At 42.5% G+C, this 144,179-nt stretch overlaps 1 protein-coding gene and 2 long non-coding RNA genes across 6 annotated transcripts; 2 read left to right on the top strand and 1 right to left on the bottom strand.

Annotated features, from left to right (window-relative positions):
• The first annotated feature begins 35,358 nt into the window (after positions 1–35,358).
• On the top strand, positions 35,359–97,354 carry PIK3R1 (phosphoinositide-3-kinase regulatory subunit 1). 4 transcript variants are annotated; one of them, XM_083703534.1, is made up of 16 exons: positions 35,359–35,667; positions 44,908–45,644; positions 72,148–72,240; positions 74,085–74,159; positions 75,999–76,130; positions 77,073–77,274; positions 77,613–77,692; positions 85,468–85,570; positions 86,115–86,213; positions 86,328–86,508; positions 87,749–87,874; positions 89,477–89,619; positions 89,733–89,909; positions 90,015–90,083; positions 91,625–91,795; positions 92,910–97,354. In XM_083703534.1, the coding sequence occupies exons 2-16, from the start codon at positions 45,311–45,313 to the stop codon at positions 93,097–93,099; spliced, it is 2,175 nt and encodes a 724-aa protein (XP_083559660.1). In that variant the 5' UTR covers positions 35,359–35,667; positions 44,908–45,310; the 3' UTR covers positions 93,100–97,354. The 4 variants fall into 4 exon arrangements, with proteins under 4 accessions (XP_083559660.1, XP_083559661.1, XP_083559662.1 ...); XM_083703535.1 differs by lacking the exon at positions 35,359–35,667 and adding an exon at positions 35,684–36,064; XM_083703536.1 differs by lacking the exons at positions 35,359–35,667; positions 44,908–45,644 and adding an exon at positions 67,419–67,898.
• Positions 74,452–75,992, bottom strand: LOC310827567. Its single transcript, XR_014556420.1, has 2 exons — positions 75,324–75,992; positions 74,452–74,754 (listed from the first exon to the last, which is right to left on the bottom strand). It is a non-coding gene; the product is annotated as an uncharacterized lncRNA (long non-coding RNA).
• A 7,519-nt stretch (positions 97,355–104,873) lies between the features above and the next one.
• LOC310827548 lies at positions 104,874–120,856 on the top strand. The gene is made up of 3 exons (XR_014556393.1): positions 104,874–105,175; positions 107,749–107,808; positions 120,346–120,856. It is a non-coding gene; the product is annotated as an uncharacterized lncRNA (long non-coding RNA).
• Positions 120,857–144,179: the final 23,323 nt, after the last annotated feature.

The raw sequence follows: 144,179 nt of genomic DNA, 5'->3' as shown, positions 1-144,179 counted from the left end.
TTGCCTTAACAAAGGAACTGGTTGGGTTGGTTTCTTCTTATAGGAAAGCCTCTACCTACACAGATTTTTTGGGGGGGAACCCACCCATGGGTATCTTCCAGACTGACCCTTCAAACCTATGACAATACTAAACACCTCTGACTTTAGTCAGTGCCTGGGTGGTAGACCACCTGGGAACACCACCATGAGTTATGTGAGGAAAGATGGGGTGTAAATAAAAACAAAGAAAAACAAACATACCAAGTACCACCCAACTTACTTGCCAAGCTAACAAGATGCTTTAAAGATGCATCGTTTATCCAAATGGAAAGGGCTTCTAAGAATAAGCTTCCTGAATGGAAATAGACCAGGCAATCTGGTGGGCCATGGTTTGTTGCAGCGTGAGTTAGAATTCTCTGTTGAGATGTGGGGCAATCAGTCATGGCTGTCCATTGGCTTAAACTGGAGTGTTTGATTTTCTATCACTACTTTTGCAGGCATTTACTCCTTCATCAACGGGCAAGACTGATTCCTAATCAAACACTAGATTCCAAGTCAGCCCAGCTCCTTTTCCTACATGCCCCAAGCCCTTCCCATTGTTCCCCTTCGCATTGGCAAATTTGTGTGGCATAAAGATGAAACAGATGGCACAAGGGTATCTCTACAGTGGTGTCCCTTTTTTAACTGGTATCATGTGGTGCACCACAGCTGCAAAGGGGTTTAGGAGCAATCTCCCACCCAGGAGGTGTAACTCAAAGATAGAATTGCTCTATTGCCTGAGAAATCAACAGAAAGTATGGTTTAGATATATCTGTTACACTTCAGATTGGATTCCGTTGATTATAATTCAGAAAAGAGAAACAGAATAAGTCTAGTGGTTCGGCAGAGAAATTTTCCTTGATTACAAGAAGGTTTGAAATTAACATCAAACTCTCTCTCCAGCGAATTGTATGGCTTTAATGATATTTAATAATATTTTAAATCTCCCTGTTAAGCAACTTCACTCTTTGAATGGAAGAGGAATTTGCTTGATTCCCACTATTATAATAGTAGGAATATTTTTAGATGCTTCAAGTAGGCAATAGCTAAGTTATTAAACAGTTAGCAGCTACAGTGCATTGGCCAGCACAAGATTATATCATACAAATGGCTACAAGTCTTCCCAGGGTAATACAACTCAGACGCCTGATTTCTTGGGTCATTACAAAACTTTGTCCTTATGAGAAAAGGAAGGTGACTTCTCCTATTTATCTAATTAATTGCTACTGCAGCCTATTATAGCTCTAGGACAATTTGTGGGTGTATAGACATAAGCATGGTACTGTCACAATTCTTGACAAGGCCTTTGGAGGAGCTGGAGGCTTGGCTGCCAAACAGAATAAACAGTGCATCTTGTTAAAGTGACAGGACTGTCTCTTTCTAACATGCGGGGGGAGGGGGTTCTATATTGGAATCCTACATAAATCTCATTGACACAGAAGGGAGGAAACCAAGGAGCAGTGTAGGAGATTGCATCCTCAAATGTATTGCAGTGTCAGCAGCTGGTGGACCCTGGGCACATACCCCTCCCCGCAACTGTCCTGTTTTAAGTGGGACATCCCAGAATTCTATTTGCATCCTGGAATGTCCTGTTTGGGGGGTCTAGTGCACCAGATCACCAGACCAAAGACAGGTCAGCAGGGTCATGTCAGAGCTCTGGCGCACCCTGCTGAGAGCACCCGAACACCTTCCATTCCAGCCCTCTAGCTCTTGTCAGCAAATTTGCACTGAAGGTCCAGGGCTCTGGCATGACCCAGCTGAAGAGCACCAGAGCCAGGCTGAAAGGCAAGCCCCTCCTGATGTCCCAATTTTGGGGATGAAAATGTTGGAGGTTTTGCGGGCCTGGTAGAGCAACTTGGCCATCTAGCAGGTCACCTAAGTGGAGCCAGTGGATGGTTATAAGGTACCCAAGAGAGCAGTTAATGAAGGGACTCCATAAACATCCAAGTCTATGGGAAAAGACTACTCTCCTCTTTCAGCTTCTTCTAGGCCTCCTTCCTAGAATATGGAATAAAGTGGTGGAATATCAATTGGACTAGGATCTGGGAGAAAGGATTTAACATCACTGTTTGGCCATGAAGCTCGCTGTGAGATCTTGGCCAGACTCTCGACCTAAGCCACCTCACAGGGGACAATACAGTGGTACCTCAGGTTAAGTACTTAATTCGTTCCAGAGGTCCTTACTTAACCTGAAACTGTTCTTAACCTGAAGCACCACTTTAGCTAATGGGGCCTCCAGCTGCTGCCAAGCCTCCAGAGCACAATTTCTGTTCTCATCCTGAAGCAAAGTTCTTAACCTGAAGCACTATTTCTGGGTTAGTGGAGTCTGTAACCTGAAGCGTATGTAACCTGAGGTACCACTGTATGGGGAAATGGAAAACCAACTTTAACCCCTTGCAGAAAAGCATGGCTCTAGGTGTAAATGAAGAAGATATCCTGACTGTCTGTCCCTGATTCTGAAGTGGGGAAAGGAGGCTAGCTTTGGAATCTGGGACACCAGCAGGATAAACTGGCCTGTGCACATTATAATTTTCATGCAGGTCCTTGGCAAATACAATATCTGTAGGGACAGGCTTGCCTGGGTGAGTTGTGCAGTCAGAGTTTCATCTGTACTCCTGTACTATGTATAGACTCTGTACACCACATTCTCATCTGAACTATCCCATGCAGCTTCCTCGTTTTTATGATAGCAATTTAAATTTACCAAAATATTGGACAGGGTTTTTTCCCCCACAACAAGCATGCAAAGTCGGCCACAGTGCAATGTTAGCCAAAAAAGAAGAAGAGGAAGAGTACAGGGGAAATAGCTGACTGGCCAGTGAATGGGATTTTGACACACTCGGTTGCAGCTATTCAAATAGAAGATATGGGAGTGTGTAGGGAACCGAAAGCAGTGCCCCAGTTGCCCTGAGAGATCAGCCTCCGCTCTGTAGCTGAAGATCTACTTTATGTTGCTGTGGCTGCTTAAAGGTGACGCTCCTAACTGCGTCCATCTAATTAGTGTGGTTTCACTTGTCTAAGGGCCTAACTACATGTGACATTAATGAAATGATTAGCAACCATGTAATTACATCGTGTGTGTTTTTTCTATCTTTTCATCAAACACCAGGCGTATGTGGTAAGGATGGATAAATCAGTCAATGTTAGTTTCTCTTTTTTGCATTTTAAGTTCAGTTCACGTCATTTCTCCATCAGTTTGCATTTTTTAAAATAATAATAATAATTGCATTTTAGGGCACATTTTACCTAATATGCACATTTTTGTAAACAGTGTTCCCTAATATACTATAGTTTGTATGTTGTATACATTTTATGCCTACTTCCTCAATATACACAACATTGTTCACATTAATTTTGGTAGGAAAACTGCATCACAAAATTCAGCAAAGTGTGAATTCAAGGGATATCTGCATTTTGGTTCAGTCAGTCAGTCACCAACCCTCCCCCACTTGGTCTTGCATCCAAACAGCTCCCCAATTTCCAAACCTTTGCTCGTAATCCAAGACACATTGTACATCTTGCCTCCCAAATGGTTTCTGTGCCCATAAGTCTACAGAAAGAAGTAACAAATGAGTATTGTTGTGTTTTCATGATACAGCAAGACAGGACTGGTTGAGAGAAGGCATCACTAGAGCAACCCTTACAATTTTAGATCTTACTCTTCTCACTATTTCCTACTACAGTTGCACAACAATCAAAATTCAGTATTTCCCAATGGACATACTCCATTATTTTTCTCTCACACACGAACTGCAAAATCCTGTAGTCACAATGTTCACGGTCACTTACAGAATAAATGAGGGCTGATACATCTGACCTACTTTTGGACTTGATTTCAAGTCACATTGAACCCACATGAGCCCATTTATTAAATTTGTGCATCATTTTCTGAGTAGTTAATAATGAGATGAGGAACACTGGGAAGTCCGCTATAAGTCATGTACAAAATGTCCACACAACTCAACCTGATTTCAAAACAAGTTTTATGTATCATTAAGCTGTATCATCAAGAATTTGGAACCCTTCCTTATTGTGATTTTAAAGCCACATGCTGACTTCTGTTGCTCACTCCTGTGTTGTGAAAGATTGCATGCAGTAATGCACATGAGTAAACCCATGAATTACAGTGGTACCTTGGTTCTCAATCTGTTCCGGAATTCCGTTCCAAAACCAAAGCGTTCCAAAACCAAGGCATGCTTTCCCATATAAAGTAATGCAAAATGAAAAACGAGGCCATTGATCCAATGAAAGCAATAATCAATGTACTGTACTATAAATAAACAAAACAGTATTGTAGAAGATAAAAATAAAAAAAAAAATTCTTACCTGCACTGATGATAGTAACTGTTTGGATGGGGGGCTTTTATCCATTTCTGCAGTCAATCAATCAATCAATCAATCAATCAGTAGCTGAACTGGGTTGCACACAAAAGCAAATTAACCAAAAAAGCCTCAAAAACAAGAATGCAAAATAAATAGCAAAAACAAGAGCACCAAATTTAATTTGTTCCAGAAGACCGTTTGACTTCTGTAATGTTCGAAAGCCAAGACACAGTTTCTGATTGGTGCAGGTGCCCTGGAAACAATAGCCAACAACTCCATTGGACGTGTGGCTTCCAAAAATCTTTCAAAAACTGGAACACTTCCTTCCGGGTGTTTGGCATTTGAGAACCAAAGTACCACTTTACAAGCACTGCAGTCCAATAGGGTATGAGTTATCTAGGCAGCTGGATGTTCAATCATTTTTGCCTAGAAACTCTAAAATAAGAAATGGTTCTATTTACAGTCCCTTAGAGGTTGCTTTGCTGTGGTGTGGACATTAGGTACACTAGAAGCATTTACACTGCAGGGGTTGTAATGAGGATGCTGAGAATTTAGAGATTGCTCCCCACCATCCACCAAAGAGAACTACATTTCGGGGGATGGGGAATTGCAATTAAACCCACCTACACTACAACGCGGTGGCGCTGTGGGTTAAACCACAGAGCCTAGGACTTGCCGATCAGAAGGTCGGCGGTTCGAATCCCCGCGACAGGGTGAGCTCCAGTTCCTCGGTCCCTGCTCCTGCCAACCTAGCAGTTCGAAAGCACGTCAAATTACAAGTAGATAAATAGGTACCACTACGGCGGGAAGGTAAACGGCGTTTCCATATGCTGCTCTGGTTCGCCAGAAGCAGCTTAGTCATGCTGGCCACATGACCCGGAAGCTGTACGCCAGCTCCCTAGGCCAATAAAGTGAGATGAGCGCCGCAACCCCAGAGCCGGTCACGACTGGACCTAATGGTCAGGGGTCCCTTTACCTTTACCTTTACACTACAAAAGGACATGATGCCTTCCTTGTGTGTTTGAAAAAATAAAGTAAGAATCCATTTCACTTTGGATAGTGAAACATTGGATTCCAAAGCATTTGTTGACTGGGTGACTTGGTTCCAGCTCTTGCACTCATAAGGCAAGTTTCATATTGGAAGGGAGCGGAAGAAGGATTGTGTTCTGATATGTTTCAGTCATGCTCATATATCATGGTAAATGAGCAAGCTTGTAAATGTCTCCGCACAGTTTCTAATTTGCTTTGAGTCACTGCTCTGTTGCTCACTCCATAAAACAAAAAGAGAGTGCTTCTTGCGGCATGGCTAGAAGCTCTCTTTTAACTGGCGCTGTCATCTACATCTGGGAGATGTAGGGACTTGTGTAAAAATAGGAAGCTCTTTAAAAAGTCCTGTACAAGTTGTATCGGCCACCAAAATTTAACACTCAAAAAGGTAGCGATATTCCTGGCACCCAGAGATTGTGTTTAGACAATGGACCCATCCAACTCTGCTGAATAATAATTGACAGCTCATAAATGACAGCTTCGGGTTGGTGGCCGATGAGGATATTTCTCTTTAAAATGTATATCTGTTAACTGGAAAGGTCACAGTATGCTTGTTTTGTCCTAGAATGTAGTTCACTTAAGTCCACTTCACTTTGGAATTCAAATTGTAGATTATTTCCATTCTTCAGTAGTGTGTGCCCATTTCTCCGTGAGTTATAATAGGAGTTATTAATACTTTTAGAAAGTATTTATAGCATCTATTCAGACCTCATGGAGCCTGAATGGAACACCTGACAGTTTGTGATGTATTTATGTATATGTGCTCCACGGGAATAGACCTGATCTGGTGGCAGATGTGTACTGCAGGCAAAAGAGGACCTTACAGGGGACGGCAGGGGAAATGTGCTTGCAACACTCTTCAGAACAGTAAAAGAAATACATTTTCACACATTTAGCTTTCTTTTTCCCTTCCTGACTCTCTCTACATCTCCCCATTTCCATTTTCCTTCTTCAAAATTGCTTTTAGTGGCATTGCATGCTGCTGCCTACTAATTTATCACAAAAGATTTTAAATTCCACTTTTCCTTGAACTGGATGGTCTTTTATTCCTGTACATAATTGAAAGCACTTATCTGCCTCCATACGCTCAAAGGAGCTGGGGGGGGGGGCAGTCTCTCTTCTAGCATGCCATGAAGTTATTGGCCAGCATTATAACCACTGTCTGAAAAGAAGAGACTATTGGTTTATATTATGTACCCTGATACTGTTAGCTGCTAAATGAATTTCAGATGAATATGATTCCTTCTCAACCCTAGCCCATTTGTATTTCAAAGAATTTGGGTATGGCGGTGGATAACATTTCAGGCTGTTCCATTTGTGAACTTGATGCTCGGCTATATGTCAAACGCCTGCGCATGTCTCAAGGCCAGTGAGGTCTCAACGTTCCTAGAAGTTGCCTTTGTTGGGAGAGTGCCATGGAACAAGCCAATTTGTTCTCCGTCTTCTAAGAACAAGGAGGCTGGGGATCCTTAAAGTAAAAGTGTCCTAGTAATATATGTCAGATTAATATATCAGACAAATAAAGGTGTGTAGGGTGGGTGCGTGGGTGGGTGGGTGTACTCCTACACAGGGCTTTGGATAGACTGCATAGTATTACAGTGGTACCTTGGGTTAAGAACTTAATTTGATCTGGAGATCCGTTCTTAACCTGAAACTGTTCTTAATCTGAGGTACCATTTTAGCTAATGGGGCCTCCCACTGCCACCATGCCACTGCCGCACAATTTCTGTTCTCATCCTGAAGCAAAATTCTTAACCCAAGGTACTATTTCTGGGTTAGCGGAGTCTGTAACCTGAAGCGTATGTAACCTGAGGTACCACTGTAGTTGGAGAACAATCCAAGAAGCAATGGTGAAAAGGAAGGGAGGAAGGGAGGTAGAAAGGACTACCACTGCTAACCAGTGGTGACTGGTGCCTATGGGACTTGATAGGACAGAAGGCAGGGAGATGAACAGTAGGTGGAGCCAGAGCGCATGGCAGGCAGAGTCCACTCATTGTAGTTTTGTTCCCCTCCTGCTCCTTGTTGAGTTCTACAAGGGCAACACAGAGGAGGACGACGACAGCCAGTGCCACCCCTTGATCTGGCTGTAAGAAAGAAGGAAAGCTGGTGGGCACTGGCTGAGGAAGGGCTGAAGTTGATGGGCAGTGACTGTCATGTGCACGTCCAGCATGAGTTAGAAGGCAGCCAGCAACAGAGATGCTTGCATTTCTCTCAGACAGCTGGAAGCAGTCGGCTGTCAACGCCCCACCTCCCTTCTTGACACTGAAAGGAAGGTAGATAAGCCGTTAGCAAGGGGCGGGCTGGAGAGAAGCCAAGTCTCTCAAGAAGCACAGGCAGCCTCGGAAGGCAGGAGGGGAACATTTCCTCACCGGAAGAGGAGGCAGTTAGCCTCATGAACCCCAGGAGCAGACAAATGGGAAACATAGCTGTCAACATTTCCCTTTTCTAAAGGGAAATTCCCTTATTCTGAATAGGGATGCTATGATGGGACAGCTATGATGGGAAAGGAATTAGACAGAAAACAAAACCAGAAACATAGGTTCAGGATATTCTGCAGAAGCTGGAAACATTCTTCAGAAGGGTCAACTGAATCATAAAACACAGACACTCAGCTAGAGCGTCAGAGGTTAATTGTTTGTTTTGCAAGAAATCTTCAAGCTAATTACGACTTGCATGCTGTCTTATCAAGATGGCAGCCTGGGCTCCTGACAATGACCCATTTACCCAAATACACCAGCCCACTGCTGCTGACTGGTAAGCCTCCTCCAAGCCTTTCAAAGAATTCACCCCCCAAAGAATTTGTGAAATGCAACCCACCACCACCATTCACAGTTTGCAAACAGGGTGGCTTATTGGGAGGGGGGCATTTTCTCTCTGCCTTAATACAATGGATGTAGAACTCAAATAATAAAGACGTCAATATGGAAGAAGAGTTTGGTTTGGCATTTGCCCATCTCTTAACCTGAAAGCAAGTGGCTCATCATAGGGAAGGTTTACAGTCAAGACGAAGACACTTTGGCTAATGAGCTGCAAATCAAGCACCACCAGCATATTTCAATATATTCACCACATAACCCACTCCTTTAAATTGAATGTGAGTCTCACCACTGACTTCTGCAGGATGTGGACTGCATCCATAAAGCATAAATACCTCCACATGCTTTAGATCAATATTTTGCTTTTTTTTTTAAATGACCCACAGGGAGACAAAAACATGCTTCTCCTTCTTCCTTTGCTGTCTTTTTCCTATTTTGCAAGTTGTCACTTGCTCCAGCCTGTGTAAAATGGAAGCTACTATCAAATAAATAATACCTTTTAATGGTTAGTAACAATAAATCAAGTTATTCCTCTGTTTCTTTTAATCAGGAAGTAAGACGGAGTGGGAAAGTAAAACATGACTGGCAAGCAACACACCTTTGTAAAAATTGTTCACAGACACAAAGAGAGCGCAAGTTGTGTGCAAATGCATTTCAGGTGATTAAACTCCCTGAAGCCAATACAGTGGACTACAAATGATGAATGCTCAAATTGCTTTTCTCTTTTTCCACCACTGACCCAGCACAGATGCTGAATTTGGTAATATTTATTTTTTTAAAAAATGAGTTAATAAAAGTGAAGCAATTTGCTCCCATATTAGCACAACCTTATCTTACTATCTTTAATGAACAAAAAAGGAACCCAACAACGGAACATCGAAGATGACCACTGGGTGTTTTTAATAATGCTCTCAGTTGTTAAAGGTTGACAAAAGAGATACCTTCTACAATTTACAGATGAATGGGTGGAATTTTAAATAATAAAGTCTTCTGTTGCCATCATTATGCAGAGTATTGACCCTACATCGTTCCTGCAAATGTTTTAACTGATCTCATCTAAGGGTTTTGAATGATATCATCTGAGAGTTGTATCTACTGTACCAAGCCCTCCCCCCAAATTATTATTATTTTTACAAAAAAAGAGAAAGAAAGTGGCTGACTCTTAACGGTGCTCATTAGGACTGCTTATCATGGTGGGATATTTCCTGTTATGCTTCTCATAAAATGTAAATTCCATGAGCTCTTTCCATGAATTTGTCTTACTATTTTAAAATTAATACTTTATGGAATATGATTTCATCCTGATCCCTGTTATCAGGGCCAGTGTCAAGTAGCAAGTAAGTGATGGAAAATCTAGGCAAATGATATTGCTGGAAAAGACAAAGGATGCTGAAACAAACAGGCCCATGTTTAGGCAAAAGCATCTCCAGAGAAGATAGCAAGCTACTGTTTCCAAACATTACTGAAAGTAAGAAGCATTGTGGTAAAAAAAGGCCTGATGTTTTAAGTAGGATAGCCACTGGTTCATATATAAATGGACTGTTCATAGTTTCTACCATAATAGGCAGAAAAAATACCATTGCATGACCAGGCAGTGACAGCCCCAGCTCCCAGGGATTATAAGGAAGGAATAAAGACTCTGACAACGTTATATGGAATTAAAATTAGGCCACAACTTTATTAAACTTCCGAATGTAGGAAGACCTTGGCTTAGGCCTTGGGCATGTATCCCTCCCAGCCCCCCAGCCGGGGGGAACTGGGGCTCATCAGGGTAAATGGGATATGGGGGTCTCTGCGAGACATAAGTGTAGCAGGCAGCCCAGCAGGGTACTTCACTGACGACCTTTCAGTGTATGGCCAGTGACACCCATATATATGACCCCTTTAAGAGGGGAACCCTGGAATCGTTGCTGCAGGGGGTAAGTCATTACTTCAGCCCCCCCCCCCATATAGGGAAGAAAAGACTAAAGGATTCCACCCAAGGCCATAAGCGCCAAAGTTGTGATGAATTGCTACGGGGAAGACAAAACCTGCCAATGCAGGAAAATTTCTTCCCAGTCCTTCAACAGCAGCCAGTCAAAGACTGTAGCAGCGCCCACTAAACAGGAAGAAAAAGTTAACCTGCAAACAAGAAACAATAAACAAAGGGAGGGGAGGGAGGGTGAATCTCCGGAGCCAACTGCCTGGCTATTGTCAGCTCCACCCCCTATTTATAAATGGGGCTGGCCCCACCTCCCAGCAAGAAATTTGATTACTGAGGCTGGGCGTGAACCTCCAAAAATTAACACTGAGAGGCAAGCCAGCCCCTGTTTAGCCAATAAGCTCCCTGGGAACTATAGCACCACACGTGATCCCACAAAGGGCACCCACAATGTAAAGTGTGAGTGCTCATTAATGGAGTTTGTCCAGATATTTTGGGGGCATATTACCAATCTTTAGAAATGTTCAATACGTTTTACTCCCAGGTTAGTGTTCATTCTATTGCCAATTCAATATCCTACTCTTTTTGTCATACTAAAACAAAGACACATAATTATCTATAATGTTCCAATCCCTGACCATTAGGTCCAGCCGTGACCGACTCTGGGGTTGCGGCGCTCATCTCGCTTTACTGGCTGAGGGAGCCAGCATTTGTCTGCAGACAGCTTCCGGGTCATGTGGCCAGCATGACTAAGAAGCTTCTGGCGAACCAGAGCAGCGCATGGAAACGCCGTTTACCTTCCCGCCATAGCGGTACCTATTTATCTACTTGCACTTTGACGTGCTTTCAAACTGCTAGGTTGGCAGGAGCAGGGACCGAGGAACTGGAGCTCACCCTGTCGCGGGGATTCGAACCGCCGACCTTCTGATCGGCAAGTCCTAGGCTCTGTGGTTTAACCCACAGCACCACCGCGTTGTAGTGTAGGTGGGTTTAATTGCAATTCCCCATCCCCAGAAATGTAGTTCTCTTTGGTGGATGGTGGGTAGCAATCTCTAAATTCTCAGCATCCTCATTACAACCCCTGCAGTGTAAATGCTTCTAGTGTACCTAATGTCCACACCACAGCAAAGCAACCTCTAAGGGACTGTAAATAGAACCATTTCTTATTTTAGAGTTTCCAGGCAAAAATGATTGAACATCCAGCTGCCTAGATAACTCATACCCTATTGGACTGCAGTGCTTGTAAAGTGGTACTTTGGTTCTCAAATGCCTTGGTTCTCAAACGCCGAACACCCGGAAGGAAGTGTTCCAGTTTTTGAATAATTTTTGGAAGCCCCACGTCCAATGGGGTTGTTGGCTATTGTTTCCAGGGCACCTGCACCAATCAGAAGCTGTGTCTTGGCTTTCGAACATTTCAGAAGTCAAATGGCAAGTCCTAGGCTCTGTGCTACCTACCAGTAATTCTCTTGCAATGATCTTGCATGGGCAGTATTGTTCTGTTTTACCCTAACATTTGCTTATAATGGCTCATCCCCAGGGCTTTAGCAAGCTTGTCACTATACTCTAAAATTCTTTGTTATAATCAAGTGATGCTCTTTGGTTGAAAAAATGAAGAATTCCACACATAAGATGTAAGCACTGCAGGCAGAAAACATTCAATCTGCAAGGTGCTTGGACACAAAGAGTGCTCATTACTGACATGGCATTTTAAAAACGTAAATATAAACACTAAGCAGAGTCAATTAGGCAAAAGGGAATTTCTTAATCTGATGTTAGTCATCCCAGAAGGAGTCTTCCAAGAACTGCTCTTCCTTGGATTAAATAAGGCTGAAACATTACTCCTTCTGTAACCTTATTTAACATAGCATCAACGAGATGCCTCTGTGAAATGTCATTGGAGTTATGATCCGTTAACACATTTGTAGCTGCTCCTTCTCTGAAGGAGGTAAGCTCTGCAGTAGAGTCAAGTTCAGAGATTTTACAACAGTGGCCTATGGCCCATCTCATGTGCCCATGAGGCCGCCTCAAAAGTATCAGAAGGGATTTTCTTAATGCTGCGGACATTTCCAGAACAACAAGCAATGAAAGCCATAGTAAAGCTCACTTCCTTCTGCACTCTGGCCTATTCTGACTGGGCATGCCTAACCCTATGTAAGGACGCGGGTGGCACTGTGGGTTAAACCACAGAGCCTTGGACTTGCCGATCAGAAGGTCGGCGGTTCGAATCCCCGCGATGGGGTGAGCTCCCGTTGCTCGGTCCCTGCTCCTGCCAACCTAGCAATTCGAAAGCACGTCAAATTACAAGTAGATAAATAGGTACCGCTCTGGCGGGAAGGTAAACGGCGTTTCCATGCGCTGCTCTGGTTCGCCAGAAGCGGCTTAGTCATGCTGGCCACATGACCCGGAAGCTGTACGCCGGCTCCCTCGGCCAATAAAGTGAGATGAGCGCCGCAACCCCAGAGTCGGCCACGACTGGACCTAATTGTCGGGGTCCCTTTACCCTTTAACCCTATGTAGCAAGTCACCCTCTTTTCCTTCCACCCCATTCATTCAGCATGTCAGCTATGTGAGACTGTGAGAAGGAGGTCTCAGGGCAGTTCACAGAAAATATCACACTATATAAAATCAAAATAAGAACAATAAACCAGTAACACCCCCTCCTCCAAAAAGAGCAACATTTTTAAAAGGGTATAGGATGTCAATCAGGTCAACCAAAGGCCTGGTTAAAATGGAATGTTTTTGCCTGGCTCCTGAAGAGAGCATTCCACAGATGGGGAGCCACTGCAGAGGAGGCCCATTCTCATGTTGCCACCCTCTGGACCTCTTGAGGAGGAGGCACATGAAGGAGGGCCTCAGAAGATGATCTCAGGGTCCGGGCAGGTTCATATGGAAAGAGGCGGTCCTATATTTAAATGAAACACAAACCTAATGAGAATAATGATGTTTTTAGTTGACAAATCACTGGAAAAGAAAATGGCTGATAACAACACTGTTAATGTCTGGACAAAATACAAAGACTTATTGGAAAATAAGACTCCGAGGTGGCTTTCGCCTCTGGAAGCTAAGGCCCGAAAAAGACCCAATATGGAGGCCAAATGGCCAAAATATTGGGAAATACTAGAAAAAGATGGAGACAATTGGAAACTGCAGAGTTTGGAGAAAATGAAGGATAAAGTGCGAGACTGGTTACATTACGCTCAGATTAAAGAAGTATTTAAAAATGACAGAAAGTTAGGGTTCCAGGTGGAGAAATCGAAGTTGGAAACAGAATTGTTAGAACCAAAGACCAAGGTACTATCTAGAATGTATAACTTGCTGTTAAAATGGAATACACAAGACGAAATGGTTAAATCGGCTATGATAAAGTGGGCACAGGACATTGGGCATAACATTATGTTTGAGGACTGGGAAAGGTTGTGGACCACTGGGCTGAACTTCACCGCATGTAATGCTCTGAAGGAAAATGTAATGAAAATGATATATAGGTGGTACATGACCCCAGTTAAACTTGCCAAAATATACCATTCGTCTGATAATAAATGTTGGAAATGTAAGGAAAATGAAGGAACATTCTTTCATCTCTGGTGGACTTGCCCTAAAGTGAAGGCCTTCTGGGAAATGATATATAATGAGTTGAAAAAGGTATTTAAGTATACCTTCACTAAGAAACCAGAGGCCTTCCTTCTGGGTATTGTCGGCCAGAAGGTGTTAAAGAAGGACCGAACATTTTTTCTGTATGCAACAACGGCAGCAAGGATACTCATCGCTAAGAACTGGAAAACGCAAGATCTACCCACACTGGAAGAGTGGCAGATGCAGCTGATGGACTATATGCAACTGGCCGAGATGACTGGCAGAATCCGAGACCTGGGAGAAGAGAGGATCGAGGAAGACTGGAAGAAATTTAAGACGTATTTACAAAAACATTGTAATTTGGTTGAATGTTAAGAAGGATGCTAGATTATAAATAACCGGCCACCACTAAATTAGATTTGAATTTGATGATAAGTGAGATTAAAGAAAACAAAAACCTTTTGGAGAATTGCTAGATTGTATTTAAATGAGTGGATATAAGATTGTAAACAAGTTGATAATTTGCTTGGAAAAACTTTTTAACGATGTAAGTGGGAGCGGGAGACGTGAGGGAGTCCAAAGAAGTGATGAAATCACGTTTTGATATAAGTAATGTTGTTTGTTATTTGTGCATTTGTATCAAAAAAATTCTAATAAATATTTATTTTTTTTTAAAAAAAAGATAACAACACTGAAGGTTCTGTCGAACATTCTCAGATACATTGCTATCTTCACATGCAGAATATGGATAGATGGATGTTCAATTCCTGCAAAGTTTTCACCCTTTTAGATTTGTGTACTTTGCTCACAGCTCTCAACTTCCACTTTGAAATCTACAATAGTGAATTTATCTACTGGCTGACAGCTATCAGCAAGGGAGAGTAGATGAGGTGGAAGATATAAGATAACATTTTTTAATTTACAGCTCTTTCGCATCAGTACAGACATTGCCAAGGAAACCAATGTGCGATTCAGCAAATCGTACCCATGTGAGAATTTTAGTTGCCTCGGATTAATTTACACCACTTTTTTAAAAAAGAAGACATTGGATTAGTTAAAATAAATGTTTAAAACAATCTTACTAATCCCTTAGTGTGTGTGTGTTTTTTTAACCTAACCCAGCTCAGTTTCCATGGGATCAAGGTCAGAAAAGTCACAGAGAGCCAGCAGGATACTAGCAGCTGAGAATGAGAACTCTCACTTTTAGATTTTTATCTGAAAGCTATAAATGCAGGTTTACAGGCAGCAGCTGAGTCTTCCAAGGCTGGCAATTTATATGATCTTTTAAACAAGAATAAAATATGCATTTTAAAGCACTTTTTCCTCCATGATGGCCTAAGAATGCCTTTGTTTCAAAGCCCTAGCATCCAGCTTTATTATATCTATGTTTAAGGAGGAATTTATCAAATTAGTTCAAATAGCAGTCTCCTTAACAAAAGCGCATTTATGTTGAGGTTTGAGCTTCTTGGGTGGCAGGAGACATGGATATGCACGGTTACAGCCATACACTTTGCAATGCATTATTTACTCACTCCAGCCCATCTATTATGTTCTATAGATATAACTCCGACAGTTAACGTTAAGCTTTGTGCTATAATTCTAGAGTATTCGCTTCAGGTCACAATCTGGCTTTGCAACAGAAATGCTTTGTGGAATAAAATGCAGGGGCCTCATTGCACATCCTGCCTTGAATATTATGTGTGGAATTTTCTGAATTTTCGTATAGATTAAAAATGCCGGTTCTGCCATGCCTCACAAGGGAGAGGCATGTCTGTGTGGTCTTTTGAAACTGTTCGCCTTAGCGGGGATGGGCGAGCTCCCAGTTTAGGACAGGGGTGCGGAACAGGCAGCCCTCTAGATGTTGCTGAACTCCAACTCCCATTGTTCCTGGTCACTGGCTTCACTGGGGCTCGTGGGAATTGGGGTCCAACCACATCTGGAGAGCCACACATTCCTCGACCCTGGATTTAGGATTTCTTTCAGGCAGCATAATGTCTTTGGCAGCCTCTGCATCTTCCTATGCATCTGAAGCTTGGGCTCATCTCCCATGTGAGTTTCCTTTGGCTATCACACACACACAAAATTGCCAGCTGGATGCACAAATCAGCCACCGTTCCAGTTGGCAGGCACTTCCCGTAACACTATACAATGCATTGTAGCCATTTGTGGCTGTATAAGAGCCTTCTTGAATATAAAGATAACTATCCTGGCATGGCAAGCATGCTTCAGGTCAAAAGGCTATTATTTCCAGAATCGTTCGTCTCGTGGAATGACTTCATCCATACATTGTGCATGAATATAAATAACTGTGCCGGCACGCCACATTTGCAATTGTTTTGCTACTGTAGGGTTTTGTTCTAGATCCCACAGCTCCTTGTGCAGTTGTGCCGTTATCTGTCACGTTGGGGATTTGGAAGTCTGGGTTGTTAGCATACTTCTCCTTGTTTGGAGAATAAGTCCTCCCAGAACACACATCAGAAAAGATGAATGGGAAATTGCAGGGGGAAATTGGAAAGCTAGTAAGAAAGAGAGTTATACATTTCCTTCTCCCTTGCTCTCTCTGAATACAGGATATAGATAAATATAGGATGACGGGTACCATCTCCACCTGACCTTTGGCTTGATGGGAGGTGGAATCCAACCCGAAGGAGCATCTCCACCCCCGTCGTTCAACTTGGACACTGAGGTCCAGCGCCGAGGGCCTTCTGGCGGTTCCCTCGTTGAGAGAAGCGAAGTTACAGGGAACCAGGCAGAGGGCCTTCTCGGTAGTGGTGCCCGCCCTGTGGAACGCCCTCCCATCAGATGCCAAAGAAATAAACAACTATATGACATTTAGAAGACATCTGAAGGCAGCCCTGTTTGGGGAAGTTTTTAATGACTGATGTTTTAATGTATTTTTAATCTTTTGTTGGAAGCCGCCCAGAGTGGCTGGGGAAGCCAAGCCAGATGGGCCAGGTATAAATAATAAATTATTATCATATTATTATTATTATTATTATTATTATTATTATTATTATTACTACTACTACTACTACTATTAATGCAGCAGGTTGGAAAGGCTGAAACAGAGGTTGTGGACGTGTCCATTTCAATAGAGGGTTTTGTTGCAAATTAGGGTACGTTTCATCCTAGTTTGTTAGATCCTTTCCCGACCAGCTGACATTTCCAACCAAAATGTAGCCTTCTGAGGCAAGGCATTTGTGAGAGGACTCACAAAATGGAAGGAGAATAGTGCTTTTTGGCAACAGGATGTTTGCTGGCATTTCTTCGAGCACAAGAATGCTGAGTTATTCCCGTTAAAACAATCACATCTCAAATTTGTTTAGAGGAGGCTTTCAATACGTTGGGTTTCATGGGATCTTTCCACCTTTTGAAATTGATTTTACAGTTAAGAATGTCAAGTTAAGGTCCCCCCACACCCCACCCCTGGAATTATGCATGCTATCCCTTCTGGGGAAAGAGAAATATCAGATTCCGTCAGCCTTGGCCAGAGTGTTCTCCTCGTTTGATCCAGCTCGCACAATAACCCCAAACAACTGGGTTCTAAAATGAAATAAAATGTTTTTATTTACTTTCTCTGTGTGTCTTTCTCTGAGATTCCCCGCCACACACACACACACACCACACACAAAACACACTTCAGTTTTTCGTTCCTGCTTTCATTTTATGCTTAGTGACTTTTTTTCCAGCATTGATCCAGTTATGTCCTGGGCTGAGCCCTGATTTCATTCTCCTCAGCACTTAGAAGTGAAAAAGAACATCGTGTTCCCGCAAAGCAGCCCAGCAAACATGCTTCGTGCCTGTGCCAAGTTTGCAGCTGACCAATTGGCCCATATTCTGAGAGGGTTCGTTTTCAAAACTCTCTTTCTTACAAATAAGCTGACAACACTGGAAGATGCTTTGATTTTGTCAAGAAAGAATAGAGAGTTGGGTCAGATTCCCCCTGAAGTCAAGAATGAAAGACAGACCCTTCTGAGCTAGGCAAACATTTTAATGTTCGCTTTATTGCCACGGCCACCTGTGTGAAATACTTTTGTCGAGAGACTTCCTCGGGAGATGACTAAAGCTTATTCCATATGGCGCTGGTCTCTGGCAACTCAGATTGGAAGAAACAGTGTGATTTATGTGCCCTGGATTTACCGTCCCAGAGCCCAAACTATTTATAAATATGAAGTCAGAAGTGTCTGTCTTGAGTAACCCAGTCAGATGTGGTGAAGGACCGATTCCTTTAACCTACCTGCATGGCCAATTTCACGTCCAGCAGCTTTTTGAATTTTATGACCCACAGTTGCAAAGTAGCCATAATAGCAGAGACGGGTAGTTCAATTCTACTTTGTACTTGTGAAAACTTTAGTTTGCACCAATTTTTATCCAAGTGATTTTGTTCGTGGAAGATGCCAATGGAAGAAAACAGGAGGTTGCCTCATAGGTGTGAAATGGCTCAAGAAGAGAGCAGCCAAGCAGTTAAATTCTAGATTCTACACTGTAACTTTATATTCTTATAATATCCTCATATTGTGGACCAAGTTTTTTGAATTTGGGCTAGCTCCATAATCTCTGTAAAATAAAACTAAGATACATTGGATTTTGTATGATTTTGCAATTAATGTGCTGCTGTAGAATCTTCTCTACCTATTCTGGGAGTAGACAACATGTTACCTTCCAGATTCTGAGAGCCACAACTTCCATCTTTGCTGAATCTTAGAAAGATGAAACACACTAAATTAAAATATCCAACATGAAGTATAAGGAATGCTTTAAACTCTCTGTTTCTTAAGCAGAGAGATATTTAATGCAACCAGTGCTTACTCACAGTACTGTGAGGGGGGGGGGGCGGCTGCAATATTTAACACTTGCCATTTTCACGACAATAGGACAACAGCACTTACTTAGGAAGGTGTGCCACAGCACATGTGCAGAATGCCATTTTCTCCTATCTTAAACAAAATCTTTTATTTTCTGCACATCTGAGGACAGGGAAAGAGCTGTTGAAAAATTCCAAGCATTCATGTATTGGTTTAATGGGTTAGTGTTGGGTGCCTTCCATGACCTACACTGAATATCTGAGTTTACTGAATAAATATGAAATGATACATTAGAAAGGGGGCATTTCAGGGTTTGACTGACATCCTCTTCCCCAGGAGCTATGAAATGAAATTAAAGTGTTTTTCTAACTCAAGATTTTGAACGAACTACGTATGAAAAGTATTTATACAGTGCTTTTCATGCAACCCTCTCAAAGCAGTTTAGATGAAAATGAACATTATATAATAAAGCAGAAGGGGTGGGGAGCAAGCTTCAATGAGAAAAAAATGTTTTAAAAAGCCAAGTGTTTTCTCCCCTCAGGGCAAGATGATTCTTGAGTAGCCCTGCGGGGGCTATTGAAGGCAGGAACCTATTGAAGGCTTTGCCGTGAGGCAAGAGAAAGAAGACAGAACAGTTTGGTGAGCTGCCTGCTATCTAGCTCCTGGTGCTCCTGTCCTCAACTGCCTCCTCAGGGATACCCAGGAACCATTTTACACTGGAGGGGCAAGATAAGACTTAGATTTTTAAAAGTGTTTCCCCCCCTTTCTCCAGGGAACACACTGGCAAGGCAGCACCCACCAGGACTGAACTGTACATCTCCTTTTCTGCCATCGTCTCCTTTCCTTTCTCAGGAGGGGTGCAGTGAATAACATGTCCTGGATAAAGGCTGGAATAGGGTGTTACAGAAGTTTTTAATCTGGTTTGACTTTTCATTTTCTGTACTTCTGTAATGAGAATGACATTTCATGAGAGATTTAGTGACGATTGTCTTTCTGGTTTGAAGTTCCATTGCTGTAGCCATCCTGACACAGGGTTGCCTATAAAAGAAAGAAGCAGAAAAAGAAGATCCGCTCTCTTTAACAGGCGATAACTTCAAAAAGACAAAGTGTAAGGTAAACACTTATTTGTAGATTATATTAAAAGCAAGCACACCATAGATGAATTGGCCAGACGCATTTTAACAGGAAGTGACTTTTCACAGTGGCCAAACATTCATAATCTAACATAAATATATATATAAATAATGGTGACCTCAGATAGGGGTGGGACTCTTTAAATAAAGAATATGTTATACAAACCTATTACTCATCCATCGGCTTTGGTATAAAAGCTTCGGTTTTCGAACAAGCCTCAGAAATCAAACATGCCATGCAGCTTCCGTACTGATCTTTCTGTATTGAGGCTTCCGTACTGAGTTTTCGGTTTTCAAACGTTTCGGAACTCGAACAGTCTTCTGGAACGGATTACGTTCGAAAACCGTGGTACCACTGTAACTAGAATAGATATAACACTTGTTCAAATGCAATACAGCATATAAGGGGAACCCAATTCATCCACGGGGCACCCAAATGATATTTGGTTGCACTCTACCCTGGCCGCATTTAGGGGAAAACTTTTAGATTAGTCCAGGCTTTTCTGATAATTTTGCTGATTGTTTCGTTTCTGTATCTGTATTTGATGTGATGTTTTAAAGATATTTGATTGCTGTTTATAATTGTGATATTTTGCATTGCATTGTTAGCTGCTCTGAACTCCCACTGTGAGGAATTGTGGAGCATATTTCCAGGGAAATAGATAAATAAATGTTTTGTGTTGTGTGTTGTTGTTGTTTAAAAATGTAAACGTGTGTTGGTTTTCAGTTTGATTTCTGCTTAAAGAAGAGATCTACGAAACGCTAAACATGCTCACTCTCATCATCTAGCCCTCATCTAATAAAGGGTTTCACTTTACCTAGGTTGTCTTGCTCGTATTTAATATGGTAATTGATATTGGACACCTGCCTAGTCTCATCATAGCTTTCTCTTTCTCATGCACCTGTCTCGTTTGGCCAAAACATGACATGAGAACAGAAAGAGAATGCAGGACATAAAAGTTCAAACCTTTCTGTGCAGCTAACACAAGGATGACAAAATCTGTGAATGGGGGAGTTGGGGCTTTTTATTTCTGAGGAAGATGTGTTTTGTGGATCTGAAGTTAGATCTTCTCACTTTTATTTTATATGAAAATTTACAGCCCACCTTTCTGGTGCCTATGGCACAGGACTCGTGACATTTAAAAACAACTCAATCAACTAGAAAGAGCAATGTTCAATAAAACAGAAAGGTGATAGCACAAAGACAGCTTTAGGTTCTTGTTGCTGCAACAGTGTCTGGGCTTCCTACATGGTTTCATGCCTACTTTGGAAGGATGGGATAATAAACCTAACTAGTAGCAGCAAATGTTGACGAAGAAGACCCAAACTACCCGCGGAATGGGGGATCTTTTTTTTTGTGCATTTTAATGAGAAACAACGTAATTCTCACATCTGAACCCAATTTGAGAACCAAAATAGAAGCATCCTTCAAAATTCACACTTTCCCCCAACCAAACATTGCACACAGAAATGCACGTATTAGGGGAAGTGCGCCCCAAAATGCATACATTATTTAAAATGACATACAGATATGCATTATATTATGGAAAAATGTTTGCAAAAATATGTGTATTAGTCAAAGCTGCATATTAAAATGTATATATTAGGAGTTAATGTGTCTGCGGCTATATAATGAATACTTTTTGGGGGGTAGGATGGGGAAAATGGTAGAAGAAATTCACATTAAAATGCTGGTAAATTTTCATGAGGACCTGATCTGGAAAAGCTCAGGGGAAGAGTCTTAAGCCACAGCCAGTGTTTTAATGTATGCATCTGGTGACTGTTTCACTTTTGTGCTCTGCATATTATTTAACTGTGCTGGTTCTGAGTTTTTATGTGCTCTCTTACGTTTAGCATGATTTTATCATAGTATTATTTTATTCTCCTTTGTGTGATGCCTGGAGAAGTGATTTTATGGGGCATCTCATAAATACAAATCAATAAAATAAAATTATTTTAATCCAATAAAATGCTGCCTCTTCCAGTTGCTCTGAAACAAGGCAGAAAGAAAGAGGAAACGCTTTCAAGAGCCAGGAAAAACAGGAGGGAAGGAACTCTGATGCGATTAAAGGATAGGAGGCAGTCTGTGAATGCTCAGTGACATACAGCTATAGCTGCTGCAATTTTTGAAGGCAATTTTGGTGAACTTAGGTACATCCAAACTACACCTCATAGCTTTATCTATCCATCAGGGACATTTCCTAGAACGTATATATTGAGTAGAAGCCTCCTGATGCATATTTTGCTCTAGGAGGCTTAATTTGAGGATGCACTTCCAGAGTTAACAGTGAATACATTACTTCTTGTAAATACAGTGGTACCTCGGGTTACATACGCTTCAGGTTACAGACTCCACTAACCCAGAAATAGTACCTCGGGTTAAGAACTTTGCTTCAGGATGAGAACAGAAATCGGGCAGTGGCAGCGCAGCGGCAGCTGTAGGCCCCATTAGCTAAAGTGGTGCTTCGGGTTAAGAACAGTTTCAGTTTAGAAAGGAAAAGTATAAGAAAACAACAAGAAGAGATGAGGAAAACAACAAAGAAGGAATGGATAGAATTGTGAACATTATTTGGACAGAATTGTGAACATCAAAGCAGCAGCAATAAGATGTCTGGATCCCTTTCGGAGCTCGAAACATGGGTACCCCCAACAAAAATTTAAAATTTGGCTCTGTGATTTGGAATTAATGTGATTTGATTGGTTTGTTAATAAAATATATATATATATTTTAAAAAAGAACAGTTTCAGGTTAAGAACGGACCTCCGGAATGAATTAAGTACGTAACCAGAGGTACCACTGTAAGCTACCATAGCTGCTGGAGAGCCATGAAAATTTGTGTCCTGGGCTTTTCAGACTACTCATGTACTACCTGAAACCAAAGCCAGATTCCCCCCCCCCCCCAGCTCTCCTACCCCACTAATTTGGCTTATTAGTGCAGGAAGCTTAGCACCCTTCCAGTTATCAATTGCAGGTAGGAACAGAGGACACATGGAAATCTGTGAATTGAGATGAATATGCAGAGCTGAAACATCGCTTTTCTGAAATGACCTATCTCTGTTATAGAAAGCCACTTCTTGGGAAGAAGGCCCAACTCTGCAGTAGTAGCATCTCTCTTCCTCGGTTATTTTTATCGTAGGGCTCACAGGCTGAGGACTTGCTCAATACTCATTTGTTGGCCACTTCAGAATGTCTGAGTCTTTCTGAGATAAAACATGCCTGCGGCCAATATGTTCTCATAAAAGATTAACATTCCGTTCTTTATCAATAATCACAAATTAGTCATTCCTTTTCACACTCTTGTACTTTGGAATCAGAACAACATAAATTATTAACTGTTCTCATACTCCATCATACAAATGCAAGTGTTTTCGATAATTGCTAAAATATGAGCCTCACTTGGGCTCAAATATCTTCTGGTGCATTTGTGCCAAAAGTGAATTTCAGTCATCAAAAATGGGGAAGTTTCTCATGACAAACTAGGAATTGCAGTGTATTAAACAGCTGAATGCTTCCTTACACATTACCAATAACTATTCGCAGATATTGAGAAAGTCATGAATTGATGAACAGCCTGGCAACCCAGCATGGCTGAGGAAAGCTGCAGCCATCAAGACAAACATGTTATCTAAAATACCGTTAGCAATCGACATCTACAAATCAGTACATTGATTCTGGATAAATGGCAGAAATGCATAATTTGATTTGCTTAGCAAAATATACCACCAAACAGTTCAGCAATGACTGTGTATAACAAGAAAGGAAGGGTAAAGCATCCCAATATTAGAAGATATTATCAGGCTGTTAAATTAACCTCATCAAATGAAAGATTTAATGAGGAAGATCAAACTGGAAATGTTAACACTTAAATTAGTGGACCATATTTGGTTCCAGCAAAGATGAGCATTAAGAAAGCTAAACCAGTTGTCAGCCTTGGCCAGGGCCAGGGCCAGATTTGGGGGGGGGGGTAGCTTGAGTATGGTGTTGACCACCATCCCCACACTACCCACAACCAGGGAAGGGCCCAGCCTTGCTTATGTTGACTGCAGCTGATACACCTGACACCTTGGCATTGATGTCTGCTGGGCATACTTCAGCAGTGGGCAGGTTGCATTGATTGCAAATAGGAGCTAAGAACTACCCAGACTATCAATTTATGAAAGCATCGTATTTAATAGATTTATGGGCTGGAGGCATTACATTTCAGGTGACTTAAAATGGCAGGCAGTCACTTAGGTGGGAGCTGAGTTTGACTCTCATTGAAAATTGGCAGCACCACCTACTGCTGAAAGGCATCCATGGACCGAGTGGGGCAGCTGGTGATTGGCAGCATGACTGGGTCAAGCTGGGAAAGGGCTTTATGAAGCTCCTGGGCTCTGAGTCAATGCCTGGCCTGGCCAATCGCTGTGGCTGGGCCTGGTAACCAAACTTGACAAAGCCTTCTATGACATCAGAACAGTCAAGCCTATGGCAACCAGAGAAACTGTGATGCTGTTGCTTACACCCCACCCCACAGATCAGCCATTTGATGTTAAACAGTACTTACAGCATGTGAATATGCTAGTCTTCCTTGACCAAGCAACTATTTCCAATGTTATTTTTCTAACTCTGTGAAATATTAGGCCTGTTCAGAAATAAACCCTCACCAACGTATGCCTTGGGCAACCACCACAACAGCATATCTGGTGACAATGTGAAAAAGGAGCCTGTGTACACATGGAGGACACCTTCACATGAATTGGGACATCTGTACGTGCATAGGCTCCTTTTCACACAAACACTGAATGCAGGACACAGGGACAAATGTAGCCAGTGAGTGTGTCAGTGTTGGAGGGATACATCTTGTAGGTACAGCAAACATGGTCTGTTACCTCCTCAACACTTTAGGACATTAATAGTGGAACTATCAAAATGATATTACACTATTTTGTAACACCACTCATTATTATAACATCTCATTTAGAGGAGGGAAGAGTTTGTGTCTAAGTGTGTATTTGTGTCTGTGTGTCTGTTTGTGTTGTTTGTTCGCAGACCCTCTTGAAATGGCCATTTTCTGATGTGGTATAAACAACTGTGAACTTGACTTGGACGCTTATATAGAAAGCCAATGGGATAGCATTCTTCTGAACTAGAAGTTAATAACATTCTTTGCCAACTGAACAATTTTCAGCTTCATTCTTGGCAGAAGTCGCACCACAGACAAATGGATCAGACATTTTTGTAGAAGCTGTGGATGCTGAGTGCTTCTCTGGGAAGAAACACAATGGGAATTTTCACATGGGAATTGGGCCAGATGGCTTTCCCTGGACCTTCATTTTCAAATAATTCCACTTCTACCGCCTAAGTGGGTGAAGGAGATGGAAAAATAAAAACCATCAGTGTGAAAAAGAAAACATCTCACAGTATCCAGTGCTTGAGAGAAAGTTCATGTCATAATTTTTCAGAAGGTGAACTGTAGGCATGTGTCCACATTTTGACTTCCAGCTCTGTGAACCTATATTCCATATTGCTGGAGCCTTATTTATTTAGCATTGTGTTACTTAGTTTTGCTTAGCAGCTCCTATGAGCAAAACCCGCATTTGCTGTTGTGATGTAAATATGGGGGTGGGGACTCATCGTATGACCAAATCAACAGGTAGGAGGATGAACAAAACCCTCCCCATATGCAGCATGTTTTCCCTGGTGTGTTTACCTCCAATCCTCCATTCTTCTGCCTCTCACCACAAAAAACAACACCATTGGATTTACTGCTGGATTCACTGTCCAGCTGGCTGGTGGACTGAAGGAGAGTAAGTGAAAAAGGAGGGGGAGGAGGAAGGATCAGAATAGAAGGATCTGTGGTCTCAAATGCACCCCCCAACTCCCATATTTGACGTATTAGATAAACATGGAGATGGAGGAGTTGTGTTTGTGCCATGAGATCTAATTCAGTTCTAAGCCTGTGGACCATAAACTTGTTCATCATGTAAAGCATCAGGAGAGAACTTCTATGCCTGATTTCCTCAAACCTGGTCCAAAATTCCAACCATAGTACCACACTGTATCTCAGATCATATATGTTTCCATATATGCCATATGGCATATACCATATTTTTCGCTCTATAAGATGCACCAGACCACAAGACGCACCTAGTTTTTGGAGGAGGAAAACAAGAAAAAAAATATTCTGAATCTCAGAAGCCAGAACAGCAAGAGGGATCGCTGTGCAGTGAAAGCAGCAATCCCTCTTGCTGTTCTGGCTTCTGGGATAGCTGCGCAGCCTGCATTCGCTCCATAAGATGCACATACATTTCCCCTTCTTTTTAGGAGGGAAAAAGTGAGCCTTATAGAGCAAAAAATACGGTATGTTGTCTTGTTGTCCGACACTTTTCTTCTCCCTTGGTGGCTATTCTTTGTTCCTACAGATGTTGATTGACCAACTCCCATCAGTACCAGCCAAGCATGGCCGATGGTCAAGGGTTATGCAAGTTAGAACAGAAAGATGGAAGGTACCACAAGGGTCTAATCCAACCCCCTGCATGCAGGAATCTTTTGCCCAACATGGTGCTCAGACCCACGACCCTGAGATTAAAAGTCTCATGCTCTGCCAGCTGAGAGTTGTAGCCCAACAACATCAGGTTCCCAATCCCTGCTTTAAAAAATGGAAATAAGCAACATGGGTTTAGCCTATAAGTCCTGGCAATGTTTTTTCATATGCTGAAGAAGTACCTTTTTACCTGGCCTTAGACATGTGTGAGATGTATTTTTAGGACCCACTTCCTTCTTTTAATTGCAGGTTGTTCAGTCTGATTTTGATAGGGTATTTTTCTATTGTTATAAACCACCCTGGAACCTTATGGAGAAAGGTGAATAAGAAATTTAAATAATAATAAAAATTATACAAAAATAATGAGGTGGGAGAATTCTTTATTCCAGACTAGTAAACTTTTGCTGACAAGCGTGTGGAGTTCAGTTTCTGTGCCAGTAGCAAAGCATGGTATCAAAGGTAAAGGGCTGAATTTCTGCCTTATCTTTAAAGGTCCATACTTTTCCTTATTACTTTATTGCAGTTTTTTGTGGTTTGAAAGATAAAAAGTGACCAGTAGGGAGTTGTACCAGCTGCATGCAAGTTTTTTTTTTTAATAAAAAACCCCGAATCAATTGGTTGCACTGGGCATTACTGATATTATGCAAATGGCAACTGAATTGTGAGGACAGTTTTATCATTAAAAGACAAATTATTTGTGCTTTCTTGTTGCTCTCATTGTATTGTTTTCATAAAAGATTTCTCCACCATGCTTCATTACACAGCATATTCAACAATTCCCCCGCACACTGCTTATATAATACTCGACATTTTCAAAGATTCTGTTTAGAGTGGAAGAAAATGCCCAAATATACTAGGAAAATGCAGGTGAATCCTATGCATATTTTCTCTGAAGCAGGGACTGGGGAGCACTTTGATTCTGTTCACATTTGAAGGCAAACCTACATAACTTGTGCTTTCCAAAACAACATGGGTAACATAGACAGCCTCCAAGATTCACACTTCTTCCAATTTTGCAGTGCAATTCTCTTCGCCAAAATGGAAGTCTCTGGCCCTTCTAAAAAGAAAGCTATGAAGCATAACGTGCCGTTTCTAATCAATTTCTGTTAAATGAGCTGGTCTGGCTGCTCCCACCTGTTTTAACCAATGAGTGAAGTCAGAGCTGTGATTGATAAGCGAGTTGTTTCAATTCCAGGCAATAGGAATCCCTAAGGTCCTAACAGGGTTGGATTTTTAATGGTGCAGATGGAATACTTGCACCAGGGCCCATGCCAGCAGAGACCCCAAACTCTTCAGCTTTCATTTGAAAAAGTAAGTCTCTGGGCCTTCTAGATACAAAGTTATGAAGCATTGTATGCAGGAAGCTTTCTAAGATGTAGTTTGCCAACCCAATGCAAGCAGATGAGTTTAATGCTTTTTTTTGGCTCTGCAGCACTTGCTGAAGTCGGTCGAGTGACCTGCCAGCAGCAGCTCCCTCATCAGAAGTGTTGTATGATGTCGTTTGAATTTTCTCTCATCTGTAGAGACACTCTGTTAATCCCACTGGTTCAGAATAAAAAGACTACACAGAGTATTGTCACTGTGTGGCTTGGTATCTTTCTTCCCTAGGTAGCCTCCAGGTGAGAGGAGACCCGTAGAAGTGCTGTAATACCACACTGTATGAGTTAAAATATTCCCTTTTCAGTTTTCAAATTCTGTTAAACATTAGCATCAAATGGCTTGGGTTGTTGGTCTTTAGAGAGAGAGAGATGCAGTTTTATCGTTGATTGTCAAAAAGATTGTGTTGCTTGCCTCAAACTTTACAGATAAGGCAAGCTGTGCACCAAAATAAACCTTAAAAGATTTTTAAATAGAAAAATGATATCTAGAAAATGACGGATATACAAATGATACGGTAATCTTGTTAATCTGACATCTACTAAATCAATCGGTATTTATGAAATAGCTCCCATCCTTCTACTTTTGCCAATGTATTAATGTCTGGCAGTTATCATGACAGTTATTGCCAGTTCTTCCTCATATTTCATTGCAATATATTTTCCCTCAAACATTTGCTGCCCACATACATGTGTTTCCTGTCTGCAGATTGTATCTGTGCCAAATGAGCACTCTTGTGATTTACATTTGAAGGCGATTTTTCCATTTTAAAATTAGTCGAATCAAAAATAGAAAACATTGTTTTGCCGCTTTTTCATTCATCAGGTGAGATGCTACCATCAGTACAGGTATTTTGCTGGGATCTTTTTTGACGCTTAATCAATGCCACTAATACATTAGTGATGCCCAGGCATGGTCAATGCACTCGATTCTAATGTTACTCCCCAGACCAGCAGCCCAACAGTTGGGACGAGGGCAACAGAACTGATAACCAGGCTGTAGCTTAATTTTCTTTTTGGGAAAAGAAAGCCAGCGAACAAAATGGCAGCCAGCCAGATGATTAAGGTGGTTGTCATCATTTTTTTAAAAGATGATGCTACAGGGCACAAATTTGCATAAAGTTTGCAACTTGCTTTGCTTTATATGTGTAGATGCACATTTATAAATAATTACTAAGATTTAAATAGAAACACAATGCATATTTACCATAGTGCAGAAGGCTGTGACCTGGTGAATTGTGTGCCCACACAGTTTGCTGTCTAGGTGCAACTGTTGATAGGCCATTTGAAGGCCCCTATGCTAACCTTCATGTCATTTTTCTCTTGAACCAGTTGGACTTGAACCAGGAAACCCTTCAGAGAGAGGACACCTTCAAATAGAGGACTATCTTCTGTAACACAGGACACATGGCCACAGTGTAGATGTCAGCTAGCTCTGGGTCATTGAGAAGATTAGTGTCACAGTTTTTCCAAGGCATATATGCCATTCACAAATCCAAGCACTTGAGCTGTGATAAGTAGAACTACATAAGAGTCTTAGAAAATGCCCTGGAGGTCATTAACTGGCAGAGGTGGATTTAAGGTTCTGTTGAAGTAGGCGCCAAGCAGAATAAAAGGCAAGAGGCGTGGGAGCATGCGCCAAATTTTGATCTTGCATAGGGTGTCACTGAAATCTGAAGGACCAAAACCCACCCCTGTACCCGGGAGGGTTATGGAGCAGCAGTGTATGTAACAAACTGACCTGAAGAGGGGAATGCCTGGGGATAGACTTTAGCATTCATTCTAACTGATGGTACCCCTTGTAGGTTATTACAACCCATGGAGTGGTAGGAAGACCAGATATCAACCTCAGAGAATTCCTACATTATACATTCTTGTTTATCTGTAGTTGCTAGCAAAGGGGGGCATCAACCTTTCCATTTAGTATGGATAATTTTCAGGACACTCACAAAAATAACTTTTAGCAGGCAGCCATCTGGACCTTCCCTTTGACCTTTAGCTATGGAGTCAGTTCTGACTTTGGTCTGTAGCAGAACCATTACTATATAGGTTTTAACTCTCTGGATACTATTGGGGGATGAGCCATATTTTACACATTCCCTAATCATGCGGCACAGAGCGGAATGGCAATTCAATATTGAAATGGAACGGGAAATTTCCCTGAGAAAAATTAGAATATTTGACCATGTTCATGCACCATCTGTCACATGGTGCTGTGGTCTAAACCACTGAGCCTCTTGGGCTTGCTGATCAGAAGGTCGGCAGTTCAAATCCCCGCAGTGGGTGAGCTCCCGTTGCTCTGTCCCAGCTCCTGCCAACCTAGCAGTTCGAAAGCACGCCAGTGCAAGTAGATAAATAGGTATCGCTGCAACAGGAAGGTAAACAGCATTTCCATGCGCTCTGGCACTCATCACAGTCCTCCATGCGCCAGTAGTAGTTTAGTTATGCTGGCTACATGACCTGGAGAGCTGTCTGTGGACAAACACCGGCTCCCTTGACCTGAAAGAGAGATGAGCACTGCAACCCCATAGTCGTCTTTGACTGGACTTTACTGTCCAGGGGTCCTTTACCTTACCTTTTACCTAGTGAAAACTAGCCCTATTAAATTGGTACCAGTACAGGGTGATTCTGTGACCAACTTTAGCCCTCTGATCTGCCCCATAATAGAAGAAATAAACACAACATAAAGGGCACTGTGACTTCTAAAGGGAGTTGTTAGTATAAATTTTATGGTTCCTTTAATGGATTATCTGTAGATGCTTATAAAAGTGCTGCTTATGTCACAGATATTCTCTAAATGGTAGACAATTGTCTCCATGACTGGGAAGTGCATAGTACAATAATTATCTATGGGATAATATGGTTCATGCTTTACTGTGACTTTGTTAGCGGTGAAAGCCTTACTCATATTTTAGAAACAGTAGGATCTGTGTTGTCATACTTTTACAAGGTTGAGAAATAAACACAGATGTCACAATTACAGATAATGTTGCACATTTTACTATGTGCTTGCAAATAAAGTTTCAGATATCTAATTATCAGTGTGGAAAATGCTAAAGAATGGTGAACTTTGGAGACACTGCGCTTCACTAAAATTTCTGAGTCCCAGGTCGACATCGCGAACATTTCCTGAGAACTCTGCTTTGTTACTTTCTTCATTACAGATACCTTACTGCAGAGCTTTTGAAACTTTTCATGTTGGTGGCACACCTTTTAGACATGCATCATTTCACGACACAGTAATTCACCTTTACTAGAAAGCCAGAGGATAAACCAATCCCTTTCCAGCCCCAGGAGGAGCATGGGGAGCGTTCGTGCGACACACCCACACACCAGAGCTGAAACACTAATGTGTCGCGACACACAGTTTGGAAAGCTCTGCCTTACTGACTAGTTTGGAAAGCTCTGCCTTTATTGAAAAGGAAGGTCCACCATGACATCATTTTAACATGGCCAGTTACATCAACAAATGTGGAAGTTACTTAATGGCATCCCCAAGGAAGCTGTAAATACCGGTCAATTAACTAATTTTTCTTAAAACCAGAAAATGAATGGTTATTCTTTTACTCTTTCCAAAATGTACTTGAATTCTAAAGGAAGAACAAGGTCCCAATTGAGCAGCATGATCCTATTCATGTCTACTCAGAAGTATATCCCATTGAGTGCAGTGAGGACTGTGGTCTCCATCTAGCTATTAGTAATTAGAAATAGTATTTCTTCTGACACAGTTAGAAGCTGATTCCTTCACATTTGTCCACACACCTCAAACTCTTCCACACGTCTTTATATTCTTGCTTGATTATTACAAACGTTTGTTCCCCGACCTTTATGACAGTGGTGTAGCTGTCTTCAGTCTCTACAAAATTCAGTGCTAAATCCATCTTCTTTGATGGCCCCCAGGATGGTCATTAGAACTCACTCTTTTGAACATTTCTATTGATTCCCAGTTTCCTTTCACAAAGGCATTAAAAATTCTCAGCCTTGGTTTTAGAACTTTAATCCTGTCTGCCTGAGTATTTCACTCAGCCCTCTGTTACAATAACTATATTCTGATAAGTTATCTGAATGCCCCAGTTTTATACCATGGCCTGAGCTAATATCTGGCTACCCTGAACACCTCCCATCTACTCCGACTTATTTTTAACTGTCCTTATCTTTGCAAGCCTAAACAGCTCATAGTGCAGTTGGATGTTCTTGACAAGTCCAAGCACGTATCTCTCATTTTGAATCTGTTAGTGGGCTAGCTCTCTAACTGCACTGTCACACATTTTAGATTTTGCAGGACAGACCTTTTCAATGAGGTCTGCTGCACTGACAGCTCTCAGGAAGCAACTGCACAACCATGACACATCATTGTCCCATTGCATCATCAATCTCATAAGGGAAACCCAAACACAGCTTACGTAGCTGACATATGAACATGTCATAATAAAAAAATGCCCTTTTATTCAGGAGACATCTAATTATTTCAAGACATGATACGCACTTTGCAGGTTTGTAGCACAGAAGAAGCATATCACCTATACATGTATTATTTCATTTTGATTTGGGTTTTTGTTTGAACTCTCCTTATGCTATCTTTTAAACTAAGGATGGGGAGGTGTTTTGAGCCAGTTTGCCAACCATGGCAAGTGTAATTGAATCTACAGTTCTGACATAAGCAATTTATCCAGTTCTTTCAAAGGGGACCTGATCCAAATGGAAAGTTCTTTCTTTGAATTTTGTATATTCCTCCTGCAATTTCACCGACACTGCAATTTCTTCTCAGTACAGATGGGGTGGAATCCACAATCCACTCAATTGGTGTGTGTGTTTGTTGTTGTTTTGTTTTAAGAAAAACTTCCAGAAGAGGAGGAGATTCTGGTGCTTGGAATGGATGAGGAAAAAAGTGGAAAGGAGGCCTAGGAATGTTTCCTCTTCAGCAACTTTTGGAGAAAGAGTTTCCACTCAGAAAAATGTTTTAATGGTGTTACCTCTTGTTTTGGAACATTGCATTACAAAGAACTCTGCTATTTACATAGTTTTCAGAGCCACAGGACATTCTGAAATCAGAATTTTCTGATTTGAGCTTGTGTGGTTTTATTTAGTCATCGAGCCATTGAAGTCCACAAAACATTTTTTTAAAAAACCATAGGACTTATGTAATCATAGTATAGTAGGGCTCCAGTGTTTTTATCAGCTCAAGCTTTCTTAGGAACAGGGATGAAAGAGCAACCTGCAGCACTGTAATGTGTGCGTTTACTTCTAAATAAACTTGGCTAAGGTAGAAACAAAACGAAACAAAAAAAATCCCAAACCAGCTGCATAATAACTTTATTGGAGCCGATAAAATGTTGCAAAAATGTGTGCAAGCTTTGAATAATAATAAAAATTATTCCAGAACTCTTCTTCAGGTGAGATGTTGCACAAAGCGGGAGTTGCAGGGTAAGGGTGCTAAACAAGCTGTTTTACATTTAGGCTGACTTCTGAAGCCTTGGGGTCAGCATTTAAATCAGGGCTGTGGGACCTGAGGCCCTCCAGATGTTGTAGGACTCCAACTCCCATCATCCTGGTTAAAGTAACTTGTTTAAAGTACTGGAAGCAAAGTGTAGGAATAAATGTGGACAGTTCTCCCAATAAAAGAAGTGAAGTCCCCCAAGGATTGACTGGAACATTTTAAATTGTTTAAATTGTTCATACAGGATTTGGAGTTACGGGTGAGCCGCGAGGTAATTGTGTTTGTTGATGATAACAGAGCTGTAAGAACAAAAACAGACTGCGGGAGGCTCCAAAAGGATATCTCCAAACTGGGGGAATGAGCATTAAAAAGGCAAATGTGATTCAGTGGAAGCAAGCATTGTGTCATGCATGTTGGGTTAATAATCCTAACCACATATACAACTCAAGGACTCTGAACTGGAAGTGACTGGCCAAGGAACAGCTTGATGAAGATATTGACACAGTGTGCAGCCGCTGTGAAAAAGTCGAATTCCCTGTTAAGGATCATTAGGAAAGGGTTTTATAAACAGCCAATATTATATTGTCATTGAACGAATCTGTGATGTGGCCATGCTTAGAATACGGTGTTCATTTCTGGTTGCCACAACAAAACAATACTGTACAGCTGGAAAAAGCTCAGAAAAGGGGAAGCAAAATGGCCAAGAGGCTGGAGCAACTTCCCTATGAGGCAGAAGTGGTTTGCTGGGTGCAGTGGAACAGCTCTACTGGTTGCCTGGCAGATGGGTTGTTGCTGCTTACAGTGAGGTGAAAGCACGGCAGTGGGGAGGTCATTGCCAGCAGGAGTGCCAAATTGGGGTTTAGACAAATTCACGACAAATAAGGCTATCAATGGCTGACGTACTGCAGGCACAATGCCTCTAAATACTCGTTGCTGGAGAAAGCGCGGTTGCTGCTCATGTCCTGCCAGCAGGCTTCCCATAGGCATGTTGTTGGCCAGCATAAGAACAGGTTTCTCTATAGCCTATATGCACCTTTGGTCTGATTCAGCCGGGCTGTTTTCATGTGCCTACCACTGACCAATTCATTTCGGCACCTGAGGCAAAGCACAAAATGGCATCCCCCAGGGAAGAAGAGGTGAGTGAAGATGTGCATCAGGGATAAGAAGGGGAATATATATATATATACACGCGGGTGTCGCTGTGGGTTAAACCACAGAGCCTAGGACTTGCCGATCAGAAGGTCAGCGGTTCGAATCCCCGCGACGGGGTGAGCTCCTGTTGCTCGGTCCCTGCTCCTGTCAACCTAGCAGTTCGAAAGCACATCAAAGTGTAAGTAGATAAATAGGTACCGCTCTAGCGGGAAGGTAAACGCCGTTTCTGTGTGCTGCTCTGGTTTGCCAGAAGCGGCTTAGTCATGCTGGCCACATGACCCAGAAGCTGTACGCCGGCTCCCTCGGCCAATAAAGCGAGATGAGTGCCGCAACCCCAGAGTCGGTCACGACTAGACCTAATGGTCAGGGGTCCTTTTACATATATATATCTACGAAAATCTACGAAAGCATATATATATATATATCCACAACGGGAACAAGAGGATGAGAATCAAATCAACCTTACCCAATGGTTGAAGTGAGAATCAAGGGCTATCATGTGGGGAAAGTACCCCCCAGTCTTTGTTGCTGCAGCAATGATGCATTCCTTGGAAGCAGGAACTGCTGGCCTCGCAGATCCTGCCGCCTGACCACTGCCCAATGGGTGGGCTGGCCCTGCGCCTGACCATTGTCCATGCTGGTCAGGGGGTGCCAACTTGAATAAAATATTAGGGGGTGGGGCAAGTAAGCCCTGTCCTGCATAACCTATCACAAGATGTGGCACATGCACACCATTTGAATGCCAATGCCCATCAACTTTGTGGGGGGCGGCCCCCTCAAATATTTTATTGGGTGGGCCGAAGGGACCTCAGCCCCTACGACTTGGCTGGCTGAAGCTTATGGAAGCCACCTGGAGCCCCCGCACCCATTTACAGAGGCGTGCAAATGGCAGGTAGTTGTGAAAGGTGCAGGTGTGGCCAGGCGCCCATTCTGCAGGGAAGGAACGTCTGAGCGAGGAAAAAAAAGGCGCCTGGCTGGTCTTCGATCCCCTTGGCGCGCGCTGGGGATTTCCACACCCCCCTAAAATTCCTCCCCCCCTCCCTCCATATGGTTCACTGTCATCTCAGCGGGTCAATGGCCGGTCCTTTTCCTCCGGCCCGCCACCCGAACGGAGACGGGCTGCAGCAAGAGGAACCTTTTCGGCCCGCGAGGAGGAACCGCCAAGCAGCCCGAGGGGAAGCGGACGGCCACTGCGGTGTCAGCTGTGGCGGCGGCTAGAGCGAGAGCAAAGCTGGAGAAGCTGCAGCCTGGCTGGGCGGGGAGGCGGCGCTTGGGTCTCCCAGGCCTGGCGCGGGTTGGCAGGGGTGAGGGAGCGGAGGCGGGGCGAGAGGAGAGCTGGGAGGGACGCCAGCCTGCGCTGGGCTCGGGCTGCCTGGCTGGCTGGGGCTGAGGCGAAGGAAGCAGCGCGGCGGCGAGCGAGGGCTGCTGTGGTAGCGGCGGCGAAGCAGCAGCAGGCGCAGACGGAGGCTTGGCGCGCTCGGCTTCTCTCCCTTCGCTGCAGGGCGCGCGGCTGGGGCCCGGGCGGGTGCGTGACAGCCGAAGGTGAGAGCCTTTCCTTCCCGCGTCGCCGTCCCCTCGCCGCCGCCCGCCTCCCTTTCCTGCCTCGCTGCTGCCGGCCTAGCGAGCGTGCGGAGGGGAGTCCGGCGGCGGCGGCGGCGGGGCCGGGACGCCACTTGGCCGCGCGCTGCAGACATCCTGTTCGGCGGCGCGAGGCCTCCTGCCGCCTGCAGGGGGGCTTCGCTGTCTCTCTCTCTCTCTTGCGCGCGGCTCCGGCTTCTTCCCCTCCCGGTGACAGGCAGGCAGGCAGGCAGGCAAGCAAGCAAAGCCTTGCATTGCATTCATTTCCCGTCTCCCCTGCCCAGCTGGCTTGGCTGGAGGAAGTTGAACTGGAGCGGAGCGGCGTCCTTGCAGCAGCGAGACCCGATCCCCGCGCCAGCTGGTTAGCTTGCGAAGCAGGAAAAAATGCTTTCTCTGGGAAAGGGCGCTCAGGATTGCAGGAGGTTGCATTTATGGCAGCCCCGCTCCTCAGCCCCAGACCAGCCTAGGTGCCCTCCACTCTCAAGGTCTGGGGACTGAGAAGGGTGCGAGGAAGGGAGGAATTGCCGGCTTAAATATTTCGTGCTCCCTGCCTTGCCTCCCCCTTTTTTGGGTGCTGGTGGCGGCCGACAGAGTTGAAGCTCCGCTGAACTGCATGCATCGCGGTTAGGCGAATTCTCAACCGGCTACAGGTCGTTTGAAAAACCCGGAAGGAATAAACCCTCTCGCTGACTTTATATTTCAAAATCTGAACACGTTTCCTTTTTCTGCCTTTGGACTTTGCACAGCGGCTGTGCTGCGTGAGGAAGTCCACACTGCTGGCTTATGTGGGGAAGCGAATCAAAAGAGTGCATGGCAACACTTCTTGGTCTAGACAGTGTGCAATGGCAAGAGTGGAGCACAAGGTGCTAGACTTGGTTGATGCTAAATAAAGCTGGCTAAATATTGACACTAAAATCTCATTCTCTGGATAAGTGAGCAATCCACGGAAGTTCATCTGGAAAATTGCTTCACACCATTTTTCTGATAGGAATTTTAATCATGTATCGGAAGGCTACCCCCCTCCTGTAATGTATTCATATTATAAGTACCGAATTTGCACAATGTTGTTCAACATAACTTTGCTCTTTTCTACATGTATTGTCTTTGCTATTTTGAAAAACTTTAATTTCTCTTATAAATAAGTAAGCAAACTCTTACTACCCTATCCGGAATACACAGAGAGACTTACTGGTTTTAATTAGATGCAATGTGAAGCAGAGATGCAGTTTGTTGAATTCATAGCCCAGATATTATATGAAGCTTGTGTTGCCAAAGCTGCATTTCAGTGAAGTGTAAGGAGCTGTTAAGCGAACTTCTTGTGCTATCCCTGAGTGCTGCATTGTGTTTGCTTTGGGATTTACTGGTGGCATTTTAGAAAAATAGTTTTTATTAGTGTATTGTGTCTTTCCTGGAAATGGAAAGTGTCTGGTTCTGGAGGAACAAATGGCTGGTTGAAGGATTTGAGTTCAGGAAGGGGAGAGGAAAGTCTTGTGTTTTCTGCTGCCAAATCCTTGCCTCTAAGCATTGGATTAAAACATGCCCACACTGAAAAAAGAGGGTATAAGATGCATAGAACCATTTGAATAGGCAGAGTAATTTCTTGCCATTCAGATGACAAGTGGAAAAGGAATTGCAAAAGGAATTAAGCAGGGTGTTGCATTTTCACATGATGTGTGTTGCTGGGTTATATTTTTATTAATTCATCAACAGAAAAAATCCAGTGTGTGGTACCCATAATGTAAAAAAAATTAAGACATTAGGTTGTATCCAACATAATCTCTACTTAGAGTAGACCCACTGAAATTAATAAACTTGACTAACTTATTTATTAATTTCAATAGGTCTACTGTGAGTAGAACTTAATTGGATACAGACCAACTAATTGAATGTATAAGGGAGCAAAAACAAAACAAAAAACCAACACCCTAGTAAAATCTCTGTGGTGCCAACAGGAGGAGCTATTATAACTTAAGGCTATGACACTCACAGGTGCAATCCTGTGCCTGTCTACTCAGTAGCAAGTTCTGTTGAGTTCATTGAAACTTACTTCTATTTCAGTAAGTACACAGTTGTAGTCTGAATGTGAAGCTTTTTGAGGAATGAATGCAAAGTCTAAAAATTTGTATAGTAGAACAGATGCTTTGCAAGTATAAGGTACCAGTTTGTTAAATAATTTTGGCCAGAAGAGCTGGGAATGACTTCTACAGTCAGAGCACAGTGGTACCTCAGGTTACATACGCTTCAGGTTACAGACTCCGCTAACCCAGAAATAGTGCTTCAGGTTAAGAACTTTGTCCCAGGATGAGAACAGAAATTGTGTTTCAGCGGCGCGGCGGCAGCAGAAGACCCCATTAGCTAAAGTGGTGCTTCAGGTTAAGAACAGACCTCTGGAACGAATTAAGTACTTAACCCGAGGTACCACTGTATACTGTTCTGAGGTAGAGGGACTGCTATAAAGAAAGAATCCCATTACTCCTCAGGATTAAAACCTGTAAGCTACAGAAGGATAAAATCTGGACCACATAAATTTAATGGGCATTCTGCTTCTTGATCAGCAAATCCAATTCCACTTTATTTAAAAGATCATAATAATGTTTGCATATAGTACTTGGATTGTCCTGCAATGCTGTAGTCGCTTATAAGGGAGTAAGCCCCATTGCACTTCATGGAACTTACTTCTGAATAGATGTGCAGAGAATTGCATTCTAACATCTTTAAAAGCTCCTATAATTAGTACAGGACTGTTTACAATAATGGCTGGAGACAGTGTTTTAATTTTGTTTAAAATGTGATTGGCTTGTGGAACACATTAATAGCACAAAGAACAAATGTAACAAGTAAATAGTTCTTTTAAAAAGTTATTGCTTAATGTGTAAGGTCATAAAGATGTCTTAGGCAGAGCAAATAGCTCTTCGGCACAACTTCAGAAGCAGAAAACTCATACTAAAATGTCTTGGTCAAGGAAACAGTTGAGTCTATCCTGAGAGATTCTTTGCTGTTCTCAAACTGACTGCAAACCAGAGACTGATCTGTACCCTATCACTTGCTGGTATAAATACTGCAGTATTATGGAAGTGTTGGAGCACGGCAGCTGTGTTGGTAAGATCCATCAGTTTGCTGTCTTGGAAAATAGGCTTAACAGCTAGAGGTTTGCTGGGCAAGACCATTGCTTGGCCCTGATTTCCAATACAGATTTGTACTGGCTGATAACAAAAAGGCAAAATGAAACTGCTGCATTTGGGGAATACAGTACATGGGTATAGAGAGGTTCAGCACTTAACAAAGCGACTTGGGACATTTGCTTCCCATGTGATGCATTGTCAACCCTGAGGTTCAAGGGGGTTGTGGCCGTATTGTATCTACAGTGCAACCCTCCCTTTTCAGATTTAACTGAAAGTTTGTTGGGCTGGGTGGAGGGGCTGTGCTATCTTTCTCTACTGGTGGGGAGGGGGGAAATAGGTCAAACTTGACATATTTTACAGTGTTTAGAGAAGAACTCTAATTGGCAGTGTGCCAAAATGGTTGTGGCAACGAGAGCAAAGTGAGTAGGCCTCCTCACACACTTGTGTGCTTGTGGAGCTGAAACTATTTCTTAGTGTGATAATAAATATTGCAAAGCATTTGAGATATTTGGAGAAGTGTTAATTTTCTGGCACAGGTTGTGTATATATTTAGTTGAGTGTTGGCGATGTTCCAGACTCTCAAGTCAAGGTGTGTTTAAGTGGACTTGCTTGTTTGTTGCAAGAATTAGTGACGAAAACAATGTACACAGAAATCACTGTAGAACAATTTAATTAATACTTACGGTGCATTTCCCCTTGTTTCCAGTTCCAGATGTGTTCCTAGGCATAGGTGTGAAAGTTCTAGAGTTATTAGTAGACTTTCATAGCCAATGCCGAAGTGTTCAGTTCCTTAGTGGGGGCATGTTGAGGCACATAACCTTACCTCCCCACCACTATACTCCAAGAGTCTAAATCCAATGTAAGATGTTTGGCTAGCTTCCACCAGTACATAAGAGCCCTGCAGGATCAGATCAAAGGTTTATCTAGACCAGCATTCTAGGCGAGCCTGATGCCTGGGCAATAGCACAATCCCGTAGGTGCAGTGGCAATGCTGTGCAAAATTCTGCATGCTGTATCTATAGAAAGTGGTTTTCTTTTCTATTAGAGGCTGTTTACTGAGTGTAATCAGTAAATATATTTACTGATATGCATATTTTTTCCTTACTAAGAGGTTTACCACTGAGTTTTGGTGGTGGGCTTTGTTAGATGGATTTGCATTTGTCAAGCAACTTGGAGGCTCCACCTTCTCCGGAGGACCGAGGGGACCTGATGCGACACCCTGTTGTCGTGCATGCGATTTTGCACGACATCAGGATGCTGTGCAAGATCGTGGGGGGGGGGGCACAGTGCCTCAGCCCCCAGGAGCTGGCACCCTTGTAGCATATCAATTCTTTCAATGCATCATTTCCCCTTCTTGCAGATACCAGAGAGTGGAGAAAATTAGCATATAGTGATACTGCATGTTCATTCGTGGGTTCCTAAGTACAGCAGAAAGGCTGGAGTACTGTGGGAGAAGAGCTTATGTAGAGACGCTACATGGTGCCTTTGGATGGTTGATAACTTGTGGCATCTTCAGAATCCAAGGGGCAGCTTTGCAGTGAGGAGTGTAACAGAATGACAGAAGAGGTGGTGGTGGGGAATAGGCACTTGTAACAGAGCTTACTGGCTCTCAAATGTAATTGTTTAATCAAAGCAGTCAGTATACCCAACTAACATAACCAAAGTAGGAGTTTGGGAAGGGACTGTACTTGCAGGAGGTCTGTTTCTCCTCTTTCTTTCCAAAAGTTTCACCTTTTAATTATATTGATAGATGGCGACTTGTGCAGAACTGCTTCTTGACGTTGTGTATATACACAGGAACGCTCTTTTACACTTGGCTTACAGTCACACAGGCAAATGACAACATGCATGAAAATAATTCTGTTGACGGATGATGATTGGTTGTCCTTATTGATTAGTCTTCACCAACATTTCCTCAGTGCATTGGAGATGTAGGGGATCAAAAGGCACTTTCCCCCATATATTATGAAGTGTGGCTCATGGAAGAGTAAACATGGTGTAAAATCCCATGTTTTTAAGATCATGAGAACCAAAGGTCCTGTTATCATTACTTCCAATATATTTGCCAGTCATCGGTAGACAGAGATATGGGACTTTGTGCTCCATTTTTCTTCTTTCATACATAACTGCACATTGCAGGTCTAGATACAGAAAAAGATGATAACTTTTAGTAAACATTTACATTCATTAGTAACCATCGGTTATATTGAGAAATATTTCCCCACATTTTATCCTCTGATGCTACTGAATCTGCGTCATTGCTATTGCTTGTGAAGCCATCTGTGCTACAAGTTTCTTCACATAATTCCTCTTCTTCCTGTGAACTCACTAATACAGTCGTCAGGTATCGGTCATCATTAATCATTCAACCAGTGTTATTAATGGACCAGTTGGTGATAATAGCAGTACAGTTGTCTTCACTGAAATCTTTGGTAAGAAGTTATTTGTATATAGAGAAGCAAAGTGCTGGATGTAGGAGAAAAGAAGTTAACAGTGGTACCATCACTATTCTGGATCTCAGTATCTTGAGCTTCAATATTTTGTTTGTGTGAGATTCTATTTTGTTTCTAATTTTCCCACATTTCTATGGTGGCCCTATTTTCACAGAACAGTAAGCCATGGTCAGTAACAAACTATGGCATACCACAAATCATGCTCGTCACACTCCTTCCTTTACTGAGCTGGGTGGGAACAAAGCAGAGTGCTGTCTGAATGTTACATGTGAACCAGCACTCATGCTTTCCCTGTCTTCAGACGAGCCATGAGCAGAAGCCAAGGTTTGGCTTGTTTGAAGAGAAAGAAATGTAAGCCCTGGTTCACATTTATTTTCTCTGTGCTAAGCAAAGCGAGCAGCAGAGTAGATGCAGTATGAGCAGTCATGGTAAACCATAGTTTACCATGATGTGTGAACCCAGGCCAGGTCCTAAGAACAAATTCAGGAGACATATTAGAAAGCTCTTTGGTTTCCAACACCCAGAAACTTGAGGACCATGTAGGACAGGGGCAGGGGACCTTTTCTGGCTTGTGGACCAGATCCAAACCTCCACTATCCTCTGCAGGTACCTTGACCAGGTGCGGGAGGTAATCACTTGTCCCATTGTGACATCAGGCGATAACTTCAAAGGTGCTTGCTACAGATGGAGAATGTCTATTTGCAGCTGTGGTTTGAATCCAAGCATCCGATTTTATTTTCATTTATTTATTATATTTATATACCGCCTTTATCTTCCAAGGATATCAAGGTGGTGTACAGTGGATGCTCGGGTTGCGAATGTGATCCGTGCGGGAAGCATGTTTGCAACCCGCAGCGCTGTGTCTGCGCACGCACGGGTCGCGATTCGGCGCTTCTGCGCATGCGCAAAGCACAATTTAGCTCTTTTGCAAATGCGCAAGCACCAAAACCCGGAAGTACCTCATTCTGGTACTTCTGGGTTCGGCGTGGTGCGCTACCCGAAATCGCTCAACCCGAAGTGTCTGTAACCCGAGGTATGGCTGTACATGGTTCTCCTCCCCAATCCCCCCTCACAACAACCCATGGGTTAGGCTAAGAGATGGTGACTGGCCCAAGATCACCCAGTGAGCTTCATGGCTGAGTGGGAATTTGAACCACACTTAGCTCAAATGGACGAAGCAGGGCTCAGTTTCATTTCCCATCAGCTGATAGGCACTGAAAATGAGCCCCCCTTAGTGCAGCTGATCCCAGTGTGGCTCAGAACATGTACAGAACATGTATACTGCCTTTGGTGCAGAAGACAAAACTGTCTCCTTAACTCATAATTTTCATGCTTTTTGATGCATGAATGACTTTGTAAGAACCTTAACTCTACTGAAGGAGTTTTGATCCTAGAATTATTAGGTCATGTGTAAATGGTTTCTGTGACTTTGAAAATGTAGGATTGGATACCACATCTATTCTACTATGAGCCATAGTTCATGAAATACAGATTTTCAAAAATTGTGTTATGTGATCCTACTGCAACTGGGATAGAGCGGGGTTTCTTCCAGAGAATTTCTTTGGCAGAATTAATTCATCAGTTGGAATTTTCACATAACCGTTATTCATTATACTTTGCAGCAAATGGCAGAGTGGCAGTATAAAAAAAATATTATCCTGTAAATAGTCTCACCTGCTAGAATTACATAGCCCCCTTAAGACATTTTATTCTTTGCTTTAAAAGGTTTTCACTGTTTAAGTGAATGCTTTCACTTGTTGGTACAGCAATGCAGCAATTAGATTATGATTTGAATTTAGTTTTTTCTATAGCTGTAGAATGAATAACAGGTGAAATAATAAAAACTTTATAAGGCACCTACTGTTCTGGATTTCTGTAAGCTAGTGTTTAGTGTGTATATTTATAGTATTTTACAGCAGTGTATTGCTTTTTAAACTTCGTAATCACACCAACATGATTTAAATGTTCAAGCCTCGTCTTTTGCTCCAGGTCTAATTTAAGTATTTACCACTTCCCCCAGCCTGACAAAATACTGCTCCTTAGGTGGTCCAGCTTCAGTACAGTTACATAAAGCTGTGGGAAATCACATCAAAATATGAAAGGAGTAGGTTAAAGTCTTCATAGAAAAATTGTAACCTTGCTGTTAAATGTATAGTTTCTGAGGGAATAAAAAATGGAGGCACGTGATTTCATGCATAAAATCAATTTGTGTTCGAGCAATGCTTCTTTTCTCAAAAGAACCACCCCAAAGCAAGAAGGCAAGCTTGGGAGGATGCCATGGGTTAAACCCACCCTAGTTTAATTCACTCTTTCTCATGCTTGCCCTCAGCATTGGAGAAGGTAGACCAGTAGGGAGAAGAGCACTGATCCCCTAGGAGTATAGCAGATTTTAAAGATAAGAGCCCTAGAGCCCCTTTCCTGCCTTCTCCTGTCTTAGAACTTAAGCTCCTCTGTCCATACTCAGTCACTAGATTCTGCGCTGCCATGATGGATATTCGTTGAAGGATGGTTGCGCCACAAACTAGGCCTAAGATGAAAGACCTGTGTGCCTTCACGCTCTGTCCCTTATTGTCACTTTTAACTGTTTGCCCCTGTTTCTATCTTTTTAAGCATGTATGATAAATTAATTGCCAGTCATTATCCCATACCTGTTTTAAGTCTTATGTGTTCAGTTTATCTGTATGTCTTATCTTATGCTGGTCTGTGACCGAAATAAAGTTTGATACTGATATTTAAGCTCCTCTGTAAAAAAAAATATGTATGAAATAGGGATTCAGTAATTTGCGAGGGGTGGGGTGGAAGTGCACCAAACAGAGAGCAGGGGTGACTTGGCCATTAAGGATGAGCACTTATTAGGGGGACTTCCCATAGAATCATAGAGTTGGAAGGGACCCCGAGGATCATCTAGTCCAACCCCCTGCAATGCAGGAATATGCAGCTGTCCCAGACGGGAATCAAACCTGCAACCTTGGCATTATCAGCACCACGCTCCAACCAACTGAACTATCCATTCTAGCAACCCCTGGACTGGAATGCGGAAGCATTGTTCACCTGGTTTCCCAATGCAGAGGTCGCTGGTGATAACTGAGAGAGGCGAGATGGTGGGGAGAGTGGCATGCTGTGGGGGCAGTCAACCTGATGCCCCCACCTCTCTGCCCACACCATACTTATTTCCACACCAGTGTGCTCCTCTCAGTTATTGGCAGTGACCTCCTCAATGAGAAGCCAGGCAAGCAATGTTGCTCCATCTTGCTCTGTCCCACCAGACTGGTCTTGATTTCCAATGTAGAGGCAGTACTACAAGAAGTAGCGCACTGGAAACTAGTTGTCAGTATGTGCACTGAAGTTGTTAGTGCTCACCCCCTATCTATATTACGAAAAGAGGGGTGCTCGTGTAGGAGCTTCCTCTTGGTGCCAAATGGATTCTTTTCTGGGTTGGCATACCTCCTTGGAGTTCTAGTTTGAAGTCTGTTTTGTCAGGTCTTCCATTATAATTTTTGTTCCGTGCCAGCACACTTGTTTCTGAAACATTCCCCACTAGAACCTGAACTTACCATAGTTAGAGCCTTCAATGAGAATGGGAGTAATTACGTCAATTTCATGTTTGAATTTTTTTTCTTCCTCCGTAGGTGAAGTATGTGTGCAGAACTCCACCGCAAAAAGTTTAAGAAAAGTGAACATTTTCCAGCAAGTACATCAGAAGGAGGTGCAGCAAGGAGTAATTTTCAGCCCACCTTGAAAAATTGTGCCCATAAGTGCCAAGCTGACCTGAAAAGGAACTAGCTGGGAGTCTATACATAGATAAAAGTCCACTCTTCTGAAATTTCACTGATTAAATGTAAAAGACGCGCAGACAGCCTCAGCTGTACAGCCACAGATTCTGGTGCTTCTTATATGTTTGTGTTACAGTCCTTCTAACTGACACGTTACTTCCCCTGTTTATAACTTCTTTCGCTGTATATACAATAAAACCGAGTAGCACTGTGTTGCTGTTATTCGCTAAAATAATTGAATGTTAAGACCTTTGCCAAAATGAGTGCAGAAGGATACCAGTACAGAGCTTTATACGATTACAAAAAAGAACGAGAGGAAGACATTGACTTACACCTGGGAGATATTTTAACTGTGAATAAAGGTACTTTAGTGGCCCTTGGATTCAATGACGGGGAAGAAGAGAAACCTGAGGAAATCGGTTGGCTGAATGGTTATAACGAAACTACTGGAGAAAGGGGGGACTTCCCAGGAACTTACGTAGAATATATCGGAAGAAAAAAGATTTGTCCCCCAACTCCAAAGCCTCGGCCTGTTCGACCTCTTCCTGTGGCACCAAGTCCAGCAAGAGTAGGAACAGACAATGATCAACCAGGTTAGTAGCGACTCTCCCCCACCCCTAATCATTGTGGTTCAATGTCCAAACCTTTCTTCTATGGAATATTAAGTGGATACTGCAAACGGTAAGTCATTGAAATTGGTCAGAACACTGGTAGCTTTATTATTATTATTATTATTCGTATTCTCTAAACCATGTTCACTTTGTAACAACTGCATTTTCCTATTTGGACTAGAAAAGAGTTCATGCTTCCCTTGCATTTTGATTGCCCTTGTGCAGCATGACCATAAAATAGCAAAAACCATAATGGTTTTGGGAAGTACTTCAGCATACTTGCCTTCAGACCGTGTTCCAGAGAACCCTGTGGTACTTCAGTAAGAATGTTGGTAACGGCAAACAAGTTTTCTTTAAAGATACATTTTCCATTGCTACCGAATTTCCTCTGTAACATTTTACCCTTTTGAGTCTCAGGGCATGTTGTCAAGTCAGCTAGGGTGAGATCTGGCTAGTACTCTTCAGTGCTGTGCTCTTGAAAATCTACAGAATCCTCTGCAAAAAGTAGGGGTTCTCTTCAAGACAAGTGTGGAAGGGGTGTCCTGAATGTAACCCCCCCCCCAAAAAAAAGCCTGTTGCTCATCTAACGCATAGGACAGGGGAATTCTAAGATAATAAACATCTCAGTTTAGAGCAGCTGTCACCAACATGGTGTACTCCGGATACTGAACTATAGTTCACATCACCCAAGATTATTGGCTACACTGTCTGAGGCTGATGGGAGTCTGGCAATATGTATGATCTGCATACATGAATTATAACTATTTCAATAACACCTGGGTAGTAGTAACCATACATATCACTGAAAATATTACTTGCGGCTGTAAATGGAAATGAAATATCACTGCTACTGTTGGGTTGTATTCATGTGCCAGTTCTGCTAATATAGCTTAATATATAAGAAAACATACACTAACTTTATTCAGATAAATACATGGTTTTTAAATGTAATAGGGGCCAGCCCTACCATCATGCAGAATGAGGCAACCATCTCAGGTGCCAGATGCTGCTGCAGCGGCCCATGGCTGCCTCTCCAGATTCCTCCAGTCCTTCCACTGCCCCCCGCTCCCAAATGTGGCCTGCCGCCTCAGATACAGTGAACGATGCCATCTTATCACTAGTGTTAATGTAAGCTTCACCTGCTGGCCCAGCTAGTTTTTGCTTGAGGGAAACACCATTTTGTCCTTTGCTTCAGACAGCAAAATTCCTTGGTCTGGGCCTAAATGTATTTTTGCTGTCCTCTGAGGCATACTGGTATTGAAAGCCAGGTCAATCAACTTTTTTTTGTAAGAAATATATACATGTAAGAGAAGGAGGTTGGGAAGGAGATGGTTTTCACTAATTCTTTCACCTCCCCACAGTCTATGCCCCCCATATTTGCTCCAGAGAGTTGGGAGGACCCTCTGGAACAGCATGGGTGATGGTTTGGTACTTGCAGGGGGGCATGGGAATCACTGGAAATTGCCTCACTGTCATCTTCTCCTGATGGAATGTGCCAATGGATCAGAGAGTCTTCCATCATTAGAGAGATGCCACTTGGATGCAACCCTTAGTCTTGGTGACTTCTAGACCTTCATGTTCTCTCTTCAAGCTCTCATGTGTGGGTGTGGGTGTGTGACAACAGAAGTAACTTACTAGGAAATCATTTTTGTTACTTTAAATGAATTCACGTAACGTGAATCTTTATCAGTTTTTTTGTTGAGTAACAGTGTTTGTCATCTTCACCTTTCATGGACCCCTGAATCCCACCTGCCCACCAAAATACCAAAGTAGTACAGAACGGTAAAATGTTAAACCTTGATTCAGAAAAGTACTTGCTGATGGGAAGGTGGCAAAGTGGAATGGAACTGAATTGCAAGAGATGGCTGTGGCCACATGTATCTGTGTACATCCATCTCCTTTGACGTTGCCTGGGGAGCAGGATGTGCATAAATGAATTTCCCTCTGAGGTTCTGTTGTGCAGAATGTCCACAAAGTAGAAGAGAAAGTGGAAACATGTAACATGGTGCTTTCTGCTGTCTTTCTTACACATGGCAAATGTAAGCACCTTGCATGTTTAATAGAGCTGTTTTAGAACAACAGAGGGAATAATTCACAACTGTGTGAGTGTTCCACAAAGTAATGACAATATGGCTGCCTACAGCTTTATGTTGAAAACATAATCTCCCCTTACATATTAGATATTAAGAAATGCCTTTGGATCTTATGGGGGGGGGGGGGAATATTTGGTGCTTAAGTACCAGCACTGGTGCCTTTCCTCTTCTGGAGTCACAGTGTAAATTATTAAAAGTGGAAATTCTGTTCCCAGGATAATGAAATGGTTAATCTTTTATACAGTCCAAATGAATGTGGGCAGCAAACCAACAGGAACCTTCCCAGGATAATAAACCATTGTTCTGCCCATTAGAGTGCATTTTGACTATAAGGAGACTTGATGTAAAGCTTGCTTGACTGTATTTGGTCAAGTTCATATTTTCCAGGCTTAACTTTTTCATACTGCTCCATCAGTAGGAGAAGGAGCACATGAGGAGTAATGTTTCTTACTGTACTACTTGGAGTCAAATTGAAAATGAAAACATAGTTGTATGGTTTACAGATTAGGCCTCTGTTGTGGTTTCTCACTGATATATTCACCATGGTACCTTTCCCCCAAACTATTTTTAACATGTGTTCCCATAAACAAAACAAGCTTTATTTGGGGTTTCTGCTTTTGTTTATCAGACTTAGTAACTTGATACTTGGAACACTTCTCTTTCCTTAATCAGACAAGTGTTTTGTCTTTGTGAGCATACATATCCTGAAATCAACAGATGTGATTGAAATTTGTGCACTATGTTTGAGGAAGGCTGAGCTTTAATTAGCTAACAGAAATCTTTTCTTTTTCAAATTTAATTCTCTATGCTAACCTAGGATTTAAAATATATAATGCTAACCAAAGCAATTTAATGTATGCCTAAATAACATAGACTACATAACATAGAAATTCTTAAGGGGTTGTGGAAGACAAATAATAATTGTTTTCAACAGTTTTGTCTCAGCCTTTTTGCAGTTAAAGTAACAGTTTTGTAGCACCCTAATTACTTAACAAATTAGTAACTGGCTTACCCATTCCAGGATCTTTGATATCTTCAGCACTGTTTTGCTTTGTGAATGGTTCTACATACCGGTACATTTAAGCTTTTAACATAAGTATCAGTCTGCACTTTCCCTTTCATGTTCCTTTGACCTCATTGCTTACAATCCTTTCCCTTTGCATGTATACAGCAATTTAGGATAACATTTCGCCCATCTGATGAAGGGGACCTTGCTTACCAAAAGCATGTGACATAAGAAATGCATTAATCTTTAAGATGCCACAAAACACTTTTTTAAAATAATAACAGTGGTTAGCCTTACTGCAGAAAAATGAAATTCCTCTTTCTAACCCCCTGTTTTTAAAATAAAAATTACTGGTAGTTATTGGGAATTCCAGTGATTATCTGAGGGTAGGACCTCTGTGTACTCATGTAAGTACAGCTTGACAGTAAGGACCAATTTAACATTATCTTAATGATGGGTGCTACTGCTTCCCCATGTTTAGAACTCTTTCTGTTATTGTCATATCTAGAAAGAGGAATTATGTGATATGGGGAAACCATGTGGTTATGTCAAATACCAGTATCATTTCTTCCAGGGATGCTGGTCTTGGAAGAAACCACATTACTCGCCCACATGGTGTGGTTTCTCTTTTCAGATTGGAGCCATAAGGAATTTAGCCAACAGGAACCGGCTGTCACACTGCTCTGGTAACCAAATAGCCATAACTTACGGATGAAATTCAGGAACATCCCCTTGAAATTTTGTAGACAGTGTTGTTTATAATTGGTCATTACTGGGGGTGGGGAGAGAATTGGGGTGACTGGAGAAGTATGGATGGTCTTCAACTAAGTTTTGCTCAGAGGAGGCCCGTTGAAATTAATGGACTTAATTAATGGATCTAACTTAATCCCTTTCGTTTCAATGCATCCATTCTGAGCAATTTTTTGTTGGATACCTCCCCCAGTATGTTTCCCTTTCTTGGAATTCTTGGTTTCCCAAAACGTGCTGGTATATCCATGAAATATATTGCAAAGCCAGGTGCTTTTAAAACATGTGACATTTACAAGTAACGTCCTGCCCTAACTCACATTTCAATATGTATCTTGATCCCTGTACTCTAAAATAGCAATCAAACAAAGTAGCTGAGAATTTGGTATCCCATCATGGACTTGTACATCATGGTCTTGCACATGTGCAGGAAATCCAAGAATGGGCTATATCAACATGTATGCCCACGGAGATAATAGTTCTCTTCAGGTGTTCTAAATACCTGTGTAGGAGGCACAAAGATGTACATGTTGGCTCCACCCCTACACCCCGCGCCTTCCCACATTGAGCAGGAAGATCTGAAGTGGGATAATAAGCCCATTCAACACTATAAATGCAGGAATGTCAGGATGGAGGGACGTGGGGCTGACTTCCTGAACCCTGCAGCCTCTGTATAGTTAGACACTGTTAATCCCTATAGAGGGCTAATGTATTCATGCTAACAATTCTGAACTCCACAAGGAAGAGGGATGTGTGGATGCATGTGTGTGTGTGTGTGTATGTGTACATACAGACAAATATATATGGCTGTTTTATTCCTAAGGAGAAGAAGAAAAGGGGAAGGAATTATTACAATTGTTGTTGTTGTTGTTGTTATACCCTGCCCATCTGACTGGGTTGCCTGCCCCAGCCACTCTGGGTGGCTTCTAGCACACATAAAAAGACAATAAAACTTCACACATTAATAGGCTTCCCTATACAGGGTTGCCTTCAGATGACTTCTAAAGGTTCTATAGTTACTCACCTCCTTGACATGTGATGGGAGGGCTGTTCCACAGGGAGGGTGGGTCCTGCTAGCTAGGGAGTTTTAGTCCAAAAACAGATAAGAGACCCAAGTTTGGGGAACTCTGATATAGATGGACATGGTAATACACCTTCTGAACAACTTTTACATTAATGCTGTTGAAAAATGGATTGACATTTCAATATGCCTCCTAAAATGTCTACCTGTTTAGGAAGTTTCTGTTCACTAGTTGTTGTTTTTAAGGGCTAAATGGCTGATTTATCAAAGGACTTCTAGGTAGCTATTAATCTTAAGTAATATACACACAAAAGGGATGGAATTATCAGTTTGCTTGGCATATTTTTGGTGTTACATTTGAACAACTGATTTATTTGTTTTTAAAAGGCTAAAGCCCTCCCCCCTCAATGCCACAGAGCTTCTCTGACTGCTGTTTGACTCCATCTGCTGGTAAATACTCATAGTCCCAAAAATATTTCACACAAGTAATTGATGGATTGAAAGTAACAAAATGAAATCCAGTCTTTGTGTGTGTGTCCCCCACCCAACCAAGACAGACATCTTATTTAAATATTGTATCTAATGGTTCCAACCTAGTAGTGTATCTGATTATAACTCCTGCTAAAATGAAAAGAAAGCCAAAACCTGTCGTCTTGTCTACTTTTAGGGTCACTTGCTTGTGTTAAAATAGACAATTGCATACCAGCCCCAAACCCCGATCCCACCCAACTTCTAATACAAAATTGAAGGATATACTTAATTGGTGGTAATGCGCATTGCTGACACAGTCTATAGGTTTAGCAGTCTTTCACTTGGGGTTTACTTATAAAGGAAGACTTGGTTTTTTTTTTTGCAAAACGTGGTCATTTGCAGCTGCTAATTTCTTGCCAAGAAATGATTAATTCTGTACCACCATGCCCCCTTAAACCTTTTCTTAATGCCATTTACAGATACACAGTTTCTTGTGAAAGAACGCAGATGTCTGCAGCGCAGCTGGCCATAAAACTTTCTGCATGTGTATCTTGCTTAAAATCTTGTGTCCATGATGAATTACCATGAAATCAGTCTGAAGGCTGAAATCTGAGGAATTACCTTATTTTAATAGCCTGGAATGAAAAGGGCATTTGTGTTGCACTTTAAGTATTTAGCAGTGGTTATGGCTGATGCATTCTGTGGCATTATACTGACAGTACTGAAGGAGTGGTTGGGTTTGCTTTATTAAATCCAGCCAGCTTTTAATTTTTATTTCAAAACAGAAAGATTCAAATGCCATGTCCTAATTCTTTAAATTCTCATCCTGCCCTATAACAAAGATAGTGCACTATATAACAATACATAAAATCAGATAAAACACAACATATTTTATTTTTATTTTTATTTTTTTTAAAAAAACTTATGTTGACTAATCCCTGACCCCAGAAGCCAGCCCAGACAAAGGTCTTACAGTGCTTCTAAAAAATATGCTTAGTTTTTTTGGCTTGCGTCCAAGGGGAGGGGAATTCCACAGCTGTGACAGAGACCAAGAGCTCTTCTGTCTGTGCCTTTTTGTTGTCTGAACGGATCCAGTGAATGGAGTTTCCAGCAAACTTTCTGATGCCCTGAATAGATTGGAGTTGGTTAGCATGTTTGTTTGACTTGCATTTATTTAGCAAACAAAACTTTAAAAGCACAGTGCAACACTGGGATTTAATACGCTGCATACATATCACAGTTTTCCCCCCTAAGAAGTATTTGAACTGTGTGGTTGATTGCTGAAAAGTCAGTAAACCACACCTGCACTGCAGTATATGTCTACTCAGAAATAAGTCCCATTGACCTTACGCTCAGCAGCACATGTTAACAGAATGACAGCCTTAGTGTTGACTAAATGCTTTGTTCAAAGCTTTACTGGGAAATTATTCTTCTCTGAATGCTTGTAAATATTTTAACACACAACTCAAGAAACTGGTTAAGGAAAGGAATGAAGGGACCAAAGACTTGTTAGGCCAATTTTAGCATGCTTAGAAATCAGTGTGTTTAGCTTTGTTATACAGTGGTACCTTGGTTCTCGAACAAATCGGCTCCCAAATGCCGCAAACCCGGAAGTAAGTGTTCCGGTTCGCAAACGTTTTTTGGAAGCCGAATGTCCAACGCGGCTTCCGCTTGAGTGCAGGAAGCTCCTGCAGCCAATCAGAAGTCACACCTTGGTTTTTGAACGGTTTCAGGAGTCGAACGGATTCCTGGAATAGATTAACTTTGAGAACCAAGGTACTACCATATATGCATGCGTGTTTAGGAATGACTCACTTGAAACAATACAGTTCAGGAGCTGTGTAATTTGACTAGTATTGCATAGTATACAATCTTTTCATTGTGTTACTAATCTATTTTCTGGCATATGCATTTTAGTAGTGGGAAAATTTCCACCCCCGTCACTGAATGTATCACATACAAATATTAGGAGGCTAGTCATGGCTGATATTAGAATGAAATGGAATGAGGAATAGAGGAGGAGCCAAGCTTAGATAAGCCTAAGATGTTTAGAGATTTGTAGTAAAATTAAGCTGTGTTTTACACAGGGATGTGACTTTGGTGTGGCTCACTTGAAGTTATAATGTGGCTTAAGGAGCCAAGGTAGACATTATATGGGAACGTGAGCTTTCCTTCACAATGCAAAGGCAGGAAATCGTTCATCATCCTAATACAGGGGGCAGCGTTTACAGAGAAGAATAAGCAGGTGGATGGGAACTGACGCCTTCAACTTCCTGATCTTCTGCTGATAGTCCCTCCGCTGCACTCGCTATTATCTATGGGGCTGTAACTGCATTTCTCAGGATAAACCCAGAGTGGACCCTAAGACAGTTCTTGAATTTGAGTCTCCCAGCTGCAAACCCCACAATGCTGCTTTCTCAAAGTGCAAGTCACTGGAGGCAAAAGTAATCACTGCCGCAATGAGTACAGAAGCTCACACAGCTGCTTGCCTGCTAAACTGAACATCATAGGACATCTCATGATGAATGGTGAGCAGGTGAACGACACAGTTTGCGCCACTGCGATTGCTTTCTGTTAAAAGCAGAGATTTAGTCATCATTGCCCTGCACTGTAAATGCAGCAAAACCCAACTCATTATCTTGCATCTGTGGCTCATGTAATTCGTAGTCAAAACTGGTCTCTTTTTTTTACTTGCATGCCTTGCTGTAACGGTTAGTAGTGAGAACAGTACTGAGGGGTTTAGCAGTCTGATTAAACTTGCTGGAGCAAGGAGAAGACACTTTGCTGACCAGCAGCAAGAGACGTAGAATTGGACTCCCCAAATGAATGAATGACAGCTCTTCCTTTGTGTAAGAAAGCAGGGTGCTGATTACTACAGCTCAGAGCTATCCCCATACATGTGCTTTTGTCTTTTGTTGAAAGAGAAACTGATACTCAGAGAAGCGGGCCTTGCATCCTGGTCTCAACTGTGAGCGAGCAATGACAACATGTGAATTCCAGACAGGGCCAGGAGTGGATTAAGAGCTTCCTGTCAGTGTTGTGTATCAGGCTGTAAATCTTCAGTTTTAAACAGTCACTTGAATACTTAATCTTAGCAGTCCTTGCAACAACAAAAATCCAACAAGGCAGCCCAATATTATTCTTCCACATACTACAGATGAGAAGAGATGCTAAGACTTGAGAAACCGTACTGAAGGCCACTTAGCAAGTTTGTGGCTGAGCTAATATTTAAACTGGGGTCAGCTCATGCTTTTAACCCAACACTAAAGCAGACAGCAAAGAGATATTTCTAGACATTATGGCTGTGCAGCTTCATATCAACTTCAGCCTAAGCACATGCAAAGTGGTGCATTGTGAGACAAAAGTTCCTGATTGCACAGAGATGCTGATGGTGTCCAAGTTGGTTGAAATTGTTCATGAGATCCTTGGTTCATAGCAAAAAGCTCACTGACAGCACCTGCTGATTGTATAGCAAGAAAACCGATTGTGTGTGAGAGAGAGAGAGAAAAGAATGAAGGGTTGTATGTGGACCATCACCTATGAAGGAAGGCTTGAGAAGTTCCAGCTGCTGAGTTTAGGGGGTAAAAGAAGATAACTCATCATTATGAAAAGTGTGGAGAGAATTATGAGAAAGAAAATACTCTCTCTCCAAACACTAGAACATAAGAGTGATACAGTGGAATTGATCAGTCACAAATTCAGGACAAATAAACGTAAGCTAAACCTCCCACAATAATTATGGAATTTATTGTCACAACATGAGTACATGTCTTTTTTTAAAGGGGGGAGGCTATTCTTTGCTTTATAAATTATGATTATTTCTTCTCTTGAGAGAGAGAAGGTTCAGAAATGGTTGCTGTTTGATTTTAAGCTTTTGAACATGGACCATAGAAGAGATTTAGAGTTCTTGCCAATTCAAATCCAGTCGGCTGTTCCAAATCTGGAATAATTTAGCTGATAATTAGCCTGCATAAGCATTTTTATGAAAAGCATTATTGAGGGCTTTTCCTAGCATAATCCAGTTCTGAGACTTGACCTCTCTATGGGCTTCAGAGTATTGCTTGTTAGTAGGAGAAAGTGTTGAGGAATGCATGTTCAGTCATACAATGGTACATAACAAGAGCTACTTGTTTTTAAATCAGATATCTAGATTTTAAAGGACCTCTGTTCATCCAGGAAGGGGCCTCCTCAAGTGCACTGATGCTGCAAAGTGATGGTAAAAAAAGAAAGGAAAAAACAAGCTTTTAAAAAACCACCCTTAACTGCCACCAGTTCTGTATTTTTGCAATTTCCTCTCTGGGATATATTTTTGTGCTGATGCTAACAAAAATCTTTACTATTAATTATTTGTGGTCCAGAAATGAATTCTAATGGGGCGTAATAATTTTGGGGCTTGTACCCAGTGAGATGGTAATAGCTGCAAGACATGCCATGGGCTTTTTAAGACCCCTTGTTGTTAATAAACTGACAGTTGTCCTCACTCATTTTTCAAAGCACCTTGCAGTGAATGTACCCCTTTAAAACGGTTACAGACTAGTTTGACCACTCCAGACAGCTTTCAGCAAATAAGGCTGTTTGCTGGTCAGAATTGTGTCTGCACTGCAGGCCACTTTGAGAGAGAAGGCATGATCTTGTGCCTAACAATCAGATGGAGAGGGAAGGTGGTCACTTCAGGGGATGTCTCAGTCAGCACTATGTAAGTGTGCAACTGCTAGGAACCCACAGTGTGTATTGCTGGCATCACTGGAGAATGCTAGGTGGTTGACAACTATATGCTTGCATAGTTCTGACTGACACACTCAGGGTCCCATCATCACTTCTCAGCGGTTACTGGCACGCTCTCCTTACTGCCTCCACCCTGACTGCCTCTTGGCAGCTCCCAGATTTGTAAATAGCCACTTTTCTGTTTGCCTCTAGTGATGAAGAATTGCCTCCAGGCATCTGGGCAGGGAAGATTTTGCAATTTAGGAGAGGTGGCACTTTCCCCCCTCTTTTTCTGGAGCGGGAGACAAGTTCGTAAATTTTATGAGCTTGGCCATAATTAAGGTTCCATCATAAGCTGTTCGTTAAAGTTAAATGCCCACCATTTGAATGACTGAAAAAAAAAGGGACCCAAATTGATAGTGTAAATATCTATGATGTTTGAGCATTCTTGCCAACATACGTTGGTGCAACTCTCCCCACAAGCACCAGAGGGGAAGACAGTTATAGGCTGGTCTAGGGTTTTCTCCAGATGTTTCCTCCAAAACTCACAACTAGAAGGTTTTTTATTATATTTAGGTAAGAGAAGGAACCAATTACCTTTTTTTTTTTTTTTAGTTTGTGCTGTTTGCCTGATGTTCAGCATTTCTCATTGACTGTTTGTATCAGGACAGAATAAAAGCACATGTTGCCCCTTTTAATCTGCAAGGTTGAATTATCTTTTTCGTAAATAACTACCACTGAAATGCTTTTAAAAAAAGATTTTATTTATTTTTTGCTAAGGGTGTGTTTAACTTTCTTTTTGTTCTCAAATATTCCATATTTGTTCAGAGTAAGACAGGAAAGAGCAAGCTGTCATCTTCCTCCTACCAAGGCCGTCAGCCAAATCCCTCATTAACATGAGTGAAAATAGGATCAGACCAACGAAGATTATCCGGGATTGCCTGTTTAACCTGGGAATCTTGTCTGAGAAAGTACTGTGGGGTTGCACTATAGCCATAAGAACAGCCTTCAGGATCAGGCCAATGGCCCATTCAGTCCAACACCTGTTCTCACAGTGGCCAACCAGATAGCTGTAGGAAACCAGGGAGCAGAATATGAGCACAAGAAACGCTCCCCCTTCCACCTCCACCTTCCTGATTTCTAGCAACTTTGAAAGCGCTCTTCTCCATGAATTTGCTTAAAGCCATCCAACCTGGCAGCCATCACTGCTTCCTGGAAGAACGCATTCCCTAGTTTGACTATGTGGTGCACAAAGAAGCACTTTGTTTTATCTAAAACAAAAGTTTATCCCAAACCTTTGGGAGATTCCATCTAAGAACACTGTTAGAATGCAGTAGGTGTTAGAATTCCTGCTCCATGATTTCAGTCATGGGATTTTTGTCTATTACATGGCGGTGTATGCTTTGACTCCACAGAGAGGGAAGTGAAGGAGACAGGATGTTTGTGTTACTGTGTTCCGTGAAATGGGACTATTGTCCCCCCCCCCCCCGTCTGATGCTAGAGAGAGAGGGAGCCATGTTGCAGTGCTCCATGTGTTTTTGTATGTAAATAAAGTAGATTAGCCAAAATGCTGAGTTGCTGAGGTCTGTTACGCAAGCTGTGAAGATTCTGTGGATCCCTAAGTGTGCCAGTGTCTGTTAGCATCGGTCACTGTGATGTTCGGGCTGAAGAAAGCTTTTGAAGCTCCCGAATGAATGACCAGGAGGAAGAGAACATGCCAGTTGGGTTTGTGTCTCTACCAGGGTCCTACTCGAGTGTAGGACGAGCTCCTGACAGTAGGATCACAACTTGTGCACATTTAACTCATGTGAAAGCTTTATGTGCTTGGCAGCTTTATGTGCTTGGCAGCTTCCAGAGCATGAGTAGAGAAATGTCACGTGGAATCACCTCTGAATGATTTCGTGTGGTTGAAGGAAAAATTTTAATTACTTCAAAATTTGATTTTGCAAATGCATAAAACATTTTATTTATGTTATTCATATTTTGCCTTTTACCAAACAGCTGCAAGCTAGCTTACATTTTTAACAATACGGAATCATAAGAACACATCCACCACACTAAACAGCAAAATTAGACCAGGAAATAAAACTGTGAGGTCAGTAGTGAAAGCTAGACCAAAGCAGTAAATAAGTCTGAAACATCAGTAAAAGCCATTGAAGACTTGGACAAACACAGAAGGCATCAGCACCTAAGAAAGCACAAGCCAAATATTTCTTGGGAGGGAGTTCTATAATTTGGGTGCTATCATGGAAGAGGTCCTCTCTCCAGAAGCTACTTGCTTAGACAGGACACCAAGAAATTGGTGAGCAGGTTTCTATGGGTGAAAGCAGCCCTTTAAATACTAGGACATGTGGGACTTTAAAGGCCCAGACCAGCAAATAAATGCATATATATATATATAAAGACAGTAAATGTGCATTTGCAGATGCCTATACAGTATTATACTGGTATATGTAGCAAGGAGCTGGAATGGATTATATCCTCTCTTAACCTGTGAAGAACTTAAGGGACTGTTTTATATTTTTCTCACCGCACACCTACTGTAGAAGAACTCTTCTAAAGTTGGAACACCTTGTTTCTTCAGTATGGGGAATTACTTCCACAGAAACAGCAAATTAAGGTTTTATTTATTTATTTCACTATTTTGGTTTCTAAGGGAAGAAGAGACAAAGCAACAAATCAGTTCTTAACAGTAAGGAACCGCCCAAGACATTTTGCTGCCTGAGGTGAAGCACAAAGTAATGCCTCACCTCCATCCCACATTCTGAACCCAAGTGGACTGGCAATTGAATCTCTTTTTAGCACTGGTGATGGGTAACATCTTCCACTGCACCAGAGTTAGGGGCCCCAGAACAGACCGTGTGGCAACAGAGGGGAGCAACAGCTGGGGAGCTCATGGAGGAAAAGTTGCCTCCCTCTGTCTACCAGCCCCTATTGACGTCATCTGTTGCCTTTTTTGATAGAAGTCTTATTTCTCTTTGGATTCCTGTCAATGTACAGATTCTGTACTTTGACTTTTCTATCTCTTTCTCTCTCTGCTAAATCATGAAACTTAAAGAAAATGAAGAGGGGAAGGAACGAAGAAGAGAAGGAAGAGTGGTAAATGAGAGATTGATGGAACATATGTGTGCTTTTTGAGTACCTAAGGGTTGTGAATGTACATTTATATAACAGCTAATATTGAAGAAACCATTTGTGTCAGGGTGAGTAAACCTCTGACAGATTACATGCAAGCACTTGCGCATGTGTTTCATTATTTGATTGCCTTAGGAGACTGCTGTTTAAGTTGGCAGATCAACTTATTAAAAGCAAAGCTTGTCTGCTGGCAAGATTACAGCACACTGGGGGTGGGGGAGGGCAGAGAGCCCAAATGTTGAGGTAGAGTGTGTTTATAGTGTAAGGAAACTATAATGTTACTGGAGGAAAGTAGGATTAAATGTGGTTCCAATTTATTGTACTGGGCTCAAGATTATATTCCTTCAGGATTTGGGCATATATGGTGTGTGTGTGTGTGTGTGTGTGTGTGTGTGTGGCTTTTTTTAAAAAAAAACAAAACACGTTTAAGTCAAATATGTTGAGAAGATCTGGAATATCTTTCTCTTCAAACTTTTAGAAAGCGCGGGCATTTTGTTCTCAATATTTCTTAAGTATTTGAGCAGCTTTGAAAATAAAGAATGTCAATAGTAACAGAACAGCTAGATTTGCTGGTCTCACTATCCAGTTATCATGCAGTGCTAAGCTGCTGCTGGTGGTGTTGCTGTTAAATTTGTATACTACCCTATACCCATAGATCTCAGGGCGGTTCTCAGAATAATCAGGGCAATTCATAACATTCTGGGCCCCCCTTCCTGCCTTCTGGTGCAACACACAGAGGAGGGAGTTGACACAAATGAGCAGCCGGTTCACCATTTACATGTGGACCAGCTCACTGAGTCCATTGTCAATTTAACAGTGAGCTTTATAGTAAGCAGTTTACGGCTACTTCACACATGGTTTCAAGCTATGCTTTTATCATGTGTTTGGATGCTGCTATGATAGGTTTGAATATATGTGCATACAGGGTAACTGGAAAACAAAATATGACAAACCAGATAGCCCTGCATAATATTTGTCCTAATTCAGATGCCACCTATACGGGTCCAAAGATGATATGTGTTTAAGCATATGCTTAGTTTGGCCCTGATACCACATTTGACCCAATTCCATGCTGCAGTACCTTTGTTGTCACTCCGTAGTAGGGAAACTGATGACTAAAATGCACAAGTGAGTTTTCTGTTGCTTTAAGACACAATCTACCTGCCCTTTCCTGGTAGCCCATTGAGTGGGGGGAAAGATGATCCTGTCTCTACCCATTGTTGGCATCTGCCCCACAGCAAGTGACTCCCAGCACTAGCTCAGAGACCACCACCATTATCAGAGCACATTCAGTGTGTTCAGGTTATTTTGTATGGGCCTCTGATGACAGCACTGCTTGCACAACACAAACTGTAAACCCTTTCCTACAGATAATTAAGATAGCTATTTACACAGTATGCTTGTTATACTAGAGAGATAGAAAGCAGTACCAAGGCATCCAGTATAAGGGAAGTGACTGGCTGAAATCCTAGATGCCCTTACCTTAGAGTAAGCCCCATCAAACTCAGTGGATCTTACTCATGCGTAGACATGGAGAGGCCTGCAATGTTAAGTATCTTTAAAAAACAAAACAGCACGCGGGGAACAGGAAAGAAAATGTGGTGGACAAGAAAATAAGATCCACTCCCCGAGGGTTACTTCTCTTTCTGCAGCAAAGCAATATGAGGCGCAATAGATTAATTGCCACATCAGCGCAGTTTTAAGCAGCTTTAATTGGTGCATAGGTTTGTACATTGCTGTAAGATTCAAGGGAAAGGCTAATTAGGGTACAGCTTGTTCTAACTGCCTGTGTGGATTCAGTGTAATAAAAAATCGTGTGCAAAGTACATGCTCAGGTGCTGTGGGTGGTGTTGCCTTCAGTTATTTTAGGAATAAGTGCACTGGCCTATTAGAAGAAAAGGTTACCAGACCTAGTTGAGACACAGCTCTCTCTCTGTCTCTGTCTCTCTCTCTCTCTCTCTCTCTCTCTCTCTCTCGCACACACACACACACACACACCATTTCCTGTTTACCAGAATTCAAATACTGTATGTAGATCTTAAGTTCTCCGTACAAGTAGGGCTGCTTTATGTAATGAAAAAGTCCTCATTGAGCATTCTGGCCTAAACATCTCCTGTCTGTATTGCATGGGCTTCCTTGTGGGTCTGGCATAGTGCCATGTTGTATGATGCTGTGTAAACAGAACATGCAAGGAACTGTTTGCTGATACTAGAAATCTTGGGATTGTTAAATACTGGCAGCTTTAGTTTTTGTGTTAGAAAAGAGATGAGCTTTCCTACTGGCAGAATTTTGAAATTCCAGATAGTTAGATGTTCACAGACGGGCAAGGGGTGGTTTTCTTGATTGCAAGCAAGAAACCTGCATTAAATCAATTATATGAATTAGTCCCTGTCCCCTATTGGTAACCTAAGACACCCTCCAAATGGTGGTGAACTACAGCTGCCCTCAGTCCTAGCCAGCTGTGGCCAGTACTCAGAAATGATAGCAGTTGTAGTTCAGCAACATCTTGAGGACCACTGTTTCTCCACCCTGCTTATGTGATTTTAATCATTTCGATGTAAACAAAGCTGTCCTTTTTAAAAAAACGAAACCAGACTGAAAATAGCTCACTATAAAATGATTGCCAAAACTTGTCATAGGTATCTTAACAGATGACAAATGAATCTGCAGAGCAGTGTGAAATGTCACGGTCTTAACTCCTGTTACGAGTGACAGCTTGTTGTCAGAGTGCCAATATGAAATAAGACCAGACATTGTCACAAATGCATACAGCATATGCTTATGCGCATGGTTGGTGACCTACCCAATTTTCTGTGTAGAATAAATTCTTCATTATGTCATTAAATTAGGCACACACACAACATTTCGTCTTCTAAATATGAGGTGCTAATTTGGAAGAAAAGTATTCGCTTCATCTCCCTTGTATGAGAGATAAAATAGGCAGCTAAATGGCTTAATAGTACAAACAAAATGGATACATAGTAGGAACCCAAGAACAAATGCGTACATTGACAATAAATGTTTACAGTTAAGTTTCGTCAATGTTTTCTGATAATATAAAGCTACCATTATGAATCTTGCCTCCTTTTGCTTGAATGGGTGATAAGACTTCAACTCTTCGTATAAAAGCCCACTTTGGACAAAATAAGTGGTAATGAGCCAATCTGTTATAAAATAAATCGCTTAAAATCCATTTCTGTTCCCCTAGTCACATGATTAGCCAAAACCTGTTTAATTCCTGGACAAAACAATGTAGTAAAAGGTAAAGGTAAAATACAAAATAATGTAACACTTCAGGGGTAAATGCAATGCTCTCATAGAACTGCACAGATTAGAAAAAAGGCTTGGATTACTTTTTAATAAAAAAATTTAAAGCATCAGTTTTAGCCTATAATTAAGGAATAACTAGAGACTTAAAAGAGATCTCTGCAGCATAATGCTGCTTATAGCATAATGGCCTGCTGTTGTGCAGGAGACTGATCTAAGGTTTTTGTGGAAAATACTGACACCCTGAGGTGAAGACTAACTTCAAACCAATCTCACAGTTATAAGATCACTTAACTCTTACGTTACGTTGTTTCCAGTAGATTTTTCTGCTCTGCATTTCCTCCCCTTGATGGTATCCCTTCTAAGTATTTTGAGAACTTTGGCCCTGTAACTGGTGCTGCCCATCTCTAATGAACTTAGGAACATAGAAAGATGCCTTATATCGGGTCAAACCCATTTGCTCATCTAGCTCAGGGTTTCAGCCAGGAGTCCTTCCAGCCATACAATGGGATACCTGGAGTTAAACACGGGAACTTCTGCATGCAAAGTGTTGTGGGGGCGGGTGGGTTACTGCTAATGTTGTTGTTAACTGCTCTCTAGGCACTGAAAATTCATTCTTCTTTTGGCAAAGATTTACCAACATTACATGGTACTTGCTCCCTTTTTAACACAATGCAATACCGTGGTACCTCTAGTTAAGAACTTAATTCGTTCCGGAGGTCTGTTCTTAACCTGAAACTGTTCTTAACCTGAAGCACCACTTTAGCTAATGGGGCCTCCTCCTGCTGCTGTGCCATTGCTGCACGTTTTCTGTTCTCATCCTGAAGCAAAGTTCTTAACCCGAGGTACTATTTCTGGGTTAGCGGAGTCTGTAACCTGAAGCGTCTGTAACTCGAGCTACCACTGTACAGGTCACGGCAAGATTGGCCTTTGCAGGGTTCAGGTAAAATATCTTTTGCATGTCTCACTTGGGTACCAAACTGGCAAGATATTACATATTTTACTGGCCAAAAGTAACCCACAGTCAATCTCTCAGGCTACCCCTCAGTGAAGATAAAACTTGGAGAGAACATGTAGGACTGTAGCTCTAAATGCCAGTTATAAATGAAATAAGTAAATGAATTATGTTACAATGACCACTTACACATCACCCAAAAAAAGAGGACAAAAGACAAGAGCATGTGCTTTGCTTGCAGAAAATCGCAGGCCACCTCCAAGTAGGACAAGAATGTCCTCAAACTGAAACCCTGCAAAGCCACTGCCAGTCAGTGTATGATGCTATATTGAGCCACAGAGCCCTGTGTTCCTTCCTATAAGCACTGGTGCCAATTTTAAAATTTGGACTATAATTTAAATAGAAAGCCAATACATCTCAATATTGGGAGGGGGGAGGTGGAACCCTGTGTCCAGGTGACCTATGTGGCTGCTCAGACTACTGTCCGTGCAGTAATTTCCATGCCCCTGTTTTAGGGTTATTTGTCTTGAAACCAGACTAGGTCAAAACAGAGGACTCCTTCAAAAAGAAGACTGCCCTTTGTAAAGCAGGACTAACAGACAGTCTACATTGGGTACTGCTAGGGCCATCAGGCTAAAAGAGTGTGAGAGAGATAAAGCAGGTCGCGGATCTTGCCAATGTCCTGCATTGTTTTTATTATAATAATAATAATAATAATAATAATAATAATAATAATTATTATTATTATTATTTATTTATACCCCGCCCTCCCCAGCCAAGGCCAGGCTCAGAGCGGCTTACAAGCAATAATAAAAACAAGTTGAATGATTACAACTTAAAAACAAAATTAAAATACAACATTAAAATGTTGAAACATTAAAATATTAAAATGTAGCCTCCTCGCAGGAGGAGAAAGGAAAAGAAAAAAGAAAGAGAGGGAGGGAATCAAATTGGCTCCAAGCCAAAGGCCAGGCGGAACAACTCTGTCTTACAGGCCCTGCGGAAAGAAATCTAATTTTAGTGTAATTAGAAAATGCATTTCTATAGTTGCTGTTCAACAAGGAAAAATATTAAGTGTGTATTATTATTATTATTATTATTATTATTATTATTACTTCCACAGCATGCTATTGCTTTACACGGTGTTTTTCTACAGTAGCACAAGCAAAAAGAAGATAGTTCCCAGCTCTAAGGGTCTTACAAGCTAAAACAGGGGTCTGCAACCCGCGGCTCCAGAGCCGCATGTGGCTCTTTTACACCTTTGCCGCGGCTCCAGGGCGGATACTAGCGAGGGGAGGAAGCGCATTGTGCGCCCCGACACTCCCCACTGTGGCGGGCACTGTACTGGCTGTGACGTCGCATGGGGGCGGTGCGTGCGTTAGTCACGCACCGTCCCGACGTCACCTTCCCTCCCGCTGTCAGATCGGACATTAAGGTAAGAAACAATATATGCAGTGTTATATTTGTTTTAAATGTCGCAATGGTTTTGCGGCTCCCAGTTTTTTCCCTCGGAAATGGGTCCAAGTGGCTCTTTCTGTCTTAAAGGTTGCAGACCCCTGAGCTAAACTGTTGCTCCAGTGCCACTAAAGTTTTGTCAGCACCTTGAACTAACAGTTCTACACTGAACATGGCATTTCTAAACAGAGGGCAGGTTGAAAAAGGTGTTGTGGCTTTTATAAAATAGTGTGTGCTTCAAAAGCAGCCCGTAGAGGGGAGTAGAATATAACAGGACGATTTAACTACAGGCATTTTTTTTTTTAAAGAGTTCCAGTTGGAGCCAACTAAAAACATCTGCTGTCTTATTTATAGTTCCCAGTTCCAAGAAGTATATTCTGTGGCAGATGAAAAAGAGGATGACAGCTCATAATTCATAAAGTTACCGAAGCCTAATCTGATAGAACATAATGTCCAAACTCCTCCCTCCCACACAGACAATATCGCTTCCTTTTAACACGAGATAGCATGGCTTTGCTACATATTAAATTGAGCACTGACATACAATTTACAGCCCTTGTTATAATAATTAAACTTTAATAAAGAAGCACCATGGCCTATTATTGCAAAATGTTGGCTCAGAACCAGCAATTTGGGGAGATGCATCTTGTTAGTGTGATTCTAAGCCAGTTTTGTTTTGTATTATAGGAACCCCTTGCGTTGTTGTGCTGAAGGGAGAGGGAAGACATTTTCTAGCATATCATTTTTTATTTTGTTAATAATGTTAATACTGGTAAATGAGAGCTTTCTGGGTAGTGGGCTGAGATTGAATTAGCCTGTTGTGAGAGTGTATGTCCAACTTACTTTATAATCAAGTTTTTTGGATGAAGGCTTTGGTAAGTTGTTGGCAAGCAGTATTTCCCCATGCAAGCTCTTCCTAAAGTTTTAAAGCTGCATTTTCTTTTTGAGGGTATGGAGGTGCTCACAACACATATTCATACCACAGATGGCGTATACACCTTATTAAAGCAGCTTAAAATGATATAATGTGCGAAATATAAATGCATAATTTTTACAAATATAAATATTTACATTATGTTGCTTAGAAAGCAATTCTTTGGAACAGGTGCCATCCAAATGAACAGTTGTTGCACCACTGCGCACACCCAACCCTCCCATCTCACTAGACCAGAGCTTTCCAAACTTTTCATGCTGCTGACACACTTTTTAGACATGCATCATTTTGCGACACAGTAATTAAGTTTTACTATCAAACTGGAGATTAAACTAACCCCTTTCCAGCCACAGGAGCAGGACGGGGGTGTTCGCCCAACACACCTACACACTACAGCCAACACACTAATGCAGGCTTCTTCAACCTCGGCCCTTCAGATATTTTGAGACTACAATTCCCATCATCCCTGACCACTGGTCCTGCTAGCTAGGGATCATGGGAGTTGTAGGCCAAAAACATCTGGAGGGCCGAGGTTGAGGAAGCCTGCACTAATGTGTCATGACATACAGTTTGGAAAGCTCTGCACTAGTCCTTGGAACAGATAAAATATGGGGGTGAGTTCTTGAACATTTGGGGGACAGGGCAGAAGTGGTCTGGAATCCAGGTGGGGGCGACTATATTACTTACTAATTGTTTTTGAGGTCATCTGTGGTCACCCCATGGGGAGGCAACCATCTTGTTTTCATACAATGTGCTCCTAACAACACAACATCACTCTACATGAGTGCACCCCACAGTAGCAGTTGGGCTGCTGTTGTTCTGTCGCTAAACTGTGGCTTCATTTTAAAGTTTAAAAAGATAAGAGAATACCAACACCAATCCTTGTGATAAGGAAGGAAGAGAAATTCATTGGTCCACGTTTTGATTTTCCACTCCAGGAGAGAAATGTGGATTAAAATGCAGCTGTCATTCAGATTACACAGTTCTCAGAATTTCGTGGTGCTATTTCTGCTCAAAATATTCGCACAAAATGCATACTTCACAGAATTAAAAATGCAATAGTATGTATTTAAGGGGGAAGTGCAGTGAAAAGCATATGAAACATACATTTTAGCAGAAAGTGTGAATAATTTGAGTGCAATTTTTTCAAAAACTGCAAATAAAGCATGGCAAGGAATTAATCTGTGGTTGAGTACATGTGAAACTCACACTGAGCATAAATAAAGGGATCCAGCCACCTACATACGCCTCCATCAGTTGGTGGAGCATGAAAGTCTTAATCCCGGGGTCATGAGTTTGAGCCTCATGTTGGACGGAAGATTCCTGCATTGCACGGGTTTGGAAAATATGACCCTTGTGGTCCTTTCCAACTCTACAACTCTGTGACTCTACAATCTCCGCCTTTGGACCGCCTCATAAAATACCAACAGAGCAATTCAGACTGTGACAAGGCAACAGCAGGCCACGCTGGGGTGACAGTCACCATTGTATCCACATTGCTGGTGTTGGAAGTTGAAGGAGGCAGGCAGAAATGTGCTGTGATCTATGCCGGCTTGGAACTGCTGTAGCCATTAGGCCTTCATTGGACCCGGTGCTGAGAAAATCTAGGAGAAAAGGTAAAATTACTCAGATTTTAACTAATGTTAGACCATAGTCTCCTGGATACCTTCTAGTAAATGAGGTGTGTCCCCTCCCCCCCCCCAGCTTTTTCAATAGTGTATCTTATTACATTTTAAAGGGCAGGTTAGGTTATAATTTTGGTTCTACCCACTTTCATGCTTCCTCTAGCAGTAATGAAAGGTTTGGCTCAGAGGCTTGCAGAGCCAATCTTCCAGCTTTAACTTTCCATAGGTCTTTGCCAGGTAATAACTCTGAAAATCTCTTTTTACTGAGAACTCCTGCAAAAAAAGTGCAGCTGTGTGCTGGTTTCGTCTTGCAGCTCATAGCTATGTTGGCAGTGCTCAGTTGCAAGGTATGTGTCGTCTGCTCACACACGTTGCTGTTGCTAAATGCTGTTCAGGCATGTCTCTATTAACAAGAGGGGGGAGAGCTTTTGGATTGGAGGGAATCTCGGCTTCTGTTTCGTCTGATTGGTTACGGCCGGTGGCAAGGTAAAAATAGAAGGAGTGGAAAATCCAGCATTTCTTGCATGTCATCAGAAACCTCCTTTTAACCTGGGATCAATGCCTAATGACCAGGGAAGAAGGCTCTTTTAAGACAAACCCCCGGCAACTTTTAAACACCTGGGGCAGCGGGCTTCAAAATAAAACCCGAAGGGTACACTTTGTCTTAACGTGAACGTTAAAATGATTACTTTAAGTGAAAAATTGATACTGGATTGTAGCAAAGGGATCTGCAAAGTTGCCCAGATTCTTAAGAGTGGACTTGGCTCTCCAAACCTTTGTGCTGTGAAGCACACATCAAAGCAGAAGATAGTTTTGAAGTCAGGTACAGATTGCAGGCTGCTTGTCAAGTTTCATTATTTCTCTGTGTCCATTGAAAAATTGTGTGTTGAGAGGGGTGGGGTGGGGGCTTCTTTCTTGCCATAATCCTTTTGATACATGTTCAGTCCTCTGCCGTATTACCACTAATCCATATTCAGAGCTTGTTTTGGCAGTGGTAGCTGGAATACTTGCTTCCATTCCGTTTTGTTGCTGTAGCATGTCAGCTTTCTTTTAAAAAATATATATATAAAAAATTAAAGCACCACGAACAAACCTGGCTTCCTTCTGTGTAAATCTTGTAAAATGGTACTTAGTTCTAAGAATGTTGTAAAGTGTTTAGTTTGGCAGACAACTGTTTCCTGAGGTCTTTTTTATTTTTTAAAAAAACCCTAAATGACTGTAATTTTCAGTTTTGTGCCAAAGGTGGAAAGTTTACTGTCGAAAGTACCAATTGCAGTATAATGGTATGGGAATTTTATACAGGAGCATCGCAGAACAGAGCAGCTCACGGCTACAAGAGCTACGAAACCCACTACTATTAAGAGAGTGTCGTTGTGTCAGGATTGTTGGTGATATGCTTTGCTCACTCATCACTTCATCACATTACAAAGTTAAGGGGTTCCCCTCCCCATCAGTTTATATAGAATTTAACTAATTTCGATTGGCAGTTTGTTTGAATCAATGAGGTGGTATTTGGCTTCAGAGAATCAGGGCTGTCACCCAATTAAACAAATCTTTTTTAACTTTATGATATTGGTTGATTTACCTATGATTAATCAGTTAAATTTGCATATGTAAAAACAGTTGTGAAGTAGTTATATACCATACTAGATTATTTTTCCTGTTCCACCTTTTTTATTTTAACTTAGGAGAGTCATTCTCTCTTTTCTGAGAGAGCACGGAGAATACCTGTTCTAGTGGCCATTTCCAGCTTACATATGTTTTAAACGCTGCTCAATTAATGGCAGTGTTAGAAACTGAGATACGAGAGCTAGGAGCTAAATGGCACCTTAAACCTAGGTTATGGGCACAACAATGCAATGTCTAGGTGCGCTTTTTTATAACAAGAATACAGAGCTGAAAATGAATGAACTGCAGCTAAAATATTACGTTCATTTTTCACATGGTCTCAGAAACTGCTCGCGCACATGGAATTCCCTGTCGCAAAATGCGCCTAGAACAATGGGAGTTTCGAACACTGATTAATGGGTGGTAGTGGTAGATTTTCAGGCAGTTTTAACTGATTTGTCTACATGGGGGTAAGCCCCATTGGAAATGTGCATAGGATAGGGCATGTTTCAGCCCTCAAAATTATATTTTATGTAGCAAACCCAATTGATTGCAAGAGCATTTATAGCTCCGCAGCAGCTTATTTTTCTAACTGCAAAAGATAAGACAAGACAAGATAAGCCTCTCTTCTAAAACATCAAAATACTTGATACAGCATTCCTAATTTACTTCTGATCTAGGATGGGAGAACTAGGCTCAAAGGAATTGTGGTGGGCGGGTGGAAAATGCAATTTGTTTTCCTTACAGAAACCGCTAGAGGGAGTAAGAGAGAGAAGGCAGTGAGCTGAATTTTTCGTTCTGCTGCGTGCCTCCCTCAGAACTGCTTTGTGCACAGCTATTTTCGATGCAGATATTTTTGTGCAGAAAACCGACATATACATGGCCATGCATGCATGCATTTGAAAAAGGCACAGTGATTGAACACTTATGTAGGTATAAAAGTACAAGTACTTTAAAAAATACAGCAAGGTGCTTTGTGCATGGATATCTTTCACAGTGATCAGTTTCCCCAAAATTGGCAGAGCTTCTTCTAAACTTTTATAACATGATTGCTTGTTGACAAATGCGAGATAAACTACTGCTGGCTCCACCATGCTAGGATGGGAGTGAATGTTCTTTTCACAGAGTTCATTCTTCTGCTGGACACATTTCACAAAGAGCACTTCAAGGAAATCTTCTTCAGATTCTTGTACTGTGGATTTCCTAGTAATTGTGACATATTCAAAGAACTACTGTTAAGAGGAAGTTTCTGATCCTTTAAAAAATGTGGTATTTTAAATAGTTCTTGTAGAAATCACAGGGGGGGGGGGCAAAAAGAAAGAAGGTGCGTAGCTCCCCCAGCTGGTCAAGTCCAGAGCTTTCTGTTCCATTGCATTTTATTATAAGAAGGTTGTATAGATTTTGCACATTCGGCTGTGTTCTGTTTTGAAGTGCACAGGAGTTCTACAGTTGTGCAGAGCACATGTTGACATAGAGAAACATGCGGGCATTTTGTATGGAACACTAGTGTCTGTGTGTGTGTGTGTGCGCGCGCGCGGACATATGTGTTCATGCATCTGTGCAGCCTGTGGAGGACAGGGGAAGAAAAGAGTAGGAGGAGGCTCATCAAATACAGTGGTACCTCTTAATTTGTTCCGGAGGTCCGTACTTAACCTGAAACTGTTCTTAACCTGAAACACCACTTTAGCTAATGGGGCCTCCTGCTGCTGCTGTGCCATTGCTGCACGTTTTCTGTTCTCATCCTGAAGCAAAGTTCTTAACCTGAGGTACTATTTCTGGGTTAGCGGAGTATGTAACCTGAAGCATCTGTAACCTGAAGCGTATGTAACCCAAGGTACCACTGTATGCAACTTTAAAGGAAGGGCGAAACAAGTGCTATGATGTGGACTCGATGACAACACAGACTTCCCTGTGCCTGTCACCAGTCAAGTGCACCTCCGTTCTGAACCTTTTTCCTTGGGGAGGCTGCACGTGTCTTTTCAGGGAGATTACAGGTTGTGAGGGAAGCAAGCATACTGCCCTTAAAGAGCCTTTGTAGCGACAGAAAAGTGGGTGGTGGGGTCAAGTGAGTTTGAGTATTGGTTATGCTGTATATGCAGTGCGAGGAAAAGCAGGTGCAAGTGTCTTTTAAGGACAGAAAGGCCTCAGGAACTTGATGAGGAGCAATGAACACTGGCGCCTCTGCATCTCCCATCTGGACTTCGCAGTGCAAATGGACCCAGAATGGAATACGGGTGCAATTCTGCATGGGGTGGCCTGTCCTGTTTTGCCACCTGAGGTGAAACGGGAATTACCACACCTGCCATGTCCCAGTTCTCACCAAACTCTGCAGGAGCCTGGGCGCTCCTCCAACTGTTGCCACTCGCTTTGCTTCTCCGCCTGGGGAGGGGAAGATGAGCAGCAGTGCTGCGCACCAGAATGCCTCCCCCTCAGCAGCAGAAGTGGTGTGGCTCTGATGCTGCATCATTGCTAAATGGTCACATTCCAGTGGTGCCCTGTGGTACAGAACTCTGCGTTGCCATGCCCAACAGGCTTCCTTCATCTCAAAAGGTTGCTCCAATGAAGAGCTCCAGTTGCCATTTTGGTGTGTCCATGGTCACAAAACTGGATGCTTGTTTCAAACTACTATGCACTTTCCATGAACCACCGTACAGCAACTTTCCCATTTATTACATCCCCAGCATATTTGGGTGCATGTTTTCATTGTTTATGGCAGCCATTGCAAAGCTCTGGACCATCTTTCACCCAGCAGGGTCCATCACTGCTCTTATACTTTGTTTTAGCTAGCCATGGAAATATGCCATGCTGGCAGGGATAGCATTCAATATAAGGTTGCTGCTGCTTCTTCTTTTTTTGCAAGAAGTTGATAGTGGCACAGTGATCCCCTAAGCACTTCTGTGACATGGTTGCTCTTCCCATCCACTAAAACACTTGTGCATGGCTATCACACATGGGCTAGACACAGATCTGGATAAGGTTCATGACCTTTCTTTTATTTATGTTTCTCAGAAATGGGTGTGCATTGATGCAGCATGACTTGAGCCCTTTGCAGTGAAAGAGTTATAGAAATATAAGGGTGCATATTATTTATTATTGCATGAGAAAATTCATGTTGTAGTGATAAGTGGTTCAAAATAGCAAAGGGTGTAGCATGTGTTTCTGAAGTTTCATTCTAGGCCAGCAGAATTTCTACTGAAACTATGCTGAATATGTCCTGAATTATTTGGGACTCAAACTTCTTCTTCTTTTTAACTAAGTGATTATGTATGGTTCTAATACGCAAGGGCTGAGCTGACGAGAAAACTGTTTGCCTAGACTTTGCCAGCTGATAAAGGGAATTTGTTCAGTGTTTAAAATTTAACCAGCTGCATTACATCTCAGGCTTTTCATGAACTCTTAACTGTACCTCAGCTGCTTCATTTTTTTTAAAAAAAAATATTTATTTTTTCTCTTTTCCTTTACAGCTTTTACACTTCCAGATCTTTCAGAGCAGTTTTCACCACCTGAAAAGGCAGCTCCTCTTCTTATCAAGTTAGTGGAAGCCATTGAAAGAAAAGGTATGCATATGGTGGCATGGGGCTAGAATATAACTTTGTTGTGTGCCTGGTCATTCGGATACCACCCCTTTTGAGCTTCACATTTTTGAATTGCAAATGGCAGACCTAAATGTCAGGAGCCATATCAGGTCATGCTTAGTCTTGCACAATACTCATGTGCTTGCTTCCAATGATGCTGGAATTATACCCAAGGTCCAGAAATAGTAATAGTAGTAGTAGTAGTAGTAGTAGTAGTAATAATAATAATAATAATAATAATAATAATAATAATACAGTCACATGCTGCTTGAATTGTGGCTACTTGGTTTATTAAAATACTAATGAAGCTTGAACAGCTTGCCACCTCATAACTGGCTGTTGAGCTATATTGAAATGAATATGTATTACCTAAAGACAAATTTGAAAAAGCCCTAGAAACGTGAAATGTTTTCGAACAGGTAGCAAAAACTCTGTCCTTGATGTGAGTAGTTGATCCACAGGTTGGGACTGCTTGGGAGCATTAAACAAGCTTTTCCCCAACCTGGTGCCCTCCAGATGTTTTGGGCTGCATTTCCCATCAAACCCACCAATGAATGGTCAGGGATAATGGGATTTGTAGTCCAGCAACATCTGGAGAACATTAGGTTGGGAAAGGCTGCCTTACGGGGGCCCTGCTTCCCTCAGGTGTGAGAAGCCAAGGCAGTGTTTGGGTTTACTTTGAACGGCGTGGAGTCCTGGAGAGTAATAATGTCTTTTGTATTCCCTGTTTGTAAACAAATATACCAACATCACACTTTGGAGAAGCATATTGTCCCTTGTATTTCTGATATTTTTTTATGATCTGTGATATTGTGTGTGTTGATGCTGGTCTGTGACTGTATTAATAAATTCATTCATTCATTCACTTTGGAGGAAAAAAAACTCATAAGGCAAAAAAACACAATGGCTAAGGCTGTGTCAGTTTCTTAGAAAGAAGAACAGCCGTCAGAATGCTTCAGCGTTAGTAAACTTCAGTGGAAACTCTCACTTCAACATCTGCGTGTGTCAAAATTCAAACTTGCTACAAATCTTTCTTTGCCCTTCCCATTTGCTGAAGAATGTTGCCAGAGGACAGAAATTTCCTCCTATCATGAAACATGAATTTTCCTACTATATTTTGACTAGCATTTCTGTCACTGTAAAGTTCCCATCCCAGCATGGATTTATTGTGTATGTGTGTTCCTTTCTCCATCTGACTTCTTCAACTGGTCAGCTTCACCTCTGCAGTGTTATTCCATAAGTTTAGAAGTTAAAACAGGACTGACTATTGGTGCAGGTTAAAAGGCAGACGATTTGAAGGTTGTTTGTTTGCAATCTCTTAAGTGTAGTTCTTGCAGTCATGGCTGGTTTACTTTAAATGCAGCCATTGTTAAATGTCACCAACCTCAAACACTTCTTATTGAAAGGAAGTAGTACCTGTACTGAGAACAGCTGTTTCAAAATATATAGGCAATGAGTACGGGAGGGTTTCTTAAAGGATCATGCCAAACTCTTAGGCTATTGAAGCATCTTCCACCAACTAACTATTAAAGTCAGAACTGATCATAGATCTTCCATTTCATGTTTAGTTTGGCCCTGATGCAAATTTCAAAGTCAAGAATTTGGATAAGGTATATTTTTGTAGTGTTGCTCAGCTAGTTCTTTGCAGACATGTCCTGCATGGGGTGCAATTAGATGTGAGAGACTAAGAATGTAATTACACAAGCATGTGCAAACTCCTGCTATGCAGTGGCATTTGAGTGAAATACGATGTACAAAAAGCCACAGGATTTGTTTGAGAGTGCTTGTTTCTTAGTTTTAAAAACCCAATCTGCTCTGTTTTTAAGGTCTGGAATGTTCGACGCTGTACAGGTCACATGGATCAAGCAGTACTGGTGAATTGAGACAAATTACTGAGTGTGGTAGGTACAAATATTAATAGATTTCAGGGTAATTCACATGGGACAAATTGATTTAACATGTAAAACTTACACATGGCAGAGCAGTGTATTCCATTGGTATTCAGTTACAGGCTTAGCTTTCACTGACCCTGGGTCCCATTGACTTTGTAAATTCCTGGGATTAGGCCTACTTGGAAATATCTTGGTCGGTAACAGCTTTAAAGAAACATGATTGGCTGAGGATGCTGCTATTACTTAGGTTAGGTAAGGTAAGATTTATGCATGGCTTCCCCACTAAAAGAAATACCATGAAAAAATCATATAAACATTATTAAAAGAGATATAAGAACACAATATCATAGTGCTGGAAACTCCCAAATGCCCAGGAAAACACAAGCAATAGAACAATAGCAAGGTTGGTGCCAGTGGGCCTCCCTGGGGAGAGAATTCCCTAGGGACCGATCCAGTACATCCATCACTATAAGTGCTTGAGCAAAACATGAGAAATAGAGCCTTGTGTAAGGAGAATATTGATGAAAACATGCTGTAAAACTCCAGATACAGCCAGTCTACAGTTGTTCAAATCTTCTGGGTCCAAGGAGGATTTCTCTTGGACCTGAAAACATATTTTTAAACTTTGCATCCATTTAATAATTTTGTTCTGCATGCACAGATCACACATACACACACACACATGCACACATATACACACACATGCATATATGTGTATATGCATTTGAATGCATATTTGAAATTTTACAGATGTAATGTAACTTTCAGCACCAGCCAATAAAACATTTTCTTGTTTTCACTCTGGCCTTATCATTGGTTATAATGCTTTACTGTGCTACTGTTTACACAAAATATTAGTATGTAAAACATAGCTCAGTTAAAAATACCTTGAACTCTTAGAAGGCCTAAAACAATCTACTCATATTGCCCCATTAGTGAGAGGTATATCAAAGGAACGAAGTTTCCTGGTGGGCTTTGGACAGATCTCCTTGACTGGAGTATACTTTTGTATGTTATTTGTATGGTGTGGCAATGTATTTTCCTTTTCATTCATGATTCCTTGAATGGTCTTACAGGTGAATAATGCAAAGGCATTCAATATGTTTGTAATGGTTCTTGCTTATTATATATGTATGTATGTATGTATGTATGTATGTATATAAAATTCCTCACCAGTGTGCAGATTCACCATGCTCTCTCTTAGCAGCCTGTTGCCATTGCTTTCTGTAGACAAACTTGGCATTAGAGGGGGGCATGGGATGTGATTGTCAAACTTCTTACAAGCGGACCTTTTACAGTACGTTGTCTTTCTGCAATGTCTCTTACATGTGTTCTACATAAAATTGAACTTCTGTGAAGAGCTCCTTTTTTAGATAGTTGTAAAAGGTATGGCGTCCTAGGGGGAGGGGAATAAGAACCGGACATCCAGGCAACAGAACATCCAGGCAACAGAACACCCAACTGCCATCACTAAGCAGCTCAGCCAATGCACAGTAGCTCCCTATCTGCCCTTGGATAGTATAATAAGACCTATAGCCCTGTAGGAAATTGGGGGTATGCTACCCCAGAGCAATGACTTGCATAAAACCGGGTAGAAGCAGCCGCAGTGATGTTGTGTCGCATGTTATTTTAAGTAAGCTGACTTGGATAGCCTTCTGGATCGAAATAAATAAATGAAAGCACATTTTGGGTGCCTTGTTTGCTACAAATGGTTCATTATAAGCCAAATTGAGATGCAAGCATTGCTTTCTGTTTTGCATGATCAAGAAAACGGTAGGGGTGGGGGCAGGCAGACTGAACATGCTCCAGAGGCAAAGCGTGACTGGGACCTGTCTCTCCCTCTCTCAGATTTTTCTGCAGTGGATTTTGATGCCCTCGATCTGCAGGTTTTATCAGATGCTTTGAAGAGGTACTTTGTGGACTTGCCAAATCCCGTCATTCCAGCATCTGTTTACAATGAAATGATTTCCATAGCACAAGGTATGAACGTAAACTTTTTTTCTTTTTCTTTTGCAAATGCAGAATTCATTAACAGTGGTAACTTTTGTTTCCTCCAAGGGTAGGTTATGGGAGGCTTAATATACCAAAAATCGGACCTTTAGACAAGACTCGCATACATTTTTTGAGCCCTGCAGAAACACACACACATTCCTTTTGGATCTGCTTTGTACACATAGCAAAGATCTGCCTGCCAGTCCTGTTTCCCTGGCACACATATCTAGTTGAAAACGTTTGTATGTTTGCATGTTATGCGCTCACCTTTCATTTTCATGTTAACAAAAACTCATGGAGTTTTCTTAAAAACATAATGTACGAAGCGGTTCTTGGTGTTAAGAACTCATTGTGACTTGGCAAGTATAATATTTGTACAAACCCTGGTTAACAAATCAAGGATTTGTCTGTATGCAGAAAGAGCTAATTGTTAACCTTTTATCAGTACTCGCGAGGTAAATGTATTAGAGTAGACAAGATTCTGAAGTCCATTTGCAATTCTGGGATACAGTGCAATAAATATGCATAGATAAGGCCCATCTCTTTCAGTACTGAATTCAGGCAGTAGGACTCAACCTGTTCAGTGGCAGCCTTGATAGTTATTGCAAATTCTAGGGACAGGATATTGCTGCTGGTGTAACCTTCAAAGTTACAACAGCACCTCCGATGCTTATCAGCTACATCTCAGAATTACCCAATCATGTATGATACTAAACAGAAGACAGACTTCTACCAGCACATGCTGAACATTTTGTGGCTTTTTACCAAATGATACTCCTGTTTCACTTTGACTTTTGTATAGTTGATCCTTTTTTCTGTCCATGCTTACTAAAGTTTTCATCGTTCAAGAGAAGAAAGAATTCGTGTCTTCCTGTAAAACTTCTTGTTGAATTACACGAACCTCATTAGGAAACGTTAATTTCTTTGCAGAAGTGCAAAACTCAGAGGAATATGCTCAAGTGCTGAAGAGGCTCATCAGAACTCCTAATATACCTCAACAGTATTGGCTCACACTCCAGTATCTACTCAAACATTTCTCCAGACTTTGTCAGAACTCTACCAAAAACCTCTTAAATGCAAGATCCCTAGCTGAAATTTTCAGCTTTCTGCTCTTCAGGACCCAGGTAGCAAGGTAAGGTGTATGCATTTATTTAACTTACTTATTTATAAGATTTCTTACCTCCCCACCAACCGTAAGGTACTAGAGTGAGTTAATAATGAGATAGTATTTAATAAAGTTTCGCTCAAAGTATATATATTGAAATTAATGGCCCTAACTTAGTCATGTTCATTAATTCCAGTGGCTCTACCTTAGTTGAATACCACCCATTTAATCGTGCAGTTAGAAAACCAATTACAGTTTCAGAAGCAAGTGAAATCATTTGTATATGTGTCTGATATTATTCAGAATATTCAACTTGTTCAACGCATGCTTCCTTGTTTTAATATAAGACCAATATTTCTTTACAGCTCTGACAGTCCTGAACATCACATAAAAATCCTGGAAGTGTTAATTACAAGTGAATGGAATGAAAGACAACCTGCACCAGGTAAGAAAATCTGGATTTTGGAAGCATTTCGAAATATATTTTGGAGAAGGCTGTACTTGTGGAATTTTCTTACCCTCTGCCTTTATTATTATGTTGAATTGGGAAGTCTGAGGCAAAATGGTTTTGCCTTCTCTGATGGTTAACTTCAGGTAGCAATGTTCACAGCTGAAAACCAAGTAGGCTACTCTAGCAAGCCGTGCTGTCCATAAGGCAGCTATGAGGAATCTAGGGCAGTGCACGGGAGCCGTTCTGGTATGCAATTGTACCTTCCTGTTTGCCTTGTTTTCTGATTAGGCACTGAGGGAAACTCCTGTGTAGAAATATCCAAAGATAAGATATACAGTTGTAGCATGAGCTGGGTTCAAATCTCACCTCTGCCACAAGCTCCCTAGATAGATTTACACAATCTACTGTGCTGTCCCCACCCCTGTCTGTAAGCTAAGGATGGTAATCTGTCAACCAATTTTTCCTTGCTTAAAGCCATATGTCATCACAATGCAGAAGAGTATGGCTTCCCATGGCTCCATGAATGTGCTGACTCCCAGTGAGGAGCTTGCACTCATTTTGCTCCTCCCTGGGCCTTTTTGGCACCTGCAGGAAAGGTTTGGCTTAGGGTATTGTCCAAGCTCAGGGTCAAGGTTAACGTCACTCTCCTGAAACCATGACCTGTAACCATAGGGCAGACCTTGGCACTGCACTGACATAATGCTGGAAAGAACCTTTCTCTGGGGGATTTTGTATACTGTGGACATTGTAAGGTGTTCTTTGGTGACCAATGACCAAATAAGCAAACTTTGGGTACATACTTTTCTTTAAAGCAGATCTAAGGCGTTGTCTGAAAAACTGAGTGCAGTAGAGGCTGTCTCGGGAACAGAATGTGAAGTCAAACAGATGTGAATTGGGTGTACAAGCGGAATTTTAAAAAGCAATAGTCAGTTGAAAACGGATACCCAGAAACAAATGGGATGTATTGGTACTGGGTATGAAAACTGTGAACTGTAAGGGAGACACAGAGATCTAAATAGAGACTATTATTTGTGGCGCAGCATCCCTTTTGCTTGTATTTATTTTTGATTCAGATTTGTCATGACCAATGGCTAGCACAGTAAAGTTATTTGGATTGGATTGGATTGGATTGGGTATGAAAACTGTTACCTGCTTTAGAGAGCTGTTGTAGGGAATTGTGAAAAAAATGCATGTGAAATCTGACGGCAGCTTTGGTCATTGAATTGACATTGTTAAAGGTAAAGGTACCCCTGCCCATCAGGGCCAGTCGTGACCAACTCTAGGGTTGCACGCTCATCTCGCTCAAGAGGCCGGGAGCCGGCGCTTGTCCAGAGACAGCTTTCGGGTCACGTGGCCAGCGTGACTAAGCCGCAGCTGGCGGACCAGTGCAGCACACAGAAACGCCGTTTACCTTCCCGCTGGATAGCGGTCCCTATTTATCTCCTTGCACTTTGGGGTGCTTTCGAACTGCTAGGTAGGCAGGAGCTGGGACCAAACAATGGGAGCTCACCCCGCCGTGGGGATTCGAACCGCCGACCTTTCGATCGGCAGGTCCTAGGCTCTGTGATTTAACCCACAGCGCCACCTGCGTCCCTTGACATGGTTGGTTGACCCTTTTTAGAAAACTGGATTATGAAAACTGTAAGCACTCAGTTCTATCTTGGAATAGACACCACACCAAGTGTCAAAGGATTCTTCCAAGATGGTACCTATTGAATCGTATCCATGCATATTCCCCCTGCTCAAACCTTGTTGTTGTTGTTGCTTTGTGGGGAGAGGGGAGCATCATGGTTTCAGGGGAAGAAAAGGAAGGAAGAGCCCTATTTCAGGAAAGGAAATTCACCTGCACTGTGCTGTGTTTCACCCTATGTTTTTATTAAGGAATAATTTAAGTACATTATCAGTTGATATCACTGTAAGCTGTGCATTTATAGATTTCAGTATAATCCTTTATCACAACTCACCTGTGCTTAGGGAAAATTACTGAGTGATTTGGCTTTAAAAACATAATTTTAACTCTATCCCCCCCGCTTTTGGCATCCCTTACTGTCACTTTAAGCCAGTCTACATTCTGATGTTTGTCCAGCAGAGGGCTCCCCTTCTAAGCTAATAATAAGCAAGCTTCATATAATTTTAAAGAAATAAAATACCTTGCTGAATTGTAATTCCCATACTTTGTCAGTGATTCCTATTTTGTATGTGTTGGGGGAGGGATACAGACACCAGTGATTTCCTTTGTGTAAACTAAGTAACACAGACAAATATTGCAGTTGGAAGTTGGGTTTGTATTCAACCTCTGCTTTTAGATGCTTTGTGAATCCAGTCTTTCAAGCACCATCAAACAAGTAACCAAATTATGCAAGATGTGGTAAAATTCTGGTTTTTATGGAAGAGAACAAATCAAATTCCAGGCACAATGCACAATCCTGCCCCTCTCTTTTGCTTTCTGCATGCAGCCTTGCACACACATGAACGGATTACCGGTAGTTCCACACACTGAGTTCTGTGTTTTTGGTGCCATCTATAGGGGAAGAACTAAATCAAGCCCAAATTAAATATCAGATACTCCTATAAGTTTATAGAAACGCATAGGGGGGCAGTGACTCTGAATACCATTCCTGTATTCCAAGTCAGAGTAGATGGGAATGGACTTTTCTATAATCGTTGAAACAATATCATAAAATGGAGTCAACAGGTTTCAGTAATTAATAGCAGTTTCTGTAATTAAACGTGAGCAGTTTAAGCAGATTGCCGTTATAGTACTCAAATTACATTAAAGTGGAAAACATAAATGTGTGTCTCCCCCCCCCCCAATTAATTTTCTGTTCCCCATTAAATGAACCAGAAGCTTATTTCCTTTGTGGTTGTATAACATTTTTACTTTTGTGGTCAAAGGCAAGGAGATGTGAAGCTCATAAGAAAGTAAAATCTCCCAAAATATGTTTCTGCCCAAATTCAGGACTTTTAATGCAGTTTGATCCCAGACCAACAAAGATTGAGAATACCAGTTGGTACCCGAGATGCCAAAAGTTGCCAAAGTATACTTATAAGTATACTTATACGTATAAGTATACTTATACGTATAAGTATACTTATACTTGACTAATAAATCCTGATTTGATTGATTGATTGATATAAGCAGGCAATGCAAGCAAACAGAGGGGCTGAGTTTCAAGTTTAAACTCATGTAACTTGAAAGCTCTGCGGCTGTCGATGTACCCAGGTTGAAGCTAGCGGGCATTCAGGGAGGGACTGGGGACTTCGAGTTGATTTTAATTTGACTCAGCAGTGTGGGGCTTCGTTTTATGGGTCTTCAAACACCACCTGTCGTTGTGGTCCGGTGAAAGTGTGTGGAAGGTGATGCAGTGAATGCTAACAAGCTTCTTCTGCGCTTGTGGGCTCTCAGAGACGCAGAACTTTACAAGGAAGGCTTTCATTCTGTTTCTCTTTCCCCCCCTCCCCTCCCCAGCTCAGCCACTTCCTGTGTTTGGCTGCTCATAATGCTTTTCTTGACAGTCATGTACTTCACTTCTGCATGCAGCAGCCAGCTACAGAGACTATTTTAAGGCCACTTACAATGGTCTTCTCATTTACTTGGCTAAAATGAGACTGGGTTAGTCTCGCATTGGCCACTTGTTAGCCGATGACAACTCTGACTTTGACTCTGCCTACCCTCCCTCCCCCCCACCTGCCTGAAATCTCTTGCTCAGCAAATATTTGAACCTGCCCAAGTTAATCATGAAACTGAGATCCTTATCTCAGAGAGACGTGCAAGCTACAGAGGACTTTTTTTTTCCAAACTACTAAAATCAGTGATGAAATAGAGGTGAGCAGATAGTCTGAGAGAGCCACAAGAAGTCAATTCTTAAGAGGACTTGGAGTTTTTTTTATTTATTATTATTATTTTGCACGTTGCTGCTTTTTCTTCTGGAATTAAGGAGCTAGAAGACACTCTTGGAGACACTTGATTCTTGTTGCCTTCGGTTCCAAGGATAGTTTATTTTCTTGATATATATTGGTACATGTAAATTCTGTGGAGCTGGGCAGAGGCCATGCACAATCTGGCATTTTCAGGTTGTTAAATGCAAGGGTGATCAAGTGCCATGCACAGTATACAAAGTAAGTGACACTCTCGTTCTCTCTCTCTCTCTCTCTCTCTCTCTCTCTGTGTGTGTGTGTGTGCGTGTGTGTGTGTGTACACACACAATCTTTAAATGAAATGCATGTGATCGTATATATTATGCGTGTGTATGCATATATATAAATGCATGCATATATGCATTGTATATGCATACTTTTACTATATATGATTATTAGACTAATCAGCAAGCTTTCATAGTTAAAATGTGATTTGACTGAAATTTGACACCTGTTCAGTTATCTGCTGGAACAGTGGAAAATCACCTGTCTGTCAGTGTCTTGCCTGTTCTGGTTTTCCACATCGTGTCACAGCAAGCTAGACTAGTTTGGGTCAAGCAGTAACCTGATCATATAAGTGTGGCTGTTCCGGAGTTTAGCCAGTAGTAAAACTTTTGGTGAGGGAGTGTACTTACTCTTCCCACTTTTGCCGTTAAAAGCGATTTGAGGCGGGGGACAAATAAAAATGACAGCGACTACCTCGTTGGGCTACGGGAGCTAGCTATGTGTGCTCTTTCGTCTTTCAGAACCTAATTTAAGAAATGTACCTTGGCAACAGAGCTGTTTGGATAGCAGGTGGGCTAAACCCTCAAGTTCAATGTTTGGACTTGTGTCTGGGACTGTCTGAAGTGTCCTGTTACATGAGGCAAATGGAAGGAATCTCTGGAGCATGTCCACCTAAAGGATTGTAGAGGAGGGGGAGGCTACTGTGGGATGGGTTTAAGCATGGCTGTTGCAGGGCAACGAGTGTGTGCATGTTTTTGCTGCTGTTGGTGCTGCAACCATGTCCTTACATGCTAGTACTTGTCTTGAAGGATAAAAATGGTCAAGAGTTCATTTGTATGTGCAGTGCTTAGAATATGTGAGTTGGCTTTCATTCGTGGTGTTCTGCAATGCACATCACCTAGAGTTCCGGTATAATAATTGGTAAGGCAACAGTAGTACTAATGAGTTAAATATTTTCCACGTCTGGCTTTCTGTGGTGATAAATGTGTAAAATATTGGAATATGTCTGCTTGGTGACTTCTTTAAGGATTTTTTTTTTTCTGATGCTGAGTAAGAAATCACGTTTTAAAGAAATAATAGGTCGCTTTAGCTGTGAGAGAGCCTGGAGGAAGAGACCTGAGAAAATATCCAGTCTAAAGCAGAGAAGGCTGACCAAGAATTTTTGCTCTTCAGGAATTGCCAAAATGGCAAATGCCCTGATGACAGCAGGTCAAAAGAAGCAGTATGAACTAGGCATACTGAAATATTCTGTTGTATTTTGCTAAGCATTTAACGATGGTGGCCTTGATTTAATTAACAGGAAGTTGTTTGGTTTTACTCATGGGAGTGTAAACTTTTACCATTGTTTATATATATATTTTTTTTAAAAAAAAGACTGATTGGAACTCAAAGCAGCAAAGATAGATTTTGAGTTTCTATGTTTTGTGAAGAATTAGACAATTGCATTTGCCAGCTTTCCTGAAAAAGGGCATTTCTTGTGTTTTAAAGAAGCAGTTGGTACCCAGACTTGTGCAAAATGGGCACTTGATAATATATCTGGAGCTTCCGAACTTTCCTCTTGTCAGGCTTTTATTTAAAAAGCGCACCCATAGTAGAGTCAAAATGTGCCTGGAAGGATTGCAGTCAGTCGTAAACCCTGCTAGAGAACAGAAAGCTGGGACAGAGATGTGATCTCTCTGTGCACCAAGAAATCTACTGTATTGAAGGAAAACGCTCCTGCTGCTGCTATCAGCCTTTTGTCAACCTGCCAGCAGTGGAATGTACCAAGCAGCAGACAGAAAAGATTAAAGGGGGGGTGGGGGTGGAATCAGTGTAAACTGAGAACATGTTCAGTCGTCTTTATAAATACAATCAGGTGCCGATCACAATTCTGTGAAGTGTCTATTCTTTCTGAAATGACAATTGTTATAAGATTAACAAGGAATAAGAGTGGAGGGGGGAATGAAACAGGAGTGGTCCAGTGACATTATTTTTGACATGATTGGCTGGGGATTATGATGTAATAGGTTACAGTGCAGCCCCTTATAGGTTTTAAAATGAATTCCAAGACACCATTACAAAGAGATCCCGACTGTTTCCTTCTAAGTGAGCTTACTTGCTGAAACTCGTACAAATGTACAACACTGTCTGGAACATGGAAGAACTGGACATAGACTATCCTAGGACAGATATAAATTGTGGCACGGATTTGATGTTTTACATAGAAATGGACCCACCAGGTAACGTTGCAGCATTATTGTCAGAGGCTGGCATATTCTGGATGCCACAAAAGCTTCTCTCAGAGCAGAACTGGGATTTGGGGGTTAACTTGCTGCTGTTAAGTTGATGAATTAAATTATCTTTAGTGCATGGGGGAAAAGGAAGACAGCAAAGGTTATTGTTCAGAATTCTCTTCGGCTTGCTTAATGAAACTGTAATTGTCATGTGATTTCTGTTTTTAGTTTTTTCCTCTCACCTGTAGGTCTGTTTGTTATACTGTACAGTAAAAATAGCCCTGCTTTGTGTGTCTCGATGTCAGGCAGAAAATGCTGTAAAAAGCTGCTTTTTTCTCAAAACAATGACGGCGTTTTAAATTATTGAGCACTGTTATTAAATGTTAGGTCACCATTTCTACTTTCATTTAGCACAGGATAGGAAGATCAATGGGCTGCATTAAACCTTTGAAAATACAGCATACATTTTGATGTGCATCTTTCCCACATGCATTGTTGCAGATAAATGAGATTGGAGTTTCCGTTAACGTAAATAACTTGATTTAATTTTTATTTAGTCCCGATTCTCCACCCCCACCCCCATTTTTAGCTAGTAAGCCAGAAATCCTGCAGTATCTTCTCTGGCACCCACTGGTGTCTGCATGCAGGTTTGACATTGAGAAACAGGACTGTGGGTTTTTGAAAAATCAGTATTGCCGTTTGGAGCAGTTTTATCCTATAGAATGCTAAGATTAGAACCAGGGATATTTGGGTCACAGATGGACTCCTTAAAGTGTATTTTGGCAGGATCAGAGGATCAGAGAAACCCAATTCTTTCCCTATAGCAGTGCTGTGTAATTTTCCAGTTGTTATTAGCCACAGCGGTGTCGAATCTAGAAAGCAACATAATTCCTCTTGGATGATTAAATCAGTATGTGTCTGTATGCGTGTGTGTGGAGTGTAGCATAATTTTAATACATTAAATGATAGAAAGATGTGAATACCAGGGATGGGAAATGAGGTGCAAAACTTCAGTTTATATCTTTCCAAGTCCAAATTGCAATTTGTGCTACAATGGGAGTGCGGGGAGGAGCTCTGCTTGGCTGAGAGCACAGGACTTTTAGGTAACCAAGGCTGCAATCATATGCACACTTATCTAGAGGAAACCATGTTGAATGCAGTGGGGCTTACATTTAAGCAGATGCATAGGATTGTGTTGAAATTATAAAGGCTTACTAAAGGAATTCAGCTTGTTTCCTAGCAGGAGAGGGAGAAGTTTCAAAAGCAGTGCTGATTAAAAACAAATAAATGAAATCAAAGCTGAAATAATTTTCTTCATCTCAATGGATTTAAGTTGATTGTCATTTTAGAACGTCACCTACCTGTACACAGCAGGCAGTATAAATATATATGTATTATTGTTTTCATTTGCAGCACTGCCTCCCAAACCTCCAAAGCCTAATACTGTAGCAAATAACGGTATGAACAACAACATGTCTCTGCAAGATGCTGAATGGTACTGGGGAGATATCTCAAGGTAAGGACACCTTTTATCTTGCTAATTATATATGCACATTTTTAGCACATTCTCTATTTGAAAGGAAATGTTTGAAACATTGAAGCACAGGTTTCGGTTGCAGTGCTTTTAAAAAGTTAAAAAGTATATATTTGCAAACCAGAAGTACAAAACATGCCAGAGCTATATTCTGTTAAAACATTTCTCTGCTGGTTACTTACAACAGGAAACAACTGTTTTGCAAATGTATCAAGAGCACCAATGTTTGTTTTTACATCTAAAGCTTTCTGAAATTCATACCAAAGAATAAGAATACAACTGCTAGCAGTTCAGATTTTCGTACATACAGGAGAAAGTAGTCTATTACTGAGTTCTCTTGCTATAAACTTCTTGGAACAAGTGGGAAGTCAGTTCATAGAATAACAGAACTTGGCAGGTTTTCATATGAAAACTTCCTCATACTTTGACTGTGCTGAAGAAAAAAGAAAAAGGGAGAAAATAGGTTAGTACTGAAAGGCTAGTATTTTTAGAAGCTAAACCAGATGTTGCTTTGGTCCCATCACAGGGAAGAAGTGAATGAGAAGCTTCGTGATACAGCTGATGGCACCTTTTTGGTACGAGATGCCTCCACCAAAATGCATGGGGACTATACGCTTACACTAAGGTAAATATCGTTGCATCATCCTGTTATTTACTGAAGTGCATTTTACATGGCTGGATTTAAGAAACATTTTCCTCATGAAGATGACTGACTTTCCCCATTAAATTTTATTTACAGGAAGGGAGGAAATAATAAATTAATCAAAATATTTCACCGAGATGGGAAATACGGCTTTTCGGATCCATTAACATTCAATTCCGTTGTTGAGCTAATAAACCACTACCGGAACGAGTCTTTAGCCCAGTATAATCCAAAGCTGGATGTTAAATTGCTTTACCCGGTATCCAAGTATCAACAGGTAAAAAAAAAAAAAGATTTTCATCTCTTCTGCTTAAGTACAAAAATATTGTAAGATTGTCTTCTAACAAAATGTGTATCTGTGAAGGATAGGAATTGGGGTGGGGATGGGGGCATGGTTACTGTTTAACGTAACATTTAAGTGCTCACTGACCCTAACCCATGTTAACCTCATCAGATTCAAGAGTAGGTTTTTGCCTACAAGCAAAAGCTCGTACCCACTAAATCTGTTAGTCTAAGTTCCCATGGGGTGTTTTGCTAGTACAGACTAACACAGCTCCTCTTCTGGAATGTGCACTGTTATCTAAAGAACTGTCTCATTTATAAGTGGATCTGCAAGTCTTGGGTGTGCATCTGGATGCAGTGGTAGTCTGGAAATGACCGCGACTGAGACTGGATCCTGGAAAGATAGAGACCCTGTGGGTGGGCATTCCCGGGTCTGGGAAAATGGCCATTGGCCTGTTCTGAATGGGGTCACTTACCCTTTGAAGCAGCGGGTTCATGGTCTGGGCTACACATTGATACAACCTTGTCATTAGATGCTCAGATGGTATCAGTGGCTACACGTGGCTTCTACCAGCTGTGAATGTTACTGGGCAGGTACAATCTGGCCACAGCAGTCCATGTACTAGTAACCTCAATGAGTGCTGCAATGCACTAGATGTGGGTTGCTCTTGACTTTGGTCCAGAAGTTCTAATAATGGTGCAGAATACTGCTGTTGCTACGATGTTGCCATCTGCTGTTGTTTTTGTATATATTTTTACTTATTTATTTGTTTTATGTACACAGCTTTTGGTATTTTTGTAATGTGAGTGGTTTATAAATCTATTAAAACGAAAAGTTGCTGATTTGAATAGTGGTGCACATTTCAGGAGCTCTGTAAATGGCATAAGCAAAAGAAACATCTTGGACTAATAGGCTAATCACGACACGAGCTTTTTCTTGTAAGCAAGAAGAAGGAGCTGTTGCATTTAATAAACACATGAGCTCATTCCACAATAAAATGCATGGGGTATACATCTGTTTTCGGTGGCAACATTGTAAGCAATGCATTCTGTCATGTGCTGAATCCATGGACGTTCATTCAGTCAAAATTTCTTGGCTGATCACTGGTGATGAGGGGGGCTGCTGCATAATGCATGCCTGTCTCTAGACCCTACCCATTGCATTGTGCGAAACATTAATATGTAAGAAGCCTGATCTTCATTGGACATGTATCTCCATGTGCTTGTCTTTCCAGGATCAAGTGGTTAAAGAGGATAGCATTGAAGCAGTTGGGAAGAAATTGCATGAATATAATATCCAGTTCCAAGAGAAGAACAGAGAGTATGACAGACTCTATGAGGACTACACAAGAACATCTCAGGTGAGTAGTGTGGAATGTCTACCATGAACTCAGTCTATAAAGCACTCTGCCACAGTGGGGCCTCTTCATTTCAGTAGAAGCGTTCTGGGGTTAAATCTCACTTTGTAAAAGTGCTACAATGACCTTTGAGTGCATGTTTTGAAAGGACGAAAAGTGTATGGTTTGAATAGTGGAGCAGCTTCCCGCTGTTTCACTCCTCATTTGCTTGGCCAGTGTCCTGCTTGTCTGGTCACATCCAGGGGCACTAGCACAGTAGTAATTAATAAATTTTACAGTAAAGGTTATATGCTGTTTGAATAAGACAGCTAGACACAGCAGGAAAATTGACATTATCTATACAGAGACTAGATTTTACTAGTGTGAGTAAACCGCTCTGTTGATATGGGAGGAATCTTCTACTTCTTAAAGTTTTGGATATGCCTTTGAAAAAATATTATTTCTGGGTTATAGTAACACTATCGTTTTGTGTTTTATGTCTGCACACACAACTCACTTGTAATTTTACTATACCTGGTTTCAGACTAATGCTTATATTCGTGATAATAATGACTTCCCCAGCAAGAAATATGTTTTAAATAATGATGCTCTATTTCTTATCAGAATAACATAGTTGCAGGTATATGAACACTGTACTGTTAATACTCTTGAAGGACTTCAACTTAGCCACTGGAGTCAGGAACAGTATCTAGACTGAACTTAATGCTTGATGGTACTGTCACTAGTAAACCATTGGTTTTAGCGTTTATTATAGCCAAAATAAAACCGGGAAAGCTAACCAATTGCTCAGACAAACTCAATATTAGAGTAAGTGTTCCTGCAATTGAAAATAGTGATGATGCTGAGTATATATTGGGCTGGATCCAGCCTGGAAGTTGAACTAAGTTCCTATTGAAATCAGCAGACCTACTGTTAGGAACAAAACACAACTAATTTAGTACACATCCAGCCCATAGTATATAGATATATAAATGTCTTTATTACCTTTCCTGTAAATCTACAAAAATGCAGTGAACAAATGATGGGATTGATAGAACTACTTTAGATGTGCCCTGCAGAAGTTTTGACCTTTTCTCTTTGAACACCTGCTTTTGAATGTCCCTGCAGTTTAGTTTGCCATGTGGTGGTAGCAGTGGGTTGAGGGGCAGGGCTGCTGTTCAAAAAACACACACCAGCCCACAGCACTCTTAGGCACATAGAACTAGTTGCTTGGCTCCTTGGATCTCAGCCAAGGCAGGGTGGTAGCTCATTGGTAGAGCACATACATCCTTTGCCTGTAGCAGGTCCTAGGTTCACTCGCTAGCATCCTCAGGTAAGGCTGGAAAAGACTCCTCCATGAAATTGTGGAGATCCACTGACAGTTAGAGCAGACAGTACACAGCTTGCTGGAACACTGGTCTGATTTCAATACACGGCAACTTCCTGTGTTCTCCAACCAAAGTTGATTTTTCAGGCATCAAAAAGAAAGACATGTAGGCAACCACCCTTGCTACTTTATTGGCATTAAAAAAAAAATACCCAATCACAAATGTGCTTCAGGTATAGAACATCCAGTCCCTTTCTGAATTTTGCAGAAACTGAAATTGCAGCTTTTCTCCCCTCTAGGAAATTCAAATGAAAAGAACTGCTATTGAAGCATTTAATGAAACCATAAAAATATTTGAAGAGCAGTGCCAAACACAGGAAAGATACAGCAAAGAATATATTGAAAAGTTCAAACGGGAAGGAAATGAGAAAGAAATACAAAGGTTGGTAGCAGTGTCTAAGATTTTTATATTTAAAGTGCTCTAAAGAAACTGCAAGCCTGAGCAGTGCATTAAGAATCTACCTAGACTCTAACATGCCTAATTTCCCCCTCCAGAATAATGCACAACTATGAAAAGCTGAAATCTCGAATCAGTGAAATTGTGGACAGTCGGCATAGACTGGAAGAGGATTTGAAGAAGCAAGCTGCTGAATACAGGGAGATAGACAAACGCATGAACAGCATTAAACCAGACCTTATACAGCTCAGAAAGACCAGAGATCAGTACTTGATGTAAGTTCCTATGAGTTGCCAGATTTTTAAGTGTACTACTTCAATTTGAGTCCATTTTTAATGCGTATTACCATGACTAACTATGCCTTCAAATTTACTTTTCAGGTGGCTGACTCAGAAGGGAGTTCGGCAAAAGAAACTGAATGAGTGGCTTGGTAATGAAAATACAGAAGAGTAAGCATCCATAGTCTTTTTGAGCACTTGTATTACGCCAGTTAAATGATGACTCTATACATTTTCATTGATGGAATATGAATCTTGTAGTGTAGGGACTGTGATACTTGGTCTCTTCAAGAAGGCTAGCTTGGGCATCAATTTTACATTTTGGGCTAGTGGAGAGCTAAGAGTTGAGTCCTTAGCAATTTCATATTTTGTAAAAGAGGCTAAGGCGTCTGATTCTCCCACAGCCTTGATACCACAAGGTGGTTATCCTTTTGTCCATCTTAATCCTAGGGAAGTTGAGGAGATAGTCAACCTTTCATCTAGTTTTCTATCTACGCAGAGGTCTGTGGCACCTCCTGTTCTTTTCAATAAAGAGCAGCTCTCAGTTTACTATGACAATTGCAACCACATTATATTACTATTACTATTGAACCCACAATAGTGATTTTGCAGCAGCAGCTAAAGCCTTAGATGTTTGGAGCAAGTAAATGAGAAGTAAACTTTGAGTGCTAGCTCTGTTGGAAAGGTATTTGCTATGCTGCTGCTGAGCATTCCAGAATGTGTTTTCAGTAAACCAGCAAAATAAGGCAGATTCTAAATTCATAGAGGAATGCTTTTAAATAACACCAAGGTGAGATGGGGGGAGAAGCAGTGGGTTTTTTTTTTATTCCCTGTTAGCAGGAACAGTCTGCATTAATCTAGGGCTTGCTCTGCATTATTTATAAGACACATTTGTGATTATGGATCGCAATCTGTGTTTTGGGTGAATGCATAGTCTTGTTTGAAAACTAGAGCCATCTTAGCCTACCCAAAGCCAGCTCATGTTGAACTGTTTTGTGCTGACAGCAGGGCAGCACCATTAGTGATGGCAGAACTTGAGAACTTCTCAGTCATGTTGGCTTAGGTCCAGGCTTCATTCTCACTGGTGGGGGAAGGGAGATGGCTTACCTGTTCACTCCACCTTCTGCCACGCAGCCTCCTTGACATTACTCACATTGATATAGACAGTTGGAAGGAGACTTTCCACCCATGGAAGGCAGTCTGGATCCAACCTGTTAAAAAATAATAATAACTGGGTTGTTACCATAATGTGAAGCTGACAAGAATCCTCTTGATCTCATTTTGTTGCCACATGGCAAACGTTGTAGGCAGAAATTTGTACATCCTATAGACTCAGGAAAACAATTCTGTAGTTTGTGTCTTACAATATTTGGAAGACAGTCATGATGATTAGAAAATTAATTTTTTCTCATCAAAGCCTGAATCTTGCCCTCATGTACAGTCGCACCTCTTGTTACATCAGTCTCCGCTTGCATTTTTTCAGGATACGAACGCAGCAAACCCAGAAGTGTATACTTCCGGGTTTCGCTGCATGTGCATAAGCGCTCTGTGCATCTCGCCCATGTGTAGAAGCGCTCTATTGCGCCACACACATGTGCAGAAGCAGCTCCTGAAGTCCAGAATTAAATAATTTGGGTGGAAGTGTAATAAATATATTAGAAGTTAATTTCATCTGGTTCTTAACTATTACATGTTGCTTCTCCTCCCAATAGGCAATATTCTATGGTGGAAGATGATGAGGATTTGCCTCATCATGATGAGCGAACATGGAATGTAGGAAATATCAACAGAGGCCAAGCAGAAAATTTGCTGCGTGGGAAAAGGGATGGCACATTCCTTATTCGGGAAAGTAGCAAGCCGGGTTGCTCTGCGTGCTCCGTTGTGTATGTATCCAAATGTTTTACCCTATTTCTAAAGCAGTGGGACATGTAACATCCTCAATTCCATAAAAAATTCTCCATCTTGCAACACTGGGCAGAATTCAGCATCACACTCTTACAATTGTTCTGTCAGCATAAGCAATGACTTCTTGCCAGATGGAACAAACTCTCCTATCCCTGTGTGCTTTTCTGGGGGATCTCCCAACCTCTCCTGAGCCAACTGGGCAGGAGGAAGGAGAGAAGGGGAATCCTCGCTGTTCTAGCGGGACTTGCATTTGAATCTGACTAATAATGTTTGAGGTATCTGGAATAGCTCAGTTGGTAGAGCATGAGACTCTTACATTCAAGGTTGTGGGTTTGAGCCCCTTGTTGGGCAAATGATTCCTGAACCTCATGATCCCTCCCAATTCTATGAGGATATTTTCCTGAATCTTAACATTTTAATATTATCCGTTACCAACATTTGTGGGTCTTTTGTACCCACCTATGTGCTCTCCTCCCTGCCTAATCTCTCTTAGTTATATGCTTATCTGCTCTGCTGGTGGAGAAGACCCCAACAGCCAGTGTAATTTGCTTGGCTGTGCTCCCCTCACAATCCCGTACTTGTTTGCTTGAGTAGCCATTTTTTAAAATTCTCACTCTGCCAACCCAATATGTTCTGCACTTTTAGGCCTAGATTCACTTCTGAGTGAAGGCCAGTTGTTGACATAAAGATGTGCAATTGACTTGAACACGAATTAAAGTAAAAATGTTCAAACTTTATTCAGTGGTACGAAATGTTTTTGAATAATAGTGTCATCCTATACATGTTTACTTTGAGGTAAGCTCCATTGAATTCAGTGGAACTTCCAGGGGTATATGTATAGGATTGCAGTCAAAGTTCAAGAAATATTCTGAGAGATGTTGAAATTATTTCAGAGAAAAAGGGAACTTTAGGTTATCCATATGTGGAGCTACAAAATCAAAAAATATTATTAGTTAAAGGCGAGTGGAGTAGTGGGAGTAATTTTAGGTTATATAGTAATAATGGAACAAAGGATTTTTTTATTTTCTCATTTTAAGGATGACTTAAAATAAGAAGGATGTACCTAAAAAAAATATTTCTCTCTTCTTTTAGTGTGGATGGTGAAGTGAAGCATTGTGTTATCAACGAAACGCCTACTGGGTTTGGATTTGCAGAGCCATATAACTTGTACAACTCGCTGAAAGAACTGGTGCTACATTATCAACACACATCGCTAGTGCAACACAATGACTCTCTCAATGTCACACTAGCCTATCCAGTATATGCACAGCAGAGGCGATGAAGATGTTAATAATACTCTGGGGTTTGTCTCTTTCTATTAAAACACCCACAAAGATCATTCAACAATCTTGAGGCCTCTGGGCAGAGAATGCTCTTGAGTTGGAGCTAAAGTGTCAAAGCCACCTGTCTTCAGATGGGACTGAAGCTTTCTTCGCAACCGCAGTGGGAGAGAATGCAGTTTTAAGAGCTGCCAACACACATTTCTAATCTAAAGTGCTTTCTTTTTTAGAGGAAAAAAAAAACTAAGCAGAAGGCAAAACACATCAAAAGAGAAGTGCTATACCTGTCTCCCTGCAGGGACATAGAGGCCTTTAACCATGGTGCTTGCTGACCACCTCGTCGAAGCTTTAAGAGCTCAAATGTTGGAACTCTGAAGACTCCAAAGTGCAGCAGGGGCTGTGTAAAGTGGCGTCAGAATTTCTCCGTTGCTACTTGGGTGATGTGGTTGCGCACAGAGGATGCGGATTGCCAGTTTTGTGGATTGCTGGTTTTCTGGCGAATGATATGTAGCAGAGCGGCACTTTCACGTTATAAGGGAAACTTTAGAAGACACTTTAAAACAGACGTGGGTAACACAAGTGCCAGGAAGTGTTTTTGTTTAGACATTTAAATTCCTGTTTTAAGAAGATATTTAAGACTGAATAAAACTGGACTTTTATGGCATACAGTATATATAATATGTACATAGTTCCGGATGACTAAATATCTTAGATGGATACTGTCAATACCAAACTCATTCTGTTCACTATTTGTTTCACCGAAAGCTAAATCCTTACACTGCTATGCAATACTTCATTTTCTATAGGCTGTATTTGTTCAAGTGTAACTAGAGGATAAGCTTTTTTCTTTTCTTTTCTTTTTGTCATCTCAAAATGTTCCCTTAATACATATTTTGGTGTTATTTTTCAGTTCGTTCATTATTTCCTCGGCCATTTTTTTAAAAAGTAACGTGCAGGATGTCAGTAAAAGGTGGTTTCAGAATTAAAACTATGAACTATTTTAACAGGGTCCCCCCCCCCCGCCTCACTTTGTATAGAGAATTGGGCTTCTAGCTCAAGGTTAAAATTCAAGATTTCCTTCTTGACTAAATATTTTGTTGGGCAGTGCCTGATAAGCTTCAAAGCTGCTTTATTCAATAAAAGAATATATGAACATTGCAAAGTATCACTGAGTCCAACAATATTGTTTGAAAAATACCTTCAGATTATGGAATCCCGATATATTTTATTGGGAGAGTTTTAGATTTCTGTGCTGGTTCTGTTTGTATTTGAATGAAGACAAATGTCCATCTTGTTTTGAATGCTGCAGAAAAACAGTCAGAAAACGTTAGCTACTAGGGTAGTTAATCCTGTTGATTGACATGTGAAATTTTGACCAACACTTCTAGACACTTCATCAAGATATTTTCCATATCGTATGGAAAAATTGTTTTTGATGGGTGGTTTTTCAACCATGTGTGCATTTGGCTTCTATATTTCATATTTTTGTGAATGACAGAGTATAATAAGGATAATTTTAGGAAGCCCCGGTTCTGTGACACATATTTCCCACAATTAATCTTTTATTACTTTCATATCTCTATGGAGTAAAACGAAAAACAAATATAGTCATCTGAAAAGGCAAACAAATCAGGTACCAATGGATTAAAAGTAATGAAAGAAACATAAAACCTCATTGTTCTAGTATCTAACCAAATTCTGCATTTCTTGAGCAAAACTTTAAAAATCATAGTTGCGTTTTCTGTTTTACAAATTAGTGTTAAGGAACTCCGGAAGTCTTCTTTGTTTTCGTTTTAGTGAATAAGCGAAAAGAAAATAGATATTGTAGAACTTTTTATGGTTTTGACCCATTAGGTAATCAGTGCTTCTTAAAACAAAGCAGTACGGACTCCTTGCAGATATATCTTTCTTGTTTGGTAATACTATGAATAAATTAGCTTTGTTCCCTCAGTCCTTTTTTCTTCTTCTAGTATCTTTATATTTGATGCTGTGAGGAGTTTGTTTATCACTCATTGGCTTTGCTTTTCTGAGGAATGCAGTGTGTTTCAGAAAACTTCAGGGTTCGGTTGAAACCCCTTTTAAAGCCAGCTGGGGCTTTGCCAACCTTCAAGAAGGCTTTGGCGGGAGTTTGGGCTGCCCCTGCAAGCTTAAATCCACTTTCACTGGAGTAGTCTCATGAGAGTCAATGGAATTACTCTCAGGTTTACTCAGGTGGAAGTGGGCTGAGAGTCACATTTTATCTCAAGGAGCACTGATCAACAAAAACTATATACCAGTTTTAATCAGTTCCTTTATTCTTCTCCACTCAACAGTAGCAAGGAGGAAACACATGCATTTTGCGCCAGTGATAGTTCTTGGAGGGCAAATTGCAACTGGTCACTGAATAGCAAGTAGTTTGCTGTTGTAATATGACCCAAATGCACTTTGACAGAGATAGTTGTGCATCTGTAGGTTGGCTGCACCTGACGTATTGTCAAACGGAGAGGTGGCGCTGCGAGTTCTGATCACCTGTCCAGAGGGAAGAGAAGACTAAGCATAGGTCCATGGGGACAAAGAAAGGTGATGCCTGGATTCAGTCCTCACACCACCCAAACTAGCCACCCCAATGATCGGCACTGCTCAGTTTGACAGTATTTGCTGTGCACTGTTGCCAACCTTGTTTTGGGAAACCACACGTGCAGCTTTTGGAGCTGAATACAGTGTCTCAGCCTTGGAAACTGCATAGCAATATCCTTTTTAGTTTGTGGTCCCCAAGCTAGCAGTGGGTGCATATGCAAAACTCTGCTTCTGTGCATTGCCTCTCCCTCTCTGGTTTAGGATGCAGAGAGACAGAACTAAACTTCTGAGCTACAAAAGATAATTAAACTGGGTTTCTAGAATATGAACTGTCCTGTTTATATCCCGGTGCACCTAAAATGAATACAGCTACTACAGACAAAACAAGTTATGGATTCCTTAACTTGAGGCTTAGGTTTGTTGTCTCTGATGTTGCGTGTGTGTGTGTGTGTGTGTGTGTGTGTGTGTGTAAGGACCACATTCTCACCGCGGTTTTCAGCATAAAGTGAAACTTTACTCCCCAAGTTTCCCATGTATTCAAACAACCTGGAAGGAGCAGGCTGGATGGAGTTCTGAGGTGTATTTTAATGTTTGGGTTTTATCGTTTTGTGTGTCGTTGGCTGCCCTGGAGATTCTTTGTGCCATTTGGCAGAAGATGCATTGCAAATAAAATAGAGAAATGCTGTTAATTGGAAGTTTGTATAAAGGGGGAGTGCTTTCTTCTTGTTTTTTTTTACAAGGAGGAAAAATTGAGTCCAGATCACTATTTCCTATTATAAAAGAGAAATGGAAGAAGTCTGCTGTATTCAACCATGGTACTTAACTGAGCATATTTCAACGTCTCTAACTTTTATTGAAAAAGGAACACACAACCTTCTCCACCCCACCTGCCCTTCAGACTAGGGAAGAGTGAATGATCTGGATGCACCTGATTTCAAATTCCAGCAACTTGTTTCAAAGACAGAGGGAGCTTGGGAAAGGTCATGTTTCTAGAATTTGTTTTAATGTGTCAAGCCAAATCTTATGTTTCAGTGTCAGCTGTTATGTAGAAAAAGTGGCTTTGTCATGTAATTAACAATGAGCTTTGATGCTTTGGGGAAAGGGGGGGGGTCATTCTGATGTTTTTCATTGAGAAGAACATTGGTTAGTTTTAACACAGTGCTTTTGCTATGCATGGTATTTGTTTGGAAAAGTGATTCCTAAGGTGGCTTTTGTTCAGGATCGCTTTCAGAATGGGCAGTTCCAAGCAAAATGCCTCCCATGGGACATGGTTAAGAATGCAATATTCCGTTGGGGAAAAAACATACACACAAAGAAATCCCACAGATCTTGTAAGATCTACATTTAAAATGAGCCAGATACAAATTTAGGAAAAGTTACATTACCATTTGTCCCTATGAGACTGCATTAGCTGCCCATCATGCTGCTATTTTTATTCTTGGTTTTTTCCCTCCTTAGGAAAAAAAAATAAGCTCTGTTCTGTTAAATGTCTTTAAAACATTAAAAATTTTGTTGTTTTTAATTTTTGTAAGGGAGGAAGACGCTAAATGGATCACTTTGTACATTGCCTTTAAAAGGTAAATGCACCTCCTTAAAAGATGCTGGCTTTCTGAAATTGATGGAGCTGTGTCCTGTTTTTAAGTTGCTTTAAAAAAAATTGTACTAGATCTTCAGCCAGAATAAAGATTGTTTTGCAACTGCGCTTTATGTGTTGAATCCTCAATGAGGTCATTGTCGCATTGCTGACTCTCTTGTGTGCTTGGTTTCTGATGATCAGCTGGTAGTCCAAAGGATGGTAGCATATGATTTCTCCCCAAAGGACCCCAAGTATAAAGGGAAAAATAAATATTTCAACTTCGTACCCCAGTAGATTAGTAGTTCCTAGTGCATGAGATGGACATACTTTCCTTTTTATTTGGATAGTAAGAGTATAATATGACCTTCCATGTGGTACAGGTAACTTGCAACCTACTCACATTTAACTTGTGTGCACTCAGCTTTATGCGCTTGGCAGAGAGAGAGAGAGAGCAGGGAGAGTTCTGGGGGAAATGGTTTCTCAATCCCACCAGCAATTGAACCCAACGTATTTTTACTATACATGTTTTTGACTTTTCGCACAATCCCCAGAACATAACCCCCGCATAAGTTGAGTCACCTGTATTATAATAAAACTTCATTCACACAAATGGCTTTTAGGGTAAAACAGATTATTAGTGTCCCCTCTAGATTTTAGGTGACATCCAGGGTTGTGCTTCTCTTTTGAAACACGAAGGACTTCCAAAAGCAGATTATAATATAATAATAATATTATTATAATTTATTATTTATACCCCTCCCATCTGGCTGGGTTTCCCCAGCCACTCTGGATGGCTTCCAACAGAATATTAAAAACATGGTAAAACATTAAAAACTTCCCTAAACATGGCTGCCTTCAGATGTCTTCTAAAAGTCAGATGGTTGTTTATTTCCTTGACATCTGGTGGGAGGGCGTTCCAAGAAGGCGCTTTGCCTGGTTCCCTGTAACCTCACTTCTCACAGTGAGGGAATAATAATAATAATAATAATAATAATAATAATAATAATAATAATAATAATAATTTATACCCCGCCCATCTGGCTGGGTTTCCCCAGAAACTCTGGGCAGCTTCCAACAAAAGATTCAAATACAAGTCTATTAAACATTAAAAGCTTCCCTAAACAGGGCTGCCTTCAGATGTCTTCTAAAAGCCTGGTAGTTCTTTTTCTCTTTGACATCTGGTGGGAGGGTGTTCCACAGGGCCGATGCCACTACCAAGAAGGCCCTCTGCCTGGTTAGCTGTAACTTGGCTTCTCGCAGCGAGGGAACCGCCAGAAGGCCCTCGGCACTGGACCTCAGTGTCCAGGCAGAACAATGGGGATGGAGATGCTCCTTCAGGTATACTGGGCCGAGGCCACTTAGGACTTTAAAGGTCGGGGGTGAGGGCAGTGCTGTTCTATGAAATCTCACTGGGCATGCCCAAATCTTTAAACACATATGTAATGGCTCTCTTTGTCCTGGCCTCTTTTTAACACTTCTCCTTACTTGAGGGCCTAAGGCAGAGGTGTGGAACCTCAGGTCTATGGACCAAATTGGTTTTGTGCATCAGGTCATTGTCATTCCCCATTGCCCCCTCTTTATTTGGCATGGCATTTATTTTTAATCTGGACCAACCATAGCTTCATCACTGTGAAACTTCTAAGCACGATGGATGACAGGGCCAGGTTCACTGAGGGTGTCACCCTCTTGAGAGCTGTTTGAGGGAGGGATGGACACTACAAGCAGCGTTCCCTAGCTTTCATCATCCTCATCCAGAATGGCCAATGCTCAGGCATGATTGCAGTTGTAGTCCAACCACATCTGGAGAGCAGCACGTTGGGGAAGGCTGCTGTAGTATGACATGCAAACAAGTCTTATGTGGTAACAGAGCTGGGGTTCAACATGGCACAAAAAAAGTGTTCCCAGCAGTTGACTCAAGGGGGTGGAAGACGTAGATGGGGGGAAAGAGCAGCAGCTGTAATGAATATAAGAAATGGAGAGTATCTGCTGATGCATTTAGTTAAAGTTAAGCCAGGGTTAAATTGCTGGAAGAGAACATTTCATAGAATCATAGAGTTGGAAGAGACCACAAGGGCCATCGAGTCCAACCCCCTGCCAAGCAGGAAACACCATCAGAGCACTCCTGACATATGGTTGTCAAGCCTCTGCTTAAAGACCTCCAAAGAAGGAGACTCCACCACACTCCTTGGCAGCAAATTCCACTGTCGAACAGCTCTTACTGTCAGGAAGTTCTTCCTAATGTTTAGGTGGAATCTTCTTTCTTGTAGTTTGGATCCATTGCTCCGTGTCCGCTTCTCTGGAGCAGCAGAAAACAACCTTTCTCCCTCCTCTATGTGACATCCTTTTATATATTTGAACATGGCTATCATATCACCCCTTAACCTCCTCTTCTCCAGGCTAAACATGCCCAGCTCTCTTAGCCATTCCTCATAAGGCATCGTTTCCAGGCCTTTGACCATTTTGATTGCCCTCCTCTGGACACGTTCCAGTTTGTCAGTGTCCTTCTTGAACTGTGGTGCCCAGAACTGGACACAGTACTCCAGGTGAGGTCTGACCAGAGCAGAATACAGTGGCACTATTACTTCCCTTGATCTAGATGCTATACTCCTATTGATGCAGCCCAGAATTGCATTGGCTTTTTTAGCTGCCGCGTCACACTGTTGGCTCATGTCAAGTTTGTGGTCAACCAAGACTCCTAGATCCTTTTCACATGTACTGCTCTCAAGCCAGGTGTCACCCATCTTGTATTTGTGCCTCTCATTTTTTTTGCCCAAGTGCAATACTTTACATTTCTCCCTGTTAAAATTCATCTTGTTTGTTTTGGCCCAGTTCTCTAATCTGTCAAGGTCGTTTTGAAGTGTGATCCTGTCCTCTGGGGTGTTAGCCACCCCTCCCAGTTTGGTGTCATCTGCAAATTTGATCAGGATGCCCTTGAGTCCATCATCCAAGTCGTTGATAAAGATGTTGAATAAGACCGGGCCCAAGACAGAACCCTGTGGTACCCCACTAGTCACTCTTCTCCAGGATGAAGAGGAACCATTGATGAGCACCCTTTGGGTTCGGTCAGTCAGCCAGTTACAAATCTACTGAGTGGTATTTGAAAAACCTTGGTCCAAATACTGGTCCAAAAATCCTGTTGGGCACCGACATCCACTATGCTTTGGACAAATCTGCTTGAGACACTTTCACACAAGCAGGTCTGTGGGTAATTGATGTTCCAAATCAGCCTGCTGTTTTTGAAGAGGAATCCATGTTATACATAAGTGCTGCTGCTCCACACGGAAATTTGCAAGCTCAGACTTCCTATTTGGATATTGAGAAGTGTGGGAGGGAAACAGGTGTGAAGGTCCTTGGCGTATCCATGTGTTGGTGCTGCCTGTTACATCTGAAGCATCAAAAATTGTAAAAGGCTATTGGAGGTGGTTTCAGTCCACTGATAATCCTTATCTAGAGGGCCACAGGAACAAAGCTCTTCAGATACGAGTTGCTGAAGAAACTCTAGCTAACTGTACACACCCAATTACATTATATTATCCAAGCGAATAATGATGCACATTACTGCAGTGCCTAAGCCGGGAGGTTCACTAATATTTTGGAGCCAGTGGGCACATCTGGAATTTTGAGGAAAGTGTGACGGGCACCAGTCACAAAATGGCTGTTGTGGAGGTGTGATATAACACAGCTTAGTTCCTGCATCTTAAAAGAAACAGGAACACGCCTCCCCTTCAATGGGGCGGGGAGCAGATCTACTTCCACCACCTCTCTGCTCACTCACAGAGAGAAGCTCTTTATACTTCTGTAAGGTAGGCATCTAACCCTGGCATCCAATGAAGTGTGGGTATGTTCAAGGGGACATGTTCAATGGAGGAGAGGCTAAGCTGGAGCAAACAGGAACTGAGCAGGAACAGTTAACACTAGCATGTGCACTGGGGATTTTTGAGGGGATATTTACTGCATCCTTCTTTGGTTGCCATTGGCAGTTCTGGCAGGCAAACTAGTGTCCATGATCTCTGGGTTGGTGACCCCTGCATAGATGTTTCACTAAAAGAATATTCTCTATTACAGGTATGTCCAAAGTCCGTTTGGGGGCCTAATCTGGCCCCTGTGGCAGTTTATTTCCTGGGGTAAAATCCCTCAACAACTTCAATCCTAACAACTTTGGTTGGCCCTTTGGTGAGCCCCCACGGCCCTTCACTTCATCAAATCCGGCCCTCTTTGAAAAAAGTTTGGACACCACTGCTCTGCTACCTTCTGAAAGGACAGGAGCTGTCTGTCACCCACAGAAGGAAGATCTGGGAATATGGAGTTCCTTTGGTTGTAATGGGCACAGACCAGCATCCTATTTGTCTCTCAGTTTCCATCCTTTCCTCCATCTGAAGTCGGAGAAGGGATATACAGGCACATGAAAATCTCTTGTTTGCAGAGTATGAGCTGCTTTTTCCATCATTATCTCTTGGTTTCTGTTCTTTTTAAGACTTAAAATAAAATTGTCAATTCTGCGGCTTCTCGTTCTAGCCTTTCTCCAGTTAAACCAATGTAATGCCATTATCAGCATTATTGCTTAAAGTTTAAGTAACAGTACAGATAATGGCATTATCCTGGTTTAAAAGGGAAAGGGGGGGGGGAATTGAGAGACTATAGTATTTAGCATTTTATTTGATAATTTATTTCCATCCTACCTTTCTGCCCAGAACTAATCTCTCTGCTTAGATTACTTTGTTAATTAGTCGTCCCTTCACTCCAGGGAAAGCTAAGCTTCTTGTGTTTCCACAGCTTTTCGTTTGTTGTCATGTGACTAAGTGCCATGCATTCACCATGCACAGGATTATTTACAGAGCTAATCTCCCTCCCTCGGGGTTTCAGAGCGGCCTTCAGTTCTCCACACATCCAATGGAATTGCCTTCTAAAAAGACAGGGAACCCCCCCCCCCCCGCCTATTTGGATCATATTATATGTTATAGATAGAAGTGGGGAACTGTGGCCATCCAGACGTCGTTAAACTTCCACTTCTGTTAGCCCCAGCCAGCATGGACAAGGGATTGTCTATTTTCCAAGTCCTCCAGAAAACAGCTTAATTTGCCAGGCCTGATTCCAAAGTGAGCTGGTGAAGTTCACTTATAACTAATGTGACCTCACATTGTGCACAACTGACCCATGTGCCTCTCTTTAAACCTGCTCAATGGATAGAGTGCATGCTTTGCATCCATAAAGTACTTGGTGCAACTAATAACTCTAATCAGGTATCAGGGCTACTGGAGACCTTGGAGACCCATCACAGTGGAATTAGACAAAATGGAGCTAAAATAACCATTGGATGAAATGACTCCTGCATCAGCCTCCTTTGTTCATAGCAGATAAACTGCAGCAAGTTGTCTAACTGGTGATAGCTCAGTCAGTAGGGCATGAGCCTCTTAATCTCAGGGTTGTGGGTTTGAGCCCCATGTTCGGTAAAAAGATTCCAGCATTGCTAGATGACCCTTGTGGTCCCTTCCAACTTGGCAATTCTATTATTCTATGATCATAGAAATGCTAAAAGAAAAGGAGGAGGAATAAGGACCCGATAGTGGGGAATTAGGATGATGGATGGACTTCCAACTAGACCAATTGTTAAAAATGTGTGCCTCTTTAATTAGGTGTTGGATGCCCACTCACAGTGGGTGGTCTTTAAACTGGCAAAACTGCACCTCCTTGTTTGGCAGTCGATAGCAGATGGTGCAAAACGTGCCATCTGGACACACCCTCATTCATGTTTTCTTGTTCAGCAGCTGAGTCTGAGATAATGATTTACTTAAAGACCACCCGGCATGAGTTGGTAGCTGAACATCGATTTGAACCCAGGTTTCAGGCTTGCTTTGCAATCTACTGATCTAAATCAAACCATTGCTCCCCTAAAGAGTCAAAATGTACGCAGCATATTCTGTATACGAGCAGCTTAGACTTATAGCTGTAGACAAATCTGCAAAGGGCATTAGGAAGGCTATGGAGACACAACTGGGACAAAGCTATTAAGAATGAAAACAGCTGTTGATACCCTGGGAAAGGATAATGCACACAGGAAAAATTTGAACTTTCCAAAGCTCTTGGAAGTCTAATAACATTTGAATCCTAGGATTACTTGAACCATCCAGGGAAGATCCTCAGAACGTGTTAATTGTTTGTCATTGTGATGTGCTAGGCAACCTACCATGAAAACCCAAATGGTTCCTAAGAACCTCAAGGACCAAGATATTTCAGAGACATGAATGGAATGGCTGGGGTTTCATTTTTTTTAAAAAAAGAAGCTGTAATCATATTATACTGGACGTGATCCATAAGGGCTTGAACCGAGACAAGTCTGGTAGGAATGTCTTTATTATTGTTTGTACTGTGATAGCAGCTACAACAGTTTTGGACATATCCACCCCGCCTCCCCAATAACTCTCCTTCTCTACATGCACACACACACACACACACACACACAGAGAGAGAGAGAGAGAGAGAGAGAGAGAGAGACTTACCCAGATATAATCACACCCAAAGAGCACAGAAATGGGCAGAAGCTGCTCCACATGCTGAGTGTGCATTAAACTGCCAAGGCAGTCCTCTTGCTGGAATGTGCAATGCATTTGAAGCTACATGCACACAGATCTGGTAACAATACTGAGGTCAGCAAGGAGGGGAAATGTACAAGTTGCTTTGTTCTCGCCTTCAGCCACACTGACATTCATTTCAAATAAACAATGCTAAAGCATTAAAATGGGCACATATATATATATATATATTCTGAGTCAACAATCCAGCTGAATACATTTGGGTCTGGACAGATAAGAACAATTCAAATTACCTATCAAAGTGGTGAATATTAAAGTATCAAAGTATCAAAGTAGTTCATTTGCTGCTGTGTTTTTCAGATATGCAATCTTCTTCAATAGCATAGATGTCCTGTACTTCCCAAACTCTCCAAATCTCAGTACAGGTGGAACTAGTTGTAAACTGTACCATATACAATTTGAGTCTCCTCACCTCGGAGCAACTTCCCTGTGAAGAAAGGTTGAAGAATTGGGGCCTTTTTAGTTTAGAGAAAAGGTTAAGATTTTTGCTGATTTCCTTTGCTTGCCTAGATGGAGGGGTGTATGTAGGGCTTTTTTTCAGCTAGAACTTCCCGGAACTCATTTCTGGCCCCTGTCAGGTGGGCGCAATTGCCATTATAAGAGAACCACGGAAGCATTCATGGTAAGTTCCGGCACCTCTTTTTTCTAGAAAAAGTAGCACTGGGTGTATGAGTGTATGTAGAAACAAACCTAGTATGCAAAAGGTTTTGTTTTTTTAATTTGCATTTTATGCTCCTCCCACTTTTGCCTCTGACCCCGCCCACCACTGGGACGCTGTGGCCCCCCAGAAGGTTGATCAGAACAGAAGGTTCAAGAAGGTTCCGCAGCCTTGCTCTGGCCTATAATCCCTTCCCCCTTACAAACCGAGGTCAATCTGACTGACGTACAGGAAGAAACTCTCTCTTCAGCCTGCCAAAGCTAACATTCACACAAAGAAGCGTGACGTTGATTTAACCGTACTTTGCCCTTGTCTGGGTGGCGAAACACTTGGTTGTCATACGACATCCTTCAATTTACACAGGCCTTTCGCCGGAATCGAGAGCAATCTTTCAGCTCTTGAGTTGACAAAGAATCCCTTCTGCGATTGGTTAGGCCAAGTGGGCAGGTGCTCAGCCTCTCAGGAAATGTCTGTGGCATGGACTTGATAAATGGCTTTCTCTTGCATGCTCAAAGATTGCCATATTTTGGTATGAATGATCGCCCACTTTACATATCAGGAGTTTCTGAATACACATGGCAACAGGTGGGTCTGCATTGACTTAGCTCCAGCCCTGGGAAATGCACAATATATTGTCAACATGGATAGACAAGGACATGTTGTTCTTGCGCACTGCCAGTGACCTTTCTGCGGCAAAGGTAATGCACCCAAGCTTAATTTCTCGCAGTTCTCGGCTTTTACAGAAAGATTCTAAGAGGCTCAGTTTTGAACAAGATTAAACATGTTCACAGCTGAAATCTAAATGGGTTCTGCATCGATGTTGAAATGGTGTGCTTAAACGCTGATCCCTAATGCAGCCTACGCGAGACCCACAGCAAATGTTCTCCCCAGCTGCTGCTCTTCCCATTAGCAGAACGGGGGAGAAGAATTAAGGAATCACCCTCGCAAAAGAATCTGTAGCCAAGGCTTCAGTAGCTGTCAGTTTGTAGGCGGAAGACTATAATAGATTGGAGAGCGACAGGAATTCTGAACTCAGGTCAGCTCCTCCAAACGCAACCATAATTTGGGGCACTCTTTATATGCGCTGCCTTGGTTATATTTAGAGCCTCGCTTGCAATTCATTTTCAGGAAATTCTCAGCAGCCGTGAGGGCTAGAACCTTGGAAAAATATATAAACTGAGTTGAGTGCCACATTGTTTTATTGGCAGTGCTGCAATTTGTCTGAAGCTGAAGTGAAGAGCATTGCTTCTTTGAGAGGTGAAGGGCAGCTTCCCAATGGCAGATTGTTGACACAATGGCAGATTGGATTCAGTGGTGGAGCTTCGTGCTCCAGCACTGGGGGCGGAGAGCAGGCGGGGCTGGCTCGTGTCCTGGGGGTGGGGCGCCCAGCACAGGGGGGGGGCAGCCCTGATGGCACCCTGGGAATCGTGCTGCCAGGGGCGGTGTGCTCCCCCCACACTCCTCTTCCTCCGCCAGTGATTGTATTCAACATTGCCTTAAGTTCAGATTTAAAATGGCGGGTGCTAATGCATGTGTGTGGATTGCAGTGCCGTTTGTTTGCTTGTTTTCTACACAAGATAGCAAAGATGGCAAAGGTGTACAACTAGCATTTGACAACAAGTAAAAACACCTCATTACATCAAAGCTGCATAAGGGAATTTCTAGCTTATTTCAGATATAGACCTCGGTGCTAAACGTACTCCGGAGGAGGGGCTGTGTGTCTGCAGAATTAATAAAACCTACAGACACAATTAATTTCTACATGAAAACCACCCTCAAAACATATATATATATATATACACACACACACTTGGCGTGAGAAGCCATTTAATCTGAACAATACTTTCTGTCCATTAGAAGCAATCCAATATTGTGTACCTGTTTTCATACATCCATTCTGTCATGTTCTGCAATGATCTGTGTAATTTTTAAAAAATACTAATCTGCATGGAAATTTGCATTTAAATGTATATTTTTTAATACATTTTCTTTCAAAACATGGATTTTTAAAGACATTTGGATATTTTTGTGGGTGAGCAGGAGACTCCACCCCCTACACATTATGGAAGATTGGGGCAAATTTGCATTTGGAAAGACGGGTCTGTCTGTGGCCACCATATCTTGTCTGGCCCTCAAGTAATGCAGGGTTAAGCGAAAGGTCAGGAGTCTGTGATAGATGCCTTTAAAACTACTTCCATTTCCTAAAACCCAAGGTAATGGTGGGGTGGAGTTAACAAATCAAAGGTCATGGCACAAGTGAAAGAGTAAAGTGCATAGCTGCAAATTGTCCAAACATCCAAGTGTCTACACTGGTATGTACTTAGTGTCATCTCCCCTTCCCCAAAATAAGTGTTTCCTGTTTGGAGTGTGAACCAATTCCACAGAGGATGAATTAACACTTATCTATTAGGCCAGATAAGATAAAGCAAATGTCTTTCCACCCCTGAAACCATCTGGGAGTCACCTAATCCTCAGAGCCCTTTTGTATACATCAAATTGGTGGCATGTTTAGCAGATGCCGATGGAGTCACAACTCTACACCCATGTCCCAGCTTCCACGTCCCATGGTACTTACTGTCAGCAAATTTTGGTAGGTCACTAAAAGGTAAAGGTAAAGGGACCCCTGACCATTAGGTCCAATCGTGACCGACTCTGGAGTTGCGGCGCTCATCTTGCTTTATTGGCCAAGGGAGCCGGCGTACAGCTTCCGGGTCATGTGGCCAGCATGACTAAGCCGCTTCTGGCGAACCAGAGCAGCGCACGGAAACGCCATTTACCTTCCTGCTGGAGCGGTACCTATTTATCTACTTGCACTTTGGTGTGCTTTCGAACTGCTAGGTGGCCAGGAGCAGGGACCGAGCAACGGGATCTCACCCCACCGCGGGGATTCGAACCGCCGACCTTCTGATCAGCAAGCCCTAGGCTCTGTGGTTTAACCCACAGTGCCACCCATGTCCCTACATATTGATTATTGCAAGGTCAATTGAGAATCACACAATTCACTGTTGTGCCTAAGGGCCATTTCTTACTGACTCCAGAGCTGAGATGGAGGGGGGTGGGGAATGGTTCATTTCACATTTTAATGTGAACCTACCTAATTCACACATCCCAAAATAATATCTGGACTGAAATGAAACTATGATTCAAAATCCACATTTCTCCAAACGTTGCACTGCAGCTTTCCAGTTAAATAATGCCCATATATTAGAGGAAGGCATACATAAGCATGCACAAGTGCATCATGTTGAATCATGTCTTGTTGCTCCCCTAGATCCGCTTTTGGACTGCCCTCCCTGGACATGCCAGAGACTGAACACAGAACCTTCTGAATGTAGGTACCCCTAAGCTTCAGCCCTTCCCATGGAAGCATGCTGCAATGTGCTTGACTTCAATAGGCTTCACTGCATTTTTATTCTGAACTGGATCAAAGCCAATATACAGCGAGTTGTTTTGTGCATGCCATCTGTCTATGCATGATGTCCTCCATATGCTACAACAGTGGCTTGAGGTTAGGAGCTGGCATGCTACTAGTGCTTCAGAAAAGAAGCCCTGACTCTCCTTGCATCCACACAAAACACAGCTTCGACGCACCAGCCTGTTCATCCAGCTTTGGAATGCTTCAGAAATCTCTGGTGCCCAAAACTATACTGTAGTGCCTTTAATTTGATATATCTGTTTCCCAACTAGTTGACCAAGAACACATTTCCTAGGCATGCTTCCCTAGTAGCAAGCCCCACTGAACACAGCGGGACTTGCTGTCAAGTAAACATACATGAACTTGCATTCTATGACTGTGTTGAGTAGAGTATAGTCCTGTTGATGCATTTCCCGCTAGTTCGTGCTTCTCCCACAATTGTGAATTCCACATCTAATAATAATAATAATAATAATAATAATAATAATAATAATAATAATTTATTATTTATACCCTGCCCATCTGGCTGGGTTTTCCCAGCCACTCTGGGCGGCTTCCAACAAAACACTAAAATACAATAACCTATTAAACATTAAAAGCTTCCCTAAACAGGGCTGCCTTTAGATGTCTTCTAAAAGTTTGGTAGTTATTTTTCTCTTTGACATCTGGTGGGAGGGCATTCCATAGGGCGGGCGCCACTACCGAGAAGGCCCTCTGCCTGGTTCCCTGTAACTTGGCTTCTCGCAGTGAGGGAACCACCAGAAGGCCCTCAGCGCTGGACCTCAGTGTCCAGGCAGAACGATGGAGGTGGAGATGGTCCTTCAGGTATACTGGTCTGAGGCCGTTTAGGGCTTTAAAGGTCAGCACCAACAGTTTGAATTGTGCTCGAAAACGTATTGGGAGCCAGTGTAGGTCTTTCAGGACTGGTGTTTCAAGACAGGTAAGATGCTCATCACTGTATGACTTTTAACATATCAGAACCAGGCTGGGCTCCTTTTATTTGCAGTTCAGCCTAGCGGGGCACATGCTTAGCATGTAGAAGGCTCCAGATTCAATCCTGACATCTCCAGGTAGGGTGGAGAAATCCTCATGTGTGAACCTGGGAGAGTTTCTGCCAGTCAGTGCAGATCAGACACAGAGAGCCTCTGGCCCTCCAGATATCATTGACCTGAACTCCCATCATCCCAGACCATTGATGGTGAGAGTTGGAATCCAACAACATATGTGGTAGGAGGGAGGGCACATGTTCTCCCTCCTTTCTGTAGACCAGTGTTTCCCGAACTTGGGTCTCCAGCTGTTTTCAGACTACAATTCCCATCATCCCTGACCACTGGCATTGCTAGCTAGGGATGTTGGGAGTTGTAGTCCAAAAGCAGCTGGAGACCCAAGTTTGGGAAATGCTGCTGTAGACAATGCTGAGCTAGATAGAACTCTTGAGCTGAGTTTGTATAACACACTTGCCTACAAACAGGGCAGTGAACTCCTCTGCTACTGTGCTGAGCTGCATATCCAGTTCAGGTTCTGTGCCTGCCTTCCCCCCCTAACTAAAACAATTTTTAAGAGGTACTAATCCCTTCCCCCATAACCTTAACTATACAATAAGGAAGCACACATCATTTACAGACAGGTTTGTCACCTCCTTTCCTGGACATCTCTAGCTTTTACCGTAACTGGTGTGTTTTTTTACTGGGTTTTCTTTTTAACTTAAACAGTAAAAAAACTGACATTAAAGGCTGCATTTACAGCTTATCTCATCACCCACTGCTGCACTGGTCCCCATTAACAACTTTATTATTCAATGACGAGTCACTATTTAGTACTGAATGCAAATTAGTTAACTCAGAACAGCGGGCAAAGTATATAAAAATTATGGGATGTTCCCCAAGGCTACAGTTCCTGGTCTTGCCTTGAAAAGGTACCCTTCCTTCTGCTAAAGATAAAAGACAAAGCAGTTAAGCAGAATATAGTCATTGGGGAGCAGAGAAGTGCTGCACATTCCTAGAAAAGGGTTCTTACCAACATGCCGGCTCCAAGAGTCATGAAGCCATGGCTCACCTTTCTGGTATGCCTCTTTCCCAGGGTTGGCTGAGTGAGCAACCTTCCTTAGGATACTATTACCTGGCAGATGTACTTCTGTATTTATACCAGACTGGGCAGAAGATCAGATGGAGCACCATTTGAATTTTCGGCCACCAACATCACAGTTATTTGGGCTGCCTCTGATGCTTCCTCTTTTAGCTGAAGGACACCCTACTGGCTCTTTTAATATGATGAAGTATGATACTTAAATCTTTGCTTGATATATTATTAGGACTTGTTTTTAACATTCCAAACTTGTTCTTGGATTCATTGTCCTCAGACGAGAAATACTATAATCCTACCATATACCGGTATATATATCTTCATTCAGGTTCCCTCTAAAGCAGGGCTGGCCAGCCTGTGGCCATCTAGATGTGGCTGGGCTCCAGCTGCCATTGTCCCTGGCCATTGGCCATGCTGGCTGTAGCTGACGGAAGTTGGGAGCCTAACATCCGGATGGCTGCAGGCTTAAATAAAGTGCTTTAATTGCCTAGGAAAAGAAGGGAAGTGACTATTTACTCCGCTTCAGCTAATGTGGAGTGTAGCAGTGCAATAGTTAAGCTGGTGACATTAAAAATGAAAACAAAACAAAAAACATAATCCTGATCAAGTTTGAATTATGTAAGGTGCTATTCTGCCTCTCAGCATACACTCCGGGGGGTGGAGAAACATTTGGATTTGTGTAGGACAGCCAACAAACTTGGAATGGCCCTGATTTTAGTCCAGATATTCAAAGCCAGAATTTATACGGTTTCCCCCTAGTGCTTAAAAGGTGTTGCACGTAATAAGGCAAGGCACTATTTCAGTAACGCCTTGCTCGAAAGAGATTTTTAAAAATCGCTATGACAATCATTTCCCATCTCCCAAAGAGGGTGAGAGCTGCAATTTATGCTCCCAAAGACTACCTTTTTCTTAAAGCTCTTAAGGAACATTTTTGGTAATAATGGCTGATTTAGATAGATTCCCAAGGTGCTGGATCATTGCTGATGACATTAATGGTTTAAGGCTCCCTGAATGTTGATTGATTGCCGTAATCTGCTGAAACTATTTCAGGACATAGATTTATTATTATTAAGCCTATAAAATGGTGTCAGGGTCAAAGCAAGCTGATGATTTGTTTTGTGATGCAGACATTATACAGGAGCAGGTGAAATCTTTTAATAAATGTGAAATGCAGGCGAGAACAATGTTTCATCTTCTTTCGTTGGAAAAATCTGTGGCCGGCTATACAGATTACAGCAGCGCAGGGAGAGTGCATTTCGACTAAGGATACTCGTGGAAAATAACCTTCAAGCACCAAACAAGCTCTGAGCTTTGCTTGACAGTAGCACTTTGCTTAGACTATAGACACCTCTTGGGGGGTCTTGCTCCATGGGCAAGTCTATAGCATGGAAGCACAAGATGGAACAAACTTCCTAGAGCTAAACAGAGTTGTGGCTGAATGGAAGAACTATAGGAATTCCATGCATGCTACCTCCAAGTCTACTAAAATAAGTCACCTCGGTTGCATGCAGTGCCTTTTACCAGGTTAAACAGCTCATCTGCTGCAGCCAATGTAGGCTGATCCTTTAGGGCCACTGGATCACAGCCTTCCTGTGAAAACTTGCCAAACTTTTTTTTTTTTAACTCCAGCCCTCAAAAAAATCTCAAAGCCACATTCTCTCTCATATTCTACACACACTTTATACATCTGTCTGAACTCGGAGCAGCTCTGCAAACATTCTTGTTAATGTACAGTTCTCTGACCAACCAGGCCTCTGCAGTACTTAAAGGTAAAGGTAAAGGTACCCCTGCCCGTACGGGCCAGTCTTGACAGACTCTGGGGTTGTGCGCCCATCTCACTCAAGAGGCCAGGGGCCAGCGCTGTCCGGAGACACTTCCGGGTCACGTGGCCAGCGTGACATCGCTGCTCTGGCGAGCCAGAGCCGCACACGGAAACGCCGTTTACCTTCCCGCTGGTAAGCGGTCCCTATTTATCTACTTGCACCCGGAGGTGCTTTCGAACTGCTAGGTTGGCAGGCGCTGGGACTGAGCAGCGGGAGCGCACCCCGCCGCAGGGATTCGAACCGCCGACCTTTCGATCAGCAAGTCCTAGGCGCTGAGGCTTTAACCCACAGCGCCACCTGCGTCCCTTCTGCAGTACTTAGCCAGTCCTAAACCAAAAACACATCTCTGGCAAAGAGATCTGTCCTGTGTGTCTCTAAGCAGGTAAACCATGTGGCTGTTCAAACTGCCTGCAATTAGACCTGCATGAAAAGCTCACCTGATTTGTTGCTATGAGGGCTAACCAGCAGCATTCATACTGGCATATTAGGGCTACCTCAAAGGGCAATCCAAACATGCTCAGAGCTCACCTCAAAGCACGTTGTTTGTGTTATGTACAGAAGTTCTCACCCTGGGCCAGCAGGGGGATACTGTAAATAGTTATGCAAATAAGGGATCGAAAGTGACGTTCAGTGATTGGATAGTTTTAGAAAATTGTTGCAGTTACGTTGTACTGGAGCTCTATATAAGCAGGTTGGTTGAACCCTTCAGTTCAGTTCTGTTCTGGCCTGTGAATAAACAAGTGCTGTTTGAAGAATCACTGTGTCGTCTGATATGTTCACCCACAACTTAACACTTTGTAGCTAGTTGGGAGAAGAGTGTGGCTCCTAATTAAGAGAGAACAGCAATGGACTGAATGCATGAGCATCTTTCTAGAGAATCTAAACCATCTTTTTTTTAAAAAAAAACCTAAATCATTTAGTTTTATTTTTCAGAATGAGGGAGGATTGGCTTCTGTAGATGCTGCAACCTTCCCTACTTCCCTCGAGAGCCAGTATGGTGTAGTGGTTAAAAGCAGTAGTCTCGTAATCTGGGGAACCGGGTTCGTGTCTCCGCTCCTCCACATGCAGCTGCTGGGTGACCTTGGGCCAGTCACACTTCTTTGAAGTCTCTCAGCCCCACTCACCCCACAGAGTGTTTGTTGTGGGGGAGGAAGGGAAAGGAGAATGTTAGCTGCTTTGAGACTCCTTAAAGGGAGTGAAAGGTGGGATATCAAATCCAAACTCTTCTTCTTCTTTTCTTCTTATGTTGTTGGGACTGTAGGGTTTTTAGGGGTCAAGTATAAACTTCCTTTCACTTCTAGGCTTTTTAGCTATGTGCAGTTGCATACCCCCCAACACTTTGAAGCCCAAATGCAGGATCCCATTTTCCCAGATGCCATCCTCCCATTTTTTTATCGTGAGATCATGGCAGCCATTTTGGTTGCCACAATCTAGTGTGATATGGCACTGTGGTCGTCGATGCCCCCCAGCACTTTTTGGGCCACGGCGCCCAAAAACAGATGTTTGGGGGCATCATGCAAGATCACAACCCTTTAAAAAGTGTATTTTCAGGGGGGATTGCACAACAAAATTGCACAAGATCACGGTGACCAAAATGGCCACTGTCTTCTTATAATAAAAATCTGGTTTTTCTGTGACACTTGTGGGGAATGCATTTGCATCTTCAATATTGGTCCTATTGGTCACTTTCTAGCCTTCTGTCTTTAGTTTTGTTTCAGTTTTTGAATGTTTTAATCACCTGGGTTTTTTTAATGCAAAGTATTCTAGATTGCCAGATGCCGGGTAATGTAAAAAAATCTTTGAAATAAGTCAATAACCAAACAAACTAATCTAATTTGCTTAATATTAAAACCCAAAGTGCTTTGACCAAATCTGACTTTAAAAAATAATTTGTTTCCCCTCCCAGTATCTCTCACATTTTCTTTTTAAAGGCAAAAAGTCCCATCTCCCCACCCCCACCCCAAAATAATGTTAAAACAAGGATAGGGGTTACAGGCCAATGTGACAGAGGAAGAGATCATTATTCCCCAGGGTAGGGGAAGGAAAACTTGAAAGGCCAGAACTGAAACTTGCACAGGCAAAAAAATAAAAAACCCTACATAAGCAAAAAGATTGCAGCTGGTGCCTAAGATGATGGGGAAGATCTGTTTAAAGGTTGTTCACATTTCCAAGCAAATGCAGAACATCAGAGAACCAAAGGCCTTCATACTCAAAGTGATAGTCTTTTCTTGGTGCAGTGAATACAGTACAGTCTGAAGGAAAGTTACAGGAAACATAGGATACCAGGTCAGCCAGATAAGACCACTAATTCAGTATTCTTTCTTTCTGGTCCTGAATCTCTGAGATAGCAAGCAGGGGTCTTTCAAATCTCCTGCTACTGGAAATATTTTTAGACCAACTTTCCCCAACCTGATGCCCTCTAGATCAGCTTCTCTCAAACTTTGGTTCCCCAGATGTTCTTGAACTACAACTCCCATCATCCCTGACCACTGGCGAAGCTGGCTAGGAATGATGGGAGTGGTAGTCCCACAGCATGCAGAGACCCAAAGATGAGAAAGGCTAATCAAAATATTTTGGAGTAGTACAACTCCCAGTGCATCCAGACATTGTAGTCCAAAACATCTGGAGGGCACCAGGTTGGCAAAGGTTGTTTAGACAGATACCATAGATTGTCCTTGTGTCAATAGGTGTGTGTGTGTGTGTGTGTGTGTGTGAATCTGAACTTATTCTATGGTTTATTACTGTAGATCATGGCGTAAGTAAGAAGATTGGCATTACTAAACATGACAGGTGACCCACCATTATGAACTTTCTTGAACCCTGGTACCAGTCTAATCTCAAAGCATGCCCTGGAAGGCATTCATAAAATATCTTGAGTTCCTCACACCTCGTAAAAGTCAGCACATGTAAATCAAGTTGCCAGTAAACTCTGTTTAACACCTGAATGGATGACATCAAGATAATGGTGAGATAATTTTAAGACAGGAGGCGGGCAAAGGATGGCCAGGTTTAGTCAATTGCTCACTGGGAACATATTCTTTCAACCTTTTGTTAAGCAAAACACATGCTAGTAGGCAGGAAACTCTAAGATAAAATGAGATGGGGGACTTGCCAGTAGTACACATGAAAAGGATCTAGGAGTCTTAGTAGATCACAAGTTGAACATGAATCAACAGTGTGAAGCAGCAGCAAAAAAGGTGATCAGGAACTAGAAGAAAATGTGAACACAGAGTAGGAAGAGAGGAAGCGTCACATGCAGGGTCTAAAATGGCAAGACACGCAATTTGCCTGGGATACAAATTAGCCTAGGCAAGCAGACAGCCTGATTTTATGAGAAAGTGAAATTCCAAAAAGAACATATTAGCGTGCTATTTTGCTAAATTGCAAACAAATAAATAACATTAGATTTGTACAACAATTGAACATTTAGCAAGAATGCTCCTTGCTACAGCAAATCAACTATAATTATTTCCTAAGAAAATAAAGGGCTGATTAGAAAAGAGAAAACAGGAGGGTATTAAATGGTGGTTACTCAGCAAAAGCATCACTCCTTACCAGTTAATGATCCAGAGCCAAGTAAATAACAGAAAGCATGTTCAAGTTGCATTGAAAACTGTAGGACTGGATATAAGTTATAAGCTCTGGTCACGATCTGGCAGGATAATAATAATAATAATATAATAATAATAATAATAATAATAATAATAATAATAATAATAATTTATTATTTATACCCCGCCCATCTGGCTGAGTTTTCCCCAGCCACTCTGGGCGGCTCCCAATCAGTGTTAAAAACCGTACAGCATTACATATTAAAAACTTCCCTGAACAGGGCTGCCTTAAGATGTCTTCTGAACGTCAGGTAATTCTTTATCTCTTTGACATCTGATGGGAGGGCGTTCCACAGGGCGGGCGCCGCTACCGAGAAGGCCCTCTGTCTGGTTCCCTGTAGCCTCACTTCTCGCAATGAGGGAACCGCCAGAAGGCCCTTGGCGCTGGATCTCAGAGTCCGGGCTGAACAATGGGGGTGGAGACGCTCCTTCAGGTATACAGGACCGAGGCCGTTTAGGGCTTTAAAGGTCAGCACCAACACTTTGAATCGTGCTCGGAAACGTACTGGGAGCCAATGCAGATCTCTCAGAACCGGTGTTATGTGGTCCCGGCGGCCACTCCCAGTCACCAGTCTCGCTGCCGCATTCTGGATTAATTGCAGTTTCCGGGTCACCTTCAAAGGTAGCCCCACGTAGAGCGCGTTGCAGTAGTCCAAGCGTGAGATAACTAGAGCATGCACCACTCTGGCGAGACAGTCCGCGGGGAGGTAGGGTCTTAGCCTGCGTACCAGGTGGAGCTGGTAGACAGCTGCCCTGGACACAGAGTTAATCTGCGCCTCCATGGACAGCTGTGAGTCCAAAATGACTCCCAGGCTGTGCACCTGGTCCTTCAGGGGCACAGTTACCCCATTCAGGACCAGGGAATCCTCCACACCTGCCCGCCTCCTGTCCCCCAAAAACAGTACTTCTGTCTTGTCAGGATTCAACCTCAATCTGTTAGCCGCCATCCAACCTCCAACCGCCTCCAGGCACTCACACAGGACCTTCACCGCCTTCACTGGTTCTGATTTAAAGGAGAGGTAGAGCTGGGTGTCATCTGCATACTGATGAACACCCAGTCCAAACCCCCTGATGATCTCTCCCAGCGGCTTCATATAGATATTAAAAAGCATGGGGGAGAGGACAGAACCCTGAGGCACCCCACAAGTGAGAGCCCAGGGATCTGAACACTCACCCCCCACCACCACTTTCTGGACACGGCCCAGGAGGAAGGAGCGGAACCACTGTATGACAGTGCCCCCAGCTCCCAGCCCCTCTAGACGGTCCAGAAGGATGTTATGGTCGATGGTGTCAAAGGCCGCTGAGAGATCCAGCAGAACTAGGAAACAGCTCTCACCTTTGTCCCTAGCCCGCCGGAGGTCATCAACCAGCGCGACCAAGGCAGTTTCAGTCCCATGGTGAGGCCTGAATCCCGATTGGAAGGGATCCAAATGGTCCGTTTCCTCCAGGCGTGCTTGGAGTTGTTCAGCAACCACCCGCTCAATCACCTTGCCCAAGAATGGCAGATTTGAGACTGGGCGATAGTTGGCCAAATTGGCCGGGTCTAAAGATGTTTTTTTAAGAAGCGGTTTAATGACCGCCTCTTTCAGCGGGTCTGGGAAGGCTCCCTCACAGAGGGAAGCATTCACCACCCCACAGAGCCCATCGCCCAGCCCTTCCCGGCTCGCTTTTATCAGCCAGGATGGGCAAGGATCAAGGAGACAGGTGGTCGGTTTCACTCGTCCAAGCAGCCTGTCCACATCCTCGGAGGTAACAGATTGGAATTGATCCCATGTAACAGGACCAGACAGAACTCTAGCACTCTCCCGCCCTGGCCCTGCTCCCACAGTGGAGTCTACCTCCTTCTGAATCTGAGCGATTTTATCTGCAAAAAACTTTGCAAAAGCATTGCAGGAGATCTTGGGGTCCCTACCAGGCCCCGGTGGTACAGGTGGTTCTGATAGATTGCGAACCACCTGAAAAAGTCTCCTGCTGCTGTTTTCTGCAGATGCAATGGAGGCGGCGAAGAAGGCCCTCTTCGCCGTCGCCATTGCCACTTGGTAGGCTCGACGTTGAGCTCTAACCCGTGTCCGGTCTGATTCAGAATGAGTTTTCCGCCACCGGCGCTCTAGCTGTCTCAACGATTGTTTCATCACCCTCAGCTCCGGGGAAAACCACGGGGCTGTCCGGGCTCCATGCAATCGGAGAGGGCGCTTCGGAGCCAGACAGTCAATAGCCCTGGTTAACTCCGCATTCCAGTGGGCCACCAGGGAATCAGCTGAAAGGCCATCAACTTGGGATAAAGCATCCCCTACCACTCTCTGGAAGCCAATTGGATCCATTAAGTGGCGGGGGCGGACCATCCGAATCGGTCCCACCTCCCTGCGAAGGGGAAGGGTTGCGGAGAAGTCCAGTTGCACCAGGAAGTGATCTGACCATGGCACTTCTTTTGTTTCGCTTTTAGTTAATGTCAGATCACCAACATCCGTAGAGGTAAACACCAAGTCTAAGGCATGTCCGTGGCTATGAGTTGGGCCAGACTTATTCAGGGACAGCCCCATGGAGGCCATGCTTTCCACGAAGTCCCGAGCGGCCCCTTGTAAGGTCGTGTCGGCATGGATGTTAAAATCCCCCAGGACAACCAAGCTAGGTGTCTCCAGGAGCATATCCGCCACGACCTGAAGCAGCTCGGGCAGGGAATCCTTGGTGCAGCGGGGAGGTCGGTACACCAGTAGGAATCCTGTACTGCCCCTATTGCCCAACTTCCAGAACATGCACTCAGAAAACTGAGTCTTCCCAATAGGACGCCTGGTGCAGACTAATGACTTCCTAAAAATCACTGCAACCCCCCCTCCCCGCCCACATGACCTGGGTTGCTGTGCGTAAGAGAAACCTGGTGGGCAAGCAGCGGCAAGGACAGGCCCATCTGCTTCATCCAACCAGGTCTCTGTCACACATGCCAGATCAAATCCTCCATCCACAATCAGGTCGTGGATGGCAGTGGTTTTATTAATCATTGACCTGGCATTGCACAGCAACACTTTCAGGTCATGTGGGTTTCCCTTGCTGATTACTGTATCCTTTCGGTCAGGACCAGACCTGGAGGCAGGGATAGTCCTCAAACAACGACTAAACCTGCCTCCTCGGTAATGACATGGTCTGGTCTTAGCATAACTCCTCCTCCTGCCCGTGATCACTGAGATCGGGTGTCCCAATACATCTCCCCCTGTGGAACCTGCCCCACCCAATCTATTGGCTGAGGCCCACTCCCAGGCAGCCATGACCCTTCCCCTTAAAAGGCAAAATACAAACTATATAATAATTTAACAGAATAATAATAATAATAAAACAAAACAGAACAAAACAAAACAAAACAAAACAAAACAAAACAAAGCAAGAAACAATAGCCCTGACTAAATGCTTATCCCACCCCAAGCAAAAATAAAATAATGAAATAATATAATATTATAAAAAACAACAACCACCATTTAAAGTGCTGCAAATTAAAAGCGCTTAAAACATTTAAAACCATTGTGTCCATTGCTTCCGGTAGCTGCTCAGACCTCTAAACTGTAGTGGTAGTGCAGGCCCTGCCCCCTAGGCCGGATGGAGTTGGCAGGAGAGGGAGCGGTCTTCCCAACACTCACGCAAGCAGCAGCAGCAGCCGTGTCCCGGAGGCCTCTCTCAGGCCTCTTATGCTGTGGCAGTGAGCGCAGGCCCCGCCCCCTAGGCCGGATAGAGTTGGCAGGAGAGGGAGCGGTCTTCCCACACTCACGCAAGCAGCAGCAGCAGCAGCATAGGATGTTCGCCTATGCAAGTCCAGTTAAAATGAACAGACGCAGCTCTCTGCATTTGAATGGAGCAAGCACAGGAGCTTCAAATGTGACTAATTTCGGCAGAATTTAAACATGTATATATTTTCTTCCAGTTGCACCCACAGAATTAGATTTATTTATTTCAGTATATATTCAAAGACCGCTTCAAGACATACTATGGTGGAAGAATCTACACACATATTTAAAAAAAAAACAACGCTGTGAAAATGCTTTATTTTAAAACCTTTTGAAAAATACATTGAATTTTGCATAGCTCACTGTCACTGTCTAGTGCCACATTTGTGTACTGCACTTTACAACACATCTAAAATGTTTTATTTGCAGCTGTATAGCTGGGTCTTATGAGGTTTATGATAATACATGGCAAAAAGTTAGATTAGCTGAGTGATGGGCAAATTTACCCAGACTCTGTTCAGATTGGTAGCAGTGGATACTGGGGGCGGGGGGATTGAGAGAGACAGAGCTTTAAATTCACTATTTCAGTAGACATTTTGGTTTCCTCACGGGGCACAAAAATGTAGGAGGTTCACACTGCTGCAGGAGATGGATTTCTCACAGACACCCCATGAAAAGTATGAGGAACACTCCACAGATGCTCTGGTGCTCCCAGTGCAGTCATATCCACCATATCCCAAGAGTGAGGAGAAGTTCACACTTTAGTGGGGCCAAGGGACCCAAGAGCCCAGTCCAGGCTGCAACCCCACTGCAATGAGGGGAGCAAAATGAGGCTCAATCAATAGGAGATCTTTGAGGGTATTTATGGAAGGTTATTCCCCTGTATCTACATATGCTCAGTCCCTGGCATCTCTGTAGGACTGCGAGAGAAGCCTTTCTGGAACCCCGAAGAGTCACTGCCAATCTGTGTCAACAATGTGGTGTTAGACGTGTCTGTGGTCCAACTCAGTATAAGGCAACTTCCTGGGTTCTTTTGATGCTCATACCAGCAAAAGAATGCTCTCATAACACCATTAAGTTCAGAATCTAACTGCACCACAGTGTCACCTCAGAGCCCTGTGATGGGAAGTGGAAACTTACTCCCATAGATCCTGTTGGCCTTGCATACCAAACCTGTCTTAAACCATGCCCATTTTTTTAGCCTCCTCCTCCTCCTCCTCCCCCCAGGTTTGACTGTGGTTCTTCAAAGCAGCCAGTATGGAAAAAACACTATAGGTAGCTATCGTCACTTCGACAAATGGATGAAAACTAGTCTCTGAATCTCTTCTCATTCTTCCTCCATGCTGCATTTCCTGAGAATTCTTTGTGGTGAATGGATTGGCACTGCTTAGACCAATGAGGAAATCCCCCCTTTTTTTCACAGCATCTGTAAACAATTAACAGGAATGCTAGCAAAAGCTCCGCTCAAAAGGGTGCTGTTCTTACAGAGTTATCGTGGAATTATGTCTTTGTGCAGTGTAATCTCTATGAAGTGCCCTTGGGCAGGAAGCCATAGTAAGCAAGCTGGCAGGTTCATGATATCTCTTTATCTAACAGGTTTGCCTAAGTAACATGTACCTGCAAGGTCTCTAGGATTTTAGGGGGGTTGTTGTTTTTTGCTTTTTTTAAACTTACTGAACTCAATGGATATTGTACCAGCTCTCCTGCTTTCAGAATACTTGATGTTTACTTTCATCTATTTCCTCCCTCTTTTGATTTCATTTTAAACACGGGGAAGACGTGGAGCTCAGAGTTGCAGCATCTGCTTTGCATACAGGAAGTCCCACGTTCATTCCCTGGCCAGAGGCGGAGCAACCTGCTGTGGTACCCGGAGCGGCGCTCGTCCTAGGGGGCATGGCGCGTGCCCCGGGAGGTGCCACCAATTGGGGGTTGGCATTTTGTCACACATAGAGTTGGATATGCAGGACAGTTTCTTTAGGCATTGTAAAACCAGGGATAACCAATGTGGTGTCCTCCAGATTGTAAGGGATGATTGTAAGGGAGTTGGAGCTTAGCAACACCTGAAGAACTACAGGTTTTCCACCCCCTGTCCTGGACCTTTGCTCTCTAGCTGATGTATCTTGACCACTGATTCCAGGGGTGCCAGCTTGAATAAAATATTGGGGGAGCCCAGGTAAACCCCACCCCACATAACTGATCACATGACACAGTACACACACACCATTTGAATGCCTATTGACTATGGGGCCCCCAGCCCTCTCACATATTTTATTGGGGGACCTCAGCCCCTAGAAGTTGGCTCCTATGACTGATACATAGATTCTTTCTCCTCTCTGGAGCATGAGAAAACTTGTTCTTTATTGCTCAGAAGAATGAGCATTGGAGACCTTCTACCTTCTGTGCCAGTTATTGGACTAGAAGACCCTCTTCTCTCTGCATTCTTCCCAGTGCAGTGACACTATGAAGTAGTAATGTTCTATGAATTCAGGATGCTAAAGTCAGTCTATTACCTACCGAATTCTAGTCTTCATTTGAAAAATTCAACCCAAGTCGAAAAAATATGTTCCACGTACAATTACAGCTAAGCACATTGGGAAGCATTTCCAAAGCTTATATTTTCAAGAGTTCCTTCTCGATCTTACTTGTCCTCTTTCAGTTCCCATTTCCATGGAAACAAGGTAGAAAAGGCTGCCATTGAGCACTGTACAAGCAACAGTCAGGATTGACAACGGGAGATCTTGCAGATACATTTTAGCTGCTGGAGGTCAGCAGAAAATAGTGCTAGGAAACCAAGTCACAATCTATATGAAGCAACGTGCATTGTCTCCTGAATGGCACACAAAGTAAAGCAAGGCCGATGAGATCATGAGGTAAATGAATATTCTTCCCACATACACAGTCACATAAATCCCTCTGGCTGCAGTTCAGCACTTGGGGACCAATGGGGTTGTGCATACCTACCTACCTGTGTGCTGGATTGTGGCCAATCCTTTTTTTTCCACCAGGCCATTAAATCACAGTTGTTTCTTTCAGAGCCTTACACAATAAAACACAGTTTGCATCTTCATTTCCCCCTTCATTCTTTATATGTGCAGCAAAGCAGCAGTCTGCACATCTATCACCCAAACTATAAGCTTGACGATATAATGCCCATGAGGTGTTCTTTGTCACTTGATGGTTGGCAAGATTGGTGCCAGTTTGAGGGAAACCTCAGCCAAGTGTCCCCGGTGGACCCTTCCTGTAAGAAGTGGGTTGATCTGGTGATGGGAACAGCAGGAGTCCATTTAAGTTTCCCACAATGACACTCGGTCAGGGGCACTGTGGGAAATTTAAAGGGTGGCTCACAGATCAAGACATCAGGGCAGGCGTCAGGGCCAGCTGGTCCTACCAAGGGTGTCGAGAGCTGGCACCAAGCCTGACACCTGGATGCAGCATTCACCAAGTGAGCAACTGCATCACATATGTCGAGCTCTAAACTCATCACCCAGAAAGCTTCTGTGACTTCCATGAGTATGGGAAGGTGAATTTATTCCCTTTCATTGCCTCACAAGAAATGCCTGTTACAGAGACGAAAGATACATGATGGATAACACTGACATGAAATAACAACGTGAGCCAAGGGGGTGTTCAGTAATTACATTCAGTGTCCAAAAGGAGAAAACACGATCTCATTGACTCCAATCAGTCTCTCCTTGTTCGACATTCCGACTAGAGCACTTTCCTAAATAAGATCTAAAGCCTCATTTATTCTACTCTCCTTCCACACACACACACACACACACACACACACCCTTCACCTTTGCTCAGACTCTATTAGCAAAGGTGGCCACTTTCCTTAATGCAAGAAGGGCTTTGCAGCACCCAATGCGGCATTTAAACGAAACAAAAGAAAAAAATATACAAGAAAGAAAAGGGCAACAACTGGACAGCTCTACCAGTATGCGGGTGGTGCTGATAATGCCAGGGTTGCAGGTTTGATCCCTGTATGGGGCAGCTGCAATGCAGGGGGCTGGACTAGATGATCCTCAGGGAGCCCTCCAACTCTACAGTTCTATGATTTTATGAACTCCAAATGGTACCAAAGTGTGACATCAAGAATTGGCATCAGGCCTCCGCAATGTTTGAGAAAAGTTGGTGCCTTGACATCCAGTACCTTTTCATAGAGCAGTTTATTGTTGACTCCCCATTACTATGCATGCAAATTTTCTGCAGCATTGATATGACATTATCCTCATCAAAATACTATCCTATATTTCCCCATTAAATCCAGGTTTACATCTCTCTCTCTCTCTCTCTCTCTCTCTCTCTCTCTCTCTCGTGTGTGTGTTACTTATGGGATTTTCAGGAACAATTGGGAAAATAACCTGGGTTTGCGTCCATAATATACAGCCATGGTGGGGGAAAGCGCCCCAGATGTATTCAGTATTTTCTTCAGTAGGTAACGATAGGTAAAGATTAAAAGAGATGTCAAGGTAGCATGGAGAACACTGGTAGTGATGTCAGATGTCATGAAACGTAATGCAAAAAAGTACAGTCCCTGATCATTCAAATAAAGTTTAACAAAAAAGTAAGCACAGCTACCATTCATAACAGCAGCTATTGGTGGCAGGGCTACTGTTGAAAATGGCCACTCTGCTTGTTTTGCATACATTTAAACTTTCATGATCAGAAGTCATACTTTTTTGCATTTTGTTTTAAAGACATTTGGCCCGCAGTTCATGTTTCCACCACCACCATTACCCATACTCAGCTGCCAACTGAGAAAATAATTTAATGTGTTCAGTGAAGTAGACTCCGGTCCAGAAAAAGCTGTCCCGAGATATATGATCTGAAGGCACATGAGGCTACTATCTTCCTGAAACTAAGCAGGACTGGGGCTGGTCATCAGTGCCTGGATGGGTGCCGACATAGAACCATGGGAATGTTGCTTCCAGCATGGAAGAAAAATCAGATTGTGGCCTGCAAGATGCTAAATGACTCTTATTTTTGCCCACTGGGAAAAGTGATTTGATTCCAACTGCACAACCTTTCAGAATCTTAATACTGTGAACATCTCTTTACATCTTTTTTTAATGCTAGGGGTTACTAAGCTTTGCCCTTTCACACTTTTGCATGTCTTTTCCTCCTTGATTGTATATGTGTCATTTTTCAGGAAGGAATTTTTTCCTTCAGTGCTATATAATGCTTTTTTTAAAAAACTGAGAAACTCAGAAGTAAAACCATCTGCTCCTGAGATATACACCTGTGTGCGAGAAACACACAGTCGGTTCCTAGCCTGCACGTTGACTTGGATCTCAAGAGGTGAGATTCTTATCCTGGATTTGGCTGACACTCTCAGCTCCCTTCCCAAAGCCACTAAACAGCGGACTTGGCGGAACATTTCTTGAGGAAATGGGAAGGGTATATGAAGGAAGCCAACTTCTTCTTGGGTTCCTTACAGCCCTAAAGACAGCCTGGCTTTGCTGAATTTTGAAGACTTTTCAGCAAACCTGCGCCAAGTTTTGAATGACTCAGGGTGAGGCTTCAAAGAGGCTGAGCTGAGTTATGATTCCACCTTAAACCAATCTGAGACTTGGCAGTGGGGACGGAATTTGCCATAAGATTTGGGTTTACTTGAAACTGAAACTCGCACAGGGATGCAAGGATGTGTAACTTGAAACGGAAAATTCATTTCTAAGAGTTCTTGTGGAGTTCCTAGGGGCTGTAGGAAGTAGGGTCTGGCCATGTTCCTCCATTTCTCCTTTCCCATGTGGGTGGCATCGTGATGCTTACTGCAGCTCTGAAAGATTATTCATTGCTAAGAAGCCGGAGATACAAAACAGGGAGAAATATGTAATGCAGCCAAAAGGCTTCTCTTTGTTTTTCATGGAGAATTTCACAGGGCCTTTGATGGGGAAGAGGGAAGAGGGTTACAGTTTATGGTCTAAATGTGTTTAGCCTTGGGCAAATGCAATGCGCTTTGGGTGCAGTCTACCAGAAGGAAGTTCTCCTGCACAAGCAATGTTCAAACGAATGGAAGCTTTGCTAGAGCACTGCCAGATCCCCATGCAGTTCTCGCTTGTCTCAACGGAGTCTTATCTTCCTAGCAAAATTGTGACCCTTATGATCGCAAGCGTCCAGAGCAAGCAACAGTATTACAGGCAACGGATCAGTAAGAATACCAAATAGATGCAATCAACCTTCCCGCTGACTTTAAAAATGCACAGGAATACCTGTCAATATGAAAAGCAGCAGTAAAGCGTGGTTAGCCCTGCTTGGGCACAGAGCAGAGTATAGAGTCAGGGTTTTATGCAACTGGTAAGGTTGTCATCAGCCAAACAGGAAGGGAAGCAATTTTCAGCTTCCCCCTCTATACCAATACCAGAGAGTTGGAGGGCCATATGGAGCTGATTTGGGGAGGTGGCACTGGGCTTATAAATGGTTGAAAACGGCAGCTGGAAGGCTTACAGTGAGTTGAGAGACACCACTGGACACAACCCTCAGCCTCCAATCGATGGACAGGGAAGGAGAGGTCGTGCTACTGGAGGGTGGAGCTGCGCTGAGGTTTGAGCACTGGAGCACCACCTTTTTTTAAAGGCTTGAGGCAGGCAGTAATCTTGCGGGAAAGTAAAAAGTCATTTGAAGAGGGGATCACTGCTACCAAGGTGAGTACAGTTTCACATCTGATAAGCACAGGCTGGACCAAGAAATGCCTGAGGTGAAAGAGGAGATGTTATCTCCCCTCCCCCCCCATTCCATGTACAGAAGTTGACTCTTGCATCAACAGTGGCAATGGGTCGATAACCTCTAGCTCAGAGTGTGCAGAGGAGGCCATGCACCCTACGCAGCTCTGTCATCCAACACTTTGCTGCCACTCCCTCCCATGTATCTGCTGCCCGAGGCAGTCACCTCACTCTGTCTGTCTGATGGTAGGGCCAGTCCTTCAAGTTCTGCAGGATTCATTTTCCCTCTTGCTTCGAAAAAAATTCCAAAATCTGTTTGACCAGAGATGACCGTTATGATTGGATGATTTGCAGTAGATTCATATCTTTTTCTGACTGCCAGCTGTTTAACAATGGCAACAATTGTTTTTGTTTTCCATATCAGCCTGTGAGAATCCTTAATCTTTAAGAATGTAAGATGAGTCCTATTGGATAAGGAGGAGAAGGGGCAGGTCTGTCTGGTCCAGCATCCTGTTCTCACAGTGCTTAACCAGGTGCCTCCACAAAGCCCAAAAGCAGGACATGAGCAGAATATACAGTAAATGTGTATATTGAATGTTCCCGTATATGCAGATCTTCCGAGCATATGGTTCATGGAGTTAGGGATGGGAAACACTGGCAATTTCAGCTTCTCTTAGTTTCCCATTTGGCTAGTCTTAGGTTCATTTCTCCACATAAGTTTGTGATTTTAATTTTTTTTAAGTTCTTGTGAAAATTATTCAGCATTTTAATATGGACTTCTCCTAATATGCACATTTTTGCAAACAAATTTCCATAATAAAATGCATTTTTGTATGTTGCTTCATGCTGCTTTCACACACATTTCCCCCTAATATACACATCTTGGGGAGGACAGCTTTGCACAAATCAGAGAAGTGTGGATTTCAAAGCATAGCTGCATTTCAGTCATATTTGGGGAGCTTCCCATTAAAACCTGAACCAAAATCAAATCCTCGTCTATCTCTGCATAGGTGCACCCATTGTTTTCCTTGGCAGATCATAGCTTCCAGTTAAAACATAGTTTGTAAGGGGATATATGGTTGATGCATGCTTCCTTTGTGTTCTCCTTGGATAGACGAAATAAGGAAATAGACTATGAGAAAAGTGGACACAATAGATGCAAACAAACTTATTCTCAAGACAGCTACTTTCAGGAACGAGAAGAAAAAGATCCCCAGGATGCTACTTTAGCTGGAGAACTACTCAAGCATCTTGAAGAAACATGCAGACTTTGAAAGGAGAAGCTGTGAGACCCCCAACAAACTTCTATTTATTTTCATGATAAGGTAGTGATGACTGTCTGTGGAAGTCATATATCATTTCCCCGGAGAAACTCCCAAGCGTTAAAGCATATTTTCTTTTTATTCTACTCTATAATAGTAAAAACCAATTACACCCACTCCTCCTGGCTGTCTTCTTGGATTATATTTAGAGTACTAATCTGACTAGTACAGCTGTCGCCCAATTAGAGAAATCTTAGTTGAATAATCATATGTTTAATTGATTATAACCGCTTAAATTTGCATTTGACTGCAATAGTGGGTTTTGTGGGGGGATGCGCTTCTTCTGGCCTTAAATGATACATGCATTTGTAGGAGGAGGTGCCCATCTTAAAGGAGACATCCCATGTGAGTGTGAAAAGAGGTGCAACATGTCACATTGCATCGGCAACATCTGTGACTGGAAAATGTAAATGTTCTCCCTTACCCCCCCCCCCAAAAAAAAATATCCAACGTGAGTGGCTGTGCCATTCCTTTAACAGGCAAGAGGGAGAGTACATCTGCATTTGTACACCATGTCAAAGGTTTAAAGATTAAGCAGAAATGATAGGAAGTCCAAATCAGAGCCCTGTTTTGCAGCCAAGCTTCCACCAGAGGGAAGATTCCCAGCCTATGAATGGCCTGTACTCCAGGGGTCGGCAATTTTTTTTAGCCGCGGGCCAGTCCATTGTCCCTCAGACCTTGTGGCGGGCTGAGAAGTGGCACTGGGGTGGGGGGAGCTGGAAGAAGAGGCGAGGGGGACAAGTAGTCCTCCTCCTCACCCCCCCCCCAGCCACTGCGCTTACCTTCCCAGGGGCTGCTGCTGCTTCTCATGAGTAGGCAGAGCGAGCTTGTCCACTCCGCTCTCTGGCCTACAGGAGCACCAGGATGGTGCTGGCGGCAGAGGGAAGATGAGTGGCGAGAAAGGGTTGGCTCTGGAGAGGGGCTGCTTAGCCACCTCAGCCCAGCCGCCTTCCTCCTCTAGGCAGGGCGAGGAGAAGCCAGGAGGAGGGAGGGAGGAGGCGGCGCCACAGTGTCTGTGAGGGAGGGGGGATGAAATGGCACAGGGAAAAAATGGCACAGCCCGAATGAACAGAATCCCCACGCCGACCCACAGACAGTCTGCGGGACAGATCCTGAAGGCAATTGGGCCTGATCCAGCCCTCAGCCCTTAGTTTGCAGACCCCTGATGTGATCAGTGGCTAGCATGAACTGGCAACCATTGAGAGAGTTTTGCAAATGGCATCTTGGAATGGGCCTGAGAGACATATAAGCAATCATCCGCTCTGCAGCATCTGCTATCACATCAGAGTAAAAGGTCCTCACTCAAGGCTGACTCCAAATCTGAGAAGACCACCCACAAACTGCATGGTGCGCTGCTGATAAAGCCAGTGGCCCAACCCTCTGTTTTGTTAGCAATTCATTTAAAAAAGTTGCATTATTGTAGAAAGCCAGTGTAGTATAAAGGTAATAATAATAATAATAATAATAATAATAATAATAATAATTTATTTATACCCCGCCCATCTGGGCGGCTTCCAACAAAATATTAAAATACAGTAATGCATCAAACATTCAAAGTTTTCCTAAACAGGGCTGTCTTCAGATGTCTTCTAAAAGTCTTGTAGTTGTTGTTCTCTTCGACATCTGGTGGGAGGGCGTTCCACAGGGAGGGTGCCACTACCGAGAAGGCCATGGTTCCCTGTAATTTGGCTTCTCACAGTGAGGGAACCACCAGAAGGCCCTTGGTGCTGGACCTCAGTGTCCAGGTTGGAATGTTGGTCTAGGATCTGGAGATCAAGGTTCAAATCCCTACTCTTCCATGAAGCTCACTGAGTGACCTTGGTCCAGTTACTTTCTCTCAGTTTTAACTACTTCATGAGGTTGTGGTGAGAATATGAGGAAGAGGAGTTCCTTGGATGAAAGCTGGGGTTTGTTTGTTTGTTTGTTTGTTTGTTTGTTTGTTTGATAGCTAGATATATACAGAACAGGAAAGATAGTCATGGATTTAACCTTTCAACACTGGCATACTTTTAGGGGTGGCTGCTCTGTGATTGCCTGAACTTTTTTTCTGCTGGCAAAAGATTCAGAGAATTATGTGTCCTGCATATTTAACTTTATCTTGGAAAAAAATCACAGTTACTCATTCATTTTTAGCTCTGCAACCTCAGGGGAACTGCTTCCAAATTCTTCAAATGCATTGCCAATTTCCCTCCAGTAACTAGAATGTCACCTGGCAGCCTTTGCTGCAACTGATCCCTGATAGGGATGCTGGCTATGCTATATGGCAAAAGGTTTTTATTGCAGGCTTCCCCAACTGCGCCGGCCGAGGGTTGATGGGAATTGTAATCCAAAACATCTGGATGGCACCAGGTTGAGGAAGTTTGATGGTGTCAATAGTCAGATCCAAGAACAGGAGACCTCAGTAGCTACTTGTTGGTAGGACCAATAAGAACTATTGACTCGCAGCCAGCTTGGAAAACCTTGGGGGTTTGCAACAGGATATTGATCTAGAGTCAGTACTGAGTTTCCTGAAAGTTTATAATGTTCACAATTTGGGGTTGTGCCATCTTGCGCACACACAGTGGGAGGTGCCCACTCACAACAAGACACTGCAGAACTCATGACTTCTGTCTGGAAAGCTGTTAGCTGTGTGTCTGACCCTCAAAGCACCAAGCATGGGGTCAGCCTTATCAACACTAGAAATAGTTCTTGGTTGAAAAGCCAAAGAAACCTTCCTCTTACTGGCTACTAGCCATGATGGCTGGGCTCTGTCTCCATGGCCAGAGGTAGAAATGTATACATGGTGTATTTTGATACCATCAACCATGGTTTTCTTCTGTGGTTCTGCAGGGTTTGCTGCTATCCCATATGGTGCTAAACATCTATATGAAATGGCTGAGTGGGGTTATCTGGAGGTTTGGAGTATGTGGATGATACAGTGGTACCTCAGGTTAAGAACTTAATTCGTTCTGGAGGTCCGTTCTTAACCTGAAGTACCACTTTAGCTAATGGGGCCTCCCACTGCCGCCGCACAATTTCTGTTCTCATCCTGAAGCAAAGTTCTTAACCCGAGGTACTATTTCTGGGTTAGCAGAGTCTGTAACCTGAAGCGTCTGTAACCCGAGGTACCACTGTATTCAGTTCCTCTTCTCCTTTACATCTGCAAGTGAGGCAGGGCAGTGGAATAATAATAATAATAATAATAATAATAATAATAATAATAATAATAATAATAATAATTTATTATTTGTACCCCGCCCAACTGGCTGGGTTTCCCCAGCCACTCTGGGCGGCTTCCATAGAAACCAAAAATACACTAAAATATCACAGATTAAAAACTTCCCTGAACAGGGCTGCGTTAAGATGTCTTCTGAATGTCAGGTAGTTATTTATCGCTTTGACATCTGATGGGAGGGCGTTCCACAGGGTGGGCACCACTACCGAGAAGGCCCTCTGCCTGGTTCCCTGTAGCTTTGCTTCTCGCAATGAGGGAACTGCCAGAAGGCCCTCAGCGCTGGACCTCAGTGTCCGGGCAGAACGATGGGGGAGGAGACGCTCCTTCAGGTATACTGGACCGAGGCCGTTTAGGGCTTTAAAGGTCAACACCAGCACTTTGAATTGTGCTCAGAAACGTACTGGGAGCCAATGTAGGTCTTTCAAGACTGGTGTTATGTGGAAGTGCTGGACTCAATAATGGACTGATTGAGAGCCAACAAACCAAAACTTAAACAAGGTAAACCTGAGGCTCTGTTAGTGGGTGGTTCCCTAGACTGGAATGGTTGGGAAGTTGCCTACTCTTGATGGTGTAACGCTTCCTCTGTAGGAGTGGGTATGTAGCTTGGGGGTACTCCTGGATCCTTTGCTGTCACTTGAGGCTCAGGTGGCCTCAGTGGCACAGTGTGCCTTCCATCAGCTTCACTTCATGGCCCAGCTGCAATCTTATCTGGACAGGGATAGCCTAACTTCTTTGTCTATCCTCCGGTAACCTCGAGGTTAGATTACTGCAATGCATTATATGTAGGGCTGCCTCTGAAGCTAGCGCAGAATTCACTGGGGCAAGATGGTTTGAGCATATTACACTGATCCTAGTCTGACTGCACTGGCTACCAGTTAGTTTCTGGGACCAATTCAAAGTGCTGGTTTTGACCTATAAAACCTTAAATGGCTCAGGACCGCAATACCTCAAGGACCACCTCTTTCTATATGAACCTATCTAGACCCTGAGATTATCTTCTGAGGCCCTTCTTCATGTGCCTCCTCCATGAAAGGTCCAGAGGGTGGCAACAGGAGAACGGGACTTTTCTGCACTGGCTCCCTATTTGTGAAATGCTCTCCCCAAGGAGGTTCACCTGGTGCCTTCACTATACACCTTTAGGCACCAGGCAAAAATGTTCCTCTTTAACCAGGCCCTACCCCATATCTATTCAGAATAGACTGTTCTCAGCATTTGGATGGTTATTGCTACACAGAACATTAACCCATCACTACCACTTTCATTAAAAGGCTTTCAAATGTCTTAACAAGCATTCACCTGTCTGTTGCGTTACTTTCTCCTGAATTTGTTTTGTTCTCTTGGCTCAAGTCTACTTTGCTTGCACTGTTTCCCTGGAGCAAAGTTTTCTGGAGCAAAGTGATGCTGGTTTCAAAGCCATACAGGATCCTCAATAAGGAGTTGACTCACTCTCTTTGGAAAGGACAGTCATTCTTGATAGGCTGAAACCTTGGCCTTGATGTGAAACTGTTAAGTAACTCTTCCGAAACCAAAACCTTGAAATGTGCCCTGCCAAGCCAGCTAGCAAAGAGTTCTGAGAAACCTAAAAAGGGAAGGTTATGTGAGCTGGACTTTTCCCCTGCAAAATGAAGACACATTAACCCTAAGGTCCAGAGTACAGAGGGGCTGTATGAATGGAAAGGCCTGATGATGGAGTCAGTAGTTCAGTTAATGTTTAGCAAACGTATTTGGTGACAAAACATTGCTAAACAATACTGAAAACATTAGGATTCCTCCTAAGCCATACCCAATATTCCACCAGCATCCCCCCCTGCTTTATTTTAGGCACCTATCATTAGCCCTCTCTGGACGTTCATTGTGCCTACACTTTTCAGTGCCACTCCAGGAAGGGCGGCTGGTTGCTACCATCTTGCCACATTTCCTGGAGTAGCTTCAGAGCCAGCCAACCAACCATGGCCTCCTTGGGCTGCCCATTCCTTCCCCCCCCCCGCCACTTCCTGTTTTTCTTTTCCAGCTGACAGTCAGCATTCGATGGCTACTGAGCATGCTCAATTCACATTAGGCTGCTATTATTATTTTTAGAGGGTACCCCTTTATTTTATTTAAAAATGTACTTCGATGAACCCCAAGGCCTCCACATGCATGCTAGTAAAGGTAAGGGGACCCCTGACCATTAGGTCCAGTCATGACCGACTCTGGGGTTGCAGCACTCATCTCGCTTTATTGGTCGAGGGAACCGGCGTCCAGCTTCCGGGTCATGTAGCCAACATGACTAAGCTGCTTCTGGCGAACCAGAGCAGCGCACAGAAATGACGTTTACCTTCCTGCCAGAGAATAGACCTATTTATCTACCTGCACTTTTACATGCTTTTGAACTGCTAGGTTGGCAGGAGCAGGGACCGAGCAACGGGAGCTCACCCCGTCGCGGGGATTCGAACCGCTGACCTTCTGATCAGCAAGTCCTAGGCTCTGTGGTTTAACCCACAGCGCCACCCGCATCCCCATGCTAGTAGTCCCCTCTTATTTTCATTGGTCCTTGTTTTACTCCATTCCTGCCAGCATACACACCACCTGAGTTCAGCATTAGTAGGACTGATGATAGCTTCAGTCAAACTGACAGCCATCTCTGTGGTGAAACCTGCAAAATCTCAAGATGAGTTGGGGAAAGCCCTTGGCATCCCTAATTACTTTCAGCTCCGCACAGTACCTCACTTTGAAGGTTCAGTGTTGCTTCCTCTTTCCTGTTCAGGATCACACATATAGACAAACTATCAAACAGATGGAGCCACTTATTCTTTCCAGAAAATCTACAGCTAGACTGCTCACTGCAAGAATTCCCATCTTCTTACTATTGCCTCTAATGTGTGGTTACATCTACGCCATACATTTAAAGCACATTTAAAGTGTATGGCTTTCCCCCAGGGAATCCTGGGAACTGAAATTTACCTCCTCACAGAGTGGCACTGCCCAACACCTTGAATCAACTACATTTCCCAGGACTCTTTGCAGGAAGTCATGTGCTTTAAATGTATGTTATGGATGTGGCCTTGTTTTAAGAACATGAAAGCAGAGAAGGAGCTCTTTTGGGTCAGGTGAAACATCTGTCTTGTCCAACATCCAGTTCCCACAGTTGCCAAGCAGTTGCCTATGGAAACTCCACAAGCGCAATCACTCTCTTCACCAGAAACAAAAGGCTCTGCTCATTTCAGTTCTCCCCATTTCTCATTTTTCCAGTTAAAATTCAGTACTCCACATTTTTGCAGCAATTTGCACTGTCATTTTCTATTTTTTTTAAAAAAAATCCTCCTGAAAATTCATCAGGATATTAGTGCAAATCTCTCCTACTAAACGTGGGTGGCGCTGTGGGTAAAACCTCGGTGCCTAGGACTTGCCAATCGTATGGTCAGCAGTTCGAATCCCCGCGGCGGGGGGAGCTCCCGTCTTTCGGTCCCAGCTCCTGCCCACCTAGCAATTTGAAAGCACCCCTAAGTGAGAGTAGATAAATAGGTACCGCTTTATAGAGGGTGTGCTGGTGTGCTGTGCTGGTGCTGGCTCGCCAGAGCAGCTTCATCACTCTGGCCACGTGACCCAGAAGTGTCTCCGGACAGCGCTGGCCCCCGGCCTCTTAAGTGAGATAGGTGCACAACCCTAGAGTCGGACACGACTGGCCCATACGGGCAGGGGTACCTTTACCTTTACCTTACCTCCTACTAAACATATTTTTGTCTGCTGCTTTGAAAGGCCAACACCTTTTTTTGCAAGCAATTCTCTCTACTGCAACACATTTTTGTATGTTATTTTCATGCTCAGTTGGTTAGAGCATGGTGCTGATAATGCCAAGGTTGCAGGTTCAGTCCCCATATGGGACAGCTGAATCTTTCTGCATTGCAGGGGGTTGGACTAGATGATCCTCAATGTCCCTCCCAACTCTACAATTCTATGAATGTATTTATTTTTGTGCATACGCTTCCCTTTTAAACACTGGTTGGAGAGCTGCATCACAAAATACAGATAAGTGGGAATTTCAAAGGATGGTTGTGTTTCAGTGCTCATATTGTTTCAGAAAGTGTGAACTTGATGGATTCACCTGTCAATGCAAACTGAATCAACTTTCTCTCCCATCCCTACTCTCCACTCATAATATCCAGTGGTTGTGTCTCTGATTCAGGCAGTAATCCCAGCAGTGCTGGGATGGCATAAATGAATTTCTAGAAACTATAGGAATTTCTGCAAAAAAGGTAAAATGCAATTGGGTGCTCAACACATTGGTAATTACTGTGATATTTTCTTTTCCAGTATTTGTTAAACCACAAATATATTCTGCTGTACTCATGTACCATGTCTGCACTGATGCTGCATAACGTTCCGCCCCATAACCTTTCTCCCTCTTCCTTATTTTCTTTCTTTCTCGCTTCGGCAGCACATATACTAAAATTGTAACAATACAGAGAAGATTAGCATGGCCCCAGCACAAGGATGACACACAAATACAGTGGTGCCTCGGGTTACATATGCTTCGGGTTACATACGCTTCAGGTAACAGACTCCGCTAACCCAGAAATAGTGCTTCAGGTTAAGAACTTTGCTTCAGGATGAGAACAGAAATCGTGCTCTGGCTGCGCGGCGGCAGCAGGAGGCCCCATTAGCTAAAGTGGTGCTTCAGGTTAAGAACAGTTTCAGGTTAAGAACGGACCTCCGGAACGAATTAAGTACTTAACCTGAGGTACCACTGTATTTTCTTTCTGTATTTCTTTTTCTTTTTCTTATAATTTTAAAACTTCAATAAATAAAACATTTATTCAAATCCAATCAGCCGGACTTCAAGGCAAAATGTTGTGTGTGCATAACTTCAGAAGGGTATCAGACTTAGATATGAAAACTTATTGGGGGAAGGAAGAGTTCATGAACTTTTCAGGGGAGTTATTTACTTCTCCAGCTTTGTTCCATGGGATGTTGATAATACCTCACATATTTACCATAGGTGCTAAAGAAGCAGTGAGGGGGGAAATTAACTGAATACATTTCTAAGCATTTCTCTATATCTTTCTGAAAATAATAATAATAATAATAATAATAATAATAATAATAATAATCCCTGTTTTGCAAATGGTGTGGGATATTTAAATCAAATGAATTCAGATTCAGGGGAGCACACAAGATAGATGTACACACAGCATGCACAATTATTCAGTGAGGCAGAGAAGCAAAACACCAGGCGACATTCCCATAACTCTTGCCTGCATAAATGGCATTGCCTTAATTTCAGGGCAAGTCTATAACAGTCTTGTCCTTCACCCTGACATCTTTATACCTAACATCTGTTGCTGATACAGCATTACAAGTTCTCTTGTTTACACTATGTTGTTGAATAAATATAATGGCAAGAATTTGCAGAATTGACAGATCCAGCTCTCTTGAACATTCCTCACTGGGTGTTTTCAAGTGAAAATAAGTGTGTGGCTTATGTAGGAAGAGTGAACAGTGCTCTTCCCTGTGTATGTCTTCTCGTTGATAAACCCCACTGAGTTCAACAAGTCTTACTCTCAGGCAAGTGAAAATAGGATTGTGGACTAAAGTACTAAGAGCTAGGCTCTAAATAGCAGGACTTAAAAGAGCTATATGGGATCAGAGTTGTGGGTTTTGAACTGAACACAACTGGGTGCATAAAATGTTTTGACTAAGGCCTCCGTGTGTGTGTGTGTGTGTGTGTGTGTGTGTGTGTGGTTTTTTAAAACACACACACAAAACACACACCTTTATTATATATTGTGTAGGTTGGTAATTGTGTTATTCATCATTTAATGTCATTCTAAAATACTAGAGGGGGGGAACCTATAACTGCCCTTCAGGCTACAGAAAGATAAGTGAAGGAAAGTCAAAATACAAGAGGAAAATATGACTACAACATGGGCACAATGGACTTTTCCTCTCAGTCTCCCACCACACAGATTGCTCTCTTTCACATAGGGCACTTGGAGGGTGTGCAAGTGGGAGACTGGAAGTGGAGTGGTGGGGGAGATTGGGGGATAAAGTGGAGTCAGGTGGGAGAGAGAAGCAGGGTTGCTAACTTCATGGTTCCATGATGGCCACATGTAAACCTGTTCTCAGAATAGCTTTGCTTGCCAAGAGTAATAAACCTTAGGTTTCTTTATTCTTTCAACCAGCAGTCATACCAGGCAATATATTTTATGCACTCCATTTTACGATCTCTTGCCAACACTGACAAGATTTGGAAGTTTGGTTCAGCATCTCTTATCCTTAAGTTACATAGGAAGCTGCCTTATACCAGATTAGACAATTTGCTCATCTGGTGCAGAATTGTGCCCATCCATATGATAAAAGGTAAAGGTAAAGGGACCCCTGACCATTAGGTCCAGTCGCGAACGACTCTGGGGTTGCGGTGCTCATCTTGCTTTATTGGCCAAGGGAGCCGGCATACAGCTTCCAGGTCATGTGGCTAGTATGACTAAGCCGCTTCTGGCGAACCAGAGCAGCGCACGGAAATGCCGTTTACCTTCCCACTGGAGCAGTACCTATTTATCTACTTGCATTTTGATGTGTTTTCGAACTGCTAGGTTGGCAGGAGCAGGGACCAAGCAACGGGAGCTCACCCCGTCACAGGGATTCGAACCACCAGCCTTCTGATCAGCAAGTCCTAGGCTCTGTGGTTTAACCCACAGCACCACCCGCGTCCCCGCATATGTTATCAGACTTATATTCTTTCCAACCCTAGCTGGCAGGGCAAAGAGTAAGAGATGCTGGCGGCAGCAGCAATCTAACAACATCTGGAGAACCTCACATCTTTCTCATTACTTGCAACCTGGTCCTTCTAATATGCATTAATTTCAATTTTAATCATGGTCCTTTACTGCTTTGGTGTTTACTACCCTGGGCTCCTTCGGGAAGAAGGATGGACAGACATTTAATAAATAAATGAAATGAAACACCGCAGGTGCAGAAATTGAGCCTGTGTATGCAGAGCATGTGCTCTGGTCCTGATCTCCTGCTCTTAGGAATGGTCTCGGAGCCTGTTCTCCATTAGCATGAGAGGGATGGGTGAACAGAAGCCCTTTAAATGGCTATTCTGCATCAAATGCATTTTTTAGTGCCAGGTCTGTGAATCAGTAGAGATGAAAGTCTGATGATGTTTGCATTTTGTTATCTTTGAATGAATGAATGAAACGCTTCCATTGTACAATAAAAAAATGACTTTTCCTTCCCTCTAGCACAAATTATATCCAAAGTTAAGCCCTTGCTCTGGGCATAGAGACATGATCCTCTTCAAGGCCTCCACTGTGCTATTTCTTTTTTTCCTCCTTCCTCAAGGACTTTTCCATAAATTTGTAGTTATTGCAGACTCAGTACCTTATGGCACTTTGACAATTTCTTAAAAGGGCTATTCTGTATGTAGCCCTGATAACATATATACCAGTTATGTGCTGTCATATACTATATATATATATGAAGGGTAAAGAATCAGTAAAATTATTGATAGGTTTCCCATTTCAAAATCATCAGAGTTTCATAAGGAAGATAGAAATCTCATGGCTTTGAAATACAGCTTTTAAAAAAAGTTTTTCACAGCAATGACAAGACATTTGACTTTCCAGAGAAAGTATTTTTCCTGCCATATTTCATCATTGCTCCTCAGTTACTACCCAGCTGGAATTGATTTTTTTTTTTTTTTTAGCAAAGACATTTTTGTCACTGGGAAAATTTGGCCTTGTCCCACATTAGTTGTGTCTCACGATAGTGCTCTTTGGAATGCGGTTGCGCAGCTGTCCTTGAGCTCACTTAACACACCAAGGAAATCAGGAGAGTTGAAGATATGTGACTGAAGGAAGAGTGTTAAGCAAGAATTCTCAGCCAAATCTGGCCCTGCAGCCTTCTCTGTTTGGCCCTCAGAACTCTCCTCAGGCCATGCCCTTCACTGACACCACTTGGTGCCCCTAATGCTTTTGTCTCATTGGAATGTGTCCTTGAACTCAGATAATACCTCAAGGACCACTTCTTTCCACATGAACCTACTCGGACCCTGAGATCATCTTCTGAGGCCCTCCTTCGTGTGCTTCCTCCTCAAGAGGTCCGGAGGGTGGCAACACGAGAATGGGCCTCCTCTGCAGTGGCTCCCCGTCTGTGGAATGCTCTCCCCAGGGAAGTTTGCCTGGCGTCTTCATTATACTCCTTTAGGCGCCAGGGGAAAACGTTCCTTTTTAACCAGGACTTTGATTGATCTGATTTACATCCCATGCCCTTTTAAAATGTGTTGGGGGGGCATTAGGTTGTTGCTTTTATTTTTATTAGTTATTTTGTGGTTTTACATCTTGATTTTATTCTCAGAACTTCCCTGAGACCCCTGGGTGTAGGGAGGTATATAAATTCAATACATACATACATACATACATACATACATACATACATACCGTATTTTTTGTTCTATAACGCTCACTTTTTCCCTCCTAAAAGGTAAGGGGAAATGTGTGTGCGTCTTATGGAGTGAATGCAGGCTGCACAGCTATCCCAGAAGCCAGAACAGCAAGAGGGATTGCTGCTTTCACTGTGCAGCGGATGATCCCTCTTGCTGTTCTGGCTTCTGAGATTCAGAATATTTTTTTTCTTGTTTTCCTCCTCCAAAAACTTGGTGCGTCTTATAGAGCGAAAAATACGGTACATACAACAACACCTCTTGCATGTTCTCATGGAGGATAGAGAGGGGTGTTTGTGTGCATCTGTAGAAACTAGTCTACTGTACAAAGTCAAAACCTACCTTCATTTACAAAGTTAAAATTTACATCCATTTCTCTAGCCGCTTTGCCTCCCTCACACACTGCCCCAAACTGGCATGCATCCCCTGGAAATTCTGAGAACCTGGGGGCGGGGGTGGGGAGAATCAGTGAAGTTTTGAAATCAGTGGTTAAAATCTGTGTTTTAAAAGATTCTTGATTCAAAATGGCATCCAATGGCATCCAAGCATAAACAAAAACCTACTCCTTGATCATGTAAAATTTGGTTAGGATACCTTAAGAGTATCCAGGAACAGCAATAGCTGGTGAACAAGTCTCCAGTGACAGAGCAGAATATCTATATAATGGTATTCTGAAGATATTACTCACCTGGCTCTTCTCACAAGCCACTTGGTAACATCACCATGGAAAGCATATTTGGAAAAATCCCCTTGGTTTAGTTTTGAATTGAACTTCCATGGTTCATAGTCTGCGAGGTTTCTAGCGCACCCGATTAAGAAAGGGGAAGCCAATATAGTGAGCTAAAGATTATTGATTGTTGACATTATTGGCTCACACAGCCCTGGACTCAACACAGTTTGGATGCAGTTCTACTGTATTGATTTTATATTTTCTTCTTAAAATAGTGTTGGGTGGGTTTTGTTTTGCTTTTTTGTCAACAGGTGCTGGTCCTGCCAGAATAACTGATCCTTCTCAACTGGCCTGAGATCTTCTCTCCCCAAATATGACCATTTCAAGCTTAAATAAAATGATTGCATTGTCAGCCCTGTGGAAACCCAGTGTTGGAAGACAGTCCCTTTGATTACTGATACATGAAAATTACAGCAATCAGTCTACAGCTTTGAGATATGGATCACTGCCCTCTTGTTCTGGTAAGGAAAGTGATAATTACAATAAAACACATCACGGATCAAGCCTTTACCCCCAGGAGCCTTTCAGAATACCTATCGGTACAGAGGAGACAGCCTTATCAGCTGACTCACAGGCTAAGACCGGCTATTGAATGTGATCCAGTTCAGGAATGCTCATAAATGAACAAGGTCAGCAGAGCAGCATCTGCAGTTAGGCAGGACCAGTCAAACTTGGCAAGTAATGCAATCAGCAAAGCAGCAATCAAGTGTTTCAACAATGTGGCACCCATTGCATCAGGCAGCAAAGAGGTGGAGAAAACCACATGTTTCTGAGGTCGTGGAAAAACCCTACAAGAATGAAGTCACCAGCGCTTGGGGAATAAAACCTTTAATTAAGTGACTACAAATTAGTGTGTCCTGTCCAATGGAACAGCTCTGGCCTTAAGCTATTCAGCCCTTTAACCTTTCTGATTCCCTGTATGGACTCCTTTTCCACCATCCCAGTTGTTATTTCCCCATGCAGCCTCCAACTGTCCTTTTCTCTGTGGACCATTTTTCTGAAATAAAATTTGCTGCAATCAGTGTCATGTTGAGTCGTCAGCTGACAGCCCTGGGGCTCAGTCCAGCCCTCGGGGACTACAGTAACCTTCCACATGAGATTAGGCAGCTTTCTGTGTCCCTGGTGGTAGAGGAGAAAATTGGTTCAGTTCTGAATGTTGACCTATTTCGCACTTCCCAAATTTGTGAACCAAAAACCAGCTATCTTTCAAAATATGTATTTTGTGATGCAGATCTCTAACCAAAACATACATCTGCAAAACCACATCTATTAAAGGAAGGTGTGTGTGAAAATGGTGGTGAATTTTCACGAGTTTTATTTAAATCACAGGCTGGTGCAGAAATGTGGCAAATGGAAATAGAAAAATGAGAAAGCAGAATTGGTGGGTGCATCCATTCCTATGGGTGACTGGGGTGACACACAGCGTAAATTAATAATGCAGAGTTTTAAAGAATAAAAGCTTTACTGAATTAAAATAAACTTCTTCATAAACAACATGGTTCCAAACAGTTTGACTGAGATTACATACTGACTCTGCTCACAGCTGAGGCAGACAGACTCTGACTGAAATGTTGCAGAGAGCACAAAGTGAAACTGGCTTCTAAGTCAGTGTTTTTCAACCACTGTTCCGCGGCACACTAGTGTGCCGCGAGATGTTGCCTGGTGTGCCGTGGGAAAAATTGAAAAATTCGAAAGATTTAAAAATAAAGCATTTTATAATTTTTCATATTTCTGTTTTCTTACTATTTCATAATAAAGTAATTATAAAATACTTTCTTTGTGTTTATTTGATTCCTATTCAAGAGAATTACTTTATATATAGTCAATATAGGCACAGAGTTAATTTTTTTGACATTTTCTAATGGTGGTGTGCCTCGTGACTTTTTTCATGAAACAAGTGTGCCTTTGCCCAAAAAAGGTTGAAAAACACTGTTCTAAGTCACATGTCAGAGTGACTCAACAGTTAACAGTTAGGCCTGAATATCTTTAGTAGGCCCAAATGATTGTGCAGTCCCAGCACTTCCTAGCACTTGCTTTGCTGCTTCTGCTCTCATGTGTCTTTGTCACATGACATGGGGTTGTCTACCTGCCATGTGTGTTGTGAAGTGACTTCCCTATGGGGAAAGGTTTGTGGCATTTGGGACTTAGTTAGTTTAGAGCAAAGGCATAAATTTACACATGGCATGAGGAAAGTGGATAGAGAAAAGTTTTTCTCCTGCTCTCATGACGCTGGAATTCATGGACACTGTTATGGTTTCTAAGGGGTTGCTCGTGCGCAAGCAGGCAATTTCCCTGGCTGGGTGCAAACACCTGGCTGGGTTGCCAAAGTAACCTTCATCTGTCCGGACGCCCCTTGCCCGTGGCTGACTCAGTCGCTGGCAGAATCCGTGAGTGGGCGTTTCTTGAACTTCTTCCAGCAAAGAAGCTCTTTGACGCCTAGTCTCCTCCTACCCTCTCTGCGCGAAAGCCTTCTGCGCAAGGAGGGTGTGGGCAACAGAGGACCCCTACTCTCCCCGCTGGTCCCAGGCAAGGAGTCATGGGACCGCCTCGCCGCTTCCCCCATCTGCCCCCCTTCTCCACTGGTGCTACGCTGATTCTCTTCCCCAGAAGATGGGCTGGATGAGCGTCCCGATCCCTGGACGCTCTCTGCAATCCCTCTGGCTTTTGCTCTCTCCCTCCGGCACTGATGGCAGTTCCCTGACAGACACACAACAAAGCGGAATGCTGAAGACAGACTAAAGAAAATACTTCTTTGCGCAAAAGATAGTCAGACTATGGAACTCATTTCCACAGGAGGCAGAGAAGGCCACCAGCTATGATAGCTTTAAAAGATGCTTAGACAAATTCATGGAGGGTCATGATGGCTCCACAATCAGAGGCAGTAATTCTTCTGAATGCCAGTTGCCTGGAGCCACAAGTTGGGAGAGTCCTCTTGGACTCAAATCCCGCTTGCAGGTTTCCCACAGGCCTCTGGGTGGCCACTGTGAGAAAAGGATGCTGGATTAGATGGGCCACTAGCCTGATCCAGTAGTTTCTTTTTCTGTTCTTAGGAGATGACAATAAAATCCCAAAATCTACAAAGAACCAGGTTATACACCCTTTTTGCACTTGCTTTCTCTTTCTCCAACCGCTGGCCTTGCCAGGTATTTCTGAAATCATGTGGGCAACTTTAGTAAGTTATCCTGCAAATATTATTTGGGACCTTTTCATCTGAGAAGGAAATGTTAGCACAGAGAACCAAGAGGTATGCTGTACCAACCAGTTGAATATGAAGCCATCGTTTTATTGTCTGCCATAGGTGGCCTTTTTCATGATACTGCCTTAACATTTTGAGCCGTGAGCCACAGAAGGGCTTTTCCCTGCTGAAAGGTTAAACCCATTGAGATCCATCTGCAACGTCGAAGAGACACTTTAATTTAGATAATGTTTGAAAAACAGCGGCAAAGCGGGGGATAACTAAGGGTTTGATATAGGCAGAGTTGCTTTTAGTGTTTGCAAACACAAAGCAGTAAAAGGTCACTCTGTTTCTAATTGAATTGCTGCGCATTGTGCTAATCTACCTAATGCCCTGTTTGTAGGTATTGTATCATATTAAAGTGTATTGTGTCATGAGGGCTAACATTCAAATTATGGCCCTTATTGCATTTGTGCATTTTGTAATTAAATGAGAGGAGTATGAGAAAATTGTAATGGCTTTGTATTCAGATTCATTCTCTATTTATAGCTGAATACTTCATCACAGATAGACCTTTACTTGAGCACTGGGTAACCCGTGCAACCATCTCTTTAAAAATGAAAACTCAGGGAATAGTATGTTTATAATCTTTTTCCACCAGAAGAAGTCGAGAGCATCTTGTCTGAGGGGAAGCAAGACATTTATTTTATTTTTTAACAGCCATGTTTAAATGTATTGAAATGAGTAAATTGCTGTAATGGATACTCTGGAGGAAATAACTGCAGCTGCATGCAAGGAAAGAGTGGATTTCTGCCTCAACCGGCTAGGGATGGGGGAGGAATTTAATAGTTTGCATTTAAAGGTGATTCACAGTTTCCAAAAAACACATGTGAATGGAAACACAGGCATTGTTTCAAATTCACAGTTTTTCAGATTTTGCAGTGCAGTTCCCCAGCTAAGTAAAATATACAAAAATGCATAGAGTGTGTATAAAATGCATACATCAGTGGAAATAACATGCAAAAATGCATCATATTAGGGAAATTTGCTGTGCAAAAAATATCTGCATTAGTGGAAAATGCATGCTGATGATGATTATTATTTTAAATGCAGACTGTTGCAGAAATATAAAGAACCAAAATTGAGATGGGAAAAACAAGCAACGGAGAGAAAATGAAAGTGACAGATTCGCCCGTCCTTAGCTGGAAGGATGCGCAGTTTGGCGTTGGCATTCATTTGACTCCGGAGACAGCGGAGGAGTGCAGCTTTGGTGGTGATGTCAAACCTTTGGAGAGTTACAGCACCTGCTGTGGCTGCAGAGACTGATAGGGGAGAGAGATGTTTTGTTGCAACTGAGGCAGATGAAGGCATCCGGTTGTGCTACTGCAGATTCACCATGGCCTTTCTTCTCTCTACGTTGCTCCTCCCAACAGTAATATGCCCATGCCCACTCCAAATGATGTAGAATGAACTTTAAAATATCCAAATTCAATTTATCACCTATAATTTGCCTCAACCACTTTCAACCAATAAACT

Source organism: Podarcis gaigeae, assembly GCF_964106915.1.
Source record: "Podarcis gaigeae genome assembly, chromosome: 11".
NCBI classification, from domain to species: domain Eukaryota; kingdom Metazoa; phylum Chordata; class Lepidosauria; order Squamata; family Lacertidae; genus Podarcis; species Podarcis gaigeae.
Note: the sequence above shows the minus strand (reverse complement) of the source record. Positions and strands in the feature narration are given on the sequence as shown.

Bases quoted from the DNA above. Each gene is read 5' to 3' on its own strand.
- PIK3R1 (XM_083703534.1), top strand. From the start codon at position 45,311: ATGAGTGCAGAAGGATACCAGTACAGAGCTTTATACGATTACAAAAAA. The intron at 85,571-86,114 runs GTAAGGACACCT...GTCCCATCACAG, and splicing joins TACTGGGGAGATATCTCAAG to GGAAGAAGTGAATGAGAAGC. The intron at 89,620-89,732 runs GTTGGTAGCAGT...TTCCCCCTCCAG, and splicing joins AATGAGAAAGAAATACAAAG to AATAATGCACAACTATGAAA.